The 110,191-nt window shown below is 39.8% G+C and overlaps 2 protein-coding genes and 1 long non-coding RNA gene across 7 annotated transcripts; 1 reads left to right on the top strand and 2 right to left on the bottom strand.

Annotated features, from left to right (window-relative positions):
* Positions 1 to 1,608: 1,608 nt before the first annotated feature.
* LOC124288283 (dual specificity protein phosphatase 16-like) lies at positions 1,609 to 67,742 on the bottom strand. 4 transcript variants are annotated; one of them, XM_046724800.1, is made up of 10 exons: positions 53,755 to 53,976; positions 47,092 to 47,432; positions 26,392 to 26,502; positions 13,994 to 14,168; positions 11,249 to 11,439; positions 7,205 to 7,352; positions 6,838 to 6,961; positions 4,257 to 6,243; positions 2,424 to 2,471; positions 1,609 to 1,938 (listed from the first exon to the last, which is right to left on the bottom strand). In XM_046724800.1, the coding sequence occupies exons 2-10, from the start codon at positions 47,221 to 47,223 to the stop codon at positions 1,927 to 1,929; spliced, it is 2,928 nt and encodes a 975-aa protein (XP_046580756.1). In that variant the 5' UTR covers positions 47,224 to 47,432; positions 53,755 to 53,976; the 3' UTR covers positions 1,609 to 1,926. The 4 variants fall into 4 exon arrangements, with proteins under 4 accessions (XP_046580756.1, XP_046580753.1, XP_046580752.1 ...); XM_046724797.1 differs by lacking the exons at positions 1,609 to 1,938; positions 53,755 to 53,976 and adding an exon at positions 67,476 to 67,742 and having other exon boundaries at positions 1,975 to 2,471; XM_046724796.1 differs by lacking the exon at positions 1,609 to 1,938 and having other exon boundaries at positions 1,975 to 2,471.
* LOC124288284 lies at positions 54,075 to 101,138 on the top strand. The gene is made up of 7 exons (XM_046724801.1): positions 54,075 to 54,207; positions 55,500 to 55,643; positions 63,018 to 63,173; positions 71,156 to 71,270; positions 83,143 to 83,219; positions 99,271 to 99,365; positions 100,651 to 101,138. The coding sequence occupies exons 2-7, from the start codon at positions 55,516 to 55,518 to the stop codon at positions 100,791 to 100,793; spliced, it is 714 nt and encodes a 237-aa protein (XP_046580757.1). The 5' UTR covers positions 54,075 to 54,207; positions 55,500 to 55,515; the 3' UTR covers positions 100,794 to 101,138.
* Positions 101,054 to 102,723, bottom strand: LOC124288285. 2 transcript variants are annotated; one of them, XR_006901410.1, is made up of 6 exons: positions 102,664 to 102,723; positions 102,335 to 102,585; positions 102,209 to 102,272; positions 101,822 to 101,887; positions 101,672 to 101,725; positions 101,066 to 101,121 (listed from the first exon to the last, which is right to left on the bottom strand). It is a non-coding gene; the product is annotated as an uncharacterized LOC124288285 (long non-coding RNA). The 2 variants fall into 2 exon arrangements; XR_006901411.1 differs by lacking the exons at positions 101,822 to 101,887; positions 102,209 to 102,272; positions 102,335 to 102,585 and having other exon boundaries at positions 101,054 to 101,121; positions 101,672 to 101,741; positions 102,664 to 102,702.
* Positions 102,724 to 110,191: the final 7,468 nt, after the last annotated feature.

Raw genomic sequence — 110,191 nt, 5'->3', positions numbered from 1 at the left:
CTATGTATAGAGGTAACAAATCACATGGTGCAGTCACAGTCTCTGACCAGTAGAGACATCGCTGGCCTCACATCCTCTCTGTGTAGGGGAAAACAGACAACAATGTCCGAACACTGCTCCATCAGTGGACTAACTCTACAGGAAGCTTTCAGAGAAGATGAGTTTCAATTCCTGTACAGTTTACTTGGACAATCTGTTGTTCACAAGCATCATAAAAGGTTTTGAAGTGTTTCCAAGAAGGACTAATTCGACTTACAACTGATTGGTCCCTAGGCTGGACTGACCTGTTGGTAGAACGGTACCAGAAATGCAGGCCACATAAAACATTATTCCTAATTAGGGCCTATTAAATAAAACAGAAAGGTCGTGAGTGACCATATGCAGACACTTTAAACGTACAGACCTGGAAATTCAGGGTGAAATAACAAATATTTTGTGATAGAGTTGTCTTGCTATTGACCCCTTGTGTTTCAGCCAGTGGCGCCAGATCACATACAGGAGTGCAGTCAGCACAGTGGTACTCCTCAAAAGGGTTAATGAAACATTTCCTATAGATGTTGCCAGTCGTCATGCGGAGGCTGGACTACAAACATACACAGAGAGAATTGTGGGAACAAGGACCAACCGTATCACGATACACAACCATTGCGTGGTACTTCTCCATGCTTGTAGTGTATACACTCAGTGCACTCAACACTTGCAGTTTTAGGTCTCCAATTATAATAGACTGGTATGCTGACTTGTAAATAGTTAATATCTTGCCATAAATTAAAGAAAATAATAACAACCATTCATGCATTGAGAGAGTGTGCCGTGTGTCAGTGTAGGGCAATTGCTGATGTTGATGAGGTATCTGGTAAACTGGGTCCCGTCTTCTTAACACAGCACTGCAACAGTTTACAGTAAACCACTACATTAGACATCTTGTATTTATCACTCATAACTGTGTCCCTCACAGAGTTTAGTGAGATATGCTGATAGAATAGCCCAGCCTGTCACCAGATACATATATGGCAATTCAATGCTTAATTTAACAAGTACTATGAGACTGAGATCAATATGATGCCACATATCATAAACAGAGAAGGGATGGTATGTAGCAATTAGCATCTTTAATAAAGAGCAGAAATTGACTGACTGTTTAATATTAATAGATTTTCAACCAGCCATGTCATACAGAGATTATTTCAAGCAGTAGACTGTAAACTGTTGCAAAGCTTCATTATGGCAATAGTGTTCTTTATAACCATTCATTGTCTAGAAAGAAAATATCTATTTGAAAATAAAAACCAAATCCTTCAAATGAAACCCAAACTTTAAAATAAAACATCATGCATTTCACTTGAAATTGAAAACATTTAACCTTCATGAAATACTGAACTTGGTCTTCAGTTATGTTTAAATGCAGGACGTGGATCGAATGCAGGGAGAGGGGTGGATGGAGAACTCGGGAAGGGGGTACGATTAGGTTGTGTACGGTGTTACTGTGAGGTGTGTAGGACAGCCTTCTGTCTCCATCATTCTAGGGTTTTACCATGCAGAACACTATATCTGGGACCAAATAAGCAGCATCTTAATTTTAGGTTCTTTCAATTTCATGTCGTTACGTGTGAACTGTTTTGACAAAAGAGTGAACTACAACACAAGAGAAACGGCAAATGAGTTGAACCAGAAAGATCTGTGCTGACTCATAACTTATCAAATTGTACAAATCTTTTTTTACAAAACACAATGAGAATTAAGAATTTACATAGAAAAGTAAAAATGTTGACAATATTTTTTCAGTTAAAAACAACTCCTTTGGTCGGGAGATCCCTTAATACTTGTGATGGCGAATGTCCCAAACATGGCCGTTCTCCTCACATGCACTAAGGCACAAAGCACCCCTGAGTACACCTGATATAGTCTCTCGTCACTTACCCTTCCTCAGCGGTGAGGCTTGCAAAGAGGAGGCAGAAATAGTGTTAGACAATATGGTTGTCAAAACAAAACATACTTTTTCTTCATAGTGTTCGAAATCAGGCATCAAGGTCCAGGGGTCTTTATTTCACAATCCTAATCACAGAAAATAAATCGTTGGGTCCCTTTATTTCAAGAAGTCAAGAACCCCTGACTACCAAAATTTCGAACACTGTTTTATATTTAACTTTACAGGTAATAACTACCGTAATTAAATACACCATGACCAATTCCTGTGAGAGAGATATTATTGTTTTCATTGTTAAATGTATCAGTAGTTGAAAAAAGTTCTAACATGATTTCTTTAATTTGATGTCCAAATGTGACATAACAGATGAATGACACAGGTAAGACAGATACTGTGAAATATTGTGTCAGTAAATTTCCAAATGACAAACATCTGATGAAACCCCACTAACTCAAGGTAAAGACAACACTGACAAAAATAATGTTTTGATGCTTACAAGTCTTTTTCTGCTTTGAGGATTTCTAGTGGGAGCCAAGTTGGAGAGCTGCAATAGAGCAAAGTCCATCAGTACATAGCAGGGGGGAGCCACATGGCGTGCGGAAAGGGGCAGGTGGGAACACATGTAAATAGGAGCCATTGACGTCTGTTGCTGTGGAATATTTTGAAAAACAAACAAACTAGAAATCTGAAAAAATTGCCAGTTCTTAGGATAAATTTGCAGTTATTTGTTGATCTTTGACCTGGATTTTGGTACTGAATTATTGAAGATCATTACTGTTACCAGCATGAGATTTTCTGAACGTGTCGTAGTACTGCTTGGTGTAGATGCATCATCAACTGCTAACCTTATGTTCAAAGCTTCACAGACAGTTCATGTCTGAATTCAAAACATTAACTACTGTGGCACCTGATTCTTCCACTATCATCATAAACCCTTCATCTTCTACACTACTCAGGTACATACAGAACTGTCTCTACACTGAGGCTGAGTGAGTTGTAAGAGACAGGCGCTGGAGCAGTGACAGTGGACTGTAGTTGCCATGTTTGCTTGGCTTGTTACCAGCAGGGAGAGCATAAGATGGCAGTCTGTGGGCCTGAACCTGTCCCATGACATCTTTTCTGTTAGATCTTAGTGTTAATGTGTGTTTTTTTCAGTAGCATAGCTTACTAAATTGAAACAAATTTAAAATAATAAATGGCAGCTAAGATCAGATGAGATGTGTCCTGTTAGGTGCTCTCATATCATGAACACTCAAAGAATGTTATCATGTTTTCCCTCACAATTAGTGTCATCATAAATCTGGGAATGAGGGCCAACAATATTGTGAAACCATTTTCCTCCAACACCAGAAATGCAAACTATTGGGACAAAAATCAATCTGTCAACGATTTCTTATGAATAATGAAATATAGGAACAGTAGCAAACTCTAACTGCAATTAAAATATGCTGAAATTTGTCACAAAAATGGCAAAACGAAAGTGCTAGAGCTTGCAATATTCTCTTGGAATTGATCTGTGATTTTAAAGGGGAACTGTGCTTTAATGTCTGGAGACCAGTTTTAGTCCGGGTCTAGACATTGCAATTGGGTGATTTGTCAATCTTGGACATAATCTCGGGGCAAGTGAGACAAGCACCAGACATAGACGCATCAAACAGTAGCAGTCAGCAGATAACCAGTGTTGTGAACTACTTGAACCAAACTGGCCTGGACTGCCCATTTCCACAAGCCTAGTCCCCCTTTAAGAATCATCTTGTCACATCACATGCAACAGTCATAAGGCAATGCACAGGAAAAAGACATATTTCTTGATTAGATACAAAAAATCCTCACCAAAAGAAAGAGTGACATAAAAACAATAACAGTCCATTCCCAAAAATATCTGAAAGTGAAGCACTGACATAGCAAAGTTTTATGTGAAAATATTCAAAATCATTCCACAAGGCTCAAAGAAAACAAAACAAAAAGAAGAATCCAGACAAGCCAATGAAGTCATTCAAGGGGAGGTAACACAACAAATGAAGTGACAACGACAAATAAAGTAAAACAAACAATATACACACTTGAAATGTTGGTTCTACATACAGCAAAAGAAACAGATGAAGCAACTAAAATAATAAACTGAGACAAATCATAGACAGGAAGTAATCCTGTGGCCATTATACCAAGGACGGCGTGAGACTCTGGGTTGGAAGTACACATGCAGTGGTAAACGTTGAGGATGAGCAAGACATGCAGACTCAGATCACCCAGTATGACTACACTACTGCACAACAACGTGACTGTCCACGGATTGCACAAACAACAGTGTCCGCCAGCTCTAGGATACCTGAATGATCTCCAGACTCCCATGCAGTGAGCTGTGACTGCCGCTCGAGGATATGCTGCTATTAGACTGATACGGGTCGGATGACCCACGACACCGACACGGAAGGTGATCGAAGAATGAGGATGGGGATGTAAACCTGTCGCCTGGGCCGCAGCGTCGTGGAATCTTCCCGAACATTGTGCAATCACAGTCACTACTAGCATTTCCTTCCTCGGAACTTAAAATATCGTCCAAGCTGCGAGCTTTCCGAGATGCTTCGTACACTCTGGTCCGTAACATAGCACTATTCATTGCAGCAGTGATTTGTTTATACACTTCTCTTTCAGAGTATTTGCCCCACCTGAATTTCTTCTCTGATAAAGAGTCACTTTCTGAATCCTCCTGTTTTGATTTCTTACTGTTCTGTAACATGTAAGCCTCTGACGTGTCATCCTGAGACGCACTGCCGGAAGTCGGCGAGTCTTGACAGTCAGAGCCAAGGTCGAAGGTAGGATAAGTAGAGAAGGCAATACTGTTGGGGCGTACCATTGGTCGCTTTGCCTTGTTCTCACGAGATCGTAAGATGACCTTGGAGGTCGTTGCCGTTGGTGATGTGACACTAGATCCAGAAGAACTACTACTTATGGACATGGGTGAGGAAGGTTCTAGAGATTTGGTCTCCGACACTGGAGAGGTACTTGAACTGGGGGAACTCCGAGAAGATGGCTTCTTGGAGCGTAACACAACTTTGTTGGTGACAGGCGACGGCACAGATGCACTGCTGCTTGAGCTAACACTACTGATGGACATAGGTGATATTGGCTCCGAGGATTTAGAATCGGTTGAAGCTGTGCTGATTGGTCGCTTTGTGGCTACTGCCCCTTTATGTTTGCCTGGGCTTTCGTCGCTAGCCAGGCATGGAGTGAAGCTGAGTTTGTCAAGTGAGGTAGCTGGAAAGTTGTGAACCTGGGACTCATTCTCCACAGTGACAGTTTCCATCTGCTCCGCAAGAGTTGGACTGAAGTTAAGTTTGGCCATGGCTGTCGTTGGTGACTGAAGACTGAAGGGAAGTCCTGAGCTAGAGCTTGCTCCTGGCAACCTCAAATGTTTGGATTTTGATAATGGCATGTTGCTTTCAGAAGGAAGCAGTCCAAGCAATGAGAATGGCTTGCTTGGTGTTGATGGTGTATTGTTCTCAGATGAAGGCAAAGATAACCCTTCGAGAGATGTAGGCCGACTTGGCGTGGATGTCCTTTTCAATGGAGATTGTATCTTAAAGCTATCCATTGAAACTGGTCGAGACTGAGGTGAACTAGCTGATGGAAAAATTGGACTCATTGTCACTGGGCTGAGATTGAGTGAGAATGTCCTTCTTGTGGAACGAATTGTCTTAGTCTCGAGGGTCATATGATCCTTCACAAATGTCCTATCACTTGGACTCGAATCTACTTGCATTGATTCTTGCTGTTGAACACCCAGAGATAACGACTGAGGATGAGCGCACTTCTTTCTGAGTGTGACGGTGTCCGTGAGTTCACATGAGGAGGAGATGTCGGAGGTGAGAGGAAGAATGAGACAGGGATCCTCTGTCTGATTGTCTGAGCTAGCACAGATGGACACACTCTCAACACCACTTTGTGCACATGGTCCACTTTGGTCCTCCATCTCTGGTTGTGCTGCCTCCTCTGTTGCTGCTGCTGCTGCTGCCGCCGCTGCTGCTGTCTGTGTCAATGAAGCTGCAATTTTCACAGTTGTTTCTCCACAAGGAAAACCAGTTTCAAAATGAATCGGGTTCCTGTTGAAAGACTTTGTTACGGGAGAAGATGGACTACACAACTGCAAATCCATCACAAAGGGAGTTGGTCGATGTTCGTAAGTCTTAGCTGCACCATCAGGGGATTTCTTGCCACTTTCACACAATCCTTGTCGCAACTGCTTTTCAAAGTCTAAAAGTTGCCCAAGGAAGTTGAAGTTTGGTGATATGGTTGGTCGCTTGTCCTTGACATACCTGAAACAGAAATGAATCTGTGACAAATAGTCCCTGAACAGAAGGAATCACCGAATATTGCCAGTCTTCTGATTTCAGAAATTCACATCTGCAAACTCCATTGTATAAAGATAATACACTAAAAATTTCTACATTCTGCATTAAAAGGAATTCTTGATGTTTTTATAACAAATATTGGAAGTAAATTGAATTTAGAGATTATAAGAAGCAGAAACAGGTCTTTATTGCAGCCTCATCTCCATATAACAAGCATGTGAAGAGCCTCAAGAGCTACAGAATTCTCCTCAGTATTTTATTCTAGAGAGCAAAGACATACTTTTATCTTGGTGTCCATCATTTACAATTGAGGTAGTTAAACTTTTTACCTTAATTATGTACATACTAAATTTGTCGATCACAGGGTTCAAATCATGATAATCACCTCCAACAAAAATAGCTGAAACAATGGCTTACCCAGCAGAAGCTGATAATCGCAGAAACTACTTCTTTCTCAATCACTGTTGGTAGACTTTCTCAAATAAATCTACATAGATAGATATAGGTTAAGAAATAGAGTTCCTGTTACAGTTATGTCACAATGACAGCACAGTTTACCTGTAGGCGTCGTCGGAAGACATCTTCATGTGATCCATGATGTAGGCAATAGCAAGTGTGGGTGAACGGGAGATTCCTGCCAGGCAGTGCACCAAGACACAGCCATTTGCCTCGCGCACCTTGTCTGAAACATAAATGTGACCATTTATGCTGGATTCATACTTGAAGATGTCAAATCTGTGAATTAAAGATGCCAAGTGGCACTTGTCTAGAGGAAACTTGCCACTTGTGGCACTGGGACCACATATTGTGTCCGTGGAACTGGCACTTTAAATGAACACGTTGTTGAGGTTATTATTATTATTATCATCATAAAATCAATCAGTGGGATTATGGGACAAGTGTTTACTCCTGTGTGGTAACTCACCAATGAACTGGAATGCTTGGTAGAAATATGGCAGCAGCTTCTCACTATAATTGTCATTGACTGGAATGCGAAGGAAGTGGCCATCTTGGACAAATGGCGGCTGTCCACAGTTGGTACTCAAGTTGAGGATGTAGTTAATCCCGTTTACCTGAAGGCAGGAGAATCACATGTTAGAGCTGACGTAAAGTATTACTTAAAGTAAACTGATTTTCTTTCCTTCTCGCATGTTCTATTCTGCTGATTCATATGGAAGAAAGTAAAGACACAGACACAATGCATGCCACGCGCTCGTCACCCACACATATACTAATCCTCAGCAGCCACTGCTGCCTCCCAATCAATGATGCTACTCAACTAGTGATAGCCATATTCCTGTGATTTTATGTTACACCAAACAGATTACTTACTGACCATTGCATAAGAAAGGGTTCTCAGTATCCAATCCACATGTTATGTTCTGTATAGTCAGTCTGTATGCTGTCTGGTCCAGATCCGATTATTTACAAGACCGCTGCCATATAGCTGGGATATTGCTGAGTGCGACGTAAATCTAAACTCACTCACTCACTCAGTCTGTATGCAGGGGCTCAGATCAGTTCACTGAACAAAACTTAATGAATGTGATAGATCACACAGCGAAGACCAAGCTCCACATATATACCACGAAATATATCCCCCACTGATTCAGAAATGCTTAGAATGGAAATCCTGAAAGAGACCTAATGGCATTTAAATTAGGCCAGCCCATTTTGGCCTAAAATGGGCTGAAAGTTATGTGTTCCACATTCTTGATCGATGTATCCCCTCCACATGCATTTCAATGATCAGCCCACAACTGACAAATACCTGACAATTTATGTTCACAGAGTTCATTCAATTTCCATGATGTTATCAACATCCCCTTTGTCCCTAGTTTATGTCTCTGCTGTCACTGTGATACTTCTCACAGTGGTGGGGTTGGAAAAACTCGGAAACCATGTGACATCTTTTCATTATTTAAACATATATCTCTGTTTGATGTGGGAGACAAAAAACATGACAGACATGTTCACACTGTTCACACATAGAGAGGGCAAAAGAATTAATGGACAAACAATGCTAGTTATAATGCAACGATGGGACAATGGTACGGAAAACAGAAAGGAAAAATGAGATAAAGACCACACTCTGACACCAATGAGGAAAGATATCAGCCGAGAGTAGACAGACATCAAACAGTAATGATCATAGTTTGTATATTTCTCATGAAAAATATATGTCAAAATGATGGTTCAGATATAATGGTTAGAACCACAACTTGCAGGAGCAGTGAAGCTTAAAGAGAGGGAATGCAAGAATACGAGTGACGCGTGAGGGCAGGAGGGATGACAATGTTTTGAACACAGCTCCAAGACGACTTTTATATGACAATGACTCACCACACATCTATCAACCACAGGTCAATGCACCTTGGCTACCACACAGTTACCTCCCTTACCCTGTTTACACAATAATTGGATCCTACCGGATTGTCAGTGGCTATTGATTGCCTTATAGCACGATAGTCGAAGGGCCCACTTAACAAATGTTGCCAAGACCTCTAGTCCTCTGTATCAAACATACTCATGACTTAAGTTTCTTAATAGCTGCTACAAAAATCTGTAAAAACACACCAAAACAAAATAAAATAAAACACTGAATAATGTTTTGTCACATCAAACAGCAGTACTCTGTACTCAAAAATTAAACCAAACACACAAACAGCTGAGAAAATATATCAGTTTGAAAACATTCACGAAGCCATGACTTAAAGTGTTGAAAGTTTATAGTCCAGATAAATAAATACATACATATAAAATTCTGCTTTTCTCGCTATTTCAGTTGAAAGCAATTAACTTAGCAGTGGAGCTTTACCACCAGCTTCTCCATCAAGTGGCAACATATTGATGTGAATATTGCTCATCAATGCGATAGTTGGATTGATTTCGGTTCTAGATTTTGCCGCAGCAGCATACAGCTGTGAGATATGAGTCATCACCGTGGCAGTTCTGGAAAAACTCACCTACATGAATGAGCAAGCTACAAACACAGGAATTACCTCAACTGTGTTCATATAATCTCCACATTCACATTCACCTAAATGAATTAATTCCTTCACCGATAAGCCATACAGTAAAAGATAGACATATTGTATACATCAATTGGGTTGTTCACCCAAATCAATACAGATAAATTGGCCACACATGTTAGTTTGATTTCATGTGTATTTACATACAGAAGTTGTCAAGGACAACCAACTTCCCCTTTAACAAACAACCCATGTATGATGATGATTATGATGTGAGTAACGAGTGCGTTAACACCCTGTATTAAACTAGCCACTCCCCTTCCACAATGTTACCCACGTAATTCACCACACGCTTTCGTCACGGTTGGACGACTGTCAGCAGTTGTACTATGCGACCCATGGGTCAGTGAACACACCATTCTGCTTCCTTGTAAGTCGACTGACCTACATTCACAGTCATTTCGCTAACGTTCTCATTGAGACGGGAAACTAGGTGTCAATGCAGTTCTATATACAGCATCATACGTGTAGGTATATGACACCACGTGTTGGCTATCCCCAGCAGCAAGCCGTACTTCTGACAAGCACTCTAGATACATGGCACTCAACAACAGCAGAAAGGCACATCAAACGGCATGCTGTGATTCTCAAACACCTAAATGTTTTACAGCAATTTTCTCAATAAAAAATTTATTCCACATCGTTAAAACAGACCATTTGATAGTTCTGTGAATGTGAAATGTGTGCGGGTGTGATGCTGCAGTCTTGATGACACATATCATCACATAATAAATGATACATAACATCGAAAGATATACAACTCAAAAGAAGTTAAGGACACTCAATTCTTTCATAATACTTCAGATAAAGTAAGAGATGAACAAGTCATGTGAAACTAGTGGTGTTCTTCTTGTGAATAATTTGTATATTCCTCTATAACAAGCTGGAAACTCTGTTGGCATCCTCCATTTTTATAGACCATGACTCTCCAATGTATCATAGTTTGATCAATTAAACTGTGAATCTGAATGCTCGAAAATATATTGAAACTGACTATTAACACAAAAACAAAACAAATCTTAATGTACACATACAATTCTTGTTGACAATTTTGATTTTCTTGATTTATTATTTAGATACATCTTAAAGTTATTATGATGATCTTGCTGAGAGTACATCATATACTGAAAGATAAAGGCAATGATATTCATCACCAGAGCTCTCCTTACATCAATTGTCATTCAGGACCTATTTACATAACAGGAGGACAGTAACTGATGTGGCCTCGTTCTCATCTGTAGCATTAGACTAAATGATGAGAACCTACAAAGCTGGTATATGTATAAAACATCAAAGAGACATGTTACATATCTCCACTTTCAAACAGTTCATACAGTCCATGCACACATAGTATCAATGGTGTTCACTGAAATCCCAATATGAAAGGCCAACTGACTGATTATCGATCTCTCACACAAGTACTACCAACAACCGCTGTATAACTCAACTGCATCCTATTATTCAACTCCCACGTATCATGCAACAAGTGTTTGGTGTCAGTACGAACAATATACACAACTGCCCTGCTTCACAAAGCTCTGCTGCAACTAGAACTGTTGCAAGTTCAATTATGGAAGTTCTGCCAGTGAGTGAGTGAGTGAGTGAGTGGGTGAGGTTGTATCTACTTTTAGCATGGCAGAGGCATCACACATTGCAACCAAGTAGGGAACAGAACCAAGGGATTCGTGAGAGCAGGAAACACTTCACCTTCTTGGCTACCCACACTCTATGAGAGCTACAAATAAAGTGCTGAGTGCTTCAAGAATGAGGCAGGCCAGTACTGATTCCCAAGTGCATCTTACTGTCACCCCAAGACAAGGAAAGCAGGATAAATACATATAAGATCAGTCTCTGACTGCTAAACACATTGAACACAACATAGCTGCTCTGACTCCTGTCGTTACTGGTCTAGTTTGTAACTGATGAATGAGTTCTACCTGAACTGTTTCCTGAGAGAGAGCATCTCGCTGTGAGCCCAGGTAGAGGAAGGGCAGGATACGTGTTGGTCCGATGTTGGTTACAGGGAGACAGGGCTGGGACAGCGAGGTGAGGGGGGCACACTTGTAACTGCAGCTGGACTTGCTCTCGCACAGAGAGGGGTGCATAGCGTGGAATGCCAGGAACCCTCCTGCAACACACGAACATCAAACTGTCTGCAATCACCAGGAATAAACAGTTTCTTGTGAGAATATATCATTTGTAATAAGTTGGTGAAAGTACATCAAGATACAGATAACAATCAGTTTGAAAACACCCAATAAAAATGAAACAAGACTTAAACAAAATACATACAAACTGCACCTGAAAATACCTGCCAATGAAAATAGTTTAGTGGACACAACATTGTTCGCCTGATGAAACACTGCATCAGAGTGAGTTTGGTTTTTATTCCACTTTTAGCAATATTCCAGCAATATCACGGCAGGGGGACACAAGAAATGGGCTTGACACATTGTACCCATGTGGGGAATGGAACCCAGGCCTTGGCGTGAAGAGCGAACGCTTTAACCACTAGGCTAACCCACCATCCCTGACAGGCCATAATGTTCAGTTTCCATAACTTTGAAAATATTCAGAAGAAAAAACAAAATGTTCATTTTGAGAAAATCATGTCTGCCTGCTGCAGATCATTCAGAAGGGTACTCCAGCTGCTGATTAAAGTACTTGATTCAACTTTGTAAGATATTCAAATTGTCTTTAAGTGCACTATTCAAGACCCTTAAGTAATCTCACCCAACATTCAGCATCAACAGACATCAAGCATTGAGTCAATGACTAACTGCCCATAGAAGCTAAGTTTGAGCTGTGTACAATCCCCTGATGACGTATCATAAACAGCATGTTAGTAATCAATACCCTGATTTCAGAGTCGGCTGTTTCCACAACACCTAAACATCCAATAGCATGTGTTGATCCCAGAAACTGGAAACATCAGAGTCTTCTAAAACTAGTATATCATGCAAAGAATCCCTCTATAATTGCAGTCAGCAAAATACTGCAACACTTTTAAACAAAATGTTTTGAACCAGGTAGTAGATCAGCTCCTTTAACACAAGTGTAGTAATGAATAAGGTTTGTCATCGACACAACTTTGTCATGAGTTACATATTTAACTTCTAAATATAGCTAAAATATTCTTTGAAATCAAACAGGAAAAATGCCCTTATTCAACTGTATCTTACCAATTACATCATCAAGGTGATATTTTTCTACAGGTTACATAAACAAAGTAATAAACAGGATACTCTATGATAACATCATTTCCCAATATGAGTGTGTTCTTCCTTGCTGTCTCGGAACTGGGAAGGAGGGCTAGCAATGCTAATGAGGTATGACACATTCACTAAGGATGAACCACAGATATCTGTGCTGCGGGAGTGTCCATCTGTGTGGTCAATATGATCCATATCTCCCTACCCTGTTATACGAGAGTTACAACACCCAGTCTATTGTGTTACACTCACATCACTAAGTTCAAGATAACATGCTGGATCCTGTTAGTTATGATGTTTCTGTGTCTGCTATTGGTGGATTTTATTATAAAACAAGTTCATAGGATGATTGTATGTTACAGGAAGTCAACATGAATTGAAACCAATAACCAGTATTACATTAATATCCCAATAAGAATTTATACGCTGTAAGCTATCACATTTTTCTTACCCTCAAGACATAATTTCCTAAAATTCTAAATAACAGTGAATTAAGATTTTACATCACATCAGCATAATTTCAAACATATAGCTATTCAATAACAAGTGACAGAACATGTGTTAGAAAACATAAAACAAAAAGCCTCAAACACTCTTTTTTTTCAAGACTTCTCATGAAATAATACAGATTCAAAATAGGGCTCCTTTCCACAATGCAATCTGACAGCATGATTGTCATGGATTTGTGCTTAAATAGGTAAAATCCTGAGTTGGGCACTTTCTTTTGAAGAACAGACCCTCTAACATGTTTACATCAGGAGATGCAAAGTGAAACACAAACTTCTCAACTTTCATAACTTAATATTCTTTCCAAATTGTTTCTGACATAGTCCTCCAACCTCCGTTACAATTCCCCATCCATGGGGGGCACCTGTCTGCACTGTGCGTCATATGCCTGTCTGTAACTCCCCATCCAATCACCATCCCATCAACCTATGTTAGAATCTCCCCTCTGTAGACATTGGGCTTCTTCCTCTTTCCCCTCACTGGAGGTTGCGAGGCTCCTCACACCTTATCTCCTTACGCTCACGATTTAATCCATTTTTTTTTGGTGTATGAGTTAAGATGCTATTTTGGTTAAGCCGTCTATCTTTGATGCATGGATCTGGGAACACAGCAGACATCAGGAATGAGGCAGACTAGCGGAGAGGCCAAGAAGAAGTCATCATACATTGGTTTACATAACAGTTTCAATGTTAGCTTAATGATTTTCAATAAAATCTTTGAAGACATAGCCTAAATGAAAAAGTGTTTTTTGCTCACTTCAACTAAGGTGACATTCACAAGTTTTGCCAAACCTTTCAAAGTTACCATAAATATAGATTATTTTTATCAGTCTGTCAAACATAAATAGCTTGCATAATCAATCAAACCTCTTCTTGCTGATTAACAAATATGACTATTTTTTTATAAATCTGAAAGTTCCTCATCACTCGTGTGAAGAAACATACAGAAATGAATTCATCTTACCTTTGAGGAAAGTGACAGAGTTGTAGACAAGTGCCAATTTGCGTAACAGGACGTAGACGAAGTTGTCCTCAGTGAAGAGGGAGGGGTCCTCCGTGCACTGATCGTACACGATGACATTCCAACTCTCGTCAATATCCACATGACATGTCTGTGCCAGCAGGTCTCTCACGTGTACCTACAACAAAGTAAGCTCTCTGTACATGCACCTTCAGCCAGGGGCCGACTACACCATCACGGTGGGCCAGTGTGTGTTTGTTTCTGTCTGAATGGACTGAACTTGACATCATTTATATTCCATGTTTCCATCCAGCCTGAACACTCATATTAATGACCAACATGCTGCTATGCACTCTCATGCATCACTTGCTGCAATCATCAAATAACCGCCATGTTTGAAATTGAATGACTATAAACATCGAAAAATAATTTCAGAACTGGATCCAATTTCCCTATCCGTTATTTCAGTGTGTTTAACACTACTGGATATTGGCATCCAATACAGCACTTGTGGACCTGCAAGAGGGGAGCCATCTTTGTTATGACAACTCATTGAAAATCTACATAAGTATGGACATGAAATAGCCATTTGAAAACATTTAATTCTCCCTCAATTCATCTGAAAATGAATCTAACACTTCCATGTGAAGGAAAGAGGTGATAAGTAGGTGTTACTCCGGGCACTCTTGCACATCAAGTGGGTATCAGAATCAGAATAAAAACAGTCGCAGAAAAGGGGAATTTGTTGATGGGATGGAATCCAATATTCCGATGAATCAAGTACATTTCTTTCTAAAATCAGTGTGATTTATGGTCTTCCTCCAGGGAAATCAAATAAGAAAATTCTAACTTTCCTTTCATCACCAAAGCCCTCGGAATCTCATTTGTAATACATACATGCCTTTCAAGTGAGTTACATCTTAGTGGAGTGTTACATCCTGGCTGAGTGTGATTGAACATCACCAAACTCTCGTATACCACAGCATCCGATGTCATTGTGTTCATATCTCACATACCCACAACAGTTAGTATAGACTTGCCACAAGCACTCCTCTTGGACAGCACGTATTCCTTGGTGAGTGTACACTTATCATATCTATGCTAATATCATCAGAATTATATGTTCAGAAAGTATAATCTTCGATGTGATTTCAAACTTGAATTTTTCCAAGGTTTCCTGTTATATATTTCATGGCTTGTAAAAGAACAGTAGAGGATGTTAGACTAAAATGTGTTTTCAAAATAGAACTTGCTTTCAGAAAATATCTGCTTCTTAGAAAGCATGGTCTGGTATGACATTTCAAATTTATTTTCATCTGCATGGGAATCGTGGAAGTGGAGACTGATCCATCTATGTTTGGAATCAATACATGTATGTATCTGTTGGTGGGCCATGAAATATAGATGTTGTGGAGGATCGCTACACACCGCTAGTCAGATGGACACAGTGCTCCTCCTCCATCACAGATGCTCTTTCTCACCTGGCGTACACATACCCAGCAAACCAGAAGTATTCATTATTAATTAATACAGCCAATACCAATAGTTTTCCACTCCCACATGGTGTCTGTGCTGCAAGGTACACAGTGTGATGGATACACTTGGCTGATGGTACTACACTACACATCATCAGGGTAAAGAGTTGTAGGGAGAACATTGGATACTTGTCCCATTTTGTTTCATCTATGTTAAAGTGATATACCACTTGTTTGAGTGGAGCTTTTTGTATTTCTTGACAGTGAGTATGTCTTTGTTATCATGGTTCTAGACAGTTGTCAAGAAGATACAACACTTTCTAAGCTTTAAGTTTACAGGAGATTGTGCCAATCATTACGTTTAAAGATGAAGAAGTTTTGTGAGTAGATTTGTGTGAGTGTGAAGGTGTGGTGAGTATTTATGTGTGGATGAAGGCTGTTTGTGAGTATGTGTGTGAACGAGTCTGTGCATGCAGGTTCATTAGGTAACTGTGTGTGTGTGTGTGTGTGTGTGTGTGTGTGTTTGTGAGAGAGAGAAAGAGAGAAAGAAAGAGAGAGAGAAAGAGAGAGAGAATTTGTTATGTAAATATTTTGTGTGAGCATGAGTGTGCAGTGATGATGTGTGTGAGCTTGTGCATGTAGTGATGCACTGAATATGTGTGTGTGCATGTGTGTAGCGATTTTTTTTAAAGCTTTTTCATCATACAATGAGGATTCAGGATTTCATAAACATAACTAAGATATAAGTGAAAGTGACGCTTGAATATAATTACTGTCAAGACAATATAAACTTTAGACACTTTTGACACAAACTCTACCAACCACAGCAACATATCAGTTTAAACTCGATAAACTTTCTGATTTATATCAGTTACAATGTCTCTCAAACATCATCAACACCAGCGACTTTGATGTGGTTTCTTGCCGAGCTTAATGAGCTTTGTGGTGACTCCACACAGACTATTAGTACACTTGGCTGGGCGTGTGATAGTCATATGGGCAGGGTTGTACACCAACTGTCAAGACTTGTCTGTGAGTCAGGCTCTCACTACGGACAATCAATCATAAGAAGATAACATAGGCATCAATGTCATATCAATATCGTTAGGCTCTTAGGTCCTCAAGGACAAATGCCATGTTGACATATTTCCATAATTAATGAAGAGATATGATAAAGCATGCATCATAAAACAAAAAAAGACATTTTGGAAAGATGTTCCGACTCAAGTTACTGAACAAAATATTTCCACAAGTATTGAAGAAATGTGTCAGGTGACTTGCGGTTTCTTTGAAAAACATGATTATTACATCAACCTCAAAGTAAATCGTTTTTAATTTTCAGTTTAAAAATACATGTTCAAAATCATTCAAACATGGAAGGATCCAACCAAAATACAAAGAGCCAAATTTCATTTTCTTTTGTCTGTTGCATTGTAAAACACAACTTCATGGACAGAAGCAGTCAAAACCTCCAGTAAAAATGACTCAAACTACAACATAATTGACTACTGAATGTGAAAACCACTGACAGCAGTCTATCATTTTTGTTTATCTTTCAGTAAAACTCTTTGTCAACAGGTACTTCCACTGCTGAAACATCGTTTGACTGCCAACAGTAATATCATAGACATAGTTTCCAGGTGAGCACTCAACACCCAAACATCACCTGCCACATCGGTGACTGCAAGGCTATATTCAAAGACTACTATTTCAGTTTTTATGGCTTCTTTATGAATCCAGGACGTTAACTAAGAATGCCAAACAGCACAAAAACCAACATGCACCTATGTATTTTATTGTAAACTAAAAAGAACAAAAGTTGGAACAAAGTCATCCATGTCTCAAAAGACAAAACAGTTTCTTTTCCAAGTCTTTTTTAATCACTCCAATTGGAAAACAACCAATGTTTGTACACTTTTCACATGACTGGTGGCAAGCTACGTTAACCACTAACCTTTCCGTCATATTCTACACTCCAGCTACAGATCTGCATGCATCATGAGCGATGGTGGGGGTGAGTCAGCAAGGGTTAACACTCTGGCATGTGAGACAGAGAATCACTACAATTTGTGATGTCATTTGACAGTAATGTCCTGTCTCTTTAGTCATAACCCCAAACAAACGAAAGGTCTTGTCAACATATGTGTTTGTTGAAGTAATACACTGCACATGGTGAAAACAACAAGGATCACTGAGGCTAGCCTCGGATGGTTTGCCATTCTAGTCATGTTGCTGGGATAGTTTAACAATTAGTCTCTAGAGTGAAACCTGTTTATTTAATCTTATTCCTTTTAATTATTTTAAACCTTTTCTTCTAATCTACATTATAAAACATACATCCTCATTTTCAGAAACTGAGGAAACCTAGACTGGCATAGAAGTGTAAAATATATTTAAAATTTTATGGTTTGCATGGGGACTGCAGTAAGTTTGGCATTGTATTTGCATTAAACAATTCCATATTTCCATGATAAATTTCTCCATATTTTAACAAAGTTACCATGCAAAGTTCATATCTACATGTACTTGCTGGCAGTGGTGTGTACCAAAGGTCATTTACGTTCAGCCTAGTTTGGCATTTTAAGTACAATATTTGTCACCTACAACAGAAAGTAAGTTCATCAGGTTTATTTATTGTTACTAGGTCATGGACAAAAAAGTGCAACAACACAATTTTTATTTTGGGCCTGTTAGTCAACATTCCAAATTAATGTGAAAAGGTAACTAGTCAGATCAGTGATAACATATAAGCACAACCCTCAACAGCCTGAAAGTTTACTAGCCCACATTCCTTTGACATTAGCCAAAGCTGGTCAGAGTCTGTCTCTATCCCAACAGGCAAACTGATGGTGTAAGTACATGCTTCTAACATGAGGCTGTGATTCACCTCATTGGAGGGTAAAAATAAAGCTGACTGGACAATGGTCAATCAACTTCACGTGGCCAGAGTTATAGTAACTGACTAATGTTTTCATGTCTTAGGAATTTTATGTCTCAAGGAAACACTTATCTCATAAAATTGCTTCTTTTGAGAGAAACATACATTTAATATTTGTTTTGCTGTGAAATTATTGTTTTTGAAAAACACTTTAACCTTTCCGCACTATATTGTCCAGACATTAAAACTGCTATTGTTTAACCCTTCTCTTTCAAATATATGTAACCTGTACTTGGTAACTTGATACAATAATGCCTAGCATTTGGTGAAGTACAGTACATTAAGAAGTTCCTGTAGGATTGCAAATATGCCAAATCTGAATAAAACATCTCAAATTTCCAGACTGGTATTGTCATGGTGAGAACCACTTTTTACCCAGCAGCGATACTGTCAAATATGTCAAACATGACGTCAATGGAGCTAACTGAATTAACAAACTTGCTATGTGATGCAATTCCCTGACATCTGGACGCCAAATGCACCTAATTTGCACCACAACAACTGCCTGGTGCATGCTTCATGCACAGGTGAAGGGGAAACAACCTTGACCCTCATAACATTGGGCCCGAACTGTCAATGTTTGACATCCCACAATCCACTGCTTCACTACTCAAGCACTTGAACCAATGTCAACATTCATGGTTTTTCAATTACACACTTTTTTCAAACTCAATACTTTGAGAATGGTTGAAAAGTAGAACCTGTGAATAATCTTCTATACACATTTAGATGACAATGCATTAGTTACCTTTTGCATCACCGTAAGGGAGACTCAAGGTCACATGACTAAGTTTGAGCAGCAGTACATGCATCATCCACTGTAAAGACAGACTGCTATGTCTCCGACATTCTCCCTCCAGATAAAGTATGCTTATCTCCACAGCTGTATTCATTCATGACGATGAAAGATTACCCACACCAAAATAGTAACACAAGGTATACATTTCTACCAAACTTATCTAACATTTTAAATACGAATAAAAAATGGTCCATTCATAACAGAAGATTTACTCTTAGTTGAGCATATCATTGGCTCCATGGTGAGAATGGCAGAAAGCCAGAGTGGTCTCAACTGCTTGTAGACAGCTTCCCCAGAAATACTTTCACATTGGCCAGTTTGGCTTCATGTTGCCTCCACCATATTCATAAGTCAACACTGTGCATGAGATATGTGTAGCAGCCCTATCAGGTGATCAGCTCTGTGGAGAAGCTCCTGCTTGTGGTAGTCTGTCCAGCAGGATGTGCAGTCTCAGATCCACAACACAGATATATACCCCAACTGGCGAATATCAACATTTATTACCCTTAAGATAAATTTGTCAAATTCTGATTGGTCAATAGCCAAAGCATACCAAACCATGTAGGCGGATTTGCCAGGGTGTATGAACCATACCCCCGTTAAATCTGTCACGTGACACACTACGGGTTGTACGAATGACCTTGATCTTAGATGGAATGTGGCTGCCAAACGGTTGATCGTTTTGAAATTATAGAGTTGGCGTATACAATTATGACTATAAACAGAGTAATAAAATTGTTGCCATAATTTCTTATTTGTTTGTGTCAATAATATATCCAAAAAATAAAATGTTTCTGTATTTCACTTGTCGTATAACAAAACCTCAAATTCAATCATTTATGTCATAAACTAAGCCATCCCGAGTTATCTCCCTTTATGACCATTCAGGAAAAATCATGGTGAAACGTTTTGCGTCTCATTCTGCCGATGATTGAATGTTGTTGTTTAAAGATGAGCTAAATGAAAAGATATTCAGGGTAATAAATTTGTCACACATTTTGAAAGGGTGTACAGGACTGTAAGACCCGGCTGCGCCCTCAGGAAACACGGAATTTACAAACTGTGTAACTAATAGTATTACTGCACACCATGCTGAGGTGGAATGTGAATTATCTTGGTTATCTTTTGATGTACATTTGATGTAATTAACCCTTACTTGTACACATGATATTATTTTGATATCATTTTCACAAAGGGCTTCCCTAACCATAAGCTCAAAGCCAAAACATGTCAAGTATAACTTCCAAAAGGCAATAATTTTATAAAAGCATGAAATGCCCTATGGTATATGTGAAGGAACAGATTTTCTACTAAAAAGGTTTGTGAAAAAAATCGAAAGTACCGGGTATGTATTCACAAACAATGCAATGAAGAAAAGGAAATGAACATTGAATTGCTTAAAAACAGGTTTGGATTGATCATATAGCTGAACAGTGAATATTTGCTTATGGTTAGTGCATGTGCTTGTTTACACATCCCCCACTCGAAAACTTCACTTAGCTCATAGCTACAGTATATGTACTCAGTAACATCACTCAGATCATAGCTACAGTATATGTACTCAGTAACATCACTCAGATCATAGCTACAGTATATGTACTCAGTAACATCACTCAGATCATAGCTACAGTATATGTACTCAGTAACATCACTCAGATCATAGCTACAGTATATGTAACATCACTCAGTAACAGTATATGTATCACATCACTCAGATCATAGCTACAGTATATGTACTCAGTAACATCACTCAGATCATAGCTACAGTATATGTACTCAGTAACATCACTCAGATCATAGCTACAGTATATGTACTCAGTAACATCACTCAGATCATAGCTACAGTATATGTACTCAGTAACATCACTCAGATCATAGCTACAGTATATGTACTCAGTAACATCACTTAGATCATAGCTACAGTATATGTACTCAGTAACATCACTCAGATCATAGCTACAGTATATGTACTCAGTAACATCACTCAGATCATAGCTACAGTATATGTACTCAGTAACATCACTCAGATCATAGCATCACAGATCATATGTACTCAGTAACATCACTCAGATCATAGCTACAGTATATGTACTCAGTAACATCAGTAACATCACTCAGATCATAGCTACAGTATATGTACTCAGTAACATCACTCAGATCATAGCTACAGTATATGTACTCAGTAACATCACTCAGATCATAGCTACAGTATATGTACTCAGTAACATCACTCAGATCATAGCTACAGTATATGTACTCAGTAACATCACTCAGATCATAGCTACAGTATATGTACTCAGTAACATCACTCAGAGTAACAGTATATACTCAGTAACATCACTTAGATCATAGCTACAGTATATGTACTCAGTAACATCACTCAGATCATAGCTACAGTATATGTACTCAGTAACATCACTCACCTCTTAGGTAGGGTACATATGTTTGCCATCACCTTCCTCAGCTGAAAGCTAGAGTTTATATGGTCGTATACTATTGCCAGTAACACATCACCTGGCTCATAGTGTGTACTCAGTATATCGTTCACCTACAGCACTTCACCTACTGTGGATAACAGATGATGACACAAGCAGCACTGCAGAGACTCACGATGCCACCTACTGTGGCAACTTGTACACAAGCAGCACTGCAGAAACCTCCTCTCAACAACATCTGCCTCTTCTCTACGTTCAAGCATTATGACAGCCCTGATCAAATGTTTCTAATTCTTAACAGAACAACAACAATGCTTATTGTTTGCAGTCCACATCATGGGTGATGTGAGTCATCATCCAAGGTGCTGAGGTGGCTGGAGATGGGAATCAGTGTGAAATGATGCAGGCCGGACTGCCTGGTCCACAGTGGCAGTGAGGCTGACCACTTGAACCACAGAAAATAGCAGTAACTGAAGTTAAAAGGGAACTTAACAGGTTGTATAGAGGACTGAGTGAGGTATTCGGAGAGAAAGGGGGATAGGTGAGTGTGCATGAGTGAGTGAGTGAGTGTTAATTTGTTGTGTAATGTTGCACTGAACAACAGTCAAGCTGATTCGAGTGAACAACATCATGAGCATCGATCTACGGAATTGGGATACAATGACGAGTGAGCGAGTGAGTGAGTGAGTGAGTGGGTAAGGGACAATCCACTCATTTCCCTGAACCTTGTGAAATGCTGTCAGTATACTGTAACCAGATGGCACCAACAATCTCCCTTGTGACAACAAGAGATGCCTCCAGGGTGATGTGGTCTGAACACTCAACAGGTAGGACCAAAAGGCCAAGGCTGGGAGGACCATCTTTAGCATCAACAAACATGGAAAATCAATGTGTAACTGGATGATTCACAACTGTGCACTGTGAGGCTACATCATCACTCCAGCTCATGTCCCTATCAATGAAACACCACCAGCACTGATGAACAGCCGGAATCAGGGATCCATAGCTTGCATGTGTGGCTATACACTTAGCAGGGAATTGAGTACACTTGTAGGTGAATGAATACTTATAAACAACAAACGGCAGTAAGGCCAGACAGATTTCTTGTTTTACACATTTTGAAGGTCAATATGCCAAGAAATGATGGAAGTTGAGTGAGGACAGCATGAATGAATCATAAGAAACATAGACCTAATCATATTAGTTCCCTATTGATCATTTGGCTGCAACAAGCATCATCAGCAACGAATCAATGAGATTTGTATTACACTGTTTCAGCTTCAGTTGCTCTTAGTAGAAGGAGACATCTGTAAACTTAATTGTTTATTATTATGGAAATGTATTAGTAATTCTCAGTAGTGAATGAGTGAGTGAGTAAGTGAGTGAGTGTTAGCGTGAGTGAGTGAGTGAGTGAGTTGATGGGTGTATGCCCTCAAAGGCATAAATAAGAATTAGTCTGCTTGCCTGAGACAAAAGGAATTGAAAAAGGGTGAAATATTTTCTGCCAAAAGCTGATTAATTACATAAATAACTTGTCTGAAATGAGCTGTGGAATAGTTCGATATGATTGATGTTTACCATTCCACTGTAGTTAGCAATAAATCAACCTTAACTTCGGTAAGGTGCCATCAGATATGGCTTGTGCGGCTCATCCCGCTATGGACATTCCTGATTCTGCTCTGGGTATATCTACACCAAAGGACATTCCTGATTCTGCTCTGGGAATATCCAGACCCAAGGACATTCCTGATTCTGCTCTGGGAATATCTACACCCAAGGACATGCCTGATTCTGCTCTGAGTATATCTAGATACAACAGCGGAAAACACCTCTGTTTTTGAGGCTTCGTATGAATAACATGTGAGGCGATTCGTTTGATGGCGGGTGAAAGCTCTGAACATCAACACTATCACTGTACCCTTGCCGAGAGTATTTTCACAGTTGTAAGAAGCGATTTTATTGAAGATTGGTTTCTAATGACACTTTTTCACCACAGTCTGCTATAAGGGTTGTGATTGGTTGAAATCATGCACGTGACTTAAGGCAGCCAATCATATTAAAGCACGGATACCGTCCTCGTTAACGAAAATTTATAGATTCAGACGGAAGTTTTGGGTAAAATCATGGTATTCTGAACGTGTTACACAAAAAATCACCACCTATACCTATATTATGGAACTTAGTGGATGTATCGTGCTAGGTTATGACCTGTGACAAAAATGCTTCATGCATATATTTTAGCATTAAACATCGTGTCCGAGCGCTAAGTTCGAGGTGACGAAAGCCGAGATGTCTCTTGAATTACACTACACGATCGCTCAATAAAGATGGAAATAGTAAGTTCTAATGTATGTTTGACAACTTTTATGACTACTGTTGTTGATTTTATTCTTCAGTTTATTCAATTTGTTTAATTATTTCCTCGAAACATTGTTACTTTGATGTTTGACAACTTTGATATGGACCCGTTGCCAAAGCATTTGTCCGAGAAAGCATGTATGATTAGTGAATATGTATGCATCCACAGGACGCACATGTAAAATATGTGTGTCCTTTCAAATTTGTATGCATATATTACGCAGGACGTGCAGGGTAGATTTATCCCTGCATGCCTGATTCTGCTCGGGGTATATCTACACCCAAGGACATGCCTGATTCTGCTCTGGGTATATCTACACCCAAGGACAAGCCTGATTCTGCTCTGGGTAAATCTACACCCAAAGACATGCCTGATTCTGCTCTGGGTATATCTACACCCAAGGACATGCCTGATTCTGCTCTGGGTATATCTACACCCAAGGACATGCCTGATTCTGTTCTGTATCTACAACCAAGGACATGCCTGATTCTGCTCTGGGTATATCTACACCCAAGGACATGCCTGATTCTGTTCTGTATCTACAACCAAGGACATGCCTGATTCTGCTCTGGGTATATCTACACCCAAGGACAAGCCTGATTCTGCTCTTGGTATATCTACACCCAAGGACATGTCTGATTCTGCTCTGGGTATATCTACAACCAAGGACATGCCTGATTCTGCTCTGGGTATATCTACACCCAAGGATATGCCTGATTCTGCTCTGGGTATATCTACACCCAAGGACATGCCTGATTCTGCTCTGGGTATATCTACACCCAAGGACATGCCTGATTCTGTTCTGTATCTACAACCAAGGACATGCCTGATTCTGCTCTGGGTATATCTACACCCAAGGACATGCCTGATTCTGCTCTGGGTATATCTACACCCAAGGACATGCCTGATTCTGCTCTGGGTATATCTACACCCAAGGACATGCCTGATTCTGCTCTGGGTATATCTACACCCAAGGACATGCCTGATTCTGCTCTGGGTATATCTACACCCAAGGACATGCCTGATTCTGCTCTGGGTATATCTACACCCAAGGACATGCCTGATTCTGCTCTGGGTATATCTACACCCAAGGACATGCCTGATGCTGCTCTGGGTATATGTACACCCAAGGACATGCCTGATTCTGCACTGGGTATATCTACACCCAAGGACAAGCATTATTCTGCTCTGGGTATATTTACACCCAAGGACAAGCATTATTCTGCTTGGGGTATATCAACACCCAAGGACAAGCATTTTTCTGCTCTGGGTATATTTACACCCAAGGACAAGCATTATTCTGCTTGGGGTATATCTACACCCAAGGACATGCCTGATCCTGCTCTGAGTATATCTACACCTAAGGACATGCCTGATTCTGTTCTTGGAATATCTACACCCATAGGACTTGTAATTACTGTCTCATGAACTGTTATTGCAACAAATACATTACAATGTCTCATAAAATCAGGACTCGTAAATGTAAAAAGTCATGAACAGGATCATGTAGTTTGTGTTGTTCAAGGAACATAAAACTAACTAGGTCTCAGGTAGAGTAAGTCAGCCTATTTATAGCTCGTCTATTTGTCAATATTGATCAAATCATGAATCATACTGTAGTGGGAAAATTCCTGGCCAGCGGTGTCTTGCACATTGGTAATGTGGTTGTGCAACATGGGGAAATACAGTAACACAGTCACTGCCATCATTGGACCAACATACAACTGAACATTCACCAAGTACAGCAGTATTGACGAACAACAACAAAGAAATTCACAGCGGAGCGTATCTAAATTAGTCATTGCTGGATACAGGAGTCAGAGAGATTTGTAGGGTCTTGTTAGTCACTTAATCGTCCACGATAAATGTTGCATTGTTGGTTTCTTTTTCTGTGGCAAATAAACAGATTGAAAACCACCTTTCCTTTCGATAATACATTGGCAATCCATGTTTCTCCATGATAAAGTGTATATATTACCTAGTATTTAGACAATTAGCATAACATTTACTACAAAACCATTTTAAGACCACTTGATCCTTTCATTTTGCTGAAATAACCATCATGCCATGACAGAGAGACTATAGTAATATGTATGAATTGGGTGGAAGTCAATACTATTTTGAGTAGCATATTTTCACCCACTCAATTAGTGTGAACCTTGGAAAAACAGAAAAAGGACCTCTCTACTAACCAACATTCATTCATTTCCACCACGGGTCAGAATACCCTTGGCATCTACCAGGGTCCCGTCCCGTAAAGCGGTCGTAGCGCTACGACATTCGTAAGCCTATGATATACTATACAATTACGACAGGTCGTAACATTACAAAGACATTGTGTGAGCAGACAAAGCCCACATATGGATCTAAGCTGAGATTGGGTGCTATGTCTTACCATGTCCTGCTGAAGACGCCGCTTGACCAGCTTGGAGCAGCATACATTTACACTCTGTTGGATGTGGCTGGTGTTGAACTCCAGGAAAGACCGACTGTCGATCACCAGTACCTTCAATAATAAAAAACCACATCAAACATTGTTACCCACATGTATAGAAGTTCCCAGCATCTAGGTATACACTGAGACAAATTTGGTGTGATATACAAACACACAAAGGCTAACTAGTTTGTACCAGAACTACACTCGCTAAAGCATTCTATATTCCAGACTTTCGTTGGATTCCATTTTAATATATTCTCTCTGGTCTGGGAGAAAGAGTAACATCACTGCTCTGGATCCAGTGTTCAGAGAGCATGGACTTCTTCATCTGTTACAGTATGGAACAGTGTTAAGGTTGATGTAAGGACATAGTGCTGAACTCTTGGACCTGAGCTGCTCAAGAACAGCATGGTGGAAGTGTCACATGTAGCTTTGCTAAATGACAAGGCCAGTGATGCAGGACAGGAATACCTTTATTATCAGTTTCTAAGGTTGCCAGTTTTTCATAAGGGACACATATGCTTATTATCTATATAATCTAGAACATGTGACTAATAATAGTTTCCTTAGAGACATGTAGAAGTCTATTCCATACAAAACTCCAGGACAAAGCATAAGTTGAATCTGTGGTGAATACATGTAGCCTGACAACTGCATGCACTCAACATCTCCAGCTCTGAGCCGATGACCAACTACCAAACTACGTTACCTGCGTCTGCTTTCCAATGTTTGTCACATCAATAAACAGATGTTAATACTGACATTCTAAATATTTCCACCCTAAGGACTTCTGCCAACAGGCACAAAAAGAACATTATTTGTTTTCACCTTCATATCAATTTCTCTGTTGTATTTCAAAAGTCCCTGACTGAAAATTAATTACATTTCAACACAACAAATCAAACCTGAAGGCCATGAATCAACTGTTGACAGCACCAGCATGAATCGCAATGCCGGCAACGGATAGAACTGGTGCCAAGTCAGTGACTGCAGTGGTGGCATATATCTCCAGGTATATCCCCCCTATTGTGTCTCTGGCACTGCACTGATTACAGGTGTAACTACAGGTTACCATCCTTTATTATCTTACATAAGTACATATGCGTTCAAGAGCACTATGAAAGAACATACGTCATCAAAGCACGGAAAGGATGAATCAGGTGTATATTTGCAAAAGTAAATTATGTTTACACGTGTTTTAACAGTGTTTTAGTCATAGCATGTGCCAGTATGAAAACATCAGACATTGATCAGATTATTTGCATATTTCTATTTGTAAAGGGTTCAGTGTAACATGTACAGTAAGAAGAGACAACATCAAGTTGATGGCTTGCGAAATGCACAAGTTTTACTTTATACTTGTACATAGTGAGTGAATGAGAGAGTTTGGTTTTACATCGCTTTTAATATTCCAGCGTGATGAGCGAATTCTGTAACTAGTAGGCTACCCTTACATGTACATGTACATAGACATACAGGTACAGTGACGTGTAAAAAAAATTGCAACAATCACATTTGCAAAAACCAAATCACCCATTTTAACAAACCAGTTTTCACGGGACATGATCTTTTGTTAGCTACACTGGCGAACTGGTTCAGCAGAAACTCAGCAAAGTATGTTGATGTTATTGATACAAATTTGTAGCCAAATCATTAGGAAACGAGCCCTGGATCTTTCAGGATGGAAATGCCCCAGTGCACAGGACTTGCTGCCCACTGCCTTGAAATCTACAAACAGCATGGTGTCCGCCCGGGAAAGCCACATTTGAAAAATACCAATTGCCGCCAAAGCCACATTTCAAGTACAAACCCCGTCCCGCGAATCACCGCGAAAGCCACATGGAGTAAGGGAATCAATACCTTGTTTTTTCAAATAAGCGTCACCCATTGATCACAATGGATTAAAATTATTTCAGTGACTTGTCCTTTGTTTGTTTAGTTAACATATGATGGGCGGCTTCTTTATTCTCACTGAAGTTTTTAGTTAACATATGATAGCATATGTTCTGAGATAAAATGATACATGCTAATCGGTCATTCTATGGAAAAGGGCAATTTCAGCTTTTGCTCTTAAAAACAACAACTTTATTAGTATATATTTTTATGTCTTCATGTAAACTACTTTGGTTTGTATGATTGGTATATCGTATCAACAGAGAAGTTTGGACAAGAATTTTGCTTAAAAACAGCTATGAAATGGAAAGAGTTAGGCGACACATATGTGTCTGTTTATAAGTATATTTGTGCAATAATTGGTCATTCTTTTAAATTTGTTTTTATATATATATTTTTTTAGGTTCTTAAGAGGCATTTAAAAGTTAGTGTTCAAGTAAAACACAAATATTATGTGTGACAACTCCTTCTTTATTGTATATCACAACATTTCTGGTCTATTCCCTGCCCCTTCGTCAGGTGATACATGTATCTTGTTTGTTACAGTTCACCTGACAAGGGGCAGGGAATAGACCAGAAACGTTGTGATATACAATAAAGAAGGAGTTGTCACACATAATATTTGTGTTTTACTTTATTTATTAATTTGTTGAGTTTTTAGCATGAATATAAACATAATAACTGAGGCAACCATAGCTCAAACAGTTATCAGAAAAGGATAAAACATTGAATTGACCCTCCCATAAGTTAAATTGCTTCAAAGAAATAATTGGTTGTATAATCATAAATAATTCGTAAAAGGAGTTTGAGCATACCTACGTGGGCAGCTAGATTGAGTGATCTGGACTTTTCTCCTCAAACAATTCAACTGGATTTCTAGATTTTACATTACGAATATTTCACTTTATTTACGGTAACATGGATCAGCTAATAGTGCATTGCCGGGAGAGCCACATTCACACGATCACTCAATCATGTCCAGCCACACCATTTTCAACTCCGTTTTTCTTAAATGTGGCTTTCCCGGGCTGTAACAAACAGCATACCCAGTATAGACTGGCATGCACAGTCCCCAGATATTAAGTTTATCGAACATGTCTGGAAACATGTGAAAACCAAACTTTAGAGAAACTATGAAAACACACAACTCTCATCAGGATTTGATTCGAGTCTGTACAGTAGATCTGGGTTGGTCTTACACAAGTGTGTATTCATATCTTGTAAAGCTCTGGTCCAAAGAGAACTCGAAGTTCTATCATTCAGAAAGGATATATTAGCATGATTTGGTGAGTTACTTCACTGGCTTGTTTCTTGCACATTTACTATGGGAACGCTATTCTTGAAATGCTTTTGGCACATCAGTATACATAGGCATACAGCTTCACATACATAGGCATACAGCTTCACATACATAGGCATACAGCTTCATATACATAGGCATACAGCTTCATATACATAGGCATACAGCTTCATATACATATGCATACAGCTTCACATACATAGGCATACAGCTTCATAGGGGACTGAAGACTGATACAATAATTTCAGCATGCAAGCATATTCAAGAAGAATATATGTGTATTTATGAGAATCGTCAACACTTGCATGTGTATTTCTTTTCAGTTATATATGATTTTTAGCAATGACTAATCTGGAAGCCAATTTTCAGTGTACATAGAAGTAAAGTTATGACTTTGAAGTGTCAAGTTCACTAGAAATCCTTCACGATGACAAAACAAAATGTAAGTTTATAACATAGTGTGTATAACACACATTAGTTACTGCTTGAAACCAGCTGGAACTGACAAATCTTCATACAAATCATCAAAGTCATTGCCTGAAAGTTCGATTGCAAACTGAACAAAGAATTTCAATATTTTTACTCTAAGCCTCAGTTAAACATGGCACCAGATGTATGCAGTATACTACAAATAACTTGAACTATTATCAGACTGAAATAGGTGGAATTGGTTTCAATCTATTCAAATGAATGTTCATAAAGTTTCAAAATGTCAGTATGAGAAGAAAGTTCAAAATTGAAAATGTATGTATGTTATACAATTTACATATAAAAATGTGGCACCAGTATTGTTCCCAGTAAATATTTAGTACAGCACAGCACAGACTGCATTGGTGACAATGTCCCATAGAATCCTCACTACTAGCTCTACTACTAACCCAGATAATCAACAGCAATTCTATACAGCTTGGATGATATACTCATAGAAACAAATAAGGGAACACATGAAAGAACAAGTGTTCCTTTAATTATTTCCAGAATTTCACTCACAGTGAAAATACATACTTTGTGAAGAAACCTGGAAAAGAACAAAGGAACACTTGTACTTTCATGTGTTCCCTTATTCGTTTCCATGGGTATATAAACAAAATAATATATTTCGAAAATGTGGAGCAGGTTCCATTTTAAGTTTAGTTCTGCACTTTAGACTTTAATGTTTGAGATGATATACTTTCCTGCTCCGCAATATCATGTTTGAGCTCTCAATAGTTTATGCACATATGATACATGCTGAATATTTCCATTACTAGAGTGAATGGGGAAGGGTATATATGCTATCCGCAAAACTTATAGATATGCATCACTTTCCACCATCAAATGAAGTATTTGGAATGAGTAAAGGTAACAGAATAATCAACTACATGAATGAACTTGTGTAATGTACCCCATTACCATGACTACCCAGTCAAGGTTTGTCCCCCATATTCTGCAGGCTGTTCCTTGCATGTGAGGTAGAGGTGAGGTACAAGCATCACTATGCCAGTACATAGTGGTTGTGGCTGACCAGGAGCTCATGGTCTCACCATAGCTTGGCTACAGATGATTTCTTCTTATTTCCCTCTTTAGCACCAACAGAACAACCAGTACCATTTGTACGCTTATAATACAATGGTGATCAAGTCTTGAGAAGAGCAACTTCTAAGTACTGGCAATTAATGATTCTAGACTTACACTTATCATGGCTACAAGATAATTAGCCTTTGGAATTAAATGTTTATTCAGACTTATGAATGTCTTAAATCAGTGGCTATGACAATTAGACGGGACATGGGGAAATCAGAAATAATGCCTGGTTATTTTCTGCTGTATTTGATAAATATATTTATATATCAGTTCCCCCAGGCCATAACCAAGTGCAATATTAATACAGGACTTCATTGCTCAGCTCTACCCTGTCAGTACCAGACCAGACTCCTGCACTGACACCTTAAACATGTTCAGTTAAGTTAACAGCATATGACGTAAAACCTGTTCTGAAATCTCTTCCTCTGTGAAACACTACAACATAATACAACCTTGAGCAGCCCAATTGATAACACCTGCCTTAAAAGGTGTGAAACAGTTTGTTGACATACACACCTCAATTGTCTGGGAGACACTACAGTGAGGCAGTGACTGTCACCCTTTGGGGTACCACTTGGGCGTGGCACGAACTCTCCAGGAGTGAGTGAGTGAGTGACTTGAGTTTAACGCCGCACTCAGCAATAATCCAGCTATATGGCGGCGGTCTGTAAATAATCGAGTCTGGACCAGAGAATCCAGTGATCAACAGCACGAGCATCGATCTGCGCATGACATCGGAACCGATGACATGTGTCAACCAAGTAAACGAGCCTGACCACCCGATCCCGTTAGTCGCCTCTTATGACAAGCATGGGTTACTGAAGGCCAATATTCTAACCCGGACCTTCACGGGTGGAACTCTCTAGCAACCATTAACACATGTCTGTGACTCAATTGACACCGTTACCGTTAAGGGTGAGGCAGTGTCTGTCCAGTCACCAATTATGGTGACACTGTCACATTGTCACATGGCAGTGATTCAACTGTCACTGTTACCATTAAGGGTGACACTAGGGTGAGGTAGTAACTCTCCTGTCACCAATAGGGGTGACATCAGGGTGAGGCTGTTACTGTCCAGTCACCAATTATGGTGACACTGTCACATTGCAGTGATTCAACTGTCACTGTTACCATTAAGGGTGACACTAGGGTGAGGTAGTAACTCTCCTGTCACCAATAGGGGTGACATCAGGGTGAGGCTGTTACTGTCCAGTCACCATTAACAGTGACGCTGTTGCATGAGTCTGTCTCAGTTGTCACCATTAAGGGTGACTTTAGGGTGAAGCTGTTACTGTACAGTCACCATTAGGACAAACACAAAGAAGGACAAGATACAACAGTCACTAGATCACAAAAATTGATAAGTGGAATCAAGACAGCGTTTCTGACCAACCAACAAGTAGCGGAATATGATCAATGGGCTTATCCCGGACACATTCAGCCTGACTGCAGCTGTATGATTCACCATAGCACCCTTGCTCATACAGGTCTGTTATGTTACTATCACATGTCATCAGGAATTTACATCTGTTTCAGTAAGATCCAATCACAATGGAAAACTTCTCAGTCTCGGTACATAAGCCCTGACATTGTGATTGAGCTCGACAAAGACACTTGTTGGACATCTACATTCTGCATAGATTATTCATGAAAATATATGCCTTTGAGAAAGGTGAATTGACGTGAGTACAGATATTCCCTGGATACTCAACCTATTTCACAACTTCTTTCAGTGGCATGTTAGAAGGTGGGGAGTACGATATTGACAAACTTTCAAATAAACTTTATGGATTTATTATTCATAAAGTTTTTCAATATAGAACCTATTTCATGTATTTATGATAATGAACAACAGTGAAGATCATGTGTGTCTCATCACATATCATGATGGACATGACAAAACCCAAGCAAAATGATTCTAACCTCCCAACCAATGGGCACAAATCTTTGACAAGGAAGCCCTAATTCTGTATGCTGATAAGGTGTGGTGTAGTGAGCATCACTTCCTGTACAGGTAATTCAACCATGGACTAAGTGCATGGCCCTCACCACAGAATGACTGGCAGTTGTCATTAGGAGTGACTTTTAATACATGAAAGAGTAACAATGTTGTCAGTTTCCTTAAAAATACTTCAACATGGTTACAAGACAATTATCTCATAAAACAGAAAACTCAGTTCATTATAATACGATCACACGGCCATAAATTTATAATTATGATAGTAACAGATGAAGATAATCAATGAAAATTTATCTTCTCCTCATTCATCATATCTGGAAATGTATCACTTCCATTCAGGCATGAAGTATCCCTGACAATGGCATTGTGCAAGATGCTCCTGTTTCAATAGATTTCTGCTCTCAGTATCATCAACGATATACCCATGCATGAAGGCAGAACTTGTGAATGAGCAGCGCGCCGTGGCAGCAGGATCCATTGACAAGGGGCGTACAAGGCACATGATCCCTGGGGGCTGGCGAGAAGATTGGTACATTCATGTATCTGAGAACTATGACTCAGTGCTTGCTGTGAGGGTGTAGCCATCTTGTCATCTTCGCAGGCCACAAAACACATCCTATCTAACTGTATACTCTTCTGTGGAGTTTCACATACACTCACGAATATGCCCGATCAGTTCAACAACACTTCTTTTCACAGAAACTTGTGGAAATATTTGATCTCATTTAACACTCACATAAAAGAATGATTTTTTTTCTGTTTGTGTAAGTCAGCAGCTGATTCACTGACAAAAATGCCTCACCACAAGGCTGATTTTCAATCCATTATCATATACGAAACACATTAATTGGCACCTGTCCTAAAACAAAGGGATGAGAAAGGAACTCAAAAGGTTTGACACACAGACAGTAAATCAATCAAATGAACATGCTGATCATTGTCTTTGTGATATTTTGACCTTACAAATGAACTTTAAAACTTCACAGACTTTTGTCTATACTGATTATATGCAGGATGCAAGAGAGAGAGAGAGAGAGAGAGAGACACACACACACAGAGACAGAGAGAGAGAGAGAGAGGGAGGGAGGGGGAGAGAGAGAGAGAGAGAATTTGTTATGTAATTATTAATTATTTTGTGTGTGTGCACGCACGCATACGCACACACACACACACTCAAATCTCCATCCATCTCAAGCACTGCACCTCCAATGGCAGGGGTGAACAAAGGTGAATGATTTTGTCATCACCAAGACCCAGCCAACTGCCACATGTATGTTCATGACGTATGATAGACAGGTGCACGTACAGGTGAGAAGAAATATTTCAAGTACATGCTCTTCTAGTGTTACCATAAAAAGCAGTTTATTCATTTGAAATGTCATGATCTTTACTATAAAAAGCAGTTCATTCTTATTTCTTTCCTGATTCAACATGTGTTATTCACAAGCATTTAAAACTTTGACGTTAAGACTTAAAATAAAATGTGATCATGAAAATAACCATATCAAGAATGTGCTTTCAAATGCCACTGAATAAAATATTGTCACACAGTCATGACTGTGTGACACAAACCCCAAGTTGCAAACATTCTTGATATCATTATATATTGTTCATTTTCTTTAACATACTTAACAGCCAATTCAGAATAGGATGCACTTCAAGTGACCATCATTGTATTATCTCAAACATTAGCTATTCAGCTGAACAAAAACATCCAGTATTAGTGACTCTGACTGGATGTCACATCTGACTTCTCTGCGTTTGTAACGGTTGCAAATTACATTTTGTCTTTAAACCCAAATGAATATGCTTTCTTGTTTTCTGCTTTAAAGGCTGAATAGTGAGTGAGTTGGTTTCACCAGTAATCCATTTATGTCAGGGTGTGTGAGCTTGATGAAGGAAGAGGAATGCCTGAAGTTATGCAGACATTTACCACTTTGGTGAAATTCTCCTTGAATGCACATTCATTTAGGCAAATAGGGATGCGAACCCATTTTTAAGGATTTCTGTAATATCCAAGGGACACAACTCTGAACAGTGGCGCTGAAAACTGATATGCTTGTCATACTGATAATGAACGATGCATATCATGTTGCAGAGGTGCATACTGTAGTATATAATTACATCTGGTATCAAAGAAACCGAAGGGTTGGATACTAATTTTTGTATTTATTTTAGCTACCTGTAATAATGATCTGTCAGAGTTGCAACATACCTAAAGGTAAATATAGTAGTCCTCAATGAAATGTCCCAAGTCCATTCTGAATGTTAATAGTATCTGACATGAGGACCTGGCAATTTCAAACACTGAAACCGTTTTAGACTTACATATATATACCCTTCATACAACAGGCATCACCTTCTGTACAGATATTCATTGGATTAACTAAAGAAGATCCACAGTAACATGAAAGCAAGGTCTCTTTTAAATCACAACCAAAATATGAAGAAACAAAACTGATAGAAAACTCACTGCATACATTCATGTTTATACAGATTTTCATATTTAATCAAATCAGTATCTTCCAACACTATAGAGACTCAAGACTAACACTACAATCTATCTGACAAGCTGCACAGCTTGAGGTCATCATTCTGATAGTGCAGATAATCCTCTTTCAGACAAATCCCCCATAACCTGTACATGAACCATTCAGTCTCTAAAACCCATACAACTCTTCTATACCACACAAAATTATCCCCCTTATTGACACTGCCTCTAGATTCATCAAACTGTTCACCATCCACCTATGGACAGACAGGAGAGGTGGGCATACTTTGCTGTAGTTGAACCCACCAGCAAGTTTCATGCACCACTGAAACGTTTCTCTAACTCTGAATGTCAGGCAAGGCAACAACAAGTACCACCTTATACTGTCCTTTCCTGGGAACTTTGGACAGACAGAGAACATACAGACGATCTACAAGGACAGAAATGTTGCAGTTTGCGTAGTGATATATAGCTGTATTATCAGTAGTGACTGTATTTCTGGTGTTGATATACCAGGACATACAGACATGAATCATGACATTTCACTGCTTATAAGTTCAAAATCTTCATTTCGTTTTTCCAACATAACTACCATGTAGATCGTGACTGCCAGATTAGATAATGACTTCTCCCCGGCAGTCCCAGAAGCCTCTTTGGTCGAGTGAATAGCAAACGGGCATGATTATCATGTGTGTTAGACTTGGAGTGAGTCATCAGCGTACACAGAGACTCAATGTTTAATCTTTACCCTGTCAAGGTAGACTGCTGCAAGGGTGTCACCCACAGTCACATGACTGGCTGTTCCCCTCAATACCACACATGGCACAAGTTAATAATACCACTGCGCTGTCAATATACAAACACAGAAATCTGACTGTGAAGTACAGATTTCACTCCATGCATCTGATTATATTCAATCATACAGATTAGATTGTATAAGTACAGTTCTGACTGTTCAATCATACAGGTTGGATTGTACAAGTACAGTTCTGACTTCAATCATACAGACTTGGATTGTACAAGTACAGTTCTGACTGTTCAATCATACAGGTTGGATTGTACAAGTACAGTTCTGACTGTTCAATCATACAGGTTGGATTGTACAAGTACAGTTCTGACTTCAATCATACAGATTTCACTGTACAAGTACAGTTCTGACTGTTCAATCATACAGACTAGATTGTACAAGTACAGTTCTGACTGTTCAACCATACAGATTTCATTGTACAAATATATTTCTGACTGTTCAATCATACAGATTGGATTGTACAAGTACAGTTCTGACTGTTCAACCATACAGATTTCATTGTACAAGTATATTTCTGACTTTTCAATCATACAGGTTGGATTGTACAAGTACAGTTCTGACTGTTCAATCATACAGGTTGGATTGTACAAGTACAGTTCTGACTGTTCAACCATACAGATTTCATTGTACAAGTACAGTTCTGACTGTTCAATCATACAGATTGGATTGTACAAGTACAGTTCTGACTGTTCAATCATACAGATTGGATTGTACAAGTACAGTTCTGACTGTTCAATCATACAGATTGGATTGTACAAGTACAGTTCTGACTGTTCAATCATACAGATTAGATTGTACAAGTACAGTTCTGACTGTTCAATCATACAGATTGGATTGTGCAAGTACAGACTGTTCAATCATACAGATTGGATTGTACAAGTACAGTTCTGACTGTTCAATCATACAGATTGGATTGTACAAGTACAGTTCTGACTGTTCAATCATACAGATTGGATTGTACAAGTACAGTTCTGACTGTTCAATCATACAGATTGGATTGTACAAGTACAGTTCTGACTGTTCAATCATACAGATTAGATTGTACAAGTACAGTTCTGACTGTTCAATCATACAGATTGGATTGTGCAAGTACAGTTCTGACTGTTCAATCATACAGATTGGATTGTACAAGTACAGTTCTGACTGTTCAATCATACAGATTGGATTGTACAAGTACAGTTCTGACTGTTCAATCATACAGATTGGATTGTACAAGTACAGTTCTGACTGTTCAATCATACAGATTGGATTGTACAAGTACAGTTCTGACTGTTCAATCATACAGATTGGATTGTACAAGTACAGTTCTGACTGTTCAACCATACAGATTTCACTGTACAAGTACAGTTCTGACTGTTCAATCATACAGATTGATTGTACAAGTACAGTTCTGACTGTTCAATCATACAGATTAGATTGTACAAGTACAGTTCTGACTGTTCAATCATACAGATTGGATTGTGCAAGTACAGTTCTGACTGTTCAATCATACAGATTGGATTGTGCAAGTACAGTTCTGACTGTTCAACCATACAGATTGGATTGTACAAGTACAGTTCTGACTGTTCAATCATACAGATTGGATTGTACAAGTACAGTTCTGACTGTTCAATCATACAGATTGGATTGTACAAGTACAGTTCTGACTGTTCAATCATACAGATTGGATTGTACAAGTACAGTTCTGACTGTTCAATCATACAGATTGGATTGTACAAGTACAGTTCTGACTGTTCAATCATACAGATTTGATTGTACAAGTACAGTCCTGACTGTTCAATCATACAGATTGGATTGTGCAAGTACAGTTCTGACTGTTCAAGCACCCAGACCTGACTGTACAAGCAACTGTGCTGGCAACGATATATATTCCACAACACGTCTCAACAGTGAAGTACCCAATTCAAGAACAAATTGTTTAACAGAAAGTGCTTTAGGACAACTCGTAGTCAGCTCATTTAGCCAATAAGTCCACCATGTTCCAACCAAGTATGAAGATGTGCTATCTCATTTTCATCACGTCACAGGTTTTCCCTAAATTACCAAGAGATGGTTTTAAAATGTGGCAAACATTGGCATGAAGATGTTCCCCCCTAAGCTGTCTGTCCTGATAGCTACATTACATTCAACTACTTGGCATTAAATCATTCCAACCCACATACAACCACAGCTGAAGAAATACAATTCCTTAATGGACATAAAGTTCTCATACTTAACCTCTTCAGAGTACAAAAATAGACTCAGGATTAAAATAACAAACTGTACCAAAACTGCTTTATGTCTTTCCTGAACAGCATTAATAGAGACTTTCAGACATCAGACAAAACTTGAAACACAATATCTAATATAGAATCTCAAAAAAGAAAATAACCCTTCTGATTCTACGTGAACATGCCCAATGTGAAATAAATGCACCTTTATAAAAACAAATGTTTCTGTGATGACATAAATTGGTCGTGAAGAAGCAACAAATGTTTGAGAGGTGCGATGAGACCTGTGTGCAGCAATGGAGAGACCTCGTCCTGCCACAAGTTGTCCAAATGACGCTAACAGGCCGAGTACACTATTTTCTCTGCAAGCAAGCACACAACACACAAGATGAGTCATGACTGGTGTGCTTTACCAGGCCAAGTGATATGTTTGTGTGGAGTGGTTGACAGTGCAGGGGCTCCTCAGGTGCACTACTAACTCAGACGTGGTGTTAACAGTCAGGTCAATGCACCATTTGAGTTCGTAGTATTTGTACGCTACCAGTTCTACACTGTTATATGTCCAGGATAGGTACATATTGACAACCAGGTTAAAACCAGTTTACAAACAGTAAAGATGATGAGGTCAGTCACAATCATAAAACATGTTCATAAAAAAAGGGAGAATGAAATCATCAGTTGTATATCCTAGGCTTTTTTGGATCAACACCTATCAAGATCGAAAATGACTTAGACTATAGCCACCCACACTTGTCACAAGAGGGATTGCTTGGTCAGGCTCCTTGACTTGGTCGACGCATGTCATCATATCCCAAATGGGCAGACCCATGAGGTTCCGGGTTAGAATTGGTCTTCAGTAACTAATGCTTGTTGTAAGAGGCGACTAACAGGATCAGGTGGTCAGGCTCACCGACTTGGTTGACAAACATGTCATTGTATCCCAATTGCGTAGATTGATGCTCATACTGTTGATCACTGACTTGTCATGGCCAGTCTCCATTATTTACAGACCGCTGCCATATAGCTGGAATATTGCTGAGTGCGGCGTTAAACAACAAACAAACCAAACGCAAATGGGTAGCTTGAAGCTCATGACTTCAGCCTCTTAACTGTAAGGTCCAGACTTACTTACTCGAAGATGGCTGTCACACTGCAGGAATATTGCTGAATGCAGCACTCATCAACAAAGAATATGGAAGGAATATCACACAAGCACTTTTACCAGGACTACAACTGATACATGCCTCATTATATATCACTTATGTAGAAGCATAACCATTTATACTTATTACATTGTGTAGTTGTCTTCATGGGAGCAGTACAATTACCCATAGGCATATTACACCAACTCTGGAAAACAGTCTTCACTCTTATCAAAATATTGCTACCTCAAAATATCAATACAACTTTTGTCCACTTGTGATCAATTCTGACAGGTTCTCTGCCTCCCTAGTTACAGGTCAGGGGAATTCAACACTGCTGCCATATTGGTTTCCCTGCTCAAGGTAGGCACATTCAGTGCAAGTAATGAGAGATTGATCCTGAATATGTTTTGTATAGTGATGACTCATACAGCACCTGAGTGTTTACTAGCTGCCTGAGGTGGCAATTACAACGTCTACTACATATGCTGCTATAATTTCAGTATCACTCTCAGCCCGTATCTAAAGCTCACATTCATGTCCCATCATGCCAATTTCACTCATGACCACTGTAACTCAATTGAAACCTCACGAGGAACAAATAAATAGTACTTAACTTTTGATGAGGATTATCAGATATACTTAAATATACACTTCACATATGTAAATCATTTTTATGTGTAACAGAAAAAACAAAATATACTTATCAAAAGATGAGTAGTGAGTGAGTGAGTTCAGTTTTACGCCGCTTTTAACAATAATCCAGCTATATCAAGGTGGGAGACACCAGAAATGGGCTTCACACATACCCATGTGGGGAATCAAACCCGGGTCTTCGGCGTCAAAAGATGAGTAGTAAATGTGAAATGTACAAAGTTTGACAAACAAAACACACAAATGTTTTTTACATTGAACATCAAACATGAAAATATAAGAACATTCTAATCTTCAAAGACCTGTGACATTTTTAGACATTAAACAGAAAGTATTTTTGAAATGAAGGAATGAGACATCCCCAGTATAAGGAGCTAGAGTACATAGCAGATCTGCAGAGGGGGGAACTGAAATAACTCCTCCAATACAGTGGCACAGATGGTCCACTATCTACTCCAACAGTTGTGCAAGAGCTGCCACCTCCTGTGATCACAACCACTGATAGCAGCTAGACTAGGCTCTGTCTACAAGAATTAGTAGCAGGACCGGCTAATTGTATGTGAGAGATTGCAGAAGCAGCTTGTGATGCTGCAGCAGCGGAGTGGAGGTGGGACAGAGGAGAACAACTAAGCTGGGGGCTATGTTGCTGTATGGGAAAACAGGGATGATTCTGTGTGATGGTGGATGACTATCCTCATTATAAATTCCCTGACTGGAACTTCCAGGAACTACAACAAATACCTCACTTAACAGATTCATGTACAAAGAACAGTGCAAGCGACAGGATTACCTGTTCAGGTAGCACCTGATAAACAGGGAACGTTATAAGTACATTTTGGGTTAAACCTGTAGTAAGGCCTAAAAAAAAAAATGCTTGTGGTTCCGATTTCCCGACCGACCCTAAATATTCCCGCCAAGCCTAACAATTTTACTCACCACATAGTAAATTAAATTTATTTTCTGACACATGAGTAATGTAAAAATATTTTGCAAAAAAAAAAAACAACCCCTACCTACCTAGTTCTGAAATGTAGGAAATCGGAACCACAACATTTATTTTTTTTGGCCTAAATGCAAATACAAGGGACAGCTGGTAAAAATTGCCACTCTAAAGATTTCACAAAGCAACACAGATGTAAAGTATCATTTTGGTATTTGCCACCACTTAAACCTTCGCTTAAAACAGAAGAACACTTCTTAGTTCAATCAATGGAATGTTTCATATGGCTCTAATATTACCCAAACATTGACTACCCTATGATTCATACACAAATAGACATGGAACTGTACATGTTTCTTGACAGTAAACTGACCACATGATTAATGTCCAATAAATGCTGCGCACTGGCCTAACAGGATTACTGTTGGTGAATACAGAATACATGACGCACACTGGGTTCAGACAATAGACACACCAATCAGGGAGTAGTACTGTAGTAACCAAGGACTGACCAGGGTGACTCATCTCAGGTGGCCTCCATACTTGGCCAGTCCGCTGACCGCCCTGCAATATCAGGTGGCATGGAAACCGGGGTATTGTAGGCTAAAGAGGACTTCACTCGCCTTGTTTCTATAGAATACAATGTGTGTATTCTCCTTTGTTGCTGCCACAATACACTAAGCGACTAACTGTAAACAACAATGATTCATAACTGCCCGTACATAATCAGTAGGGATACTTTAAGAAAGTAACAGGTATAATATGGATGCCACACAGTCTTGTTGTCAGGAACAAAACATACTACATGGGTAGAAAAGGGTTCACTCATTATTTTGTAAGGCCCTACCCAGTGGAAGAACATTTAAGGGTACTGGGCTTCTACTTCTAGAGATTTCTTGTTCTTATATATCAATAATGGGATCTTTATTATACATATTATCATATACTATAGTTTGGCATGAAATGCATGTGGACCCGCTTTTTTGTAAATATCTCTTCATCCAATGATCCAATCAATCTCAAGAGGGATGGAGCCAAAGACCTGTAACAGCTAGAAGTAGTCAATGTGAATGATCCAAACGGTCTATCACTGTGCAGTGCACAGGTAACTATCATGAACTGCACGTGCATTGACCTTTATGACCCAACACTGCCGCTGTTACAGGTCATTGGCTCCCTCCCTCTGCAAGCCGTCTGCGCGTTCTGCTGTTTATTTTGTTGACAGTTACATAGACAGATTCTTTAATACAAATGCATAAAATCGGTGATTTACAATGTGATTAGGTTGTCTGACAAAACATCCACTTGCACAGTTTGAGATCGATTGGATCATTGGATGAAGAGATATTTACAAAAAAACGGGTCCACATGCATTTCATGCCAAATTATACATGACATTACATTCTACATAACGTTTATGAAAAGGAACTTTTGGCTTTCATACAGTTCATCAGATTTGTACTCTGTGAGTAATAGGTCACAAGGAACCTAAACTTGTTGAACAAGGCAACAATGGATCCACTGTCAGGCTTGGTGACCCAGATGATTGTATTCTACCATCTCCAAAGACATAGGCTATGGCTCACAGTATCAGGATGGTTTGTGTAGTTTGTTCTTTCACATTCTCCCATCATATAACAGCATATTGCTGACTGTAGCATTGAACAGGAAACAAGATTTTCCATGTTCGCAAAGGAGCATATTCCACATGTTCAGTCTGTATATAACTGACATGACACAAGTTACTGGAAAAGTCGTTTTTAAGGCTGTGTTATAATAATAAGGCCTATATGTCAGATTCTATTTTCTACATGCTAAGGCCCTGAAAATAATATTGTTGTCCTGACAACAGCAATCTCAAAATTAGGATGGATAGTTAGAGATTCTTTCTTTTTGACCCAATTTATAGCATGTAAAGTTTGAAGGGAAACATTAGTTCCGAATGAATGTCTGTGTTGATTAAAACTTATTAAACCATGGAGATAATCACAAAACACTTTTTTACCCAATATACCAGTGCTCAGAAAAAGATATTGCAACGTTTATTGGTGGAAAAGTGTAGTGCAGCATACTGGTAATTTGGTGGAACAAAGGTAAACAATGCCATCTCTAAATATTGGTCCAGCACATATGAAACTATGAAATAAGGTCTCCAAGCTGAACACGTCGTGATATGCCTCCTACCCAGAATTTCTACCTTTGTCTTCACATTCACAATTTTCACAACAAAGATTCAGAAGTCATCTGCGACAAGATTTCTTTTTTTTACAAAGTGTTTCCTAATAAAAAGTACAACAGTTTGACACTGTTGATATGTGTAATGCAGAATAGAATCTCACAGCTTTGTAGAGCAGTACAGTTGAGTTCCTAAGGCAGATAGGTATACCTGACAGGTAAACAGATTGCATTCTCAACCTACGTGTAAATTCTTGATGTTCATCACACCGTCTTAACCCGACCCATCTGGTATAGTATTCATTGTACAAATTTAAACACAAATACACTGTTGGGTATGTGTTCCCTCCAATTTCAAGTTACTACTTTATGTAAATTACTTGTTTATTCAAAACAAAGTAGTGACAGTTTGAAGGCAAGAAATCATTATGTGCCTGCCATATTCTATAAACTGATGTGTTTTTTCCTAAACATTGTTACCTATTAAAAGTAATGATGGCATGCCTACACATGAGGCACAAGGTACTTTAAACCCAGGGTGTCCAGACCATACACTGACCCTCCCCAGGGCACAGGGTACCTTAACCCAATGTGTACAGACCATACACTGACCCTCCCCAGGGTACCTTAACCCAATGTGTCCAGACACTGACCCTCCCCCAGGGTACCTTAACCCAATGTGTACAGACCACCACTACACTGTACCACCCAATGTATACCCATCCACAGGCCCTCCCAGGTACCTTAACCCAATGTGTACAGACCATACACTGACCCTCCCCAGGGTACCTTAACCCAATGTGTACAGACCATACACTGACCCTCCCCAGGGTACAGGGTACCTTAACCCAATGTGTACAGACCATACACTGACCCTCCCCAGGGCACAGGGTACCTTAACCCAATGTGTACAGACCATACACTGACCTTCCCAGGGTACAGGGTACCTTAACCCAATGTGTACAGACCATACACTGACCTTCCCCAGGGCACAGGGTACCTTAACCCCAATGTGTACAGACCCTCCCAGGGCACAGGGTACCTTAACCCAATGTGTACAGACTGACCCTAACCCCAGTGTACAGGGTAACAGGGTAAACCCAATGTGTACAGACCATACACTGACCCTCCCCAGGGTACCTTAACCCAATGTGTACAGACCATACACTGACCCTCCCCAGGGCACAGGGTACCTTAACCCAATGTGTACAGACCATACATACACCTTCCCCAGGACTCACAGGGTACCTTAACCCAATGTGTCCAGACCATACACTGACCTTCCCAGGGTACAGGGTACCCCAATGTGTACAGCATACAGGGTACCTTAACCCAATGTGTCCAGACCATACACTGACCCTCCCCAGGGCACAGGGTACCTTAACCCCAAGTGTACAGACCATACACTGACCTTCCCCAGGGTACAGGGTACCTTAACCCAATGTGTACAGACCATACACTGACCTTCCCCAGGACACAGGGTACCTTAACCCAATGTGTACAGACCATACACTGACCTTCCCCAGGATACAGGGTACCTTAACCCAATGTGTACAGACCATACACTGACCCTCCCCAGGATACAGGGTACCTTAACCCAATGTGTACAGACCATACACTGACCTTCCCCAGGGTAACTTAATCCAGGGTGTCCAGACCATACACTGACCTTCCCCAGGATACAGGGTACCTTAACCCAATGTGTACAGACCATACACTGACCTTCCCCAGGATACAGGGTACCTTAACCCAATGTGTACAGACCACACTGACCTTCCCCAGGATACTGACCTTAACCCAATGTGTAGGACCATACACTGACCTTCCCCAGGGTACAGGGTACCTTAACCCAATGTGTACAGACCATACACTGACCTTCCCCAGGATACAGGGTACCTTAACCCAATGTGTACAGACCATACACTGACCTTCCCCAGGGTACCTTAACCCAATGTGTCCAGACCATACACTGACCTTCCCCAGGACACAGGGTACCTTAACCCCAAGTGTACAGACCATACACTGACCCTCCCCAGGACACAGGGTACCTTAACCCAATGTGTACAGACCCTCCCCAGGACACAGGGTACCTTAACCCAATGTGTACAGACCCTCCCCAAAATACAGGATACCATAATCCAATTTGCTCAGACCATACACAGGCATTCCCTTTGGTATGGGGTAACTTACTGAATTGAGCTGCCTATGGTGTAAGTCTGCCAGATGGTCCCTGCAGTACCAGCTGTGTGGTATCCAGTGACTAACACTACAGATCCGAGCCCAGACAACACACAGCACTAGCCTGAGCAAATGGGCATTCCTGTGGTTGTCTACTATCACTGATCTACGTGAGTGTTATTCATCCCTACACCACTGGTACAGTCAGTGTTTCTCAAGAATGATGAGATAAACCAATTTTAGACATGACTGATACTTTTTGCCCCAGCAGCCATACACTCTTCATAGTCATTGTGAATTTGTGTAACTGCCTGTAACTGATTTGCAGTTGTGTTGGTGGGGAGAATGTGAAAGCTTCTGCATGAATCATGAACTCCAACAAGTCTGGCATACCATGAATATGATGACTGTTAGCTATTGATTAATGTCTAAAGTAAGCATAGCCATTAAATGGGTAAAAACAGAACATTTATTGTACAATAAATTCAATTTCCTACGATAAAAGTCTCTTTTTTACACAAGTTTCAACTGAAAGAAACATTTGTTGACAGCACAAAAACAAAGGAGATTAATACTAGGTACCGAATTATTTCTGACTCCAGATTTCACAACATGGCATGTTATGTTTGCCCTTACACCTTTTCTTTCTGAGTCATTAGTAAAAATCTTAAATTATTGTCTTTGGTACAGTCAGTCAGTCATGATGGTACGTTGTCTTGGATACAGTCAGTGAGTCATGATGGTACATTGGATTGGGTACAGTAAGTGAGTCATGATGGTACATTGTCTTTGGTACAGTACAGTCAGTGAGTCATGATGGTACATTGTATTGGGTACAGTGAGTCATGATGGTACATTGTATTGGGTACAGTAAGTGAGTCATGATGGTACATTGTATTGGGTACAGTAAGTGAGTCATGATGGTACATTGTATTGGGTACAGTAAGTGAGTCATGATGGTACATTGTCTTGGGTACAGTTGTCATGGTACGATTGTCTTGGGTACAGTGAGTCATGATGGTACATTGTATTGGGTACAGTGAGTCATGATGGTACATTGTCTTGGGTACAGTCAGTGAGTCATGATGGTACATTGTCTTGGGTACAGTCAGTGAATCATGATGGTACATTGTATTGGGTACAGTCAGTGAGTCATGATGGTACGTTGTCTTGGGTACAGTAAGTGAATCATGATGGTACATTGTCTTGGGTACAGACAGTGAATCATGATAATACGTTGTCTTGGGTACAGTAAGTGAGTCATGATGGTGCATTGTTTTGGCTGCTCAGTTATGAAGGTACAGTGTATTAAAAATGGAAAATATACCATAATATTTTACTTACCTTCTCACATCTTTTCTTGAGCACATCAACCAGCCCATTATGGTCTGTAAGTCCCCATGGAAGACCGTTACCATTCTCGTCCACCATGGAGGGATCACAGGGGATCTCACTCGTGTCCATAATCAGGGCCATGATTAACAGTATATCCTTAATGTATCACAGAAACTTTGAATTTAAAACCCTTAATAGGAACACAAGTGTCTCCTGACATGGTCCGTATGTACTCCTTCCATCACATGCTTCTGTCCAGGACGTACCAGGGTGTTGTATAGAACCTCTGGGGTGGAGCCACAGGGAGAGGGGTTGGGCCTGTCTTACAGCATGCTCCAGGCATGGTCAGTCTGAAGAAACAATTGAATGTGTCACAACATGCAGCCTGTTAGTGTGTAACTCCGTGAGTGAGTGAGGTGACTTTCACTCTTCTTTTAGGAATATTTCAGCAATATAACATTGGCATCGTTTGTATTTCCAGTGAGCGAAATAGGGATGAGATAATATTTCTTACAATGTTCTTAACACTTAACAACTATCCATTACAATTAACTTTCTCCTAAAATATGGACACAAAAATTAGCAAGAAACCATGGTAACAACACAAACCAGGCTGAGTCACAGTGTTTCTATCACATAACTACTATACTGTCAGCTGTGTGATGATTCAACATGAGAGAAGGTGTTTCAAAGGACATCATATAAGTATTTGTGTACTTTCAATATAGATAAATCACTCTCAAGCAAATACAGAAAATATTTTCTTTATCCAGTGGAATCACAAATTATTTAGAATCACAAAATATATCATATATTTACTCAAAGGTAAATGGTATATAGTGTACAGCCAGATTATTTCCTAACATGTATATTTTGCAAAATCATGACAATCTATCCTTCTGTCATAGCTAACAGCTCTTCAGCACGTATGAGAGCAAACAGTACAACATGCATGAATCTTGCTTGCATAGAGACCTATGAAATACCTGCACCAATATTCCTTGGAACATGTCACAGCGATATGCCATCTGTGCTTCACCCCAGCCTCTAACCCTGACCTTGTCAACCGAATCTCATACTATTGCCAAATATAATGATTCAGTAAAGTACATAGAAATCTGTGAGGTACAGAATATAAGTGACAAGCGAGGACAGCTCCCCCATGTGATGGCGGTGTTTAACATGGGGAGGGGAGGAGCGGGCCAGTGAGGTACAGGTACAGGCACCTGAGACTGATCCAAATACACTGCCCAGTGATTCACAAAACACAAAAATCCCTTCTGTCAGCACCATTCAGTTGTTTGCACACAGTCATGACAGTGGCGGAGGTTGGCTACAATGTGTAAAGAGAGAGAGAACACAATGTGGGGGCCATTACTCATTTGTTGAGAATTCTGTTGGAACACAACAGGATCAGGAATGAACGAAGGTACCTTTGACAAGAGTCACTGCTCACACTCGTAATGACACCTATCCACAAAATCCACAAATATGATCAGCCACACTTTGGCATTCATGATTCTATCTCACACACACATGCACGCACACACACACACACACATACATGTCTCCTCCCTGTCACACAAAAACTGAAGACAATAAACATGATAAATGATATGCAATATATATGTTTGTTTCTTTATGATATCGGTCACATTTCTTTTCTTCAAAGTTGGACACATATATTTAAAAATATGAACTTGACACATTTAGACTAACATTTTCACATGAGACACTTACAACCAAGGTGACAAACCCCTAATTGATTCATACTTCAACCTGTTTTACCTATGTACACATGACATCAAACCACCCCAGGGCCTACTCAGTTCAACATGGTATCAAGCATCGTGAGCTAAATCACTGCAGTAGTGATCTACAGGTAACAATATGACTTCATCCATCACTTAGTGAGATCCAAACACCTGTGACACAATGACTAGGGCAAGCAAGGTTCCTACAAATTACAAAATCACCAGGTGTGTTGACTCTCCCTGACAATCACTGATATGATCACAGGGACATGAGTCATAACTGATTGTCCCTTGTATAAACCTATGTGCTTTCACACTGAATCTTATTTGAACATGTATTGAGGCTTGAAGCTTCAGTTAAGTTCACAACACCTTAAAGAACCCATTCAGAGCACATTACGCTTTCACTGGTATTGTGTTAGCCAGTCCAGAGAGTCAGAGTGAATAAATAAGTAATGTTTTATGCCGATCTTAGTAATATTCCGGCAACATCACAGAGTGGGACATCAGAAGTGGGATCCATCCATTCTACTCATGTTGGGAATCGAACCTGGGTCTTTGACATGATGAGCAAACGATTAACCACAGTGCCAGCTTCAACTGTTGAGAACACAACTTGTTGAAACTGAAATTTTCTCTCCCATTTCAGCTCAGTGTTTTTTTATAGCTTCTTAAAAAATATATTTTGCATTCAGCTCTACAGAAGACTCATCTAACACTTGTAAATGAAGCAAGTAAAAACTGTTAATTCAATATGAGAATGTTTCATACAACCACAAATGTTCTTCAGTTATTCAAAGAAGTCTTTTTACAAATCCACATTCCTACATCTGCAACAAAACCATTCGTAACAATAGAAAGGACACAATTATAATATTATCATTTTACCCTTGTGGGTAACCTTTATTAGTTATGATGAAGACCCCTGCATCTTCACAGTCCATTTTAAACAGGTGACACTTAAAAAAAAACAAAGGAGGGGAGAAGATTGCAGAGATGTGACCATGACATTTTCTCCCTGTGGGTAACCTTTATCAGTCATAACAAGTGATGATGAAGACCCCTGGATCTTCATAGTTCCTTTCACGCAGGAGACCATGTAAATTGTATGAACATAAATAGTACAATACTATTTTCTCTATACAAGAGATAGAGTCAATCCTTTATCAATTTACTCAGGTCTGCTGCATATACGTTTCTATACGGATACTCTCCATTTCCTTTGAATTGTGACAATGGAAATGTTTCCCTAACATATACTGTGCCGTGCCTAAAGCATCACAAAGAAGTGTAACCCCTGGCAGTAAGTGCTGGTTATCACTAAGGATTTTCATTTTGGTTAATCCAACCTCTAATGCAGATGTTTGTCATCGTGTATTTCTCCATATGAAAGGAATCTGTCCATTAGTAACATGTCCTGGCTGCTTACACGGTTACTGTCAAAAACATCCATTAAACAACATTCAATGAAACTATGAGAATAACATATTCATGGATTAAACAGTCTGTATTTACCAATACTGGGGCAAGGATGAGGCATGTCTAGCGCCAGCTGATCACCCCATGCTCTGTTGATGATTGTTTTGCCACTTTTTAATATGCATTTTCATTACATCATGGCATTCCCACTTTCAGCTTATCAGTACATTATACATATATGTCAAAGACCTGAGCCCTCATTTAGAGTGATAGTAATTTAGACAGTTGATCAGAATTGGATATATTCTTTAGTAATACAATCTTATTACCTATATGGTTCCTTCAGCTTTTACAAAAGTGAAATGAATTCCTTCAGACTGATATTGCTGTAATCTTGTTAAAAGAGTCATGAAACAACAATCACATGTTCACTTCAGTTTTTTGGACATCACACACTCAAATTAAAAATCCATGTTTTGAACAAAATTGGCTTTAATATTGATATTTTCAGAAATCATATACAGATTTAGAACTACTATGTTATCTTGTTACCGAGTGTTTTCAATAATAATATCTAATTATCTATGTTAGCACCTGGCAGGAGATGATGCAACCCCAGACTGAGGCAAAACCTGGGCTATTCCTGACTTCAAACAAACCATCTGCAATTAGACTGATATAGAACTCCCATCCCACTTGGCAATGATGAAACCATTAGCTTGGCATTGGCAATATAGTTCAACCCCTGACATAGACTTAGATTAGATGACGCATACGAAAAGTTACTGTTGTTTTCATTTATCATAGTTTACTCCATTTTATTGACATTTATATCAACATTAACAGAAGGACTTTAGTCTCAGTATAAGCTGGATGCTACATTATCGCCTTAGAAACAAGCACTAGCATGGCCAAGTCTAGTCACACCAAAAAGGACTTCTTGAAATTCTTCAATTTCAAAATGTTTCCAAGAAACATTGTCATGGGAATGGTGGCTACAGATCCCCGATGTTTAACACAAGACAAACATTTATCAAAAACAATCTACAATTCACTTCCAATGAGAATGCTGTACATCTGAATGTTTGTGAAGATATCTACAAATACACTCATGAGACATGAGCTTAACATTTCCTGGACTCAAATTCCACAATGAATCAAGTAAGGAAATATGGAATGTTTTTCTTGGCAACAACAAACCAACTGTTTAGGAAACATACCAACCAGACTTGTGCTACTTACCCAATGACATACATGTGTGCAAATGGAAGTATGGCTATACACAACAGCCATGACTAATGACAGACTGACTTTACCATTTACAACATGCCAGTTATCTTCATCATTACAGCTAGATGTATCATCGGTGCACCACACTCTTGTTGCAAGTGTAAGGTTCCCACAAATGCTGTCTTTTACAAAACAAAGGGTGAAATGAGTACCACTAACAGTTTTTCTATCATGTTTTTGTATGTGACTGCATCATGAAACATGTCTGGTGGAAATGTGTCAGATGTATTCATCAATACTTACAGTTTTACAACTGTGAATACAAAATGCCATTTCATCATAACTGGTGCTTGATGACTGATAATGTTATTGGTTATTTTCCAATTTCTTAAATCATACATCATGATTATGTTTAATTTGTTTCTCAATTCACTGATGATTCGAAAAATGATGTAAAAATGAAAAATAGCAAGTTTTAGTGGAAACATCTAGAGGCTCCAAGAATAAAGAGGTCTTAAAATATCTTGAGCTGATATAAACAAAAGCTATAGTCCATATCAAACAGCAGGCTTACCTCAACAAAGGTTACATGATTTACTAAGAATACCACAAGGTCCTTTGCTTAGTTTCATTTCATATTGATAAATTACGCAGAGAATAAACCCACAGAATTATTCACATTAGCTACTTGAGTCAAAAACCTTCAGATACATCAAGACCGCCTCCGTGGTGTAGTGGTTAGAGCGTCTGCCCGGAGAGCGGAAGGTCGCGGATTCGATCCCTGACCGCGTCATACCAAAAGACGTTAATATATGGTACTTGTTGGTCCCTGCCTGGCGCTCGGCATTAAAGGGTACAACAAGGACTGGTCGGCTCAGAGTCAGTATAATGTGTCTGAGTGGGGTATTCATGCTTCACTGCGGCATGGTATCTCAGTGGGCTAGCACTATAAAAAAACTAGCTCAAGTCTTGGCTAGTACAAGCAGCCACACATACACATACACACGCATGCACGTCGTCATATGAGCGAAATATTCTCAAGCACGACGTTAAACCCAATTTCACCTCACCTCACCTCAGATACATCAACATCATTAATGTACATCAAAACTGAGAGGCATTACCATAACATTATCACAGTCAACATCATAATAATTGTATGCTGATGATTCATACATTCTTATCCATTAGCTCGTTAGATTGTGCAATAATTGTCCAATCTTACTGTTTCAGTGACTCACTATTTAGTTATACACTTTCCACATCTCTACAATAATTGAATAAATATCTCTTATCGTTAATATTGTTAATTGTCTATTGAATATTAAATCAATTTAATAGGATCTTCTTACCGGGGTACTTATAATCACATCCACAGCCATATGACACCTATCCATAGGTTTCAAGCATGAAAAAACAACCCTGGGTCCCATCCTTAATTGTCATATAAACAAAACCTTATACAAGTTGCATAATACATCTGACTCATAAGTATTACAATGCTGAATGAATATACCACATACAACATGTTATGGTTGATGCTATGCTGAAATACAGAGAACTCCATTTATTCATATTTGACTTGTAAAAGTATGTTATGTTTTGATAGTCAAAGTATGCTATTTTAACACTTTACCTGCAGATTTGAGACAGTTAAGACTCAAACTTGTTCTAATACTTTAGTGTGTGGCACATATTTATTAACACACAGACGACAGGTCTAATTGCCTGACTAACCCTGAAATGACAATTTATCAACTTTATCAGAAAAGTATGAACATTTTAATTACCATATGTAAGGGTGACTCATGCTGTCAGTCCTAAATCTGGTGTGCCATATGACTGAACACCTGATAATCATAACTGGAAATGTATCTTCCGGTCTGCCCAACACCTGTGGATTATGCAACAGTTTCACATAATACAAACCAATTTAGTGTCCAGGACGCGTGTTGATTGGTTTTACTTCTCAAGTAACACCCTGGAATACACATAGGTGCAGGGTGGTTCCCGATACCTTACTGTATGCGTGTGACCGACAGAGGTCAAACTTCTCACATGTATAAACACTGCCATATATTCAACGTGTTGGCCGGTCAGCTGCATAAGTTACCCATCAAAATAAACGACCAGAATTCAATCACCTTATCGACACGACATCTACAGAGTATTATATAACTTGAGGCCTATTAGCAGCAAGATAAGACAGACATGGAAGAACTAGGCCAAAACACACGCGTTCACCGCAAACAGAACTAACATAACTTACGTCGCTGACAGACGATTCAACATGGTTCTAGTGAAGTTGTTGTCTTGGTCCTATGGAACATACATATCCAACTTGTCACTGGCTGTTCTCGTTGATGTTAGTGTTCCAGATGTGTCTGATTATTGTTGGAGTAGCTGTGACACACTGAGATTAATAAAATATACGTAACAAATCTTCAAAACAGATCCTACTGCCATTTTCAAACACTGGTCCGAGTACGCGTGAATGAGGTCACTAGCTAATTTTAGTAACATGATTCACCCCCAGCCAATGAAATCACGCGTAACATACGTCTTTAGCTTGACAAATCACCGGAAGAAGCAAAACGATTCCCGGAAGCAAAAGCATTCCTATTTGCGGGAAATTAGAATGTTTGTGATGTATAATTAACAGAGTTTGCTTCCATATAATCGCTGACAACAAGTTCACAGGTTAAAGCTGAACGTAAAAAAGGTTGTTGTACACAATGTTTATGGTATTTTAATCCATGTTATTGATGAAGGAAAACCAAGTTCTATGGATACTGTAGTCAACTTCTTTATCGCAATGAGTGCGTCGATTCGGTGTAGGTAATAAAAACATTAACACCGTAATCAAGCAAGTGATGTTTCAAAGGTGTCTTATGGGGTTTTTTAACTTCAAGACGTTTGTGATCCCCAGTGTGAAGCAAAGACAAGTCAAACCGGAGACCATAAACCGCAGTCTCTAGTTAACTAAAATGTGAAAAAATGCCACAGTAAATCAGCTGTTAAGGTATGATTATATTTATGATCCTTCAATCACACAGATTCTAACCGTCGTACTTCGCATATAAAACCTGTATTAAATGCAGAAAGCACATTTTACTTTTTCTTGACGTCCAGTGACCAATATGAGCAACAATCCACGATTGGTGTAAGATGACACACAATCAACCATGTTTGTTGTGAAACTGTGTTCTCATATCCAGCTGCCTCCAGTTTATGAGTGTCAGTCATGATGTATTGGTCTTGTGTTCAAATCCCTGTTCATATTTATCCCGGAAGGGTTTCACCAAGGGTGTACTACTTAATTTACAGGGAACGATATTCATACTAGCTGCTCACCTGCGTCAGTTGTCCAGTGTCAATGGTGGCTAGAATAAGTTGAGCATTTTCAAGGTTTTCTCTTAAAAATACTGTTCCAAGCAGACATTTTCAACAAATCTGACCAGAAAACGTGGCTGAATGGTTACAGTGAATGAAAAAACACGAAGAAATAACAATTTTTTTGTTGCCAAGGGCAGCAGACATTGGGTCGGTGTTTAGATCCTAGACCACTGAAGGTTTTCTTCCCCAAGTAACCTGACATTTCAACGATGTAACTGATGTATCTCACTCAGTACTCATTCACCATGGCTATAAGGTCACATCTGGTTTTAATTAATGGCTTACAAACAGTTTTTAAGAACCAATTATCCTTTGTAACTATAGTCAGAATAAAAATATCTTGCACTTGATATTTGTGTTTCTTTGGAATTAATAAAAGGTTGTTTTGGTCAGTTTATTTGAGAATAAATAGCTACCATGTCAGATTAAAGTGCAAGATGTTTAATCTTTTTTACAGAAACATACATTTATTTATTATGTGGGAGAAATTATTGTAGTCTTTGTTACTTTGCATTTCTTCAGCAGTTATTTTAAGTTTAGTACTTGTTAATTACAAAATGTTTGTGATAAGTTTTAATGTAGTAACCTGAATAGAAAGATGAGATGTTATTTAACTAGGTGGACAGATTAAAACATGGCACTGTTCCGGATGTTTCCCATGACATCACCATGGATGACACCAGCCAACAATGACCTTGACCTGATCAAGAAGATGGCCCAAGATAAGCCCGCAGGAGTAATTGTTACTGGACCTTCAACCGTGTAAGTGGAGTTAGTTTGTGTGACTCTTGTTCAGGTGAGATTGTAATGAATTACGCAGTGGATTATTTTGCACTTTAAGAGATTACATTTTAGAAATTTGGAAGTACAATATAGACAAACGTTCTGGATAACAACTTCTTCATTTCGTGAGTGTGACATTTCGATTCAGATTCTTATACTGTTGTCAAGCAGGAATGTAAAATAAAGTGGAAGGGAAGTATATATACTGAATGTAACAAAGAAAATAATGTAATTAAGATAACTGGCTATTCAGTAAGTTGATAAAGCCAGTGAGCTTAGAAAGGGCAAAGAGGTGGAAGCCAGAGGTGTACAAAGCAAAGGGGGATAGTTTAGAAAGGAGGAGATGTTTATACAGTTGAATGGGCTGGTGAAGGAGTGCACTCTCGAGGCTTCTAGTAAGATCTCTGGAGGATCATCAGGAAAGAAGATTCCCATTTCCCTCTGGATGAGTGTTAAGTTCTTCCACATCCTCTTCAGCTCTTTCTATGATGATTTATGCGGATCCCAAGTCTTCTATTAAAGGTGTAGAATCTAAAATGTCTCTGAGATGGAAGGTTTTCCTTTTTTTCCCATTCACTGCGAAGATGCTGGATTCTTTCCCTCCTATGAACCTTGTAGGGTTCTGCATTCCATGCATCCTAAATCTTGTCTGGCATGAAAATTAAAATTTTTTCATTAAAGGTTTGGTGCCATTTGGTTTCTTTGTCCACTGCATTTACGTTCAGTGTCTTCAGTCTCTTTAACACTTCTTCTTCCATCCTTCTACTGGCCTGGTGATATGCTTCCTGAAGCTCTTCATGGTGTTCAGTAATTATTCCGTGTTTGAATTGCCAAGGACAAAATCCATGGGCAGCTTTGAATCTCTGCCAAAGAAGAGATGATAAGGCGCTTGACATGGGGAGGGACAAGTTCAGGAAATAGTACTATCCATTTTATCTTTTGTTTGAGTTGCAGTGTTTTCAGCATGTCATGGAGGGTACCGTTGGACACCAACGCAATGGTGTCTATGTTTTGTCTATATGTACAATGTTGTCTTCGAAACACCCCCATTGGCTGCTGTGTAGCCAATCAGAGACTCCAGATTTGATAAACCATTCCGTCACTGGTTTCTTGGCTACAGACTTGGCGAGCTGATGTTTGGTTGGGAAAGCTTATGTGAACAAAGTGAAGAAATTGGTCAGAACAAGTACATCTTCATATCTGTTTGTCCCTTTTTCCAGTACTGTGAAATCCATAGCAAGTATCTCCAGTGGTCATTTGGAAATTATTTGGCCCAAACTTGTTCTAACATTTGAGCCATTCTTTCCTAACAGGCAGCATTCAAATGTCTGGCAGTAGCTTTCAACTGTTATGGACGTGTAAGACAATGGCATCTGGTTCTAAATAAGTGTCCATTTTCATCATGGCAAGCTCTCAGAACTCTGGTCAGTAGTTTCTCTGGAACAATGACTCAGTTCATGCTCTTGTTATTCTCAGGATTGTGAATAGACCACTCCATTCTGCATGATTATATAATGCCAGCATTTCAGAAGTTTCTTTGCTTCTGGGTCTTTGCTGATCACTCACAAGTTTGGCGGTTTACTTTTATCCCAGAAGTGAAGGAATTTGGAAAACACTGGATGGACTCGATTTAGTCATTAGTATTTCTTCACAGCTGACTTCCTCCAAGTCAACAGTTGGTTCATTTGGAATTCCTTGGCTCCTTGCCCTGAGGTACGCATCCTCATCACTTACCTTGGGAAGGATAATACCAGGGACAATACCAGAGTGGTCTAAAGACTTTACTACGAAAAGTTCTGTTGAAGTGATGTTTTCTCAACTAAGGCTGTACAGGGATATTCAGATGGGCTGACTCTGCATTCTCTACCCTGGAAGGATCTTCAGAGATGATGACAAGTTTGTTCTTCCTCTGTAGGCAAATCCTCTTGTCCCTCTTGATATATGTTGGTAAATGAATCAGAAGTTTGAATGTTTTCGTTATTGACTTCATGTTTCATGAACTTTTTATGCATTTTGTACAATGTTAAGTACAAGTGAGTGAGTTAAGATTTTAAATCAGATCGGCAGTATTTCAGCCATATCGTGACTAAATCAAGTTATAGATTTGTAGTAATTAAATGTAAATTTTAAAAACCTGCCAACGAAGGACAGTAAAACAACTAGATTATTACAGATATAAATTTAAAACTAGTAATTAAATCTAAAATATTTTAACTATAAATGACAATACAATAATGTAAAGTATGGAGTGTAGGTGTATTGAATGTAGGAAAAAAAGAAAGGAAAAAAAGAAAAAGGAAAAAAAGTAAGGGGAAAAAAGAAATAAATGGGGGAAATTGGTGTATGTCACATATTTTTATGAAGTTGTGAGTATAATTGGCAAAATAAACTCACCAAAATTTTAAGAAGTGGTATTACCATGAGTATCCAGCTTGGATTGTGGTCTGTGATGGTAGGTATTGTACAAGGGAACCTGCTTTCAAAAAGACCAGGCCCTTGTGGACACTCTTCTACAACAAATCAGCATTGGTCAGCTACCTCCTTCCCGAACCAATGCCAAAGCAGTTGCCTCCCACAAAAGATTGAAGAACCTGTGCCAGGGATGGGTCAACAGTGACATTTCCATCCGAGACTTCCTCACTGCAGTGGGCCAGAATATCAGACTTTTCATAATTAAGTAAATGACTTGCCAGTGTGTGACTTAGCAGAAAAATGTGCTTCATTTAAATCTGCTAAATTGTCCATCATCTGGTACCAAATTTTGCTTATTATTATGTAGTATGAGATACACACGTAATTAAGTATGAAAAAGTATTTCTTTTTTTTCCTTTTTCTTTTTTTCCTTTTCTTTTTTTCTTATTTTCCTATTACAGGTGTATTGTGTGCTGTTGTAACATCACATAGAAAAATATTTTCAATTTGTTCTCAGTGATTTTAACCTAATGAGCTTGTGTTATTTGTATATATTAAGTTTTAGGTCATTGTCCATGCATGGAGACACATGCACATTCAGCTTTGAAAGTGCAATAAACCTTCTCTTCACCTCAAATGATATACGATAACATGAATACATCATTCCTGAATGAACTGACCTTGACCCTGTGACCACTGTCTTTAATTCTGTTTCATGATCACCAGTTGTTAGTACTTTAAGAATCAATTCAGACAAATGTATTTTGGTATCCTTCAAATGGTTTGAGATGCTTCCAGGCATAAGTGTTAAATGTGAGCAGTGAAGTTATATGATACTGGAAGAGTTATCTCCCTTCAATCTGCACCGTTGACTTGCTGAATACTTGTTTTCACATTGAAATTTAGTGAAAACACATGTACCATGTGAGGTGTTTTCAGCAAAAGTACAAGTTATTTGTCAGTTCTAGATGGATCAATGAAATTTACTTGTAGGTCAAGAAGATAATTTGACTTATAGCCATATGCCAAATTTGTTGAGTTTGACAGGGTCTTGGCTATTGGCTGATTAAATCAGTTTGTGATCCTCTGTTTCTAGTCCCTGACCTGGTGTTTCTGAATACAGAATTGGATATTTGTAGTTTTCTTTGTATAGTCAATATATTTGTACATCCTAGATTCCGTCTACTGGGACTTTCACACCATTGAGCAGATATTTATCAAATAATTCTTCTGATAAGTCCTAATTTGTGTCTCTTTGTATGTTGTGTCGAGTGTCTAACATGTCAAAACAATCCAACAGTAATCTAATCAGCAGTAAAAGACACAGCAGTTTTTATGCATTATTCACTGCAGAAGAGTTAATGTATCACTCTCCTACCCAGAGGTCCATGCAACCAGCATAGCACCTCCACCGCAGGCTTCCGCCATGTGACGATTCAATACATCTTGCAGTCTAATAAAGATATTGAATCTTTTCAATCTTTTTCATTTTTGAAGAGCTTACATACTCATTTACACATCTGTGATAGCATGGTTTACTTTCATTGAGAAAATATCCAAGAACTTGAAACACTATATCATTTTTCATTATCCGTCGGCTGTACTGCTCCTCAAAAGACATGTACAGGTGTTGTGTATGTGATATGTATGTGTATTCCACAGGAGTAAGACGTGTACAGGTGTTGTGTATGTGATATGTATGTGTATTCCACAGGAGTAAGACATATACAGGTGTTGTCTATGTGATATGTATGTGTATTCCACAGGAGTAAGACATGTACAGGTGTTGTGTATGTGTATTCCACAGGGGTAAGACGTGTACAGGTGCTGTGTATGTGATATGTATGTGGATTCCACAGGAGTAAGACATGTACAGGTGCTGTGTATGTGATATGTATGTGGATTCCACAGGGGTAAGACATATACAGGTGTTGTCTATGTGATATATATGTGGATTCCACAGGGGTAAGACGTGTACAGGTGTTGTGTATGTGATATGTATGTGGATTCCACAGGGGTAAGACGTGTACAGGTGCTGTGTATGTGATATGTATGTGGATTCCACAGGGGTAAGACATGTACAGGTGTTGTGTATGTGATATGTATGTGTATTCCACAGTGGGTAAGGGTAAGGCGTGTACAGGTGCTGTGTATGTGATATGTATGTGTATTCCACAGGGTAAGACATGTACAGGTGCTGTGTATGTGATATGTATGTGGATTCCACAGGAGTAGTAAGACATGTACAGGTGCTGTGTATGTGATATGTATGTGTATTCCACAGGGGTGATATGTATGTGTCCACAGGGGTAAGACATGTACAGGTGCTGTGTATGTGTATGTGATGTAAAGTAGGTATGTGATCCACAGGAGTAAGACATGTACAGGTGTTGTGTATGTGATATGTGGATTCCACAGGGGTAAGACATGTACAGGTGTTGTGTATGTGATATGTATGTGGATTCCACAGGGGTAAGACGTGTACAGGTGTTGTGTATGTGATATGTATGTGTATTCCACAGGGGTAAGACGTGTACAGGTGCTGTGTATGTGATATGTATGTGTATTCCACAGGGGAAAGACGTGTACAGGTGCTGTGTATGTGTATTCCACAGGAGTAAGACATGTACAGGTGTTGTGTATGTGTATTCCACAGGGGTAAGACATGTACAGGTGCTGTGTATGTGATATGTATGTGTATTCCACAGGGGTAAGACATGTACAGGTGCTGTGTATGTGATATGTATGTGTATTCCACAGGAGTAAGACATGTACAGGTGTTGTGTATGTGTATTCCACAGGAGTAAGACATGTACAGGTGCTGTGTATGTGATATGTATGTGTATTCCACAGGAGTAAGACATGTACAGGTGTTGTCTATGTGATATGTATGTGTATTCCACAGGAGTAAGACATGTACAGGTGCTGTGTATGTACAGTATGTGTATTCCACAGGAGTGACATGTACATGTCTATGTGATATGTATGTGTATTCCACAGGAGTAAGACATGTACAGGTGTTGTCTATGTGATATGTATGTGTATTCCACAGGGGTAAGACATGTACAGGTGTTGTGTATGTGATATGTATGTGTATTCCACAGGAGTAAGACATGTACAGGTGTTGTGTATGTGATATGTATGTGTATTCCACAGGAGTAAGACGTGTACAGGTGCTGTGTATGTGTATTCCACAGGAGTAAGACATGTACAGGTGTTGTGTATGTGTATTCCACAGGAGTAAGACATGTACAGGTGCTGTGTATGTGATATGTATGTGTATTCCACAGGGTAAGACATGTACAGGTGTTGTGTATGTGATATGTATGTGTATTCCACAGGAGTAAGACATGTACAGGTGTTGTGTATGTGATATGTATGTGTATTCCACAGGAGTAAGACATGTACAGGTGTTGTGTATGTGATATGTATGTGTATTCCACAGGAGTAAGACATGTACAGGTGCTGTGTATGTGATATGTATGTGTATTCCACAGGGTAAGACATGTATGTACAGGTGTATTTGTGTATGTGATATGTATGTGGATTCCACAGGGTAAGACATGTACAGGTGCTGTGTATGTGATATGTGTGTGTATTCCACAGGGGAAAGACATGTACAGGTGTTGTGGTGCTGTGTATGTGATATGTATCCATGTATTAGACATGTGATACAGGTGTATGTGTATGTGTATTCCACAGGAGGTACAGTGTATGTACAGGTGCTGTGTATGTGATATGTATGTGTATTCCACAGGGGTAAGACGCGTGTACAGGTGCTGTGTATGTGTATTCCACAGGATGTGTACATGTACAGGTGTACAGGTGTGTATGTGTATTCCACAGGGGTAAGACATGTACAGGTGTTGTGATGTGTATTCCACGACATGTACAGGTGCTGTGTATGTGATATGTATGTGTATTCCACAGGTGCTGTGTAAGACATGTACAGGTGTTGTCTATGTGATATGTATGTGTATTCCACAGGAGTAAGACATGTACAGGTGCTGTGTATGTGATATGTATGTGTATTCCACAGGAGTAAGACATGTACAGGTGTTGTGTATGTGATATGTATGTGTATTCCACAGGAGTAAGACATGTACAGGTGTTGTGTATGTGATATGTATGTGTATTCCACAGGGGTAAGACATGTACAGGTGTTGTGTATGTGATATGTATGTGTATTCCACAGGAGTAAGACATGTACAGGTGTTGTGTATGTGATATGTATGTGTATTCCACAGGAGTAAGACATGTACAGGTGACATGTGTGTATGTGATATGTATGTGTATTCCACAGGAGTAAGACATGTACAGGTGTTGTGTATGTGATATGTATGTGTATTCCACAGGAGTAAGACATGTACATGTACAGGTGCTGTGTATGTGATATGTATGTGTATTCCACAGGGGTAAAGACATGTACAGGTGTTGTGTATGTGATATGTATGTGTATTCCACATAGGTAAAGACATGTACAGGTGCTGTGTATGTGATATGTATGTGTATTCCACAGGGAAAGACATGTACAGGTGTTGTGTATGTGATATGTATGCATGTGTGATATTCCACAGGGGTAAGACGTGTACAGGTGCTGTGTATGTGATATGTATGTGTATTCCACAGGGGAAAGACGTGTACAGGTGTTGTGTATGTGATATGTATGTGTATTCCACAGGGGTAAGACGTGTACAGGTGTTGTGTATGTGATATGTATGTGTATTCCACAGGAGTAAGACGTGTACAGGTGTTGTGTATGTGATATGTATGTGTATTCCACAGGGGTAAGACATGTACAGGTGTTGTGTATGTGATATGTATGTGTATTCCACAGGGGTAAGACATGTACAAGTGTTGTGTATGTGATATGTATGTGTATTCCACAGGGGTAAGACATGTACAGGTGTTGTGTATGTGATACATTTGTGTATTCCACAGGGGTAAGACGAGCCTGCTGTTTCAATGTGCTGTAACACATGCCACTGAAAACCTGACCGTGACCTTCATCTGCCGCCACCCACTGTCCCGCCTGCCCCTCCCGGTGCATGGGATGCCCACCCCAGACCCTTCTGTGCTGCAGTCTGTCAAGTTTTTGTAAGTTACACCGTGAAATTATTCATCTCCATAGAGGGAGCAGATTACAAGAGTGGTTGTTATGCGTCTTATAGTCTGACTCCAATCATACCATGCACGTTGACACCAAGAACATGCTTTGTACACATTATTGGGAATGAATTTGAATCTTCAGTGTGACAAGGTAGTGCTTTAGCCACATGACCACCCCCATGTCTCTAACAGACAATACTGTCTCCAAACAGCTGAAATATTGCTGAGGGCAGCATTTAACAACAAACAAAAACTGAAATGGTAAAATACTGAAAGCAGATTGTAATATTGTCAGATTTTGTCAGTGAAATATGTAGTTTTCATTCCTTTTGGTTTAAACAAGTGAGCAGTGACTCATAATATACAGATGGATTTCAATGATGGAGACTTAACAACGAGAACCTTCCAGCCTGAACAGGTTTGAACATGAGCTCTAAACAGTTTTATAAGAATAATATGATTATAGTTAGGATAACTACTGTGCATGGGGAATGAAGAAGTGCAAGTGATATTTCTTTCTCTGTTTTATCTCTGTCTTTGTTTAACAAATCAGGTTGCTGTTTGCTGTAGAATAATCTCAACATTCTAATGGCCTTTCAAAGCATCATTAAACCCAACTCACATGAAGCATGAAGTGATGCAATTTTTTGTAGTATTATGTTCAAATCATATGGTCCTTTGTTGTGTTGTTATAAACTGAGAACAGATGTTTTCATGGACCATTGTTTCGCAGAGAGCTGAAGGCCATGTTATTTTGGCGGGCTTTATTCAAGTCAGGTTTTTTAGGAAACTTAAAATAGTTGATTGACGCATTTTGGGATTGACCAATGAGATTGATGAAACTGCAAGGTGTCGCGGAGTCTGGCGGATGTAGAAGGGTTATTTTCATATACTGGTCAGGCTTACAGTGAGTCATCCATGCTGGAAATAACAAGGATGTCTTTGCCAGTTCACCATTGGTGATAGTTCTATGAATGTTGTTTGTGTCTAGAGTTAGGATTGTGGATCACAGCATACATGATTAACTTGATACAATTAAATCTGCTCAGTAACATGTCACATTCTGATGCACTACGATGTCAACAATCTGTACTGTCTTGTCAACTGTTATAGATTTGTTACAATAAGCCAGCAAGAGTTGTACCCTATTTCTCAAGTTTTATGTGCAGTGTGTTTGTACTATCTTGTTTATACACTATTGCACATACTGTTTGTCAGATTCACTGTCAAATATTTTAAAAATATTATCTGGGCTTTTATTTTAAGTTATATAATGTTGTTATTATGATTTTTATTATGCCTTTTCACTGAAGCTATCACATGGAAGTATTGTACTATAAGTTGAGATCTGGAATATGATCATTTATTCTTCTCGTCACGATATAGCTGAAATATTGTGAATGTGACAATAAATATTACCTAACTAACTCACTTCCAAGTTGCAGCTTGGTCAATGGCGGGCCATTGGCTAATATGTGAAAAGTGTTTCAGTATCTTCTTCTCATCTGGTAGATTCCAGCCTGAAATAGCTGCAGTATTGCCAGAAATGGCCTTCACAAATTGTACCCTGATGGGGAATCGAACCTGGGCCTTCGGCCTGATAAGTGAACACTTGAACCACTAGGCTACCCTGCTGCCTCTTGTATTATTTAGAGAACACTTTGATAAATATTATTTCTGAATAAGCAGAGTTAAAAATTTAGGTTAGATGCCTTGATGATGGCGAGTAACGTCACAGAAGGGCAGGTTTAGCTTAGTCTGGCGGCCATCTTGTTCAATTGCATTCAGGAATATCTTGAATTTTTGAGAGGGATGATTTGTGCTTGTTATTCAAATTAGTTCTTTATGATTTTTAACAGACAGTTCATCATGTTCAGTGAGTACATGTCACAAGCAACTTCACTTGAAACTATAACTGTTCTAATAAGGTTTCAAGCAGTAAAGTGTCAATATTCAAGCTAGTTAATGGGGAAATAACTAGTAGAATATCACATCTAGTGTGAAACCTTCTATATAGCTATAGCACTCTGTGACTACAACCTTCACCTTGGGTTAATAATCTCACCTAGTGAAGGCCAAACATAAGTCACAAGTTAAGGCTCATATCTGGAGAACAAGACTGGGGGGTCTGAGAATTAGTGCTGTAACGATGCATCGAATTATTGATGGATTGCAATTGTCGAGTCTCCGATAGCAATTAATCGATGGTAGAAACAAAAAACTATCGATGCCTCAATAGTATGTTCAACTATTGATAGTTCAGTAATTGACTTCCGTTGATAAATGTGCTGTGCAAAATACAGGGAGTACCAGATTCGTTCACTTTGATTTAGAGTTATCTGATCCTGTTTCATTTTGAAGGTCAAGACAAGGGCCTCAAACATTACATGCAACACGTGAATTTGAAATTGTGAATAGCAATAAGGTTATGTTTTAACTGTTTTCTTGATCTGGGTTTCAAGTTTCTTGTCAGTTATTAAAAGAGACTGAAACTACTTCAACTTGTTTTATTTCATATAAACTATACATTCATTTCGGAAATAACTTCATATGAGACAATTCAAGGAGTAAAAAAACTATTGCAATAGAATTGCAGTAGTTGGTTGCAATAGTATGTTGCAATAGACTATCACAATAGTTGTTTCCCCCTCAATAATCCCCTCTACTGAGACTATCATCAACCTTGATATAGTTTGAAATCTTCCATTAGAATGTAAGCCAATGATAAACTTATAACATTCCTTGACATGATTTCCTACCTGTTGATAACAAGAAGGTGGCAGATTGTCATGGTAACAACCTTGTGAATGCAAGTCATTATAAGGTTTGTGTTCCATGTGAGAGACCAGCCATATTCCAGTCATTTTCGTTTTGTTGTAAACTCAGAACAAATATATTTGTCAGCATTTTAAGAAACAGAGTATTTGTTCAAACCTTATCCAATTCACTTTTTGTTTGAAATGTATTGAACCTTTAACAACAAATAGTGCATTCACTAACTTAAAACATTTAATAATATATGTTTTACCTGAACTGACTTTGATGGGGAATGATTGCACTAAACTATATAGAATTGTTAGGAGACTTAACATGGGCCTGTATTTACTTTACACGAAAACAATCATGATATTGAACACTGTGTTCCAAGTATGTTTGGATGCACCATGAATCTTACTTATTTTCCCTTGACATGAACATGAGGGAGGTAGCCCAGTGACTGAAAAGTTCAATCAAGACATCAAACACAAGGGTTTGATTCCCAGCAGAGCAAGAAAGTACTGCCCGTTTCTCGGTCGCCTGCTGTGATATTCCTTACAGAGTTCTAGCTTACTCACTCACTGACTCATAGTTTCTTAACAACAGTGTCTAGGGAAACTACGTATGATATGAGTGTAGGGTAAAAACATTACAGTAATCGTAAGTTGCTAAATTTATAGCATGATGATGAAAGAAAGAGGAAAGAAATTATTTTCTTTTTTATTAGAACGGAAGATTTTTAAAAATGTTATCACTTCTTGTCTAATAAATATGAAAAACATTTTGAGAAAAAAAGCCATAAAGATTTCGCGAAGACAAGTATGTTTTATCAAACCGAAGACGTCCTTCTCAAGCAGTGTGGCGAATGAGTCACCACCAAGTACAACTGAATAAGATTATGATAAGTTAGTCTCACTAACTTGACCTAAATCTCTACTACTGCCTGCTTCATAGGAAATTAACATTTGCTTGAATGGGAAAAAGGTTTTATTGAGGCAAACAGAAACAAAAAATGTTGCTTAGAAACAGAAATATGAATGAATAATAAATACATTAAATTTGTTGATTATCCAATTTTGATGTTAAGAACTCTTTGCAATTCTGTTAAGTTTGTCATGAACTAATTCATGCCTTTCACATCAAATAACCAATTTTATGGGGAAAAATCCCAAAAATGTTGTTCCACAATCATTGTAAATTAAATTGTAGTTCTAATTTTAGTTCAACACATAAACGCTATATCAAACAAATGTTATTACCATTATTTTCTGTTGTTAATTTGCAAACCATTGATTAATTGTGAAGAATCAACATGGATACGTTGGTAACCTCTAAGAACTTCTTTGAGTGGTATTTAGAAACGTCTCTCATATTAATAATAAAGAAGATGTATATCCACAGAACTCTTCCTGTTGTTCAACCTCTAAGAAGCCAAACTTATTTTCTTATTACTTTCATAAATTCATTAAAGATATTGTCAGTCATAGTCTCTATTTCATCAACTACATTAATTCCTGAATAAAATAACCTTACCTGTGAAACACAATCTGTATAAGTTGATTTAATCCATAATCCATGCATTTAACAGTGTGCCTGCTGTAGGCCTACAGCCCTGCCTGGAAATATCCTCAAAGCATGCATTAAGTGTCACTGGTCACATGCAATAACGAATTGTCTCACAAGACTGTCCCTGAATTGCTTCAACTTCATTCCACAAGTGGGACACTCGGCTATAATTTTAATTGAGTTTAAAGATATCAGCTGCCTAGTTTGATGTTGGCGACCACTACTTTCATATAGTGTTTACTATCAGAGGAGTGATGACTCATTTCTAGGGAGAGTTCATTGTACTGCCAGAGACTTGTCCAAGTCATTTATCTCCTTATCACTGGGTAGTCTCTCAACACTGTGGACCAAGCTTTCACAGCCATACACTGCTAATTACGGGGTAATCAATCCACTTATGGTTTGTTATTTGTAATAGTAATGACAAGGAAATTATCCTCATTGTCTAATAGTGAGAGGAAGTTGAAAGTATGTTGTCTTTCAGACAGATATTTTATTTACTGGGTTCTGTGTAAAAAAATTTCGTCAAAGGATGGGAACATAAAATTAACTAACACATGAAAAGCAAATCAGATGTCATCTTTTAAGTTTGATGCACAAATTGTTTGGAGGCCAACACAATTTTTCCTGTGGTGGCAAAAGAAGAGTGCTATGTTTTTATCCACTTCTTACCATTTTTAGGGTCAATAAACCAGTGTTTAAAAGGTCTTACTAAGAAAAATATCTGTGATGAATGTCCGTTGATTCAAGAGTAAGATTTCCCTGAGACCAGTACATGTCCTTGTTAAGAAATATGTGGTGATAAGTTGATATCTGCAGGGGTGGAAATCACTTTAAAATTGCTACTGTACTCCGGTACAGTGGCACATGTAAAATCACTTGCCCTGATAATTTTTCCACTATACCAACCGTTTTCTTGTTGATTTAAAAAAAAACAAACAAACATAATTAACATTGGAAAATCAACTGGACACCGGTACAGTGTGATATACAAATTTGCTTGCCCGACAGAAAAAAACACTGGACTCGGACGTCGATCAATGGGTTATTTCCACCCCTGATCTGACTCCTAATAAACAATTGTGATGATAAACCAAGTCAAGTTAATTACCATGTTAAACACATACAGTACACACATGGTTCATAGGATTTTAACAGGATATAAAATACTCTGTTCCTTATCGCTTGCAGATTCAACAGAACAATAAATTCTTTAAAAAAGGAATTTATTGGACAGTTTTCCAACCCCTGATATTGTCTTTTGAATGATAATATGTCTAATGATGTTTGCTCAAATTTAAAGTTGTCAGTAGAGTGGAGAGAATATTAGGTATTGGTCATGATGAACTCTGATGGTCTTGTAGAATGAATGAAAAACTTCCATTTAGAATATAGAACTGTACTTCATATATTGATGCTGACAATATCAACCACACGTTTATCTGGTCCAGACATGATAACTGTAATAAGGCTGTAATGTTGACCCCATACTCTTCTCCATCAAGAGACCAGTTTGAATAATATACCAGCTGATTAATATCAAATGAATTGTTCATATGATCCACACTTTTATTAAACATCGGTGGACTATGTCACTACCTGCGATGTGTCCACTCACAGCAAACATGGGGTCATAGCATGTGTTTGTTGAAAAGTAATTCCATCCTAACTTCTGACCCAGTTAAATGAAATAATCTTCTTTAAATAATCCTCAAATTGAAATTTTCATGCCAGGAAATAAGTTCATTGGCTTCAATTTTTTGTATGTTTGGATGATGATTCATTTAAGTTTTGTGAAGAATTTTTATTATAACTTGCTGACAGACAATTCAAATGATAAACCCTTCTTGCCCTACAGGCTTATGCCATGCTTGGACGAGCCAGGCATGATACATCTTGGATTTTTCTATTTTCAATCATGATTGATAATTAATTGAATATTGATTACTTTTGAGACTAAGAATAAATCTGAAAGTTACCAACACATCTGTCAAGCACAGATACAGCAGAAATGTGTTGCCAGCTTTGTAAGACAAGCACTCACTTACACAGTAAGAGGTACTTCAGGGCAAGAACTCGCTTGCAGAGAGTTGATGTTCAATGCCCTGTTCATATCAATAATCCGAGGCCTCAAATAGATCAATAATTGTTTGTGATTGTTCTATTTCTCCACACGAACAATTAAATAAGGTGGTGACTAAGCCCTGAGCAAGAGGCTGGGAATACATAGAGCCCAGCTTGTGACGTGATGAAGCTTGATGTACTACCAACAATGTCTGCCCGCTGAGGTAGCTGGTGTGGCCACACACTGCCCGTCTGGATGTCATACTCATTGAAATAGCAACGAAGAATAATGTTATTTCAGAGAGAAGCTAGGGCCCTTTTCCACAAAGAAAACTTAGCACTCAGACTGTCATAGGTTGTGGAAATTACAATCATCTAAGGAAATTATGATCAGTGTAGCAAATTAGTGATCAGCTTAGGGCTGAGATGGTTTTTTGCTATTGGAACAAGGTTAGGAGAAAGCATATCATTTCCTTCTTGAAACACCCAATGAAAAAGGTGTCCGACAAGTTAATTTTGAATTTTTCCAAGGACAACGTAACTGAAATGTCTTCATGATTACATGTTAATCAATTCATTTGTGCCACTTGAGTTTGTCTGGAAGATAGATGATGCTTTAGACATTTCTTGTAGAGGTCTAACATTGAAATTGGAGGTAGATGTGGCACTGACACATTGTCTCTAAATAATACTAGGTGTTGTCATTAACTGTAAACTCCAGTATGCACGATGATTAAGCTCGAGTTAAACGACAGGGTCAGAAGGTTCTTAACAACTAAATAAAACTTGCTACTGTTATAGTCAGTTTGGCTCAAAAGCGGACCGATGAAATGCAATCTAACTCGAAAACCAAAAAAACATATAATCCTCAATGAAACGCTGATCATAATCAAAACATCAGACCAACTCTGTGATTTTGTTGCAGAATTTATGTCCTAAAAATAAAAAAGTTGTTTAACAAGCTAACATTAAAATATTTACACAGTTCACTACTTGTTACGAGGGAGGAATGCAAAGAGTGGAAGAGCCAGGTGTGCGAACAAATGGTGTAACAAATGGTGAACTGTGTCAAAATTTTAATGATAGTTTGTTAAACTTTTTTTTTTTAGGACATAAATTCTGTTAAAAAACCCCGCAGGGTTGGTCTGATGTTTTGATTATGATCAGCATTTCAATAAGTATTATATGCTTTTTAGTTTTCGAGTTAGATTGCAATTCATCAGTCCGCTTTTGAGCCAAACGGACTATACCAAATATCAAATATGTTTCCATTTCCTGTAGTCTCTCCTTGACCAGTCTTTATTTGTGTGGAATTATTGGCAAGGCTTTGGATTTGAAATCCTGAAATTGATAATTTCATGACTAAAGAAGATGTTCATCCATAAAAGTTTGTCCTTATCTATGGATTTGTTGATTGTCAAGCAATTGGAAGCTAACAGCCCCTGGGTGCCATTGTAGTAAACAGCTTTATTGCTAAGATTAGTGACAATCTCTGTTAAAGTAAAAGGGTTACGATAACCTTAGCCCTATGATTGCTTTTGTACAACAGCAATGGTTTACCTGTTTTTCATGCTATGTTGCAGATACCTTTCTGATGCGAGTGAGCTGATTGGCTGGTGTGCAAACATACACATGACAAGTTGTCTCCCGGATGTGGTCATTATAGACGATATTGACATGTATGCCAGTGATATGAAGGTATTATCAGTGTATTGATCGTATTTCAGCTAATAATTATTCAGCATCTGTTTTAGTTTTCTTTTACGAAATCACCTTTTTACTTGAAGTCAAGATGACTGATACTATTCTTCATTCACATCACATTTGTTGTGATTTTTACTGGACCATAAATTCAGAAACTCTACAGCAATAAGTTACAATAGTTTTCAAAGTTTTAATGTTATCTGTTTTTAAGCTGAGTGAGTGGGTCGAGGACTGAACAATTTTTGTCAGGGACATGCACACTTCACTGTTTGATCACAATGCATGAGCAACAATTCACTTGCATCAGGGTTCAGTGATGAGAGTCACACGTAACCTCACCTCACCTCACCTCACCTCACCTCACCTCACCACCTGTCTTTATGACAGACATGGATCTGTGTCTCTCAGGCCTGATGAAGATCCAGGTGGATATGTTCTCTGTCATCTCTCAGTTGTCTGCCTGTAAATCTGTGAGTTGTTGACCCCATATCCAGCTGTGTGTTCACCTCTGAGTTGTTGACTTAGTGGACCCGCAGTTTATCTCTGAGTCATACACTCACCACCAAAAGTCAAGAATTCATGTAATTTAGGAATGGACATTAGCAAGACATTCTGACAAAACCAACCTGTACATCGTTGAAGAAACCATGATTCCATCCATGTGCAAGATGTGGCACTAATGAGAAGACTTACATTTTGTAATGTCTACAAAAGCTTCATCATGAGCCCTTGCTCCTTCATCCGGCTGCTCCTTATTTCAATTCCTGTCTTCCAGATGATATATAAACTGATGACAGAAGCAGACCTCGTGTCATGCCATCATCCATCTGCCCCCGTCCCATCTTTCCCTCCAGGTGACATACATTGGTCACAAAAGACTACTGGACCAGGTGTCACTCAGGGATATTGTTAGACCTGCCTAAACAGGAAACAGTCACTGTTTTCATGAAACATTTACTACTTTCTCAAAATTTATTAAACCAAGTACATAACAGAATTTTTATTTTGGATGATATCACAATATTTTTCCCAATTTGCAAGCCAAAGCCTTCAATCCTTGATAAATCGCAGTCACATCAATGTCCACAATCCTGCTGGTAACAAGATTGCTGCAGCACACATTATTGTTTCTTTTTTATATATATATACTCTGGTGCAGACTACAGTAGCAGACGTCAACCCCATGCCTCGTCCCCCTCCGCTGCTACACTTCATGTCCCCTCCTGTCCTCCAGATGATTTACACTGGTGACAAGACTACAGTAGCAGACGTCAACTCCATGCCCCTGTCCCCTCCGCTGGCTACACTTCATGTCCACTCCTGTCCTCCAGATGATTTACACTGGTGACAGAACTACAGTAGCAGACGTCAACTCCATGCCCCTGTCCCCCTCCGCTGCTACACTTCGTGTCCCCTCCTGTCCTCCAGATGATTTACACTGGTGACAGAACTACAGTAGCAGATGTAAACCCCATGCCCCTGTCCCCTCCACTGCTACACTTCATGTCCACTCCTGTCCTCCAGATGATTTACACTGGTGACAAAACTACAGTAGCAGACGTCAACCCCATGCCCCTGTCCCCCTCCGCTGCTACACTTCATGTCCCCTCCTGTCCTCCAGATGATTTACACTGGTGACAAAACTACAGTAGCAGACGTCAACCCCATGCCCCTGTCCCCCTCCGCTGCTACACTTCATGTCCCCTCCTGTCCTCCAGATGATTTACACTGGTGACAAAACTACAGTAGCAGACGTCAACCCCATGCCCCTGTCCCCCTCCGCTGCTACACTTCATGCCCCCTCCTGTCCTCCAGATTGTTTTCACTGGTGACAAGACTGCAGTAGCAGACGTCAACTCAAGACTAACACCATTGGGTAGAGTGGATGTTAAGTACGTCATTACGAGGCCTACATATGCCTAACTGACACTCACTGTTTATTTGTGGATAATGGGTGAAAGAGAGAAAGTCTGATTTGTATTGACGGTTCTGCCAATTCCTGATCACGACCGTGTTGAAGACTGGGAAAACCACAGGCAATACATGGTTAATCATCTTGTGTGGAGGCCTCATTGATTTTATGACATCTCTGTCAGCCCTGTTGACCCAGGGCCAAAAGTGTTAATTAATTGCCTTTTATATTCAATTAAGTGATGAAAGGGTAAATTTACAAATGCACCTTTAAATGCTGTATTTGTAATCAACAGATTTATCTGAGTGGAATTTATCTGAATGTGTGGAAATTGAATATTTTAAAAGTATTACTGTAAATCCTTAAGCTGGTTTTATATTGAAGTTGTGAACTGTAGACCCACCTGATTTTCTTATTTTGACACGTCAATTAAATATTTTATCAGTAACCTCATTTGTCTAAACATGAGTAAATGAATATTGTTTTATGCAGCAAGCCACAGTTTTGTGGCAGCTGTTATGTGATTAGTCAAATCAGTCTATGATCTCATGAACTAACATCAGTGTATGGGGCGGTGGGGTAGCCTTGTGGTTAACACCATACACACTTACTCACTCGCTCACCCTCAGTGCATGAATACACACAAGCATTCAACTTGGTTCAGTGTTCTTCAAGCTGTCTTGATCGCCACAAATAGCTGTGAAATTGCTGACTTGGCATTACTCACTCACTCACTCACTCACTCACTCACTCACTCACTCACTCACTCACTCCGGGTTACAATTGGTCTTCAGTAACCCATGCTTGTCGTAAGAGGCGACTAACAGGATCGGGTGGGCAGGCTCGCTGACTTAGTTGACCACATGCCATTGTATCACAATTGTGCAGATCGATGCTCATGCTGTTGAACACTGGATTTTCTGGTCCAGACTCGATTATTTACAGACCGCTGTCATATAACTGAAATATTGCTGAGAGCAGCATAAAACTTTACTCACTCACTTACTCAACCACTCATTCAACAACTCACTCACTGTGTTGTAGTTATCGGCAGTTTTCCTGAGAACCCAACATTGACAGAAATTTTGCCTGCCCAAGGTCAGGAATGTTGGTGTGGCTGTGACTGGCTGCCCACTACCTATATCTATCCTGTTGTACATCATTACGCTCACTTTGTTCTGTGGAATGTTAGCATGTGGCACTTCAGGTCTGGGAGAATGGCCATCTCACTTATTCAGCATCAATTATTTATCCTGGTTTGGCTGATGTATGATTCCGTGGGACATTTTGTATCATGTTACATTTCATTGGCATTTTCTTGACAGGAATCAAGGGTAACATATCTGTGAATGTTTTTTAGAGCATTTGTTATAAAGGCGATAACTGTACTTTGACGAATTGGGGACGTATACCGGTGGTTATATAGCCGCAAATTTAGTTATATCGGTGACGCGCAAGCACCGGTATACGTCCCCAATTCGTCAAACACAGTACAGTTATCCCCATTCTAATTCAACTTATTTTACGCTGGTTTTTTTCCGTGAAAGAAATTCATTATTTAAACCAGGTCAAAGTTTCTCTACGTCAAAGGTTAATCATATCACTCCTTGAACTTACACCATCACCAGAAAAAGTAGCTCCCTTTTCAAACTATACACGTTTATTATGTGCACACAAACTAAATCTGACAATGATGAATAGATCATAGTGTAGATAAAATGGACGGAATTATGATGAAACCGCCCTCTAGTTACAGAAATGAGCGGCCCGCTGATTCCTCAACTATGGGCCATTATCAGTTCTGTTGTCAAATGACGTCACAACAGGTGACGTCACGCTCCATAATGACGTCATAAATCTTGTTTCATGATCTAACAGTGTTGGGTCAACAGCCCGTTGCGAGTAAGTTGTTTGAACTTCAAATTAAATTTATGATACTGTCTTGTCTTTTTTAACACAAATTCCACCCATTTTAGCTGGATAGCGGAGTTAATTGACCTATGGCTTCTGCAAATGAAACAGCGAAACAGCGTTACCCCAATAGTGTAGGGATACATTCAAAGGTTTTGGTGAATCGGTTTTCAAATTGCATCCGTATATGCTGATTATACGGTCGGAAATTTGTAGCATTGACCAATCAGAACTCATGTTACATACTAAGTTGAATTAGAATTGATAATATCTGTTGAGTTAAAAGGGGGAGGAAGTGAAAGCTTTCGGCAGTAAGATCAAGTGTTGCACAGTGTATTTTATAAGATTTGAACTTCATCAAGAATGTATTATCTTGTTTGTGAGGTGTATTATACAGTCAGAATAAAATAATCTTATGACCGAGGGGGAGTATTTCATGAACATCAGTGTATTCTCTTAAGGCTGATGGTATACCACACACAATAATGTTTTATCTTAAGGCTGATGGGTATTATACCACAAACAATAATGTTTTATCTTAAGGCTGATGGGTATTATACCACACACAATAATGTTTTATCTTAAGGCTGATGGGTATTATACCACACACAATAATGTTTTATCTTAAGGCTGATGGGTATTATACCACACACAATAATGTTTTATCTTAAGGCTGATGGGTATTATACCACACACAATAATGTTTTATCTTATGATTTTGGGGTAGTATACCACAATCAACAATGTATTCTCTTAAGGCTGAGGGGTATAATACCACAATCAACAATGTTTTATCTTAGGAGTGAGTGAGTTTAGTTTTACACTGCTTTTAGCAATAATCCAGCAATATCACGGCAGGGGACGCCAGAAATGGGCCTACCATATTGTACCCATTTGGGGAATCGAACCCGGGTATTTGGTATTATGGTTATGGCCTGGGAAAGTGAAATCTGGACCAAACCTCCTCAATTTTGTTGTCGCTGTCGCGGGTATGGTCAAGCTACAGTGAACACTGAATTGAGCGTTCCCGGGACTCTCAATACACAAGAAATACAAAGAAATGTGAGTTGTCGTCTGATACCGTAGTCATGGTAGAAATTTAATAAAAAAATCAATACGGTTAACATTAGCAAGCCATGGTGAAGCATATATATTATTTTCTAGCATTTGTGATAAAACATTGTGAATCATAACTGACGTTTTATTTTGATGTACATTAGTAGCAAGTTTAAACCAAACTGAAATTATTCACTTTTTAATATATACAGAGATAGGAATTCGTCCAGTCTCTCCCTAGAGCATTTAGGATGGTGTATGCTGGCGTAGTGTCGGGACAGATTTCATGAATAACCTGTGAACATTTTCCAAAATGTCTATATTTGAATATCCCCACACCTCGCAACCATAAAACATGATTGGTAGGATCATGCAGTCAAAACATTTAAACAGACAATCGATAGGAATGTGGAGATTTCTAGCCTTTGAGGGGATAATAAACATTTCTTTTTATGCTTGGTCGTGGAGTGCCAGAAAGGTTGAGTTTGAGTTGGGCTTTACGTAACATTGGCATTATTCCAGCCATATACCGGTAGTGACGAAATCAAGTCTGCATTCATAAACATTTTAAGTACAAAGTCCAAATGATTTTTATTTTAGAAACATATTTATTCGTGACATTGTTATTTACAAACAGAAAATGTCATAGCACTTAATTCAAAGGCACTCATTTCGTTATTCACATTACATAGTTCCATTTTACGGAGATGCCCGCTCACGCGAGAAAACAGATATCGGTGGGACATGAGTATAACAAAGGAGTACACACAAAATGTACAACAAGATGACTAAATGATACATCAATTAAAGTGTTTACAAACAATCTTAAAATGTATCATTTTAAGAATAGATATTTTACTTGAAAAAAGTTGACGGAACTTTGACAAATTCGTCCAGGAACAATAAGGTTCTGTTAATGTAACAATGATCATAATTCATTACATGAATTAATAAAACTATAGTTTAGTTTGGTCACGTACGTGCTGAAACTTGAAACAACTGAAACTTCATCTCAGTTAAGAGGCTCACAGAACGAGTATTGGGGTCGCTCTCTAATCTGAAGTACGGTAATCCGATGTTTTCATAGCAATTCGCTTCCACGGCACTTCTAGCACAACTTTGGTTTTCGCTTTATCGGGAATAGGGAATATTGAAATTTCGCTTTCCCGGGCCGACACCGGCATGATGAGAGAATTCCACTAGGCTACTTCACCACTCCTTTTATGTTATGACTGAGGGATATACCATGAACAACAATATATTATCTTATGATTTAAGGATAGAATACCACATTCAATAGTGGTTTATCCGATGTTTTAGGGTTTTATACCTAGAGCAACAATGTATTATCTTATGATTTGTTTTTTTTATACCACATTAAACAGTGCATGTATCTGAAGACTGAGGGGTATTATACCACACTCAACAGTGTATTATCTCATGATGTAGGTATTATGCCTCAGTTTATTATCTCATGACAGATGGTATTATACCAATGTCAGCAGTGTAATATCTTATGACTAAGGAGTATTATACCAAAGTCAACACTGATTGATACACTGATTAACACTGAACAATTTCAGGAACTTATACTTTTCATAAACATGAAAAATATACCTGGAAGAAAATACTTAATTATACCAGAGTACCTGCTTTCAAGTTAGAAGATAATTGGGTACACTGAGGACAGGACAAATCAGCCATGATGTACATATTTCACACCCATTATCATACGACTGCATGTTGTCCACACATTGACATTACCTGACAATGACTGGTCCCTAGCAGTCGCTGCAGGCTAGCTAGTGGATGACTCACCCCTCCCTCCCAGCACTACTCACATTGATCAACTGGTTGTAGTAACGCGGGAGACTTCCATGGTCAAACTATAACCCTTGACCTCACTACAGGATTATGGGAGAAAAGCCTCGGTGGAATTAGTATCTGCATGGGCAAACACATGTCTGTTGATTTGATTAAATTACATATTGCATTCAGTTAATGATTGATAGTTAAAGGAAATGTCTACCTTAGAGAAACTCTGTTCCTGTGCAATTGTTTTTTCTTTTATGTTGAAGTTTTAAGGAGGATCCAACTGCGCAGTATAAACTGACAATTCTCCTTTGGACAGGTACATATTATGTGCGCAGTTTGACATGGAAGCAATTTGTTTGGGCCTGTCCCCGTTATTACAACTCAGTTGTAGAATATTGATAGTTTTATTTTTTGCAGATCTGTTTCAAGTGTCACTGCATAGTGTTTTGCCCCATAATAATGCATATGTTAACTTTATTTAAATATTATATTTGGCAATAATGAATTGATTTACTCCAAATCTGTTTTTTTATGCAGTAGTTCAAAGAATGAAATGTTTTGTACTTGATATCAATCAATCTTGATTTGGTTAGTGTATTTTTGCAGGACTTTGCTTGGAAGACATTTTGTATGATGCCTCAAGTAACTTATACAGAGCATTAATGCCAGTGTACTCAAAGCAACAATACTTGTAGTCCTATAGATATTCTAACGACTATAAATCTCTAATAATTAAGATGAAATGAACAGTACTGCAGTATTGTTTCAGACTTAACACATCTGCAGTCTACACAATTATAGAAGTTGGCCAAAAGTGAGTCATCATTAGTGAAATTTCCATGGACTTACATGTTAATTTACTGTTGAAAGAATCATTTTCATAAATTGAGCAGAAGTCATTTTATTTTGATATTTTGCAAATATCTTTGAAATCATCTTCAGCTACGTGTACATAATTTTCTTTCATCTTTCCATTGATTAGTTATCGAATGACACCTAATAAAGCACCACATACAAGTTCAACTTTTAATCTATCCCATAGACAGCCATGTTAAGCCTGATTGGTATGTCTGATATATGTGGTTTAAATAGTTGCAGTTTTCTTAATAATCATCAGAAAATTGAATGGAAATTATGTGTATGTAGCTGAGATGATTTCCCAGCTGGTAGATAAGTATTGAAAGCAATTCGACCGAAACTAAACTTATGAAAATTATTCTTGCAACAGTTAATTAACATGCAAGTCTATGGGAATTTCACTAATGATGACTCACTTATGGCCAACTACTGTAGCTATTTGTTTAAACAGACCTGGCAATCTTCTGTTGTAACGACAGGTGGTGTGGTGGCCTTGTGGTTGAAGCGTTCACTCGTCACGCCAAAGACCTGGTTTCAGTTCCCCACATCGCTACAATGTGTGAGACCAATTTCTGGTGTCCCCCACCATGATATTGCTGGAAGATTGCTATAAATGATGTAAAACCTTACTCCCTGACATACTCTACATGCAACAAACCACATGTCGAAATGACTAGACTAACAACTAGTCTCTGAAATGAACATATTTTACAGAAAAAAGCCTCATAGTGAAAAAAAACAAAATAAAACAGGGGTGGAAATAACTTTAAAATTGCTAGTGTACACCGGTACAGTGGCACATGTAAAATCACTTGCCCTGATAATTTTCCTCTATACCGGCCGATTTTCTTGTTGATTATTTAAATAAACAACATAATTAACATTGGAAAGTCAACTGGACATTGGTACAGTGTGATACACAAATTTGCTTGCCCGACTGGAAAAACCACTGGACTCGGGCATCAGGCAATGGGTTATTTCCACCTCTGTATAATAAAAAGGAGCCCTGAGACTTTTTTCAAGCTGTGGAAATCTAGACTTGCTACATTTTCTACAGTTGCGTGGGATTTTTTGGATATATTTGCTTCAGGGTCTGTATGAGAGACTACTAAATGACCAGAGAAGCATATGGCTGTTCATATATAACATACTGTATATGGCTTATGTATATTTTGGTGAAGAAAAAATTAACTTTCAAATTTCATTTCATTTCAAGCTGCTGCATGTTTTAAATGAAGAACAAAAAGAACAAGATATCTGTGTAATGACTCTATTTTACCAAATCGAAATGTGATTTCAAATTCTAACTTGTTCAGATGTTTCTTGTCCATTGCATCAGGTTCAAGGGAAGAGAATTCAGATGCCCTCCATACACAATATGTTTCATGAAATCTTTTACTGAAATTTGTTAATCCAGAAATTAGTTCATCCGGACAATATCAGCAGGAATACAACTGTGAAAACTCATATTTACATTTTTGAGGTTAAATATCTTCCAAAACTATCCCTAATTTTGTGTCAATTTCCTTCCTATTATTTGGCAGAGTTTTCCTTTGAATTATTTTTATCTACTTTTAAGAAACATACAGACTCAACTGAAACAAAATACAGGAAGTACCAGATTCGTTCACTTTGATTTAGAGATATCCGCCGTTGTTTCTTCTTAAACAAACATGGCAGCAAACATGGCATCCGACTCGGAGTTTGAAATTGTGAATAACAGTAAATTTATGTTTTACGGTAACTGTTTATTTGATCTGGGTTTCGAGTTTCTTGTCAGTTATTAAAAGCGACTGAAACTACTTCAACTTGTTTTTATTTCATATTAACTATACATTCATTTGGGAAATAACTTCAAATGAGACAATTCAAGGAGAGAAAAAAACTATTGCCATAGTTGGTCGCACTTCAGACTATCACTACTGCAATAGGGGACTATCACTATTGCAATAGTTGTTTCTCCTTCAATAGTCATTCCTACTATTTATCATATCTATATATTTAGGACAGGTATCATCGCTGTGTACTTGTACATACTTTGTATTGCTTACATAAAATTCACAATGTCTAAATATATAATCATGATGACAGTCTTTGGGTCTTGTTGACATGAACAGCATTGTTTGCGTGGATGCGACTCCGAACACTGAAGAGAGATGCTGGGTAATGAAACACACTAGTCTTGTCGTGTCTCGCTTGCCCCATTCAAGTCATTGACAGGGATTACGACTTTTTGTCCAATTCTTACAAGGGTTGTCTGTATGAAATGTTATTTATGTTCAGTGGAAAGTACAGTGGAGATAGAAGATGAGTTTGTTGATGTAACAAAGGGCCTGAGTCAGGATAGAATCAACCATTGTGATAAATATAAACCTGTGATAAAATATTGTTAGGCCTTTATTTGGCATGAGTGTGCATTCTACGTAGGCAAGTGTAAGGAAAATTATCACTTATGAATCTGTTGACTTCAGAATCGTGACTCACTGTTTAATGAAGACAGGGATGGTGTAGTGGTTACAGTGATGAGTTGTCATGCAGAAGGTCCAGGTTTGATTTCCATGTGTCTAGGGTTTAGTGATGTTAAACAGACAAGCTCTTTTACTAAACTTGAGAGAGAAATAAGAATGAGAGAGATGGAGAAAGGAGACACCCCCTCTGGATCCGCCAATTTCACTCATTCACTCATTCTGTTTCTTGCTGGAGAGAAATATACTCTTGTTTTTTGTTCAAAATCGCTTTACTCACTCACTCACTCATTCAATCAATCAATCAATCAATCAATCAATCACTGAACTAGAAATGACTTGATTCACACATATTTAAGATATAAGAGCAGACATGTTCATGAAATAATTGTTTGTAGTGCTGTGATTGGCATCAATTCTGAAACAGTAAATAGTGACTGACAAGAAACAACCCCCTGAGGCGTGGAAGGCCGAAGTTGAAACTGTAAAGAAAGTGACTCATGGATCTCTCCCATGACTATCTGCAGTAAACAACATTATGATGAACACCAAGCAACAACAAGTATTAGTTTGTTAAATACATAGTTTTTCACACTTTGTGACTAAGATATACAGCAACTGGCTGAGCGCGTGGCAGGGACAAAAAAACTACAGTTCGTCATAAGCATGTTCATTATAAACATAATTTACTGTATGTTAGACTCCAGGAATCTCATGATCTCTGATAAATTTGGGGTGCAGATCAGGGACAGTGAGGTGCCAAATTAATGACACACTTAACTTTATTTCCAAACCGCCTCCGTGGTGTAGTGGTTAGAGCGTCTGCCCCGAGAGCAGAAGGTTCGATACCCAGCCGCGTCATACCAAAGACGTTAAAACATGGTACTTGTTGGTCCCTGCCTGGTGCTCGGCATTGATGGGTAGAACAAGGACTGGTCGGCTCGGAGTCAGTATAATGTGTCAGAGTGGGGTATTCATGCTTATCTGTGGCATGGTATCCCAGTGAGCTAGCATGATAAAACCAGCTTAAGTCTGGGCTTGTACAAGCAGCCACACATACATGCACGCCATCATATGAGTCAAATATTCTTAATTAAGTACAACGTTAAACCCCACTTCACCTCACCTTAATTTCCAAAACATTTGCTGATGTCATATCGTTGTACATGCTCAGAATCTTCAATCCTACCAGATATGGGGATGTCAGTGAAGGTACTCCACTATTAAGCATGAAGTGTATCTTATGTAGCATATAATCTATGATTTTAAATCATCTCAATTATACAAATAACCATACTTTTGTGTGTCAAAGGACACAATATTTTCATGCATCATAACCCAGCTATGAATATTGTTACATTCCCTGTTGCAAACGAAGAAACAAAATAGATAATAGGTTGGCTTGTTACATTTTTGACAATTTTATCATTAGCTTTGTTGCCGGGTAATGCTGAACCAAAACACGCTATTGTATAAATGCCATTTACATTCACTCATACACTATAGTGTTTTCTTTACAACTGAACTCATTGTCTCCAGAAATCTATTCTTGTCTGAGAGGCAACTAAATGGAAATGGTGGTCAGGCTCTGCAACTTTGTTGACGGCATGTCATCAATCCTTGTGCTCATGATGTTAATCACTGGTTTGTCTTGTCCAGACTTGATTAGTGTCCGACTGCTGTCAAATGGCTGGAATATTTCTGAATGTGGTTACAATGTGTGAAGCCCAAACATTTAATGATGTTTAATATTGCTAAAACCGTAAAACCAATCTCAGTCAGTCAGACAGTCTGAATGTGGCTTTAAAATTCAATAAAACAAACATTTAATTATTTATTTTTACCACAGAAACATGGCGTGGAACACGACACTGCCACAGTGCTGGCGATGGTGGTAGATGCTGCTGCATACATCCGACAGAAAACGTAAGTCATATGGAGACAACGTAGTGAGTAATATTAGTCATCAGTCATACGTTATCATGGCGGGACATGTTTTATAAGTATCATTTTGATTCTTGGTTTGCCTCCATTGTGTTTCTATCTTAATCACCATCCCTGTTCGTGTGGATTTCACCGAGGGGGTAGACACGTGAGGCATAAAAACTGGAGTTCTGATAAAAGTTGTGTTTCGTGTGGATCATTCACTCACGCGATTGGGGTAGCCTAGTGATTTAAGCATTTGCTTGACTCCCAACATCTTGGTTCGATTCCGGGCGATGGGGTACCTAATGTTAAAAATAACTGGAGTTCTTCGAAAAATGGGCACAATGTGTTTAACCCATTTCATGGTGTCACTTTTGTGATGTTGCTGGAATATTGCTAAAAGCGGCGTAAAACCAAACTCAGTCAGTCAGTCAGTCAGTCAGTGGTTCGATTCCCCACATGCATACAATGTGTGAAACCCATTTCTGGTGTCCCTGCTGGAATATTGCTAAAAGCTATTGGTGGCATAAAACCAAACCCACTCACTTACTTCAGGAATGGCATGACTAAGGCCACAATCATTAGTTATTTTCAAGATTTGCGGATTAATTATCCTTGGAAACCAGTGGATGAAACATTTCCCTCCTTCCAAATCTGCAGGTCTCAGACATTATCCTATTTGATTAAACCCACGAGTCATGGTGTTGAGATACCTGGAAACATTATTCAGGCAAACTAAGAATCAAACCTGCAATCTTTGGCTCCAGACATGCAAAAGGGACACAACTCTTCACAGCGCACTACTGTCCCATAGACAGCTGAGCAACAAGTGTCCCCAAGTTATCTATGTTTACAGTAGCAGGGCTCCAGATAATTTTTCAACATGAGGAGTACTTACTCCTTATTTTTTAAATATAGGAGTACTGGAAAAACTTAAGAGTACATTTGGAGTACTGAATGGAATTTAATGGAGTATGTGATCTTGTGTTTTGTTTCATATATGCACCACAGCATTGCTACTCTTTTGTAAACAGTTAGAAAGCAATAAAACAATACTTTTTTCAGATAAATACGTCTGTAAATGATTCTAAGACTGTACACCATTGCTGTGCTGCGTATCTGCTACTGTTTTAAATTATATCCTACCGTATCGTGCATATTTTTTATCCGTACATACGCCCATACGGCCCTTATCTGGAGCCCTGCAGTAGGGTCATTGACTATTGTCTGTATTGTAAAAAAAATGATTACTCGTTTGCTCAACCCAGAATAACCTTGGGCTGTACGTCAGTGTACTTACAAGCAGTGTGCGAAATAGTTGCCACATTTTGCTAGCCAGTAGGGCTAGCTATGCCTGAAACTTACTAGTCCACAAAATAATCCACTAGCCCGAAATTTAAATGTAGAAACTAAGTAGAAGATTACAAAAAGGTAACATACCATCAGAAACAAATAAGAAAACACATGTCTGAATATCTGAAATATTATGTTTATGCTCAAATAACTTGAATAAGTCATCATTAAGCTGGTAATATGATGAACATTTTTATCAGGCCATAATCTTGCATGATTTAATTGTGTGTTATAAGGTGGAGAGAGTAATATATTTCCAAAATAACCCCATGAAAAGTCACTAGCCAGTCGGGCCTGTGTGGAGATTTACTGTTTACTGGCCTGACTGGATTTTTACTAGCCACAGGCTGGCAGGCCAGTGGCTATTTCGCACACTTGTTACAAGTAACCCAGATTGTGCTTCAGACCATATCTGAGCACATGTCTGCTCAGAGAGAAGGAGGTTGATGGTTTCATTGTCCTGTTTTATTAAAGTATGTGTATTAGATGAATATATCATGGACTTCTTGGTTTGGAGTCGGAACACTGTATCTGAATGAGGATCCATGTTAAACCATGTTGATGGAATGACACTGAAACATCAGCAGAAGTTGGGACTAGGACAATCAGCGATGCATGCACATTCATGCATGTGCCTATACAAGCGCAATATTTTTCCTTATCCTGACTCATGCTTAATGCTTGTCTCCTTCCTCTTGCGAACATCAGTGGAACACCTGTATCTCCTATTGAAGCTCCCTTCAATAAAGAACAGACGTAAATTCACTCCTCCCAAGAGTTATCTCCCCAACCGTTTACGCGTGAAACTGTGGCGCCACCGTCCCACCATGCCTCACTCTCTCCTTCTTTGCCCTGTGGGCAGGTTGTGAGAGCGCCTGTGTCTTCTTTACGGCACTATATCCTTTAATTACTTAATTATTCTCCTCTATTCTACTTTTATAGAGGTTTAGTTAGTATCCTTCAACAATATCGTTTGATATTTAATCGTATTTAACACTATTTATTCTTGGAATTGTCCGTGTTTGTTCAGTTGTTTCCATTTCATGATAACCTAATTTCGTTGTAGGTTTAGGTTCGCTGCTGCTAAACCCGCATTGACTGTGCCTTAGCGGCACAACAACATGTACTTCCAGCTATAGCTGTAATGTTTATCAGCATTTAAGAGAAATTCAATTTAATAAATAATTTTTCTCTGTACTTAGACGTACTACCGACAAATCCAGGTGACTGTCCAAGTCATGGATAACTGGCTGAGTCCCTCACGAACTGTCTACTGCTGTAAGACGATTTTCTACCATCAAGTGACCTGCCGGAGGTGTCCTCGGAGAATGGGTGTGGGATGTTGTCCGCCATTACTTCGAATCTACATCGGACAACTCCTCAACGCAGACGTAGAAGAAGAAGCCATCTTCTACGCAGAATGAAGCCTCACAGACATCGTCCCTGGTCCATATCGCTATCAACGCAGAGAGGGCAGCTCTACAATCTTCGCAGACGTTGAATAGAAGCCATCCTCTACCCAGAGAAGGCTACACACCCCTCAGATGACGACCAACTCTACGGGGACGTCTGCGCAGACTACAAGGACTTTCTCTACTGAGATTGTCCCGATGACAGAACAGGGACTCTACGATGATCAACCGATAATCATCCCAGAGGTTCATCCCAAGCAACGACCGGTCTCAGCTACGGTGACTTCAGTGCAGATCTCTCCTCAACCCGAGGTATCAACGTTGACAACAGATGACCGTCCAGTGGCCCCATCGCTATCACCGCAGAAAGGGCAGCGCCAGTACCACCGCAGACCTTCAAACCGGGCGACTTCATGCAGTCATGGAGATGATGGAGCAGTGTTACGGCCTGGAAAAGAATTCACAGCCAGCTCAGGTCCCGAGCCTTCGCGAAGGCTCCAACGCAGACGTCAGCTCTGAGGGACCCTCCATCAACGTGACTTCTGCCAGCAGAACTACACTCCCGGATCAGCCTGCGCGAAGGTCGACTCAACCATCCCCTACAGCGGACTCGGACGTTCATCGGACGATCAGCATTCGCGAAGGCATTGGCGAAGGAGGATTCGTCCATCACCGGATACAGCATCAGACGACTAGCGTTCGCGCAGGCGTTCGCGAAGGACCAGTCACCATTCCCCAGATGCGGAATCAGATGTTCAACGTTCGCGAAGGCATTCGCGAAGGAGGAATCACCCATCCCCGGATCAGACGTCCAGCGTTCGCGAGGGACCAGTCGTCATTCCCCAGGTGCGGGAATCAGATATTCAGCGTTCGTGAAGGCATTCGCGAAGGAGGAATCACCCATCCCCGGATACAGAATTGGACAATCAGCGTTCGCGAAGGCATTCACGAAGGACTAGTCGCCATTCCCCCAGATGCGGAATCAGCTGATCTGAAGGACTTCAGATACAGTATCCAAGACAGCCTCCACATCATGCAGATCGTCGAGGGATTCGCCGAGACATCCGCGAACTCACAGTCGCTCATCTCCGCGCAGGTCACCCTACAGACGCAGTTCGCCGGGCCACTCCCAACGCCGATCTCCACGCCGATCTCCACGCAGGTCTCCGCGCAGGTCTCCACGAAGGTCTTCACGCAGGTCTCCACACAGGTCGTCACGCATGTCTCCACGCAGATCCCCAGCGAAGCAGAGACATTGCAGTACTTAGTCTCTCAATGCTGTCAAGCCTGCGCGAAGGCATTCCCGCAGGCCATCTACAACGCAGAGACGTCGCAGTACTGAGATTCTCAACAGAATGCTACATACCATCACCGACGGCGCTAATTTCAGAGACTGTCAGCAGATGATGAACCTAATAAAGGATCTTCAGGCCGACTACCTACATCAAGGGCATCAACGTCGCCTAGCAGATCATCACGGGAATCACCATTTCGGAATGTATTGCCAGGAAGGCAATCCTGCACTACGAGACGATTACCTACCTACACAAGGCGCCATACAGTCACACCACGCCAACCACAACGCAGATCGCTACGCAGATCTTCAAGGTTATTCAACCAGGACACGAGGTATCGTCACCCTAGAAGGGAAAGATCGTCGTCGGTACACAGACTGAAGGACATGTAATACAGTTCAAGAGGGGTACTCTTGTCCGAATTCATCACTGGCACGGATCTTCAGACTGAATCCAAGATTCACATAGATTGATATATCTACATGAGAAGACGCATGGCCATATAAAGATCCTCACTTTCGTACAGATCTGCAGATATTCTCACTAGCGGGGTTCAACAGCAGCCTTGCTACGGCTAGGAAAATACATACTCGTCAACGATTCCCTGAGCAGAATTTACAAGAAGTTCAACATTAATTCTACAATTACGACGCTTCATTGATGTATGCAGTCTACAAGCTGACAACGTGAAGATTTCAGTTGATCCTCTGTATAAAGGGCGACGGCATTATCTTCAAGACTGAAGTAAAAGTCACAGCAACCAGGAAAACAGCCTACCCACATCGATATTTCGGGCGTTTACAATTCAACCCTCGATACACGTGGTCACTCGTGTAACTTCGGAAGGCTACGGACAAGACCGACAATTGATCAGATATCAACGGCGGCACTAGATTCTACAAGGACCTTTTTCCTGCTACACCGGTGACGTCACAGCGCGGCTAGCCTAAGGAATCAAAATGCTTTATTTTGATTGGACCACGAGAGACAACGCCCTGCGCAGAGGTCAGACGTAGTTCACAGGTCAAGAAATGGGTTACAAGTGACAACAACATGTCAGCGAGCGAGGATCGCCTCAGTCCAGTTAGACGGGACCTACGTGATTTGGCTGCCTTCATGGGGTTAGAGACCTCCCCTGTCATCATTGAAGACGATTCTTCAGACGACTTGCAGCAACATACGTTGGCCCGGACTAAGGTGGCGGCAGCCAGACGACTATATATAGACTTCCCAACGATGGCAATCACAGAGTCGGACATCGCTTCATTTCCCTTACGGACACAGCAAGGGTTTGAAGATCGTAGGATATAGATACAAGTCTTTGTATCTCAAGCACTACTTTCTCCGTTATTACTACGAAGTGGCTGAGTCTGTTGTTTCTTTCCACGTCAGCACAAGACATGACACGCAAAGGGAGTCTACAACTAGCCCCACTACAGGTATTCGTGAATGTACAACTGGACAATCCGGACCCCTTCGGACTCTCGGACAGATTAAATCCATATTTAATATGGTGGACTCAGAGATAGGAGGGTCGCAGACACACCTAGTTAGCAGAGCTGGAATACAAGATGCATCTCCATGTGGACGCATCTCTCCAAGATTGGGGAGCACACCTCGACAACAATGTGTCAGCTGGGATATGGACCATAGCAGTGTAGATCTGCACTTCCACATGCTGGAAATGAAAGCAGTGATAAACGACATACTCCACTGGATCAGCATTTTGAAGAATGCTCATCTGACGGTACATACAATCACCTCCACAGTGACGGTCTACATCTACAGAAGGATCAACAAAGTCGGCGAACCTTCTGGACCTCTGCTTTCAGCTGGTCAGCATAACAGTCAGCCTGAATGTCCACATCAGAGTATGCCACATTCCAAGACCAAGAATGTGATAGCAGATGCACTATCTTGTCCAACGCAGCCATTCTCAACGGACTGGAGGCTACATTCAGAGATCTTCAAGCAGATCATACAAGAGATGGTAGCACCATTAATAGACCTCTTCGCCACAAGGGTCAACTGATAACCTTCGTCTCACCAATACCAGATCCACAGGCCTGGGCAACGGACACGCTAAGCATTTCCTGGCTAGGACTAAATGCTTACGCGTTTGCTCCACCAGCTCTAATACCAAGGGTATTGCAGAAATCAGTCAGGCGAGAGACCCACAACTACTTGGGGCACGCCTTTTTGGCCAGCGAGAATATGGTCCCCTATTCTCATACAAGACCTAGGACTGCCTCAACTGCAACTACCAGAGTGTACGAATCTACTAGTACATCCTCACACAAAGCAGGCGCACGGCAACCCAGAGGTGTTCCGGCTCCACGTATGGTCTGTATCAAGGCATGCTTGAACAAAGAGAGGATATTTCGCCAGGGCAGCGAAAGCAGTCACACTAGCTTTACACAAGTCTTCACGCAACTTGTCTGACGACAAGTAGTGACACTTTGAGACAAATGATACATTTCGAGGATCGACTTCATAACCATGATAGTGACACATCCACAAGTGGCGGACTACCTTTGTCACCTAGACAAAGAAAGCGGTTAAAAGGGTCAACACTCTCAACATACCTAGCGGCATTGTTCTCAGTTATCGCCATGAGGACGAGTGCAACTGACAAAAGTACCAGAGTTACTGGCCTTACTACACCCTTTTATTTGGAGGACCAACATCAGAGATTTAAAGCTCCGGTGTGGGACCTCAACGTAGTTCTACAACATCATTCTACGACATCTCACTAGTGAGATCTAAGAACCATTACAGAGAACATCGTGCATATGGGACTGAGATGGGACTTCATAGCAAAGAATCAACTGCCAGGTCATCCAGACAGACAGTTCCACGTCCCAACACTATCATCAGTCCTTGGACCACAAAGATCCAGGTCAAGGTGACGGAAATTCAAGTGTCTTTCCGTCTCGATCTAGACAGCGACACAGACGGAGGTCTGCCGCACTAAGATTTCAAGCTGGATCAGAACTGTCATACTACAGGCCTACAAAGCAGCAGGACTTGATCCTCCAAGAGTCTCCAACCCACATGCAGTTAGAGCTCTGGCGTCAACGCTCGCTCTACATGGGAATCGCTCTATCAGTACGATAATGGAGGGCTGCTTCTGGAAATGGGACAGGATGTTTGCCAACCACTACCTGAAAGGGAAGTCGCCACTGAGGACGGCTCTGGCATTCACCATTTCGGCTCACTTGTTGTAGCACAACAATTGACAGTCCCACAAAGGCGCTGAGACGGAGTCTCGCCCCTTTCATCTCATGACTTACAAAGCCTGGAGAGTTTTGCTTTAAGTCTATATGCACGTCTAATACAGACTAGCATAAGTAATATGACCCAGTACTTGTAAGGATACTTGTACAGGAAGGGTCGCTTCTCCACTTGGTGCTTGCATCAAGAGATGGAGTCGCAAAATCCACATAAAATGTTAACAGAAGAAAGGACCAAAAGTTAACTATTGTGGTCCCCCCATCTAAGGCAGCTGGAAGGACAGGGTCGCAGCAGCAGCAGACAGTGCCAACACGAAGTTCCCATAGGGGGGTATAGAGACGTAAATCACTACATGAAATCCAAAGTAGCTTGCCCGCCACCTTCTCCGTCGGATTCTACAAGCATTAACCATGAGTCAGGATAAGGAAAAATATGTAATTTTCTGAATAAAATTGATATTTTATACTTATCCTGACTCATGAGGTAAGCCCACCCAGCCTCCCCACTAGACACTTTGGATTTCCCTGGAAATTCAAGTGTCGAGCTCATAATCAGGAGAGAGTGAGGCATGTGGGGACGGTGGCGACACAGTTTCCCGCCTAAACGGCTGGGGAGATAACTCTTTGGAGGAGTGAATTTACGTCTGTTCTTTATTGAAGGGAGCTTCAATAGGAGATACAGGTGTTCCACTGATATCCGCAAGAGGAAGGAGACAAGCATTAAGCATGAGTCAGGATAAGTATAAAATATCAATTTTATTCAGAAAATTACATAATCATGTGATCACCCCATTTCACTTCACCACACCAGATAACCACTTCCACAAATAGCACAGTGGCTGTGCTCTTTATAAATCAATTGAAAATTAAGTGAGCCAGTGATTTCTTTTCTACTTTCTGTATACTTGGTATAATTTTAGTACCTCATGTCATATTACACATCATGAAACAAACAAAAACTGCCAGAATGTTAACAAAACACACATCAAAGTCAGTATGGCAGTCGATTACAAAAACGTCTTGTGTTATAATCGCTCTATCAAAAGGTTCAGGTTCGAAGAAGGGGATTAGTTAAAGGTCAAAGGTGTAAAATGGCCATAATGAAAGACATCTACATATACCATTACACTTGAAACCTGATAAATGTTCTGAAAAGTGGACTAAATACCGGTATGGCTGCTGTGCTTTGTAATTTTGCAATCTCAGATTTGATTGAAACCATTGATTGGAATGTACATTTGTGCTTGTCTTAGTTTCCTCTTGTCCAGTAGCGGAAGAGCAGACGTCAAAACCCGAATGTTTATGCTGGACAATGGGGCATGACTAAAGCTCACTTGGAAGCAACTCAGTAGAAAATATTCCTTATGGTAGTGAGCACCCCAGCATACGCAACAGTTTAAAGTCTACCTTAAAGACATAAATATCAATAATGAGTTTTTAGTGCTGATAACTATGACCTAAATCAAGATGAGGTAATTTAAATTAGCGCTTCACTCATTCACTAATCATCACTTAAACAGAAAGTCTGCAAGATATTCTTCATGATCTTATCCCAGAAAACTGCAGGAAACTCTTGAAATTGTCCAGGAAAACCAGTACATACCTTTGATGATATTTCACCTGCAAAACCACTACATACTTTTGATTATATACTGAGAGAAACAAATAAAGGATCACAGGAAAATTCGAGCGTTCCTTTAATATTTTCCAGTTTAGCGCTGTGGTGATGAAAGCTGGACATTATTTAAGGAACGCAGGAATTTTTCTGTGCTCCTTTATTTGTTTCTCTCAGTATATTTTACCTGGAAACCCGCTACATACTTTTGATGATATTTTACCTGGAAAACCGCTACATACTTTTGATGATATTTTACCTGGAAACCCGCTACATACTTTTGATGATATTTTACCTGGAAAACCGCTACATACTTTTGAAGATATTTTACCTGGAAAACCGCTACATACTTTTGATGATATATTCCTGGGAACCTGCTACATACACTTGAAGATATTTTCCTGGAAACCCGCTACATACTTTTGAAGATATTTTCCTGGAAACCCGCTACATACTTTTGATGATATTTTACCTGGAAAACCGACACATACTTTTGATGATATTTTACCTGGAAACCCGCTACATACTTTTGATGATATTTTCCTGGAAACCCGCTACATACTTTTAATGATATTTTACCAGGAAACCTGCTACATACTTTTGATGATATTTTCCTGGAAAACCGCTACATACTTTTGATGATATTTTCCTGGAAACCTGCTACATACTTTTGAAGATATTTTCCTGGAAACCCGCTACATACTTTTGATGATATTTTCCTGGAAACCCGCTACATACTTTTGATGATATTTTACCTGGAAACCCGCTACATACTTTTAATGATATTTTACCTGGAAACCCGCTACATACTTTTTGATATGATATTTTATTTTCCTGGAAACCATACTTTTGAAGATATTTTCCTGGAACCCGCTACATACTTTTGATTTTGAAACCCGCTACATACTTTTAATGATATTTTACCTGGAAACCCGCTACATACTTTTAATGATATTTTACCTGGAAACCGCTACATACTTTTTGATGATATTTTTTCCTGCTACATACTTTTAATGATATTTTACCTGAAACCCGCTTTTGATGATACATACATACTTTTGAAGATATTTTCCTGGAAAACCACTATATACGTTTGATGATATTTTCCTGGAAAACCGATACATACTTTTAATGATATTTTACCTGGAAACCCGCTACATACTTTTGAAGATATTTTCCTGGAAAACCACTACATACTTTTAATGATATTTTACCAGGAAACTGTAATGGACATATTTTCCCCACTGTATCTCTCACTTGAAGTTATTTTCATGAGGAATTGCAGCAAAATTTTGAAGATATTTTGGGGAAATTTCAACAAACTCATGATATTGCCAGGGAAACTTCAATATACATATGAGTTCATTTTATTGGTATTATGTCATTGACATGTTGCTGACTCACAGCTTGTGGGCAGGACTTACTTCACCTGATGCAGCAGCTGTTCACCTTCCCTGCTGGATACATGGAGCTAGTTGTCTGGAGACTAACATGATTACCTCCAATAGATTGGATTAGTTGTTAGTCATACAGCACCACTGTGGGAATATCTCTCACAGGTAATGCAATTACACATTAAGACTGGGATTCACTGCAAGTTTAGAAGATAATTGTTTTGTTTGTACAAGTGCTCTTGCAGTCGATAGTTTATGTTATTTCGTAATGACTCTTCAACCATAAAAATGGATTTTTGTTTCCCTCATGTATTTAAAAGTCAATGTTGTGATACAAATATATCTATATATAGTTTGCCTGGTTACTTCTCAAAAACTTCGCTGTATGAATCATATGAATTATGGATCTCATGTAGCTAATGTACTGCTGAAGCTGCCAGCTCCAGTCCACACCACTGCACACTGTTTCACTCCTCTCTACTCGAGTCTGCTCTGCTCCACACCACTGCACACTGTTCCACTCCTCTCTACTCGAGTCTGCTCTGCTCCACGCCGCTCCAGTCCACACCACTGCACACCACTCCACTCCTCTACTCTACTCTGCTCTGCTCCCTGCCGCTCCAGTCCACACCACTGCACACTGTTCCGCTCCTCTCTACTCGAGTCTGCTCTGCTCCACGCGACTCCAGTCCACACCACTGCACACCACTCCACTCCTCTCTACTCTGCTCTGCTCCTCGGCTGCCAGTCCACACCACTGCACACTGTTCGGCTCCTCTTTCACCACTGCAGTCTGCTCTGCTCCACTCTGACTCAGTACACACACCACTGCACACCACTCTGCTCCACTCTGCTCTGCTCCCCTCACTCCAGTCCACACCACTCCACTCCTCTTTACACCACTGCACACTGTTCCGCCTCCTCTCTACTCGAGTCTGCTCTGCTCCACACTCCAGTCCCACATCCACCTCTTTACACCACTGCACACTGTTCCGCCACTTTCTTCTCCATCTGCTGCTCCACACCGCTCCTCCTTCACACACACCACTATCCTACACCCTCTCCACGCTGCTCCACGCTGCTCCACTATCCTACACCCCTCTCCACGCTGCTCCACTCCTCTCCACTATCCTACACCCCTCCACGCTGCTCTTCTCTTCCTCCACTGCCTTCTTCTCCGCTCCACTACTCTCTATTCAATGCTGCTCCGCTCCACAAAACACCGCTCTGCTCCACACAGCTTCTCTCCCCCCTGCTCCACACAGCGCCACACCGCTCCTCTTCACCCCGCTCCACTCAAAAATTGCCAGTCGACGAAATACCTTAGTTGTGCGTGCAACGTTAAATTAAGCAAATAACTACTACTCCACTCGAAAGTTTGATGAAGTCGTGTTTCATCTTGTTATCTTATTTGAGAAGTTATGTCATGAGATATTTGTTCTGTCATACAGTGGTACTGTCAAGTAACTATCTGCCTCAGCTGAATCAAAGCCTATAACATCATGTTCATTTGTCACCGAGATAACACAAACAAGTTGATGACTAATGTTGTCAGACAAAAGAATTCTACTGTGAACATCTACTGTTTGAAATGAAAATGGGGAAAAGTTTTCTGATGTTACCATTTTAAGGGAGAGAAAAGTGTCCAAATGACTTTTTGTTTCATACTGAATGTAATCGTGACTAAAAAATGTTACCTCCGATCCACTGAAGAGAGTGTGTTATACTTCCAGATATTTTAGGAGGTGGTCAATAACAGAGTCAATAACAGTCTTGGACTCTACATATACATTAACGAAGATAGTCCTTTACTTATAATATTCTGCATTAAATTTTGGAAGCCCACTTCTGGTGTCCCCCGCTGTGATATTGCTAAAAACGCTGTAGAACTCAACCCTCAAACACACACACACACACACACACACACACACACCACCCTTCTCTTCCTCCCCCTTCCCTCTCTGTGGGGTTATTATTGACTATGAATCATTTTGGTACCCCTAGGATTCCAATAACAAGTTAAAACTTGGGGTGTTACAAACATTTACTTCCCCTGTCCTCCCCTGCACGTTCAGCCTCCTGAATCATCAAGCTTTGTCAGTGACCTGTAGCCTCAGATGCATACTCACTCACTCACTCACTCACTCATAGTGGATGTTCTCTATGATGTCTTGTGTTGTTAACCAGACCAAGTATATATTAAAGCACAGTGGAGCCATCTTACCTATACATATGGATATAAAATAAAAATATGTTTTTAAACTGTGAACAAACAGAGCAGAAAATAAGCAATATTCCTCTTCCGGTACTGACTATACAAACTGTTAAATTTTATGGATGAGTTTGTCTTTCATACATTCAAACTGTTATACTTAAATTTGATTGGAAAAGAGTTTGGTGAGTGTGCTGCATGTGGGGTATTTTTTTTATGGTAAAAGAAACATTGTTAAATGGATTTGAAACTCAAAATCACATGGATTTTTCCCAGCATTTCCTGTGCAGGTCCTAACCTGGTTCATTCTGACCATAATGCTATAGGGGCTGGTCACATGACCCCTATGAAACCCATACCATACATTACAGATTAGACTAAGGCTTAGTCTCTGAATATATATAATGTTGATAGTAACAAACAAGCCCATTTATATTGAAAAGGAGCCCTAGGGTACATTACAGATGTAAGGAAAGCTTCTGGAAATGTGCATTCAACAATATGACTAAAATACATCAAAACCAAAACATAATGACTATAGCCATGTGAAGTTTTCCGTGGTTTTTTAACTGTGTTTCAGCACCCCCATATTAGAATTGATCTGCAGTAACCAATGCTTGTCAGTAAGAGGTGACTAACAGGACCTGGTGGTCAGACTCGCTGACTTGGTTAACATTGTGATCATATCCCAGTTGCGTAGATCGATGCTCATGCTGTTGATCACTCGATTATTTACAGACCGCCACCATATAGCTGGACTATTGCTGAGTGCGACATAAAACTAAACTCACTCACTCACTCAGCAGCCTCATATATTTCATGACCAATGTCAAAAACTCTAGTACCACATAGAATTGTCTCCAGCAACCTGTGCTTGTCATAAGGGCCAAATAATGGGATCGGGTATTGCTGAATTAGTTGATACAAGTCACCGTTTCCCAGTTAAGTGGATTGATGCTCATGATGTCAATCCCTGGATTGTCTGGTCCAGATTTATTTCCTGAGTGCTTTGTTACACAACAAACCAAACAGAATGGTATCAACAGAATTATAGCAGACCCTTGGCAAAGTCCATGCGCTCACATTTAACCTGAATGGATTTTGCACAGAAAGATTCCAAATGCATTTTTGAAGTCCTTAGTATATGACATCTGTCACTGCAAACCAGGACTTTGACATATTTCAAAGATTTAAATGAGTACTTACAATACAACCCTAATTCCTAAAATATTTATTGGCTATCCAAAGGATATGTATACATTTGTTATGCACTGTATAATCTCAATACCAAATGTAAAATCGCGTAGCGTTTGGCTTGGTGAAATGGATGCCACATACATAATGTATTAAGTTTGGTAAATATTTCAAAGGTAAACTTTGATTTGTTCTTTTCTCCACATTCAGTGGAAATGGAGGTTCAGTTGCCATGGAAGCATGAGGTCATGAATTCTACCATGACGTCATGCATAAAATGTCGTGTTCCTCATACAGTTGTGCAGAACATTACTGATTTCTGGAATGAATGAATGAATTTGTTGGCATTATGATCCTGGCTTGTTTTTGTTAACTGTTTGATGTGTAGAAAGTGTATTAGTTATATATGCATTTTTTTAACATGTATGAGTGCTTTTCTAAAGAAAATTAGTAAAATCCAAATATACTTGAAAACATTTTGTTTTCATTTTGTCATTTGTCACTGGCAGATTTGTAAAGGAAATTTGTGAAGCATGCATAAATGACATCAGGAAAGAAATTCTATTTGAGGCCAGTGCTAATCATATGCTATTTATGTTGTGTTATTTACACGGTTTATGATTTCCCACAATGTAATAATCATGTATAATTATGCTGTATGGTCAAAATCCTACATTAGATGCAGCAAAGGTAGTTATAGGTGCCATGTTTAATAGCTGCAAGAAAAGTGTTTTCTCCACTGTTCTGCTTCTAATTGTTTTGATTATTCTCAGTTGTTGTCAATTGACTTGTCACATCATACTTGTCACTTAACCAATCATCCGTCAGTCAAGATCATAATTGACCAATCAGAGCTATTGATACTGGCATGTGACGGACCAGGTAGCATGGGTTGCTATGGTAACTGGACATTTTGGTGTCCAACTGGGCAGCTTCTGGGCAAAAGGATGACTCATTCATCTCAATATAACTTTCACACACCTACCCTCTAACAGCATAATGAACTCCTCCAATATCTGGTCAGTCCAATTATTGATTGGAGGGTGTGGGTGACAGTGTCAACTCAAGTCAGTCCACAGTGCTTTGATGTTCACAAAGTCTCTCTTTTATAGATAATTAGAGACCTCCTAAAAGGAATTTATTCATATCAGATATTTTATGGCACATCATGAGGCAAATTGTGGCTATTAAGAAATCCCAGTGTCAGTGGAATGCACATTTTCTGATCATATTGTTTCTTTGAAAGAAAGGACAACTGCAGAATCTTGATCATCTGCATTAAATGAAGGCAATCTCATGCATTTCTCCCTATTGTTATGTATTAGTGGTATTCATTCAGTGTTTATCTTTGCATTATGCTTCGAGTTTTAGGCGGAAGATATAGGTCTCATTTTGTCTGTGCATTGAAATTGACATTTAGTCACTCAGAGGTTATCTCCCTTGTTTTTATAAACTTTATGGATATATTAAGTTTGATGTTTTTCAATCAAGGCATTGTATTATGAGATTTCTATATTCCTTCTTTGGTATTAAAAGAAGAGGAGAAAGCTTCAAAAGAGGACATTAATGTTTTTGTTTGTCATGGTGTATTGGAATTTGTGATTATCGTTATTACAATTTGGACCAGGGTTGAATGATCAAAGCTCAGCAAAACATTCTGAAAGTTTGAATATTCTGTTGATTAACTCTCATGCTAGGAGTCCTTTGATGGACACATTATTCATCTCAAAATGCTGTTTGATGTGAAATGTTTTCCTACTGGGATTTTACAAGTGCTTCTTTTGTTTTCAATAGCCAACACAGGGCAACAACATCTTCAAACTCTGCTGACTCCATGTATTGTGTCAGTTGATGTTGCTGTATTGTTCCTGCAGGGAATGTATCAGAGGAATTATCCAATAACGGTCTAGAATTCATGGTTCCAAGAGATTAATTTTTTACTGTTGACAGGTTTTACTGTAACTAAGTTCACTGTCATTTCACAATTCAGGCTTGTTCACTAACCCACGCAACTAAACTGAGCTGAACACTGACTAATACACATGAAACACCTACCTGATTAACACACATCTAAAACAAGCACCTGCTTGACTGACTAACACACATCTAAAACAAGCACCTGCTTGACTGACGTACACACATCTAAAACAAGCACCTGCTTGACTGACGTACACACATCTAAAACAAGCACCTGCTAGCACCCCGACTGACTAAGCAAGCACCTGCTTGACTGACGTACACACATCTAAAACAAGCACCTGCTTGACTGACGTACACACATCTAAAACAAGCACCTGCTTGACTGACGTACACACATCTAAAACAAGCACCTGTCTGTTGCAGTAGATCCTGCAGTCTGGTGATGTCAGCTGGGAATGGCGTCAAGGCTGTCCACTCCTTGGCCACACAGTTCCACCTGTCTGTCAACCATGTTCAAGGTAATGTTACCCTGTCAACCCAAGGTTAACTGCTGTTAAACATTCAATCCCTGGACATTTGTTTGTTGTTAAACACTGAAGGCAGCAATATGATTGTGGTTAATTGAGTCAGTGATTGATATCATGAGCAGCAGTCCACACAAGACAAAGTGACCTGCTGTCAACCAAGTCAATCCATAGAGTCACCTCTTATAAGCAGCAGAGATTGCTGGGGACCTGTATTCTTACCCAGAATTTGCATGGGTCCAGTAATAACCCTCAGTGTTTATCTCTGTGAAATATGCTGTGATACTTTACATGGATGTTGCTCTCATTGGATGAAAATGAAATATTACCTAGAGATAAGACAGAGGGGCTTGTAACTCTAAAAACAAGCATCAAGGCTCATATAGTCAATAATGGGGTATTAGTACTATATAAGCTAGGGTGACATGCAATTTTATCATTGGTAATTTTGTAAATGAATCTTTGGGATTGAACAAGAGAAAAAAGGTGTTAAAGTAGTTGAAGAAATGCAACGAAGTAGTTGTTGTTCAAAGAGCATAAATTTGTAAGAAACATGACATATTTGGGTAATTGTCCAGCAATGTCCACTTCAAAAGGCCAGACAACTATGCACCTCCAACTAGTGCTGGGAATTGGTCAAAATCTCATAATTGATGATTGGTTCATTACAACCGATCAATCATCAAAAATAATTGGTTAGCGTCATTTATGAAATTTTCCTGATTATTTTTGTTAATGGACAAAAAAAATAAAGAAAAAACCCTGTAGTTCTTTGGTGTTTTTGCAAATTGCACAAAAGGCATTGGCAAATTTCACATCTTTGAAGGATGACTAGTAGGTTAGGAACATTAATTTCTTGGAGTCTTGAAGATAAATTCAACCATGACTTGGAACGAGCTTGTAGTGGTCATGAAATGTAACAGACCAAATATTGTTAATGCAAACAAGTGTTCCAGAATTGTTTGTGTTTGATTATGAGAAAACATGATCGATTGCTTGGTCGTTTAGTCACTGCGACCAATCTTCGATTATTTCAATTAATCGGACCACCACTACCTCCGACACAGGTTCCAGCCAGCAACCCCTACAGCCTGTACTTGACCTGGCCACAGAGGTGGATCAATGAGAACAGTTTGACCACCTCTGCATGTGTTGGCATCAACTTTTGCCTTTACAGATATATTGTAACTTAGTTCCATATTCTTGCAAACACTATTAGCTACATAGCCTTGAGACACTGTTTCTATGGAAATTCTCAAACCTATATATTTTGTTGTAGCCTGCAAAGACTCTCCAATGGATTTTTTGTTGAGCACCCCAGTGACGGATGGAGCAAAGCTGTGTGTCACCTACACCATGGACAGTTCTGTCATCAGAGTTCGACACCTGCAGCTTGAGACACCTGCTGGAACATCTGACTGAGACTGTGACACCTACACCATGGACAGTTCTGTCATCAGAGTTAGACACCTGCAGCTTGAGACACCTGCTGGAACATCTGACTGAGACTGTGACACCTACACCATGGACAGTTCTGTCATCAGGGCTAGACACCTGCAGCTTGAGACACCTGCTGGAACATCTGACTGAGACTGTGACACCTACACCATGGACAGTTCTGTCATCAGAGTTAGACACCTGCAGCTTGAGACACCTGCTGGAACATCTGACTGAGACTGTGACACCTACACCATGGACAGTTCTGTCATCAGAGTTAGACACCTGCAGCTTGAGACACCTGCTGGAACATCTGACTGAGACTGTGACACCTACACCATGGACAGTTCTGTTAGACACCTGCAGACTTGAGACACCTGCTGGTTAACACCTAGACTGAGACTACACCATGGACAGTTCTGTCATCTACAGGTTAGACACCTGCAGCTTGAGACACCTGCTGGAACATCTGACTGAGACTGTGACACCTACACCATGGACAGTTCTGTCATCAGGGTTAGACACCTGCAGCTTGAGACACCTGCTGGAACATCTGACTGAGACTGTGACACCTACACCATGGACAGTTCTGTCATCAGAGTTAGACACCTGGAACTTGAGACACCTGCTGGAACATCTGACTGAGACTGACACCTACACCATGGACAGTTCTGTCATCAGAGTTAGACACCTGCAGCTTGAGACACCTGCTGGAACATCTGACTGAGACTGTGACACCTACACCATGGACAGTTCTGTCATCAGGGTTAGACACCTGCAACTTGAGACACCTGACTGAGACTATGACACCTACACCATAGACAGTTCTGTCATCAGGGTTAGACACCTGCAACTTGAGACACCTGACTGAGACTGACACCTACACCATGGACAGTTCTGTCATCAGGGTTAGACACCTGCAACTTGAGACACCTGCTGGAACATCTGACTGAGACTGACACCTACACCATGGACAGTTGTCATCAGGGTTAGACACCTGCAGCTTGAGACACCTGCTGGAACATCTGACTGAGACTGTGACACCTACACCATGGACAGTTGTCATCAGGGTTAGACACCTGCATCTTGAGACACCTGCTGGAACATCTGACTGAGACTGTGACACCTACCTGACACCTGAATTCTATCATCAGGGTTAGACACCTGCATCTTGAGACACCTGCTGGAACACCTGACTGAGACTGACATCATAGACAGGGTTAGACACCTGCATCATCTTAGACACCTGCATCTTGAGACACCTGACTGAGACTGACACCTACACCATAGACAATTCTGACATCAGAGTTAGACACCTGCATCTTGAGACACCTGACTGAGACTGACACCTACACCATGGACAGTTGTCATCAGGGTTAGACACCTGCAGCTTGAGACACCTGCTGGAACATCTGACTGAGACTGACACCTACACCATGGACAGTTGTCATCAGGGTTAGACACCTGCAGCTTCTTGAGACACCTGCTGGAACATCCATGGACCAGTTGTCATCAGGGTTAGACACCTGCATCTTGAGACACCTATGTGAACACCTGACTGTGACTGACACCTATACCAGGGACAGTTCTATCAGGGTTAGACACCTGCATCTTGAGACACCTGACTGAGACTGACACTTACACCATAGACAATTCTGACATCAGAGTTAGACACCTGTATCTTGAGACACCTGACTGTGACTGACACCTATACCAGGGACAGTTCTATCATCAGGGTTAGACACCTGTATCTTGAGACACCTATGTGAACACCTGACTGTGACTGACACCTATACCAGGGACAGTTCTATCATCAGAGTTAGACAGCTGCATCTTGAGACACCTGCTGGAACACCTGACTGATACTATGACACCTACACCATAGACAGTTCTGACATCATGGTTAGACACCTGCAGAAACACATGACATGACGTGGGTGTTGTCAAGTTGAGGAAACATAACACATGTTATGAAAATGGGATATTCATGCAGGCAGAGTTAAAGAAGAAGAGTTTTCAACTCAGTACCAATGATGGATGTATGGTTGACAGACAGAAACACAAGCGAAAAACTCAGGTCACATCATGTAGGGTGTGCTGGCATAAAGTGCTCTTATTTGGCCCAAATCATCAATACGGAAAAATAAATTCATATAAAAATAATATAATAGATACTGGAGAGTATGGATTTATTTCTGTGACACTATGTAAGTCTTACATTTATTGGCAACATGAAAAAAAAGTATTCGCTAATGATTTACATAATTTAAATATGTCATTAGCTTGAAGTTCAGATATATTAGAAACATTTATGTCATTGTGATTAATATATGTGTATTTATAAAGTTGATTACTGACATTTGTACATTGTCAATCAGACAACATCCTAAACATCTTATACAAATAAATAGACAACAATTTTACTCTGAATTCTTTCTGAAAACTGGTTCAGAAGGCTGAGTTGTCCAAGGCATCACAGTGCAGAGTTGCTTCCCTTGGGCTTGCCAGAAACCTATGTTCATTGGTTTGACTCCTGGTCATGTGTCTTGGTTTGTCAGCTTCATACCAGTCCTTGTGCGTTTAACCAAAGTCGTCAACAGCTGAGATATGTATCACTTCGGGCTTCCTCACACATAATACTGATACGGAATTATATATCTGGGTGAGTGAGTTTTGTTTTACGCCGCACTCAGCAATATTCCAGCTATATGGTGGCAGTTTGTAAATAATAGAGTCTGGACCAAACAATCTAGTGATCAACAGCATCAGCATCAATCTACGCAATTGAGATACAGTGACGTGTGTCAACCAAGTCAGCAAGCCTGATCACCCGATCCCGTCAGTCGCCTTTTACAAGAAGTATGGGTTACTGAAGGTCATTCAAACCCTGATCTTCATGGGTATTATATATCTGGCGTACAAACAGTTTTGTTAAAACCCGACACTCACTCACCCATTCTTCTTGAACAGTACTGGATCAATACAATAAATAAACAGAATTACTTAAAACGCTGATTTGATGTGCTGTTGACAAGTGCATTTCAACTACTTTGCTCTAACAAGATAAATGTACTGCAACCAGTACTGAATGTCCATTAAAAAAAACCCCCAGAAATCCATACCTTATCTGTCTTCACTGAAGCTCTTCTAAATACCACTGGAAGGCACAGTAGTTGTTTGCCCTGTATGTCACACTGAAGGTTCCCTGGAACTTGGTGAACAGATTGTTAAATAATTCACTGCTTCACCTTGGGGCTGACCTGTCCATACAGTTGTATCCTTTGGAGGAACAGCTATTTTGCCAAACACACAGGGAACTATTGGTCTCACAAGCAACAATGATTGTATCCCGTTCCAGACTGGCATTATGCTGAGCTTTGTATCTTATTATTTAGCACCAGCTTTGCAGTATGTGTCTGGAAGGGTAATGTCATTGGCTTCTGCACAAGCTGTGGCACTGTGTCTGATCAGGCCAACAGAACAAAACACCATGTCACATTGAAACCACTTTTGAATTCTGTTAAAAGGTATTTTTTCATAACATGAAACTGTTTTACTAAGATTTAAACCATGTGCAGTGTTTGTTTGTCAGTACAGCCTGGTTCTTGTGTGAGAGACATTCACGAATTTCCACACCTGAGCCCTACTTGCACTGGTTTTACTGTAATTAGCTCCAAGTTAGATGTGATGACGTTTCTCTGGGTCTGACCTAGGACGCTGATTAACTTTATATGTTGTTAACGTCTTGATTCCGAAGTTGAATCTAAACGTTAACCGGAAATCAGTAATAGAACTTGGTGGGAAAACAACCACATATACAATGTATTACACTTTGGATTTTCTTACATAATAAATAAATAACACTGCCACTTGATAGCAAAAGCAAGACACCATTATCGCACACACGAATCGTCAATGTGTCATGGCATGAACCTTCAGCTATATTAGTTAAAAAGCATGGCTGCTAAAAGCTGATACGATTGCCGATCAGAGGTATGTGCTCAAATCTTTGAAGGGCATTTAGAAGTGGAATGCATAAGAAAAGCAAGATTTATGCATGTCAAATTCTTTATTGTGAATAACACAAACGTCGGAGGAAAAACAAGATGAATGAACAAGAATACACCCTGAAATGTGTTATTCACAATAAAGAATTTGACATCCCAACATCATGCTTTTCTTGGCTACATGCTGCCCACCTTTGAGTCTACTCAGACCTGTATTTCTTGAATGTCATCAAGACCTCTTAAATGTAATTGTTCAAACAAAACAGCAAATAATCTTACCCATGCAAGGTAGTTATGGTCATTTTGTACAACGGCATCCAGGCCGTTAATGGCCCAGTCTAAGTAAACTTAGTCTCAGTATTATTCGTTACCCTACTGTACTGAGTAGAGGAGTGTAACGAATAGTACTGAGACTAAGTTTACTTAGACTGTTAATGGCCAAAATTATGCTAATCAGCTTGACAATATCAGGCTTTAAGTAATGGAAACGTCCCTTATGATGTGTTTTTCCACCAGGAGAATACATCCATGCAAAGTCTTGTTGCTATGCTGTTGCAAAGGATTATTTTGCCTTTGAACACCTTGAGAACCCTCTCATGCTGTCGATCACTGGATTGTCTGGTACAGACTCAAATACTTACACACTGCTGTTACTGAATGCGGCGTTAACAACAAACTAAAAGACTTGAACACCCTTCCTCTTCACCAGATTGGGTTGATTTCTGTCTCCCTAACCCCATGAAACTGTCTGGCCAGGATCGTTGTTATGACGTCATTTCTGCTGTTGTTTTCTCCACTTGTTTTCTCATTACTGTCAACCCATGATGACAAAATTTGGATGCTTATAATATTATAATACATTGTCATGATGCGTCGTAATAACAACGACAAACCCTTATCTTTGACGGTAGAAGAGTGACAGTCAATATAACAATTCAGTCCCGATTATGAGGATGACTTTATCAATCACCATCAAATATATTCATATATAAGCTATGAAGTGAAGCTCAACGCTCAGTCAGAATGTTCGGCCGGGAGTAGAAGACCTCTTTTGTCCTGAATACAATGCAATCCATTACAATTACAAAAAATGGAATATAGTTTGATCGCCATCATAGCAAAATGCATCATTAAACGTCATGGGAAGTGAGTTAACGTGTGCCCTTCTTCACTCCCCACAGTCTCAAGTGTATACTCAGACTTATATAAGGTCAGTCGACCCTCCTGACGTTGCCCACGTCGTCAGATCCACTAAAACAAAGATTCGTGGACTATTGTTACATCCACCCTGATAACACACGTGTACATTGCCCATATGTACTCCCTAGCCTAGTGTTTCACTTAGGTTTCGTGTCCTCACGGGTAGGTTCCGAGCCTTCGCTCTTGATCAGCCCCAAACTTCGGCCTTCAATGTTCAATGCCAGTGTCACTTAACAAGCCTATGCTCCATCCTGTACGTAACGCCAGAAGATGATAAGGCAGAATTTGCTGGCCTTGGTTAATGGAGTGCAGGGTTCAGGGCAAGAAAGTTTAATCATCCATGTATGGTATGGAACAATAACATCATGTTATAATATACAGATAAGTATGTTCTTATCTATCCTCCAACTGCTGGTTGTAACGCATATGTTCACTTGACTCAATGTGTTCAACAACAATCACCATTAAAATGTGTAACCTCTTCAACCTATAAGTGATTTAATGGGCATCAACACGTCTATAAACACTCGTGATTACACAGAAATGATTTACTGTAGATTCTTCCATCTATTTAATTCTCACCTGTGCTTCTCAGACCCATATTGCAAAGCTGGTCAGTCGTTGCAGGTGCAAAATAATAAGAAAGGTCAACTTAATGCCAGTTAGCTGTCTGAGACGGGATACAATCATTGTTGCTTGTGAGACCAATCTGTTCAAATGAAATGACATTCCCTACATAACCACATCATTTGCACAGACGACCTTGGGATCTGAGGTCCACAGTCCGATATGGATGGTAACGTCCTCTCAGCGTGTCACAAACCTCTAATTGTGAGTTCGAATCCTAGAATCCGCTGATCACCTTTCCTGGACTGTCGGTACCATGCCCGTGCTCTCGAATCTCCTCCGCCTGAACCATCACATCAAGCTGGCACGCTTTCATACAACCGAATATTGTTCAAAGCGGTATCGAATTACACAATGCCAATAAAACTATATATATATTATTTTCAAACTCTCAGAAGTACATTGTACCCGTGAAGGTCCGGGTTAGAATGAACCTTCAGTAACCCATGTTTGCCGTAAGGCTCGATGGCATGGTTGACTCATGTCATCGGTTCCCAATTGCACAGGTCAATGCTCATGCTGTTGATCACTGGATTGCCTGGTCCAGACTCGATTATTTACAGACCGCCGCCATATAGCTGGAATATTTCTGAGTGCGGCGTAAAACTAAACTCACTCACTCACTCAGAAGTGCATTGTCTATTTCTGAAGAAGATATAACATTCTCACTCTTAGTTTTCTTATTATTCAGTCACAAACGTAGATAATAGATTAATACGCTTTGTTTTTGTTTCATTGGTGGATATTTCTTTGCTCTGTGGTTAATGTCGACGTAGTTTGGTATGGGTCCGTGTAGGTTAGTTTCGGCGTGGTTCCGTTCACTACGTCCCAGTAACCAAGAATGTGAGGGGATCTAACTGGTTCCGGCGCGGATTTCTCTGCTATTTCTTTAAAACAGACAGAATGCTGCGAAGTCCGTTTGAGTCTGTATTCGTGGCAGAGTAGAAATACATACAGACAGAGATATTTCACACCAGAATATCTAAACAAGTAGATAGAGTAAATAAACTTAACAAGTAGATATAACATAAGCAAAATGACAAAATGTTATTTGGGTAAATACGGTACGATTAAGGTGACAGACTGGTACGTATGACTGGTATGAACGTTGTTGATTATTAGGAAAGTTACAGTAAGATAATTACACGGTGGATCGTGTGTGATAATAGACAACAGCTAATAACCAGTCATCGTCACAAAATCATCGACAACTAGAACCATGTGACATGTTATATTAGGAAGTACCCAACACAAGTAGCCTACTAGAAGCTGTACTATACTGAGAAAGTGTCATCCCATAACATATGTTACATTTGACCACTTTCTAAATGGCCGCTTAATTTAGTGTGCATTCATAACTAGAACCATACCCAGCAAAGTCCATATAATCGTGAACCGCCTCCGTGGTGTAGTGGTTAGAGCGTCCGCCCGGAGAGCGGAAGGTCGCGGGTTCGATCCCCGACCGCGTCATACTAAATGACGTTAAATATGGTACTTGTTGGTCCCTGCCTGGCGCTCGGCATTAATGGGTACAACAAGGACTGGTCGGCTCGGTGTCAGTATAATGTGTCTGAGTGGGGTATTCATGCTTCACTGCGGCATGGTATCTCAGTGGGCTAGCACTATAAAACCAGCTTAAGTCTGGTCGTCATATGAGCGAAATATTCTCCAGCACGACGTTAAACCCAATTTCACCTCACCATATAATCATGTGGGTACAGCAAGAGCATCATCAAGATCAAGTTGACCAGTGTCAACATTCTATTGAATGTGCTTCCCGATCTTTGTAAATATACTCTCCCAAAAAAGTAACGCATCATGAAAATAGCGATTTCATGTAGCAATGAATTAAAACGTGATTCATTTTACAAAAGGTTTTGGTCTGTTTATGAGTCCTATGGTGTTTATATTTTGAAACATCACAACAAAACGCACCATCCGTAAAATACCCGTATTTTACAGCATGATTTGCAATTTCGGCGTGTAGTGACACAGAATACACAATTCACATGCAATGCACGTGATAGTTGGGATCAGATAGTCTCAATGATGTGTATAAAAGGTTGATCGCTGTCTGTGGATTATTCACTGCATTTGGAATATTGTTGACGAACGCAAAATGCCACGTCTAAGTGAAGCCAACCGTCATATCGCCATTGGTTTGCTTGAAGCTGGCCAACGTGCAGTTGCCCGACGCATGAATGTTCGTCAAAGCACCATTTCCCGGTTCTGGGAGAGATATCGCCGGCAGAATGCGGTAGCAGATGCCCCTCGTAGTGGGCGACCTCGAGCGACCAATGCGGCGCAGGATCGCTACATCCGGGTACATCATCTGCGTCATCGAACAGCTACTGCGACCAGTACCGCTCGACAAATACCCGGATTGAGGAGGCATTCTGCACAGACCGTCAGGAACAGGTTGAGAGAGGCTGGTTTACGTGCCAGAAGACCTTATTTTGGCCCTGTGCTTCGACAACAACATCGTCAACATCGAGTTCAATGGCCTGAAACGTTCAGGCCTGGAACCTACCGAATTGGGGTAGAATCTGGTTCAGTGATGAATCACGATTTCTATTGGAACGACGCGATGGAAGAATGCGGGTGTACAGACGTCGACGCGTGAACGTTTCGCCGACGCTTGCATTCCCCAGGTGGACAGATTCGGCCGGGACAGTGTTATGATGTGGGGGACGATCACATGCCGTAGGAGAAGTGATTTAGTGATGATCCAGGGCAACCTGACAGCTCAACGGCACTGTGACAAAATCCTACGCCCACTCCTCCTTCCAATCATTGATCGCCAGAGGGAGTTGTTTCAACAGGACAATGCCAGGCCCCACACAGCACGTCACACTAGAGACTTCCTCCAGAACCACAACATCAATGTGCTCCCCTGGCCCTCAAGATCACCGGACTTAAACCCGATCGAACATCTGTGGGATGCCCTGGACAGACGGGTGCGACGCCGTAGCCCTCAGCCCCAGACACTTCAGCAACTCGCACAGGCACTACAGGCAGAGTGGGCTGCGATTGGGCAACACGAGATTCTGAGACTTATTCGTTCGATGCCGAGGCGAAGCCGTGCAGTTCTGGATGCCCACGGTGGTCACACGAGGTGTTGACTTCAGCGCCACCACACGTCTCCATGTGACACTCAAACTGACTTTCCTCGAGTTGGTGCCAAAGACGGATAAGTCTGCATTCCCAGGGTGCAATTTCGCTATATTTCATTGACTCATAAAGCCTACAAGATGTTTCAAAATAAACATAAAAATACAGTTATGCTTTTCCTATATGCGTTTCTTTTTTGGGAGAGTATATTTGTTGGAACATAGAACTGAGAATATATAAGTTTTGGAAACCAGTTAGGCTCTTTCTCCACTACATATCCCTCGCTTTACGCATTTAGTGCAGATCCAAACTGTGTTTTATGATCTCTGGCAGTGTATGAAATAAGGCCCGTCCGACCGCCCGAGACGGGCTAGATTTCTGAGGACAGTCTAAATTTACAGCTAGCCAGCCCGATGGTCTGATAAATTTTTTTCGTAA

The sequence above is a fragment of the Haliotis rubra genome, unplaced genomic scaffold (assembly GCF_003918875.1).
Source record: "Haliotis rubra isolate DU_JTF1 unplaced genomic scaffold, ASM391887v1 Scf414, whole genome shotgun sequence".
NCBI lineage: Eukaryota > Metazoa > Mollusca > Gastropoda > Lepetellida > Haliotidae > Haliotis > Haliotis rubra.
This window is presented reverse-complemented; position numbering and strand designations above follow the sequence as displayed.

Coding starts and splice junctions, on each gene's coding strand:
- LOC124288283 (XM_046724797.1), bottom strand. CDS start 47,223: ATGGCCCTGATTATGGACACGAGTGAGATCCCCTGTGATCCCTCCATG. Junction 11,440..13,993: donor CTCTGTCACTTTCCTCAAAG/GTAAGATGAATT, acceptor CGTGTGTTGCAG/GAGGGTTCCTGGCATTCCAC. Junction 6,962..7,204: donor CCAAGCATTCCAGTTCATTG/GTGAGTTACCAC, acceptor TTTATGTTTCAG/ACAAGGTGCGCGAGGCAAAT.
- LOC124288284 (XM_046724801.1), top strand. CDS start 55,516: ATGGCACTGTTCCGGATGTTTCCCATGACATCACCATGGATGACACCA. Junction 63,174..71,155: donor CTGCAGTCTGTCAAGTTTTT/GTAAGTTACACC, acceptor GCTATGTTGCAG/ATACCTTTCTGATGCGAGTG. Junction 83,220..99,270: donor GCATACATCCGACAGAAAAC/GTAAGTCATATG, acceptor TGTCTGTTGCAG/TAGATCCTGCAGTCTGGTGA.